The sequence below is a fragment of the Amaranthus tricolor genome, chromosome 4, assembly GCF_026212465.1.
Source record: "Amaranthus tricolor cultivar Red isolate AtriRed21 chromosome 4, ASM2621246v1, whole genome shotgun sequence".
Taxonomy (NCBI): Eukaryota; Viridiplantae; Streptophyta; class Magnoliopsida; order Caryophyllales; family Amaranthaceae; genus Amaranthus; species Amaranthus tricolor.
Window position 1 is genome coordinate 24,901,256 of NC_080050.1, and position 115,676 is coordinate 25,016,931.

Consider the following 115,676-nt stretch of genomic DNA (forward strand, 5'->3'; position numbering starts at 1 on the left):
ACAAAACAACTCAATTTTTTTCTTCTCGGCTTTCCCTATGGTCGAAACCCTTAGTGTAACATTCGAGAAAATTAATTCGAGAATTTAAAATAAATAAATAAAATAATATTGAGTGACATTCGAATGAAATTGAAAATAAGTGTTTGGGCTTCAAACCAATTAGAAACTCTTCCATGAGTCAAGTAAGTTTAAAATTTTATAATTATTATGAAAAAAAATAAAGGATAAAAAAAATAATATATTTCTCCTTCTCCTTTTTCGATTAACCCAACAATACCCCAAACATTTCTCCTTACCTTTTTGTTCGATTAACCCAACAAGTAAGGCAACCAAGAACCTTCATCATCTTCTTCCTTCTCGCCAATTTTTCTCTGATTCCTTCTCGCCATTTTCTCTGAAAATGGCTGATTTCTTGCTTGACATTTGCTACAATTGATTAATCTTCTTCGTCATTCAATCTAATGATTCTCGAGTGCAAACCTTGAAATCTTGATCTGAAGTTTCAAAGAATTCAGCCCTAGCATAGCCTCCTCCTTTGAAGCTTTCTTCCTCGAAAAAGAACAATGGCGGGATTCGCATCGTCTTCTTCCTCTGACCTTCGAAAAATGCATCAGGATAGCGTTTTGCTTCTTCAGTGTTGAATCGTGGGAAGAAGCGAGTGTATTCATCCTCAATCTTGACTGTTAAATGATAGACCTTGAAATATTATAGAATTTGAAATATTTGTATTTATCTTGTATTAGCTAAATATAGCATGAGTTACCAAACTTATAGCCTTGCCATTAATAGCCTAGATTATAGCCTAAATTAATAGAGATTATTGATTGTATATATATGGTGGATGATGCAATAAGAAGGGTACGGAATAATATATGGCGACATACCTTCATTTGATGATCTCCGTAGATCTATAATGGATCACCTTGGCACTGAGTTTGCAATGAAGGATCTGGGCTCCTTGAATTATTTTCTAGGCATTCGTGTAACTAAACACAAAGGCGGTTTGTTTCTATCACAGCGCAAATATGCCAAGGAAATTATTGAACGTGCTGGTATGGGTTCGTGTAAACCGAGTTTGAGTCCAGTAGACACTAAGTCGAAGGTGAGTGCTACAACGGGGGGTCCATATGCGGATCCAACAAAGTATCGCAGTCTTGTTGGTGCCCTGCAATATCTCACCTTTACTAGGCCGGATATCTCGTATGCAGCTCAACAGATTTGCCTGCACATGCATGACCCTAGAGACGCACATATGAATGCTCTCAAACGTATCATACGCTATGTTCAAGGTACTCTCCATCTTGGCTTACACCTTTATCCTTCCTCGATTGCAAATATTGTCTCTTATACTGATGCGGATTGGGGAGGGTCATCTGATACGAGACGATCCACATCGGGATACTGTGTTTATTTGGGTGACAATCTGATCTCGTGGTCGTCCAAACGTCAACCTACCTTATCTCGATCCAATGCCGAGGCCGAGTATAGAGGGGTGGATAATGTTGTTTCGGAGTCCTGTTGGATTCGGAATCTACTACTAGAACTACATTGTCCTGTTCGGAAAGCTACAATGGTTTATTGCGACAATATAAGTGCCATTTATCTTTTCGGGAATCGTGTTCAACACCAGCGCACTAAACACATTGAAATAGATATTCACTTTGTTAGAGAAAAAGTTGCACGAGGTGAAGTACGAGTTCGACATGTGCCTTCACGTTATCAGATTGCAGATATTTTCACTAAAGGGTTGCCCCTTATTTTATTTGCGGACTTCCGGACCAGTCTCAATGTTCGTGATCCTCCCGTTTCGACTGCGGGGGTGTGATAGACCTTGAAATATTATAGAATTGTAATATTTGTATATATCTTGTATTAGCTAAATATAGCATGAGTTACCTAACTTATAGCCTTGCCATTAATAGCCTAGATTATAGCCTAAATTAATAGAGATTATTGATTGTATATGATGCAATAAGAAGGGTACGAAATAATATTCTTACATTAAAGGTAAATTAATCATGGTCCTTCATCATAGATCTGTATTCTTTGAATGTTGAACATTTGATACGATTTACTACGATTTTTGAGTGCAATTCCATCATCTTGTTCCATTTATTTTGTGTATTTTCAGTCTTCGATGAAAACCTAATTTCCGTCCGTACGTGTAACTACAATCCTAGTCTTTCATTTTCCCTCTGATTTTCGTTGAGCATACATGGATTGAAGCACTTTCTCACTTTCAATCGGACGGAAAAGACGACCATTATTGAATATAGAACCGGACTTTTCTTTGTCCAGTTGCAACCGAAAGTGAGGTAAGGTTTCAAACACCTCTTTTCTTGATTTTTTTCTATTTTAACCGCTTCTTTTATGCTATGTACCAAACCTTTAGATATAAGTGAATCTTGAGAAATTGTGTGACCTAGATTTGTAACGTCCCGAAAATTTATGAGATTATTAATTAATATTTTAATAATTTTTGGGATTTTATAATTATGTTAAATTAATTTAGAAATAGTTTTAATAAATTTCTTTTATATATGAATTTAAATATTAATATATATTTATATTAAAAATACAATTACGATCTCTAAAGTAAAGAGGTTTGAATTAAAATTATTATTTTATTAAAATGTGAGTACACAAAGGTGAATATCTTAGCTGAGTCAAAAAAATAAATATAGATTAAATAAATAAATAAACAAACATAATAATAATAATAATAATAACGGATATTTCATGATATACCACTGAGTTTCTTCGAAATTCACCATATACCACACGAAATGTTTTAATTCACCATATACCATTGAGTTTACGTCCATTAGCACATAATACCATTAATGATAACTGCCGTCAGTGTGCCGTTTATGGTAAATTATCAGTATGCCCTTACGCATTCAACAGGCGCCATTGTTAGGCTTGACTTCCCCAAACACAACGTATTTCTTCAAAAAATTGATCCTCCATATTTCTTCTTCTCCATTCAAGAAACTTTGTATTCGTCTACATTGATCTAGAACCCTTAAAAATCCATCAAAAATCCTTAATGGAGATTTCGTCGGCATCACCAATGTCATCGTTCGATTCTCAGATCCAATCCTTAAATTCAACCTCAAATGATGCGTCTTCGAACGAAATAATTGATTCAAGCGAAGTTAAAATTGAAGATCAAGATGAAGAGAGAGAATCATCCGGGGATAGCTCTGAGTTTTCGGTTCCGGCGGCGTCATCATCATCAGTTGCGAGGAATGTGTTCGATGATGATGATGAAGATGAGGATGTTTGTAGGGTTTGTCGAAACCCTGGTGAGGCTGATAATCCGTTGAGATATCTGTGTGCTTGTAGCGGTAGTATTAAGTTTGTTCATCAGGATTGTCTTCTTCAATGGCTTAATCACAGTAATGCTCGTCAGTGTGAGGTTGGTTGATTGATTGTGAAAATTGTTTAATTTAGGGCTTTTGTGGATAATTGATTGAACTGTGTGAGCTTATGATTGAGGTATGAATATTTTAGGGAAAACTTGACCTTCTTGATTCTTAATTAGTGTGCAGTTGAGTATTGTAGATGTAATATAGAGGTTTTATTTTTGTTAAAGAAAAGGCAAAATTAGCATCTGAACACTTCTTAAGGAGATTGTTACCTTAGTTCATACTGATATATAAGCATTTCTTCGAAGTTAGGGTTTTGAGAGTGCACCCAAATTAAGGGTGTTCTTGAACACCTTAATTTGTCTACGTGTGATGACCAAGGCTTGAACAATGATGCGTTGAATGATTTCCCAACAATGCACAGAAACAAACTTCAAGAACTTGTTTCTTGATTTTCAGGTTGGTGAATGGCCTCCTATATATAGAGCTATGAGACCTTCTAAAAATAGCTAAGACTAATGTTTATGCAGCCAAACAATAAGAACGGCTACAAAGTATCACGTGGCTATCATGTGCACATTAAAAAAAAAACAGAAACCAGAGAATATGGTGCTGATTATTCTGACGTGAAATGAGCTGAACGCTCGACCTTCCTCATCAATTCTTGAGGGTCTTCTGTGTGAGTTAACACACATCGTGGACCTTGACAGTAAGACCCATGTATGGAGATTCCAAATCTACGACAGCAACCAGCAGCAGCCGGCTTCCACCCTCCCACGAGCAACAACACGGGCAGCAGCACAAGCTGCAGTTGTCCAGCCCTTGCCGCACACCAGCAGCTCTCCATGAGCACAGTGCCGCCTCTGTGCGTGCCACCATCACCGTGCAAACCACCACCACAACAAGCTCTCTTCCACTCCTTTTCTCTAACTCTATTTGTGAGCCATCTCTGCTCTTTTCTCTAATTAATTTTCTAGTTTTATTTGGAGTTTTATTAAGTGTGTTGAGTTTGATGTTGGTTTTGTGTTAAGTTCATTGAATCTTTTTGTGGGTAAGAGTTTGATGGATGAATTGGACGTATTTATGATTTAGGGTTTGAAGTATGATTAGAAATTATGGGTTGTGTGTTGATTGTGTGTTATTTTTTTTGAATCTTACTACGAGTAATAATTAAAGGTGTTATCTTTGAAATTAGTAATGGTGTGGGCTTTCATGTTATATTATAGTGGTGTATTAGTTATTGATTCTTGCTATAGATAATGGTTAAAAGTGTTGTCTTTGAACATGAAAGGACTAGGGTTTGAATTTAGACATGAAATCACTAATAATGTGTGTTTATGCTATATTTTGGTGGTGTGATGATTGATTAAATAACCTTAAAAGTTGTTTTAAGACTAAGTCGATTGTTTATTGTTGTAATAATAAGTAATGGTGATGCTTTTAGTTGACTATGAAAGTGATTTTGGTTGTTAAATTGGGAATAATAATTGTTAATTGTGTGGTTTGATTGTTGTGAATTATAAGTGCTCATATTAGGTTGTTATTAAAGTTATAATGCATAATTTTAGTAAGGCCATGGGAATAATATCAACTTATTGTAGACTTGCGGTGATGCTTGATTGTAGTCTTCCTAGCTCTGGAGAATGTAGCGAAAGATGTCGCGATCCGACCGCTTTAAGAATTGTCATCATGTGGTATTAGTGTTATATTTTAACATTGTGAGACTTAAGTGTGAATGGTTGTTTTATTTTAAGATAATGTGAATCATTATAACTTAAAGTTAAATGATGTAAGGAAACTATTCACATAATCCTTTTATTCTGTTGTTGATAGAAAGACTTGTGTAATTGTTGAATTAACGATTACAATTGGTGTTGAATGAGTTGGTACGTTATAGAGAATGAGAGTGTTAGAAGGAGGCGGGGACCACCCCCTTATTTATTTAAGAATTGGATTATGCCTTACTTGGAGTTATAATGACTCCTTTATAGGTGAATTCATATTTTGTTGAGTGGCTCAATGGGTTTTGGCGTGCTGCTATTCCCAGGGCGCTCATTAATAGTCGAAAGTGGGAGTTATTCCCATCTGATAAAGTATTAGATTATGATTAGCTGGCGTGACTCAACTGGATTATGTCCGGTTGATTTAGTAGTCCCCTAGGTGAGATCAGACGGGATCACCGTAAGGAGGGTACGAGCATGCTTTTGTCATTGGGCGTCGGATGGCCAATATCGCCCCTTGACCGAGGTGTTACCATGCGGGCCTTGCAAACCCCAATATGGTGGCCTCTTCACTGGTTTAGTACCCCAGTGTGTTAGTTTTTCCTGAAGGTAGGACCCGAGAGGGTCAGCTAGAGGGGGCATGAGCTCATACTTTGCCATGGGCGCCGGATGACCGATAACGCCCTTGGTCGTGTCACTATGCCAGGAAGTAGAGAAAAGATGAGTAGTAACAGTTCCTTAAAAGGGTCTGGCCAGACTACTGTTTTGAAAATTGTTTTTATCAAATTGTTTTGAATTGATAATTATTGAAGCAAATTTGTTATGATGATTATGTTGATATTAATATGGTCAATGGATTGGGCTCACGAGCTGGTCATTGACAGAGTGGAGGTGAATTGTCATTCAAATATTGACTAGCCTCACATTAGAGTGACATAACCTTTGAGTTATCGATGTTCCTCTCAATTAGACTCCCTGTGCGTACATAGATTTAGGAAACTGATGTTGCTTTTAAACCTTTGTTTTGAATTACTGTGTTTTGTTGTTTTGGATTGTTACTTCTCATTCAGTTTAATCTGATTCTCTGTTGTTTCCAACTTTTAGTTTGATTACAGATCGAAATTGGTTGGGAACGATGGATTAGCGGTGTTGATTAGAGTTCCAAGGATGTCATATTGAGCTGAGCATGTGGGAATTTTGTAGTTTTGTATTAGGTTTTTGGAGAATTGTATATTAGACTTGATGTGTTGGTTATATTGAACTTAAAACGATCTGTATGTTACCTTGTGTTTTAGTTAGATGTTTGGTTTGATAATTAGCTGAGTTAGTTACGTTATAGAGCTGGTGACCCCTTTGCTCAAGTTCTGAAAGTGTGACTAATACTATATTAATACAACTAATAGTAATACTAATACTACACTAATATGACTAATAATACACAAATACGACTAATAATAAATTAATACTAATACGATTAATATTATGCTTATACAACTAATATTAAACTAATAATGCACCAATATGATGATAATAATAATAATAATAATAATAATAATAATAATAATAATAATAATAATAATAATAATAATACACTAAGTCGTAGGAGTGTTATGTTATAAGTTCAATAACGTAGCTAAAATATTAATAATCAATAGTTGGCCTATTGGTTGAAGTATGGATGTAATATTAATGAGGTCTTAAGTTCAAAACTTCCCTAAGATATTTGTGTATATTGTATACAGCAAGTGGTGTGGCACATCCCTTTCATCCAATTTCTTTTCCCGACCAATCAAATAGTTGGAATCTGGTTGGAAATTTTTAAAAAAACATTTTTCTTGTCATTTTGGGATAAATTCTGAAATAGTGTATTCCGACTATCTATTAGTCGGAAATTTCCTACTATTTTCTGACTAACTTGGTAGTCGGAATTTTCGACTAATTTTCCGACTGTTTTCCTACTAAAATGAATTTCCGACCATTCTGATCCGACTATCCAAAACAGTCTGTATAAAACTATTTTTATAATATTATCAAATAATTAAAAGTATTCATTATAATAATTTTTATTATTTTTATAATTTACAATTTTTATCATATACTGTTAGAAATACTTCACATGTGAGGAAGTTAGATCGCACATCACTAATATAGTAGGTTGTGGACTTGCATATAATGCTTGGTGGGTAATCATCCTATACCATATGGTTTTGGAAAAAAGTGAATAACCTCATCAAGTGTGTATGCAATTCAACACTCATTACTAGTGGGTTTACGAGCTCGAGCCCACATGTGCTCCATGGGCGTGTCCACATGAGTGGACCCTTGGGATGATTATGTGACGAATCATCACGGCTTTACATGGTATCAGAGCTGAAAGTGATTCTTGGATATGATGTAAATCACATGTGAGGGAAATGTTGGAACACAAAAACTTGTATGCAACGGTTGCATGGGTGCAATTACCTATAAATACGTTTATACCAAATTTAAAGCTTAAAAGATTAAATTCAAGATTAAAAGGCCAAATCTAAGACTTAAAAGATTAATTCTAAGACTTAAGTCGATTTAATTTTAATTTTCTTAAATTAGGTATTATCTTTTTTTTTAAAAAAATTCCAATTTCAAAACTTAAAAGACATATTTCAAGGCTTAAAAGACCAAATTTTCATACGTTATGTTGTATTTGGCCTTTTAGGTCACAAATTTGCATTGAAAGAAAAAGTATATAAAAAAAATTAAAAAAATAAATTAAAGGTTGAACCTTTGATGAGGTTAATGCTCGAATTTGACAATTTAAGTATTAAAATTGACTTTTTACATTTTGAAATGAGCAATTTTAAGTTCGGTTTTGAGAGATTAAAAAAAACCTATCAGGCTGGGCAGTGGTGGTTGGAAATATTTCATATATGAAGAAGATCTTACATCACTAAAATCGTGGGTTGTGGACTTGCATATAATATTTGGTGGGTAATCAGCTTCCTATAACCGTATGATTTTGAGAAAAGGATCAACCTCATTAAATTTATATGCAAGTCAATACTTATTACCCCTAAGTTTGTAGACCTAAACCCATAGATACCCGATAAATATATCCACACAAATAGACTTATTGAATAATTATGTGACGAGTTCTATACATCTAACATATACAAGTAATTAAAACTCAAATCATCATCCAAATATTTTCAAATTACAAATCTAACAACCAGCCTAACTCAACCCAACTCCAGCGGATTTCCTAACTAAAAATTAGAAGTTGAAAAACACATTTGTCTTATCAATCACGTCATTTTAATCCAATCATTCATTTTTTTCTAAACACGTCACACGCTTTGATTGCCACGTGCATTTCACTCACCATACGCCATTATCAAAAGCCCCCTCTTATTTCTTCGTGGTTCGTGCCTTCTCAGTTCTCAATCCAGCAAATTTGGGTCACCTCACTCATCTCACTCCCTCCGATTCTTCCCTTGTCCAAATCTTTGTTTGTTACTCAAATCTTGACGTTTACTATCAATGGAGGTTACGACGAATTTTAGCGATGAAGATGCGGCGGCAATGGTGGCGGAGCTTCGAGGTACTTTTACGAGTGGAAAAACTAGGAGTTATGAATGGAGAATTAGTCAATTGAAAGGGATTTTGAAAATGATGGAAGATAATGAGAACGAGATCGTTGATGCTCTTCGTTCTGATCTTAATAAACCAGCTTTTGAATCCGTCTTATATGAGGTTTTTTTTAATATTTCTCTCCTCCTGGAGTTAATTTGGATCATTTAAATTGTTGTTGTCAATGTTAGGAATGTTTAATTTAGAGATTGAGATTGCAGGAAAGTAGGAATGATTGAATTTGAGTTTTGTGAGTGTCAATTACTTACGTTTAACTACTGCCTCGTTCCTAAGAGATTGAGCACCAATAAATGAGAAAAAAACAATGTGAATTAAAGAAATTGATTAAAATTTGAGACATTACCCAAAAAAAGTGTTAGACAAAGTTAAATGGAGAAACCATAATGAAAAATGCAATAGTATATCATTGCTTCAATATGTGAGTTAAAATTTCACTGCTTGAATATGCACAATTGTTGGAAGTAACTATGACGGTACTACTAGTATTTTTTATTTCTTTGTAGGTGCAATATTTGATTGGATAATTAAAGCTCTAATTTAGGAATTAAAAAGGATCGGAGAGGGTATATTTTGTCATTTAGAATGGTTTGATGAACTATAATTGCACTGTTAAAGAACTTGCCTATAAGAAACGAAAAGTTAAATTATTGAACATTCATTTATAACATCCCTTGGCGTGTGATTAACAACCTTCGGATCACATGTAACAAAAATCTAATATAGAGGTGACAAGACTTTATGAGGAAAAAAATTTAATCTATACGATTTTTAGGAGTAGGAGATGAAAATAGTAAGGACTTTAGAGTTTAAGTAGTTTTGTTATGTTGATAGTGAGGCATATCATTTTTTTGGTATAGGATAGGCCGAGGAAAAGATGAAAAGGGAGGGGCGATGAGAATCAATTACATACTTCAACTAAAATAAGATTCAATTTTTGACACGTGTACATATTATGACTCAATCTGAAAGAGTTATTAAGATAGTAGTCCAAATACTCCGTGTATACTACATTTTCAATTATTTTTTAGGGTGGACTGTAGCCACCATACGTAAACTAATTGCTCATTTTTAAAGTAATATATGTGGAAATTCTTACATAGGTTGTTTTTAAGAGAACTGATTAAGTAGTTTGCAAATATTGTACTTACTAGTATATAAGAGGTTAAGCTAGAAATATTAAGTGGTATACGATAGTATGAGCATTGACAACTCTTATTGATCTGCATTCTGCAATGTTGTTCTAAATTCCAAAGTTAAATATGTGATTTTACAATCTAATATATATATATATATATATATATATATATATATATATATATATATATATATATATATATATATATATATTTATATTTCATGTGGACAATTGTAGAGAGTAGACATTGAAAAGTCGAGGTACGATGAAAATCATGATGATTGTGTGAGCCTGAATTTATTAAGTGGTACCCAACATAGCTGCGTATGAAAGAATAAATATATGAGTTTTTTAATAAATGCATTTATTGTTCATTGTTTGATATTCCCAGAACATTTGAGCTAAAATGAGTTACATACTTGAAACAGACATAATAACACTTCGGTAAAGGTAGTTGTGGGCATTAATGCCCAATAATGATCAAACTTTATGTTGTCATTTAGAGCGTATAATGGTCATCAGAAATTGTAATTATTTAAATCAAATAAATTAATTAAATTAATAATTAATTGGAAATATCCTAAGATTGTAAAAAGTTTTTGTTTTGGTATAAGCACAAGTCGCGGCTCGCGAATTGGCCTGGTCGCGGTTTGCGACTTTCGCGCTGGTTTTTGCAATGTTCGTTTTATTCGGTTTTATTAGTTATGCAATAACTACCTACGGTTTATATGGTTATATTAACTGAATTATTGGGATGAATTGATTTAATATCGACATTGATTCGTGAATCGATGTTGCGTTTCATGAAGTGACATATTACTTCATGAATGGTTGTATGCTTTTCTATAAATATAGAAGGCATGTGTAAGTTATTTCTTACATGAGATGTACATGGAATATATATGCAATTTCTGATTTTTCTTTTCTTCTAGTACTTTACATAGAGAACTTGCAATCCTCGATTGAAAATTTCCGTTTCTTCTTTCACTTAAGTTTTCTCATATCGTTCTAAGTTCCTTGTGCTAGGAATTTAGTATAATTCTTTGTATCTCAGAATATATTTCTGGTTTATATTTCCAAGCACCGTAGTATGAAGAAAATGATATTTTAGGAAAGAGCAGCTCGCCTAGAATTAATATCAAGTTCACATACAAAATCTTCTTGTTACTATGTTCGATATACGGTGTTCCCGATGATGAAGTTCACATTTGGTGTATGTTAAGCAAAGGTTTGAACTTGTCATATGTTTTTGTAACCTACTAAGTTTATGTAACTTTATTTTATATGTTTGATTAATAAAATTATAGTCACATTTACAACACTTTATATTGGCAATTGTACCCACATTTCGTTCTTTCTTTTTAATGCTACCTGTTTTGTGCAATACCTTATGTTTCTCCTTCTATTAGTTTTTTGTCTTTCAATTAGTAGTATGTCAATCTTTTTTATTGAGCTAAAGATTTATAGTTCTATTATGATTTTAGTCAAATGACTATTGACTCATGATGTCATGCACGTTTTTTATATGTTGTAAATAATGTTTGCTGCTAAGGGTCAATCGTTAATAACATCAGGGGTTAGTTATAACAAAGGTAAAATTGTGCATTTGTGTCCATTCGATGCTTTAATTGTGTTTAGGTGGGAGCCTATAGAGAAGCTACTTAACAACATTAGAACAATAAAATGTTGTTATATGTTCTTTTCAAGTTGAGGTTGAAAAGCTCTTATAGTCATGTGTAGGAACAATTTTGTGATTGTGATACTTGTTTTTTCACAAAACGTACCCTTCACTTATGAACTGTGCACGTTTATTTGGTGGTTTCCACTCTTTAGAATTTGGGTGTGAAGGTGAATTGAGCAAGCCAGATATCAAAACTCAAAAGTGGGAACATATTAATTTTGTTAGGTAAGAATAAAAATGAGGTCCATTTTGGGGGCTAAAACTAATGTACTAGATAATATCAATATATATTTTGTGTTGACTTCTGTTCTCTGTTCATATTTTACAGCACCTTGTTGATTAATTGCACAATTTTTCGTTAGGTGGAAATTATATAAATATGAGTTAGTTTTGTTGCTTGTGGACAATTATGAATTTGGATTGCCATTGAAGAAGGGTCACAATTGCACGTTATTACTGCTTTAAGTAGTTACTACAGTTTGGGTTTCTTTGATTCTTCACTCTAACAGTTAAATGTTTATTCTCTGAGGTGGCAGATAATAACAAATAATTCTTGTCATGGTACCAGATATAGTAATATGTACATTAGTTTTTTTGCATGTATGAAAATGGAAAAGATACCACATCAAATTTTAAAAGCTGAAAGGAGGAGAAGGCAGACTGCAAAATTTTGATGATCTCTTGTTACCTTTACTAATGCCTATTGCCCCCTATATCTGTATATGTGATTAGATGAGTAGGTGGCATTTACACTATATAAGTTGTAAACTTCTTCTACCTGTGTCACAACAAGTTACCTACCTATGATTTTATTATAAACGGTGTAATTTCTTGATTTCTCCAAGGATAGTGGAGTAGCTATTATGTTCTATGTCCTAAAAAAAGGATGATATATTACCCAAATGTTCGTCTCTTTAGCCAATATCTATGGAACTCTATTCATTTTATATTCAATTGTATGTATTCCACTAAATTTTCTCTGGTTCTTGTTATATAGAATCCTCTTCTCCATCTCGCTTCAAATGAACTTTGTTAAGCCATACAACAATATTTCGTTACCCAATGCCTTTTAAAGGCTCCCCCTAGACAGAGTTTTGTGGGGTTGAATGTATGCAATCTTATCCTTGTTTAGTGATAACAAAGAAATTGTCTTCGATTGAGTCTTAGTAGCTAACATTATCTGCAATTTCACATTAATAATAATTACATGTGATCTAATGAGCCATTTTTATTAAAACCATACAATTATGGAAAAAATGTGTAAAGAAATAATTCATGTTCCTAGAATTTTTTTCTAAAGCATAACTTCTTAATTTAATTGTTATCCTAAAGATACTAGCATGTTATGAGTTAATAATTAGTGAGCAAATATTTCGAATATAAAGAGTTTCCATTTGACATAAACTTTTGAAATTTGTTAGTATTTGCAACTAAATCGTGATTCTTAAGTTGGAAAATGGTGGTTATGATGGTACGATAGAGGCATGGGGAACATTAACACCAATGATTAGCAATTTGTTGGCCTGTTTCTGTGCTGAATGTTATTTGAGATATTTATTTCTCTCTTTATCCTGGCCAATAATGAGTTATTTTCTAGAATCTTTTAACAAGAGATTTTTATACTGCTGCAGATTTCAATGTTAAAGTCCTCGTGTAAAGTGGCACTTACAGAGTTGAAGCATTGGATGAAGCCAGAAAAGGTACTTGTTTTCTTATTTGTGGATATAGAATTTGTGCAATTATCATCTTCTGTTGTTCCAATTTCTGTTCAACTTAAAACTTTGTCATCCCTCAGGTTAAAACTACAATAGTTGCATTTCCTTCATCAGCAGAAATAGTAGCAGAACCATTAGGGGTTGTGCTAGTTATCTCTGCCTGGAATTACCCAATTCGTAAGTTGAAATTTTGTTAATTACATGTTTCTTTTATGATTTAATAATGCATTTCAATTATTTTTTTCTCTATTAAGCAAAAGTTTAAACCTTGACATGTGATTAACATAATTTCTGCTGTCCAATTTTTAAAATAAAGTTAACTTTGACAATATATATTACATACAAGCAAGCCATGTGAACGTCTTACTGATGAAGGGGAAACTTCTATTGTGTATCTCCGTAGCTGAGAAGCTCCAACCCCTCCCCCATTTTTGTTCTCTGTTTCTGTAGTAATGTTTTTTGCTGTTTACCTTCATTTGCTTTTGTGAAACTGAGCACTTGTCATGTTTAATTGCTTTGTTCAGTGTTATCCCTTGATCCAGTTGTTGGGGCCATAGCAGCTGGTAATGCTGTGATCTTAAAACCATCTGAAGTTTCTCCTGCTACATCTTCATTGCTGGCAAAATATGTGGGGCAATATCTGGACAGTTCTGCGATCAGAGTTGTAGAGGGGGCAGTTTCTGAAACATCTGCTCTCCTGGAGCAAAAATGGGATAAAATATTTTATACAGGTTTGGTTCCAATATATTGTTTTCTACTAGGTGCTTGGTGTCGGTTTCCAATCAATGTTTTCAAATCGTAAATAATTGTTGAGAAAAGTGGCACTATAACACACTTTACTTTCTCCCTTCTGTTGTTAGATGACCCAAACAAACCAATCCAATCAAGCATAGAAAAAAAATCCCACAATCGAACACAATAAAGTAAATAATGTAGAAAATAAAGCACACGATTTTTACGTGGAAACCCAATGAGGTAAAAACTACGGGACCATAGGTGGTACCAAACCCTTCCATTAATCACTAATAAATTGATGGGTACAACCTAAATCTTCTCTGGACAAACACTAGAGGTATGACAAGCACCAAACACCCCTAAACCTTCACTCAAAAGTGGTGAAATAATAGTTAGAGGAAATTAAGGCTAAATATAAATTACCCACTTACAATGCACAAAACGACAATCCAAATGTTAGATCGATTTGTAGGCTGGGTAGGCAGGAACATCGTGTCAAAGTTTGACATAAACCAGACCACAAACAACCAGACCACAAACATCGTGTCAAAGCCTCCCTTTTTTTGTTTTTACTCTCTCCTTCTATTCTTTAGCACACATTACCCCATTAATAATAATATAAATTTAAGTCACTTAGACTAAACCAAGCCTAACTAGAAAGATTATTGTTGGGCTCTTCCTCCAAAATGGGAAGGAACAACTCAAAAACTCTTCCCCTCACTTCGACTTAGGGGTAAGACTAGCCCCGCCAAATGGCACACATCTAATTTGTCCCTTGGTAAGATCTTAGTCAATATATCCTATCCATTTACTAATTTTCACAAAGGACTTATCTTCGAACTATTATCAAGTCCAATAATACCTCCTTCGTATATGTTTGGTTCGGCCATAATAGATAGCATTCTTTGCTAGGTGATAGGTGAATGGCACTCTGACAATCACAATGTAACAAATATTTGTCCTGCTCCAATCTTAACTTGTTAAGGAAGTATCTCATCTACACAAAATCTTTACATCTTCAACAATTGCCATATACTTTGACTCTTTAGTCGATAGAGCAACACATTTTTGCCATTTTGATTGCCAAGAAATGGCTCCCCTGCAAATGTCATCAAGTTACCAGAATAAGACCTGTTGAAAGCGTGGAATCAATATCATCTGACATATTAGCATCCGTGTAATCATTTTTAACATAGGTTCGTCGGGATTACAACACAAACTAACTCTTAGAAATAAACTTGAGATACCTTAGAATCCATTTAACTGTTGCCCAATGCTCCGTTTCAGGATTATACATGAACTTGCTAACTACCTAATAGCATGAGCTATATCCAGTCGAGTACATGGTATACATCAAACAAACTACAACGGATGAATAAGACACATTCTTCATTGTCTTCTTATCTTTATTTGTTGTAGAACATTGCTCGAAACCCAATTTTGTATGTAATGATAGAGGAGTTCTCAAGGGCTTAGCATTGTTCAAGTGGAAGTTTTGCAGCACCCTCTTAATGTACTTCTCTTGTAATATCCACAATCGTTTCCTTTTCTTATCACGAGAATAATGAGATTTTCTAAACAATTGTTGTATATTTCTCACTTAACTCTAGCTTGGAGCTCCTTAAAAGCTAAAAGTACCTAATCCTTGGTTTTCAAAACAATAACCCACACTTCTCTAGAATAATCACCAATAAAAGAGACAAAGTAAAGAGCAAATGTAACATCCATAGATCCTACATCAGCGTACGGTGGAGAAAATCAAGAGGATACTTTGACTTCTAGATTGGAGGTGAGAATGAAAAGCAACCCTATGTTTACCAAGTAAATAATTAATATTGCTTCTTAGAGAGTATCTACATACCCTTTTCACTAATATATGCAATTTTTTTGTGCCATAACTCTCTAGAGCAATCATCTGTAACATTTACTTCACCTCTTGGCATGTATCGTATAAGATTTTCCTTGCATAGCTTCCACATACCATCGCCAAATTGGCTAAAGTAACCCTCATCGTCAAACCTACTTGTAGAATTGAGATTCAATTTGATATCAAGCACATGTCAGACATGGTGAAACTCTCCAAGCAAATAGTGTCTCTACCAACAACCTTGGATGACCCATCCTAACACTACCAAAGTCACCACTAGCGTAAGAGGAGAAGTAATCATGTGTGAAGTAAAATGATATGAAGCACCGAATCAATCACTCAATTGCAGTCATCACAAGCTACGTTCAAGTACTCTTAATCACCAACGAAGAGTAAATCATCATCCGTATTTGCTAAAGCTACAATATCTTTCTCTTTTAGAATCACCTTTTCTTTTTTCAACTTGTCTCTTTTAATCTTTCCGCATAATTTTTTGATATGTCCCCACTTGTTGCAGTAGTGGCAAACAACTCTAATCTTGGATTTAGACTTGTCCTTGGAATTTTCTTTACCCTATGGAGCTCGAGTTTTGCTTCTTCCCATGTTGAACTCTTGTGCTACATAATTAGCTTCAAAATGATTGGAGGAACTAATCTCCTTTCGTCTAGTCTCTTTATTCAATAGACTAGCTTTGACACTATTAAATGTCAACTTACCATCAGGTGCAAGATTACTAAGTGATACAAAGAGTGTGTCCCAACTCTCTGGCAATGAGCAAAGTAGCAATAATGCAGGCAACTCATCATCTAAAGACATCTTCACGACAACCCTGAAATTCATTCAAACGCACTACTGTGCTATTACAGACATGAGATACAAATTTAACTTACTTTCTTATCAACAACGCTACTTAAGACATTCTTCCTCTCTACCTACCCTCAAGTTTCTTCCACAATTCTAAGCATTCATGTCATTGGCAACATGTTGGAGCACACTAATATCAACAAATTGTGTAATGATTCCTATTGCTTTTCGGTTCAAAATTTTTCATTTACTTACATTTTGAACAGTGGAGATAATCTCATTAAGAGTGGTTGGTTCATACAAATCCTTTATATAAAGAATGTCCTCCATCTTAGTTTTCCACACAACATAATTAGTGGAGTCTAAAAACATCATACTATGCATACTAGTTTTATCATCCATCATAAACCAACACATGAATGACACCCAAGTAATATGAACATGGCTCTTTATACGACTATGTTGAAAAAAGTGGCATTTTAACACACTTCATTTCTCCCTTTGTGTTGCTAGATGAGCCAAAGAAACAAATCCAACCAAGCAAAGAATAAAAATCCTACAAGCAAACACAATAAAGTAAATAATGCGGAAAATAAAGCACACACGATTTTTCTTGGAACCCAATGAGTAAAAAAAACCATGGGGCCGTAGGTGATACCAAACCCTTCCACTAATCACTAATAAATTAATGGGTACAACCGAAGTCTTCTCTACACAAACACTAGAGGCATTACAAACACCAAACACTCCTAAACCTTCACTCAAAGAACTATTAAGGGAAATTAGCACTAAATATAAATTACCCACTCACAATTCAAAAAACGATAATCTAACTGTTAGTTATGTAGGTTGAGTAGGCAGGAAAACCGTGTCAAAGTTTGACGTAAATCGGACCACAAACAGCCTTCGTTCGGGATTCATTATGAACAAAATCTTTTGTTGCTTTGTAAAATACTCTGCCTCCTTTTTTATTTCTCTAGTATGTGCGACTCACAGAAGTGGAGAACCTCCCTTGTTTTAGTTTTTATTCTCTCCTTTTATTCTTTAGCACACATTAGCCCGTTAATTAATAAGTCACTTAGACTAAAGCATGCCCAACTAAAAAGAGTATTATCGGGCTCTTCCTTCAAAGTAGGAGGGAACAACTCAACAATAACCTCATTGTTATTACAGAAATAAGGCCGTCTTCATTTGATGCCCCCCTCCTCCCCATGATATGCTTTACATTATTTGTGCTCAAGACTTGCTTTTGACCATGAAATGCAAAGAGCTATTTTCTAGTTTTAAACTCTCAAATGGTTACGGATAATCTGTTTTAGTGATATAGCATTTCGTTCTGGTTACAATGCAATACAGTGTTCCCTCACTCCCTGTCAACTCAAGTCTTAGTTTCTCTTGTGGTTTTAAAGCTCTTTCTCATAAAACTAGATTATTTCTGGGACCCTTCCTCTTAATATGCTAGTATTGGATGTAGTTGTATATCAAATGTTTATATGTGAAAATTTGAACAAGTCACCTAAGAAAAGCAGCGTTGTGTCAAAATGAATGGAATTGGGTCATTTATACACTTTTTGAATGATTAATTTCTTTTAGAAGGTTTTATTCTTTTTGTTATCCTCTTTATATGCTCCCTCTACAAACATGGCCTCGCGATAACCTTGAACTCCATTGAATAATTAACAGGCAATGGAAGAGTCGCACATATTGTGATGACAGCTGCTGCCAAGCACCTTACCCCAGTTGTGTTGGAACTTGGTGGAAAAAGTCCAGTAATAGTGGATTCTGATGTGAATTTAAAAGTAAAGAACTTCTTTTGGACATTATATTGGGTCTTCCTGCACCTAGTATTTCTCTTCTTTTTTTTTCCTGACATGTTGGGATTCTTGGTTGTAGATTACTGCCAGAAGAATTATTGCAGGAAAATGGGGGTGCAACAATGGGCAGGCGTGTATCTCACCTGATTATGTTATCACGTCAAGAGATTTTGCTCCTAAATTGGTATGGTTCTGGAAATCACCAGTTCTGAATTCTGTTATATAATTTTTCTCTGTTGATTCATTTCTAGTTTTCACTGATGTTGCTCTAATCCAGATAGATGCTTTGAAACGTGAGTTGGAGAGGTTTTATAGTTTGGAGCCACTTGAATCAAATGATTTGTCTCGAATTGTAAATTCCAACCATTTTGATCGTTTGGTAAGACTTCTGGATGAGGATAAAGTTGTTGGTAAGATTGTGCATGGGGGTCACAGAGATAAATCTAAATTGTAAGCATTCGCTATTGATAATTTCTTGTTTATGACAACAAAAACTGTAATTATAGCAATGTTTTAATTTTCCAATTTGCTACAGAAAAATCGCTCCCACATTACTGCTGGATGTTCCACATGACTCTTTAATCATGAATGAGGAAATATTTGGTCCATTGCTTCCTATTGTCACGGTATGAAGAAGACCCTTTCCTGATGTTTCTTTTGTTGAACTATCTGATTCCCTGGTTGCTAATTTTCCAAGAGGATTGTCATCTACACCAGTCCACTAATCTTTGATTTTTGTATGAATATGATGGTGGAAAAATGAGCGACTTTCATTACTTATAGAAGTCTTTGCTAGCTCCTAAGAGAAAAGTGCAATTATATGAAGTAGGAGTCATGTTCTAATAGTTTTCTCCGAATCAATGATAGCACAGGCTCCCTGTTTGTCAGTTACTAGAATATTCCAGTGACTTTTGATGTTCCTGTATTGTTAAGGTCGACAAGCTCAAAGAAAGCTATGATATGATAGCATCGAGAACAAAACCCCTAGCCGCGTACCTATTCACCAACAACAAGACCCTGAAGAATGAATTTGTGAGGACTGTTTCTGCAGGAGGTTTAGTCATTAATGACTCCGCCATACATGTAAGTGCTGCAACATAGTCTACACAATGAAATGCATTCCGTACTAGCACTAATATTTGGAGAGCTGCATGCGTAACCTTTCTAAGCATCCGTTTAGTTTCTTTTATTGAGCGTCAACAGATTAACTTGCATTAGTTTCTTTACCCTATTATACATATACTTTTTTACTTAACACTGATCTTCCTTTGACTTTTTAACTTGTTTCTTGGGATGATTGTACAGCTTGCAGTTCACACTTTACCATTTGGTGGAGTGGAAGGGAGTGGAATGGGTTCATACCATGGAAAGTTTTCTTTTGATGCCTTTAGCCACAAGAAAGGGGTACTTTACCGAAGCTTTCTAGGCGATGCTCCTGCTCGATACCCACCTTACACCAATGGAAAAATGAATTTGTTGAAAGCTTTATTTGGTGGAAGTATATTGGGCATATTACGAGCTTTGATCGGATTGGTTGGTTGTCGTTCTTACCCTAAAAAGAAATCTGAATAGTAAACTCCTATTTATACGTGCATCATTCATTTGTGTATTTAAGTTTGGCTATTTTCGTTTAACATCATAAATAGTATCGTTTCCGTCAAAAAATATTCAGAGACCTATCTTATGTATATTTGCATGTGGTGATCATTGGTTGTTATTTATACAACGGAGCAAAATCCGACTCCGAATTACTGTACTGTGAACGCTTTCAATGTTATCAATCAAATTTTCTTGTTAGCATTTTTGTTCTGGAGTTCTTTCCAATAACGAGTCTTTTGTTGAAAACGTGAAGCTTAAACATAAATGTAGAAGTAATTATGTTGAAATTTGACTACGAATATCAATGGCTCACTCTAGGATTCAAAGGTGTCAGAGAAAAGGATTCCAAACAGGCTCATGGCTCCATCTACTTGGAAGTTGGAATGACACAATGAGCCTCTAAGGTGAATTTATCAACAAAATAAGAAAAATTACCCAAAATAAGCTTCGGAAAATTTTAATTTTCAAAATGAACATCTATTTATCCAAGCCTAAGGTCAGGTATATTTGTTGTTACTAACAGCAAACAAAAGAAACTGAAAAAACAACTTTGTTCGTTGTTACTAACAGCGAACAAACTTTGTTTTATATTTTGTCCCTTCCACTCAATAACATTGTCTTTCTTTTGTTCGCTGTTAGTAATAGTGAACAAAGAATTTTGACTTTTTTCGAAAAACTTCTTTATTCGCTGTTAGTAATAGCGAAAATACATAACCTAAGGCTCTGACAATAATTTTCCGAAGCTTATTTTGGTTATTTTTTATAATAAACTTATCCATTTCAAAATTTCCATTTAAGGTTAACTCCTAAAGGAAATAGTCATATTGAGCACAAAGCTCCTGGGGCCAAACACAAAATGACGAGCAAAACTCACTCTAGGTATGCTTATCTTTTAATGTACATCATTCTAGTGTGTTTGAGGTAAACGGTTCAACACTTGTCATATGATTCAAGTGATGGAGTCTATAATATAAGGAAGCATCCACTCATTGCAATTCAAAAACCAATAACTCTCAAAGATCATCTAACCATACAAAATGAATAACTACCCAAGATGGATTAAATGATGAAACTAATAATAATAATAATAATAATAATAATAATAGGATAATGATAAGGCTAAATGAATGAGCTACTTGATCCAAACATACCAACGTCCCCTAAGAATTCTACACAACTTAGCATTTATAACTAATATACCAAGCATGCAGTTTTTGGATTTTTTTAAATTTTTTTACACTTTTCTTATTTATATATTTTTTTTCATTTTTTTAATACATAGTTGGATTTACATGATGAAAATGAAGAAATTAATCACCAAACTAAACTACTAAAGGAAAATAAATATAGTATGTTCTCATTACAATCTACAAGTGGTGACTAAAATCATAAACTAATAAATAAGAATAGAAGAGCCAAACAAAAAAGTCATTGACATTCATCGCCACTTTTGACTTATTTCTGTATCAGCACCTTTTTTTATTAAATTTTCTATTTTCTCTAATTTTTTTCAAAACTTCATCAACTCAATTTCAAAAAAAAAAAAAGTAATATAGATGATGAATTCAACCATGAGGAAAGCAACAATGTTCAAGATTATCTAAATTTCGTAATTTTGTTTAAAAAATTTACAAGTTGTATTTTTTGTGCAACTTGATTTTATTTGAATAAATGTTTTTGTATTTTAATGTTATTTTTAATATATATATATGTAAGATATCTTGGAGAATTTTGGTGATGACGAAGTAGATTATTCTATGAGTTTAAAACTAATAGGCAATTTAAATCCGTAGATGAATTGCATGCTTGGGCTGACGAGATATCTAATACTATTGATTTTTATTTTACTCGTACATCTTATAAGTAAAAGGAGGGTCATTCTATAGTAAGTATTTATCTACACTGTCATCGATATGATAGATTTAGAGACCAACTGCATGACTTAGATTATGCGGCTTGTTCATGATGAAGAACTAGAGCATGTGATTGTTCATTTATAATTATTGGATATATTGTCGTAAACTTCGATAAAGATGATGGAAGATGAGTGTGTGTCCTAGTGATAAATCAAGACACAACTATCGTTTTACAGTATATAGAGATGATCCATTTATGATTATTGGATATATCTTATGAGAACATCAAACATGAACAAATAAATATATATTAATTATTCAAAATTTCCTTTTCATTTTTGATACTCCTAGTAAATTTCCTTTTTATATTACCAATTACTAACAAACACAAATATTTATTGATATATCACAAAACTATATATATAATAATGATTATATATAATATATAATGGAGTATTCCCTTACACTATAATCAAGAGTAAAGAGGAATTAATATAAAAAGAAAAAAGTAATAGTAGAAAACCAAAAACTAGTCATCACACTCACTCAGAATCCTAGATATCTCACATCTTTGTTCATCACTTAAAGTCTTAGGGTACCCTACAAGAAACTTAACTTTCAAGTCACCTCTTTTATTAGGGTTATTTAGGTTAGGCATTCCTTTACCAACAATAATTTTCTCATAACCAGGGTAAATTATGTCCTTAATTTCTAGACATAATTGTTCTTTCTCTAACAATGGAATATTTATATTGCAACCTGTTAGAGAATCAACTAAAGGAATCTCTATTTCCAACTCAAGATCATCATCAATCCTTTTGAATAATGGATGGTGTTTTTCAGTGATTATCAAGATGATGTCTCCTTTACATTCTCCTGGTGTTTCTTCATTAGTAGTACCTTTGACGCTTATTTTTGTTCCACTCTTCCATCCTGCCTCCACTTTCACTCTTAATTCCTCTTCTTCATGCCCTTTTAGCCTGCATTTTTGCAAAATTAGGTTACCCTTTATACACAAATTTTTACTCCCTTCGTCTCTATTAGAATACACCCAAATCATTTTGGATGAAATTTAATGGAAAGTGAAATTGGGTTGGAAAATAAGATAAAAAACAAGTGAATGATAGAAATGAGTGGTTAAAATGGAGAAGAAAAATAAATTTGTGAATGAGATTTAAAGAAAGAAAGTAGATTCGTCTCCAAAAAAAAGAGTGCAAAATGAGTGGGACAAACTAAAATGAAAAGAGGTGCAAGTTGAGAGGGACAGAGGGAGTATATGAGAAGATCTCATGGTGAGACCTTCTCTAATGGACTAACACATGTACATTTAGTGTGTTATAGTGGTGACTTATAATTTTAAAGTAATTAATTAGAGAAATAGACTAATTAATTAATTTATGGATATGTCTCATGGTGAGACTGAGACATATAATACGAGTTGTACGTTAGCCATAATTGTGTATCTTTTATACATAAATTCTTAATCAGACAGTCTCATGGTAAAATTAATCGTCTCTATTGGACTGACCCAATGTATGCTTATAGTCGTAAATTGATTACTTACAAATCTTAATTAAGTCACTGATATCTTCAAAAAGTGATCACTATTTATAGTTTTCAAGTGTTGATCACTTATAACGTTAAAGTTATCATTTTACAATATTAAAGTGTTTAATTAGAAAAATATGAGCTTGTCTCATAATCGAACAGTTTCATGTATCATAGATCACTGCACAAAGTGTATCCGTATAGAGCGAGGGTTCATATAAGGTTTCCACCATACGGGTGTCACATTGACAAACTAACAAACTTTAACTTCCATTTTTGCAAGAGGCATCTAGCCTTTACACTATATTTGGATAGTAAATTGAGAGAGTTAAGAAAAGAAGGAAAAGGGAAGGAAAGGAAGGGAAGGGAAGGGAAGGGAAAGAGAGGTAAAAGACTCATTGTTCGTATAAAAAGGAAAAGGAGGGAAAAGAAAAAAAATTCATTTTTCTTCTAAATCTTTCCTTTTATGGAGAGTAGATGTTAACAAAATGGAGAGACTTAATCCCTTCAAATTTCTTCCCTCTCTTTTTACTATCCAAATAAGGAAATTTACATTTCTCTAAATTTTTTCTTTTTTTTCCCTCCATTTAAATTAGCCTTAAAACTCAAATTCATAACCTTTCAGTTACACAATGACATTTTAAATCTTAACCTACTTGCCAAAACCCTCATTGAAACCTTAATATTTCAGAAATTACCTAGCTAGTAATATAATATATCGTTATTAACATATTAATAAAATGTATCCTAAGGGCATGCTGCCATGATTTTGTTAAGATTAAATATTCATAAGAGAAATAAAATCAAATTATGAAAATAAAATTATTAGAGTAGAAAATTAAAAGAACCTTATTATTATCAAAGGTAATAAATAGTTGTATGGTGATGGAGAAGAAGAAATAAAAGACTTAGTACCCTCATTTTGGGGAAATATTTATCTTAGTGGGATGGAAAGGAAATATTTCACTCCTCCCCAAAAAAGGTTGATTATTTTCAAAGCTTCTTTGTATGTCAAGAATAAATAATAAATAATAGTTGAGTTTATTTTCAGTAATTATACCAAATAGGTGGATTTATTTAAAAATAAACAATAATTTGGTTTATTTGCAGTGGATCAAGCAAAAGTTAGTTTATTTTTGATAACTTTTCTCCTAATCTTTATTCCTTATCTTTCCTTTCAAATTTACCTCTATAACTATCTTCATTTGTATAATTTAACTTTTATTTCTCGCTTAAATATTTATCCTCGATACAAGTAATGTTCTGATTGTATTTGTGTACATAAAACAACATAAAGGTTAGAAAAACATACCCGGTGAGGGTATAAAGATTCCTTGAAACCTTAATATGTTTGACACAACCATGAAACAAGTCTTCAAGACTACACTCAAGCTTCTGTTCAATAGGAGGAGGCCTCAATAAACCACTTGAGTTGGAAAACATGATTAGGGGACCACTCTTGCTTATGTGGCTCTTTTTTTGTACTCCACCTGCCACGTCACTTGTTGATCGACCAATGCTTGTTGTGGATCTGTTCATGCTGCTTCTTCTTGACCTACCTGTGGATGCAGTCCTATTCATTGAAGCTGTCCTAATAGAATGGGTCCCACTTTGCTCATTTTTTCTTTCATTTATACTCCTTGATCTCCCTGCATTTTAGTATGTCATTAACTAATTGGGTTTCTAAGCTTACTCCTAAATTTAAAAGGAATTTATTAACTTTAAGAGTATATAACACATCCTGGTCGGACTTTAATTATCAGCTTAAATTTTTGATTTTTTGACATGGTATCAGAAGTCAACGTGATAAGAAGTTACTGGTTTGAATCTCAACCACTTCTCATTTAAAGTGAATTTAGCACTAGATATAAGAAAGACATATACAACATCCACACTTCTAATCTTAAGGGCTCTCGTGTGAGGGGGCATGTTCGAGTATATTTTTATTTTGTTGTCCACTTTGATCAAGAAGCTCTCACAAATATGGTCACACAAGTGAATTAAAAAGGTAGTGCTAGGTTACCACTTAAGAAAATTAAAAGCTAAGCTAGTTTTATAAATGTACAAGTAAGATCGAGTTGAATATTGAGGTTTATTTACTAGTTTTGTCAACTTAACGACGTTCTTTGTTAGGGCTCTAGTATTTTGTATTTGATGTGTTTGAAGGATATAGAGATCCTATCACGCTTAACCAAATGAAAAGAAACTTGGAGAACGGAATAATAGAGACACAAAGAGATACAACCCAAGTAATCTCATATAAAACACAAGTATTTGTCTTAGCTTAAGAAAAGTAGCCAAAATGTGCTCGAATTTATTGGCGAATTAAAATGTGCTACTAAAAACTAACGAAGAGTATAGTGAACTATTTGTAACCCTAGAAGAATAAAGCTCGCCCCAACTAGTCGACACTTTTGTCTCACTACCTAGGCCCTGGATGTTGCTCGCCCCTACTAGATCATGCTCACTGAGCAAGCTAGAACTCGTCCGACCGAGCATCTAGACTCTCAAAGCTATTGCCCGAGCATCCTATCAAAAGCCCATCTAAATGTTACAATGCCTTGTCCTAACAAGCTTGAAAAACCTTAGTTCTATAGTTTCATGAACAATGGGCACGTCAAGACAAAGACCATAAACCCCTTCATAACACATCAATCCCCTACAAACTTCCTTTATAAAACATCTCCCCAAAATTCCACACTTTTGTTCCAAACATACACTGCTCTCCCTTCTTTGCTGAATACTTTTTCATCAAACTAAAAAATTATAATTAATTAATTAATTCATTAGTACAATAATTTTAATTGAATATTTTCAAACAAAACACTTTCGAATTTTTTATTAAAACCGTCTCACCATGAGAAGACTTAATATGGACCGGCCTAATTTTAAATTTTTTAATTTATAAATGAAAAAAATTGATTTTATTTAGTTAATTTCTATGTAAATTTAACTTTGAATTACTTGTATGGGCCCGTCTCATGATGAGACGGTCTCATACAAGACTTGCTCGCCAAAAATAAGGAAAATTAAGTAAAAATACCTAGTGAAGAAAAAGGGTCAAGACTTTTTGCCTTGGGTAAGTCCCTCTCAACCACATCATTTTGGGTTTTTGGAGGTTCAAAGGATGAAACCCTTGATGGCAACTTTTTCTTCTTGGAAAGACTAAGTAAAATAAAAGATTTGAAACAACCATGGTTGTGATTATGATAGTTGTTATGTCTATGCTTTTGACTCATATTTTTAAGCTCTTCCACTCCTTTAACATTTCGGTTGACGTTGTTCATGTCGTGCAAATCATTGGGATTTTGCTTCGTCTCTTTGTTGGCCTGCATTTTTAAATCTTTACAAATTAGTCATGGTTGCATTATGTTATGCATGCACGTTATGCATGTCATAATGTTCATTTTTACTAACAACAACAATATAATATAAATTAAGTATACTAACTTAACAATAATACTCTCTTCGAACCAATTTAGTTGTCCCATTTTCTTATTTGACAAAGTCATTTTAGTTATCCCATTTCTATTTTTGTCAATTTTTTTTACCTAAATATCCTTAGTTCACACAAATAATTACGAATATACCCCATATACCTTACTTACCCAACTACCCTTCACTACTTACCCTTTACTACTTATCCTTTTTAATGGACCCCACACCATCCTTAATGACCGTGTCCAAGCAAATGGGACATCTAAATTGGTTCGGAGGGAGTATAATATATAACTATAGGAACTAATATGTCTGATACAAAATATTACTTTTTCACTTAAAATGAGTTATTTTAAGATAAAAAAGTATATTACTTAAAAAAAGTGGTATTTTTCAACAAAAAAGTGTTACTTTTAAAATAAAAAAAAAAAACTGAACAAAATTGACAAAGAGTTGTTGCTTTTTACATTAAAAGATATTACTTTTCGGGAAAAGTGCTGCTTTTTAGAGATTAATAAAAAAGGAAAAATTAATAAAGTAAAAACAAATATTAATCTCAAATAAAAATGTGTTGCTTTAAGAAAAATATTTATTAATTTTAGACAAAAAAAAATATTACTTTATAATTTTTTTTGAAAAATATACTTTTTTTCTGAAGCGACATTTTCGCTGAAATGTATCACTTTTTTATTAAAAAGTAACTTTTTTTTGCTTAAAAATAACACTTTTTTAATAAAAAGAAATATTTTTTTGTTAGACAGATTAGTTCTCACGGTTCTTATTATGTGATGGAAAATATATGTATGTTTGATATGAATTAACATCTTATATTAATGAATACAAATGTTCGATGCTGATTTCCATTGAGAATAATACAATTAGAATATTAGGATACGTAATTCAATTAATTGGTATAATTTCAATCGTGTATTTTATTTTGGAAACTAAATTAAATCTAAATTGTTTGGACACCATATAACAATTCCTAGTTAATTTCTAGAGCCGTTTGAATACACCTAATCAAATAGAATCTATTATATATATGATGACTCGATTTGACCGAAACAATTCACATGTATGAATTAAATTAAATTCTCAAGATATTTATTTGCACACTAAAATCAAAATTAATCTAACCATAACTATTTTATACGAAATTGTGATGTTTAGCAATCTTAAAAATAAGAATGTATGATTGAAAGTAATCCTACTAATGTTCTCTTTTATACAAGAACATTTGTGCCTATATGTATAAAATTATCAACGAAAATTATTAATAGGAAGCACAATATATAGGAGTTTTATATACCAAATGTAATATATAATGTTAATAAATAATTAATAATCTCAGCATTGAAATAAAAAAAAAAAGTAGAAATTTACTTTTGATGCTAAAATAACAATACAAATACATTATAACGCATTTTGATATGCTAATTAATCAACTATTGAAATTTACAAATCTTCATGTAGAAAAACAAATTATATCTTTTTTTAAAGTAAGTTGAAAATATTATATCTTAATTAAAATAATTTTATTTATACAATTAAAAAACCATGCAAGATAAAGATTTTTATGAGGCATTTCAACACATTTTGTTCCATTCAAGTTGTCTCCTTTCTTTTCTCATCCTACCCCGTAATTTAAAAAAATTGATATATGTAATAATTGAGATTTTATTTAACAATAAAAAAATTACCTTAAAATTCTCATCTGGAAATGTAGTAAGAGAAGGCTTAACCTTAAAATTGGATAATTTATGATTCTTGTGACGATGGGCATGATGATCATGTTGGCGTTTAATAGAATTGAATTTATATTTCTTGAAAAAATCCAAAAACCCATGAAAATATAAATCATGAGACTTTTCAATATTATCATTTTCGTCCATTAATTGGGAAATTAAAATAAAAAATGAAGAACAAGAAAAACGAAAAGAAAGGAGGGAGGAAGAGAGAAAGAAGGAGAGTGAAACAGCTTAGGAGATAAACTTAACAATTGTGTTAGGTTGTCTTATGACTTATGAGAGATTAGCTAGCTTTAATTAGGCTGTAATGTCATCTATGCAGTTATGGAATATGACAAGCCATGATTTAAGCTGATTTTTTAATGATGATATGGTGGCTTGTATGAAAATTCTATGTGTTTTTTTTTTTTTGTTTTTTTAAGTAGTGGACTAATTATAGTGTAAATATGCAATAACAGTAGCTACCGCGGTAATGGAACACTAATGCGGTAACGGGATTGATGTGGTTATCATATCGTCTAAATATCGGTCAAAACCATAAGATATCCCTTAATGCGGCCTAAAATACATTTTTTTACACCTTTACAACACGGAAAATATCAGTCCAGTTGTTTTGAAAACCTTTACAACACGGCCGCTGCGATGTGATGCGACCTTGTTTTTATTCTATGGGACAAACCGCATACTTTTTTTTATCTGCATGGTGTCTCTAAGTTTCTAAATTTTCCATTTGATGGACAAACGGTTAAGACTTTTGTTAAATTTATGTTATTATTACCCATTATAACGATTCTTGTTCATAAAACAAACGTTACAATCACACTTTTGTGACACATTTTTCTAAAATATGTTCAAAATAAGTACTTAATTTAAAAAATAATTTAACATATTATTTACCACATGAAAAAATTAAAAGTTTATGATTATCATGTGGATTTTAAGAATGTTTATCTACCATTTAGAAAAATCAAAAATTCATGAAATTTCCAAAAAATGCTATGGTGAATCTTTTCTTAAATGTTGTTTTTTTAGATATATGATGATATGATATAATACATGCATAAGTAGGAAATTATATTATATCATAGCATACCATAACACATAATTTGACAAAAATGTTAAAAATAATAATTGACATTTTTGAAACATGGTGACACGTGAAATTATATTAGTGGATGCAATTTAATTATATGTACTATCATTTAGTACAAAATGTCAAAAACTACCAAAAACATTGTTTAAATAGTTGATTCATTTTGTAATATATTAAGATAAACAGTTATTTTTTAAAATACAGCAATTTAAAATTTGATTGTTAAGCATTTTGATACGTTATGAACGCATTCATAAAGGCAGCTTTTTGATTTGAGATATGTAGAATGTCAAACCAGAATATTTAATAATTAAAGTTGTGCTTTTTTAATTAATTATAATGTGTATATGTAAAGTCATGAAAAAGTGATGTAATGTTATACGGTATGCTATGTTTGTATATGTTTGGGTGTAATATTTGTGGTGTGAAATATGTTATTACATTTTCTTTTATGTGTATTTCTTTTAGACAACAATTTGTGTGAGGTGTGTAACGTAAATGTGTCGTATGTCTTCATGTTACGTGCACATGGAATACAATCCTTATGACGCTTCAAATTTTTATTTTGACAATTTTACATTAAAGGTGTGCGTATACAAAGGAAAATTTATGAAGGAAGTGGATTCGAAAGACGGATATCAATTATTTCCCATGGCTTGGGGCCTAAGGGTCATCTTAGGGTGTGCGCACACTTAATTAAAACGACCAGTATATACAGAATAACGATTTAATAAGAACACTTTAGGACATAGTCTTCCTTTAAGTCTACCTATTGATTACTATTATTGATATGGATGATTGTGGTTGAAGTGGATGATGGATAAGTAGAACATATACATAATGTACTTTTTAATCTACTGATGTTATATTTTGGGGTTAATAATTAACAAGACTTTTTTTCTTATTTACTCATTATAAATTTGTCATTTTCTATTGCGTTTGTTGCAGAATATTATAGATTGTTTCTTCTTCAACCTAAATTGCAAGTTATATTTATATTACTCAATTTCGTAAATTTTAGGATTTTTTTTTTTTTTGTTTTTTTATAGATATGTCGAATTCAATTAGAATTTGATTATTTGGGTTCAATCAAAGAAAAGTTGTTCAATGATTTATTTTTCTTAATCATTGAAAATGTGGGTTCTAAATCAAATTCATTGTTTGAATTTGATTATTTGGTTTTATCAAATTCAATGGTTCAATCATAAAAGAGGTACTAGGTGTTTAAGCGTATGTACCGTAGGTGTTTGTGACGTACTCTAAACTCCTATTTCACATACCATAAACTCTAATTATACCAGTGATTTTATTTGTATTGTTTTTTGGTGTAATTTTAAAATGTAAAATCATCAAATTCAAGCATTAAATATTTTATTTTTGTTGCAAATGTCAAAAAATGGTTTTGAGAGCAATATTAAGGAGCAATTTAGTGTGAGATACGGTAAATTTATTTTTAAAAACATGGCAGGTTTTAAAAAAAACCTATATTGCCATTTAAAAAAAAAAATTTAAATAGATTGGACTTCCTAGGAGTCAACTCTTAACGGAACTATATTAATGTTCAGTAGGTCTCTTAAGAGACGACTCGCAAAATCAAGCCCAATTCATTTTTAAAAAAAAGGAAAATTTACCCAAAATAATCCAACTTATTCACGATTTTCCTACAATAATTCTAACTATTGATTAATCATGGATAATCCCATTTATTATTTCATTTAACCTGTGCTGTTGTTTGATTTTTCTTTACCGTTTGCAGCATGTCATTTTTTAATCATTGTCCTCTTCTTTCTTCTTCCTCCTTAAATGTTCCTTATCTCCATTATTGCAGCAATTCCTCCAAGTTAAATTTTGTTTTTTTTTTTTTTGTTTGCATCAATCTCAATCCTTATCTAAAATTATTTTCAATTTCAAAGTTTAAAGGCAGATCTAAGGTTGAACTTCAATGGAGAGGAGATGGACAAAGTAGATACTCATAGTAAAAACATTCTCTACCAAATGGAAAAACAAGACCTTGCATATTGTTGAGAATATAAGATGATTCATTTTTATTTATCAGTTTTCTCTATTAGTTAGAAGCAATTAGGTTGTTTAATTATTTTTAACAACTTTATTTTATTCTTCCTTTTCCTTAGCTTGTATAAAGACCTCTTGGGTATTGATTTTGTGTCCTGCAATTAATAATATATAGTTTGTCTTTTCCTTATCCTTCCCTTATTTCTATTCTCTGGTGCAAATATCTCAAAACCCAGTAGCATACCAAATTCGACACATACGGCATACCAACAAGTTCATCCAAGGGGACATTATCAGCACCATCCATACCATCAAAAATTTGATCAATTTCAACATCCATATCATCAGCATCATCCATACCATGCCATTAAAAGAATTTCAGGACACAACAAGTCTTCTTCCCAATCCCAAAATCAAATTCTTGAAAAGGAAGTCTACTAGGAAAATGGATTGATTTTCAATGGAGAGGGGATGGACAAAGTAAGATGAGAAAGAAAGGGATTAAAGGAGAGAAGATAGAAACTTATTTGGGAGGTTTTGCAATGTGTAATGTTAAATTAAAAACAATTAATACCTGCTAAAATCGATAGTGGGTAACCAAACAACAGCACAGGTCAAGTGAAATTATAAATGGGATTATTCATGGTTAATCGATAGTTGGGATTATTGTAGGAAAATCGTGAATATGTTGGATTATTCTGGTTAAATTTTCCTAAAAAAATGTATGCCAAACTTCCTTCAGAATACACGCACACATTTCACAAAATAGTTACTATATTTTAGTAGGTATTTTGAACTAGTTTTAGTAGGCATTTGAACTAGTTTTAGTAGGTATTTTTGCATACTGAAGTAGGCATTTGAACATGTTTTTAATGAACATTTGAAATGGTGATAGTAGGAATTTTCGCTTTTAAAGCATGTTATTTCCTATTAAAGTAGGCATTTTGAAAAGTTAATGTAGGCTTTTTGAACAGTTATAGTAAGTATTTTTGTATACTAAAATAGACATATAAACACCTACAACACATAACATAAACTCCTACACCAAATAACCTAAACACTTACACCACATAACATAAATTCCTACAGCATATAACGTAAATACCTACAACAAATAAACTAACAGTCAGGCTCCTAAGAGACCATCTCTTTGAAAGATGTCTCTAGGTCCAGCCCATTAAAGCTTAATGTCTACTTATTGTATCCTTAATGCCTACTTACAATATCTTTAATGCCTATTTATATTACAACATCCTTAAATGCCTACTTACATCATCCTTAATGCTTACTTACATCATCCTTTATGCATACTTAGATTATCCATAATGTCTACTTACCATATCGTTTCTGCATACTTACAATATCCTTGATGCCTATTCACATCATCCTTAATGCCTACTTACCGTATCCTTTATGCCTATTTACAGTGGCGGACCTAGAATTTGAAACATGGGGTTGCGAGCAAATAAGGTTAATTTAAAGTAAATAAAATTAAAATTATTATAATTTAAAGCTAATAAAAATTCTAATCCATAAACAGATAATATCCAATCAAACACGAATAAATTTGATTTAAGCAAATTAAAATTATACCCAGATCAAATCATATTCAAATTCATAATTTTAAGCCGGTAATAATGGTGCTTGATCGAGAATTCAAAAACAGAGATGGAGAGGAAGTAAAGTCGAAACTGGGAGAATTAAGGAAACTGAGAGAATTAAGGAAACTGAATAGTCATTAATTTCCTTCCTTTAATAGTCATTGATTGTAATTGCTATCATAAAGTATTAATTATGTTAAAGTTATAATTTAACAAATGTGAATTCTGTAGCCTAGTGGTATTCAAGTGGAATTAATTATCTATATTTGGCAACGACTCATGGGTTCGAAACCTAGGTATTACTTGAAATTTTTTTTAAGGGGTTGCATATGCAACACAATCACCTTAACTAGGTCCGCCACTACTTTACAAGATTCTTAATGCCCACTGAGTAAGCGTGCAGTACTTACAATATCTTAAATGCCTACTTACAATATTCTCAATGCCCACCGAGTGATTTACTCTATATTTTTCTTTATAGATTGGCACAATTAAAGATGGTCTCTTAAAGAGACCATCTCTCACAAGAATTTGTAATAACCTAAACACTTACATCACATAACAAAACTACCAACAACACATAACAAAAATACCTATAACAAATAACCTAAACCCTTACAACAAATAACCTAAACACCTACGCACAAAACATCTATTTGACAACTTCAACATGTTTAAAACACCTACTTAACATATTGTGAGCCTCTACTTGATGTAGCATAAATGCCTACTTGAGTATTTTAAAACTCTACCGAGTAAGCGTACAGTTACAATACATTTTTCTTTTTATTTTTAAAAAATATAATAGGTTGTCCCATTCGAGACAATCTAATGTGAAGTATTATTGTTAGGGAAAACAACTAGTCTCTTGAGAGACGTCTCTTTGAGGTATGTATATCAAGCCCAGCCCATTAAGATTAATAGCTACTTACTGTATTCTTAATGTCTACTTACATTATCCTTAATGCTTACTTACCGTATTCTTAATGTCTATTTTCAATATCTTAAATGTCTACTTATATCATTTTTAATGTCTATTTATAATATTTTAAAAAATATATAATAGACTGTCCTAATTAGAAATCTGTCTGTCACGAGAATTTGTTTAGGGAAAAATATTTGTATCGTTTAAGAATTGGCGCCAATTTGGAGAAGTATGAGCCCAAAACGACATAATCAACGTCGACACGCTCAGTCTCTCAGTCTTGCTTGCACTTGACCACTCATCATCCCCAAATTTTAAAATCTCTAAATTTTCTGAATCCAAAACCCTAAACCTTAACCACCCTTCAATGGCGGAAACTATATCGCTCATGGATGTCGACGAAGCTGACAACGACACTATTCCAAAACCAACTATGAAATCAAACAAAGGTAAAAACGTCGTCGTTTCCGGCGATGGAAAATCAACTCTTTGGGTTGAAAAATACCGTCCACAATCTCTTGCCGACGTTGCTGCTCACCGTGACATCATTGATACCAGTAATTTCCCATTTTTCCATCAACTGTCTTTTTGTCGCTATTTAGGGTTTCCGAATTGTAATTCAACCACTAATCTTGTGTGCTTGCAGTTGATAGGTTAACAAACGAGAATAAATTGCCGCATCTTCTGCTTTATGGACCTCCAGGAACAGGAAAAACGTCCACAATTTTGGCGGTTGCTAGGAAACTTTATGGGAATCAGTTTCATAATATGATTCTTGAGCTTAATGCTTCTGATGAACGTGGTATTGACGTTGTTCGTCAGCAAATTCAGGACTTTGCTAGCACTCAGAGTTTCTCCTTTGGGTAATTCCTTTTCTCTGTTGCATTTGCGTTGTTTTTCTTAGTTGCCTTAGTTTGTTGTCTCTAATTGTGGGCTGTCTACATCTTTAATGGGTCTGAAAAATTCTATATTTTTGTGAACGATTTAAATTAATGCTGGGTGACAGTGTGAGGTAACAAAGTATTATATGGTATGTAGTTGATAATAACTTTTTTGAGGAGGGATTCTATCTTTGAGAACTATACTATTGACTTTGAATGTAGTGTTTTATAGTCACATAATTTGGATTCCTGTAAAAAAGTTCTAATTTCTACTGAGTTGAGGTACCAGAGAATTATATGGTATGTAGTTGATAGAAGTTTTTTTGAGGGGGGATTCTATCTTCGAGAACTATACAATTGACTTTGAATGTGGTGTTGTTTTATTGTCCTATAATTTGGAAAAAAAAAAGTTCTAATCTCTACTGATTTGAGGTACCAGAGAATTATATGGTATGTAGTTGATAAAAGTTTTTTCTGAGGGGGGGGATTCTATCTTCGAGAACTATACAATTGACTTCGAATGTGGTGTTGTTTTATAGACATATAATTTAGATTCGTGTAAAAAGTTTTAAATTCTACTGATTTGAGCTCGTCAACTCTGATATTGAGATCCCAAAGTTGTGGTTTCTGAAAAGGCTTGTGCTGATTGGTCTCAAAAAGTTGATGCTTGGAAATTTGATAAACAATTATAATAACTGGAAATCTAATTGTGTTATTCTGTGTTAGCTACTTAGCTTGATGTGTTATGCTCACAAGTACCTTCACTTGCCGGGCGTTACTGTACGCAACACGCTGCTGTTTTGTGGCCCTAGGATAGACACTTCCTTTTCACATGGTTTCTCTAGGATGGGCATTATTGCTTGTTGCCTACATGGCCGCATGTTGTTTGTAGTCCGATCATGCTTTTACTTGAGAACTTGGGTAGCTGCTACACCAAGCATGTCACTTGGCTGTCCGCTAAAATGTTCATGCATCAACGTTTGTATTAATGCATCTGATAACCCTTCTGCGGCCAACCCCTCCCTGGCAACCTTTGGACCTAGATTCGATATTGCTTGAGACAATTATTCCCACATGTATCATCATTTCTTCCACTGTATGTATTCAGTTCAGTGTTACAATTTACAGCACTCAATGTCTTATCTGCGGAAATAAGCGCAAATCCTTTTTTCTTTTAATGGTTTAAATTTTAAAGTTCTGTCTCCTATTCTAGTGTTTGTTTTTATGCTTGTGAATCATCAGTTTGTTAAAGAGCTAAATTTGTGGATGTACCACACAAATCTTGCTAGTATGCATGTTCCCCTACTTTATACATGTGTCTTTCTGCTTGAATGTATGCATATGCTATGTACTTGTGACATTTTGTTTAATTGTATGTGAGTTCTGAGATGGACATTTGGGAAATTCAATGTATTTATTGATATCATGTTGCCTTTTTGGCCATAAGCCAATTTCGTTTTGATTGTGTTTTTTAGTATAAGCTTTGACAAATTAGGTCATTGCAGTTTTTTAGGCTGATCATAAATAATTTAGTAATGATTACTTTTACTCTGATATTGGCAGGACAAAGGCACATGTAAAATTAGTTTTGCTGGATGAAGCTGATGCAATGACAAAGGATGCACAGTTTGCTTTGCGCCGAGGTATTAAAATCGTTTTATTTTCTTAATCTTCTTGTTGTTATTGCCCCTCATGGAACCATTTTGATTATATTGTTGGTCTTTTTTTACATGGATAGTGATTGAGAAATACACAAAAAGTACAAGATTTGCACTTATTTGTAACAACGTTAACAAGGTCATTTCAGCACTCCAGTCGAGATGTACACGCTTCCGGTTTGCTCCTCTTGATTCTATTCATGTCACTGAGAGGCTTAAACATGTTATTGAAGCTGAAGGGTGAGTCAAATTTGTTTCTCTACTCTACTAAACATGTAGATAAAAGAAAGATGACTATGCTGTGTGAGCTTATGAGCAGTGTCTTTGATACGTCATTGCCTAATTGGCCATGGCCTCTTGTTGCTGATTTTAAGTGCCTATGAGTTCTTCGGCCTTCTAGATCTAATGTTATCTGGTTTTGCAGACTGTTCTTTTATAAGAAATTGTGCTTGTAATTATGTGATTTTGGGAAATAAGATGATGATAAAATCAGTTATAGCCTAATCTGGTCTTTAGGTTATTTTACGGGTATTTTCTGCTCCTTAGGATATTTTTACTGGTATTTTGTGTTAATTTCATTTCTCTTTTTGTGATTCTAGCTCATTGGGCATCGCAGTCTCAGATACACATAAGTTCTTTTCTCGATGTTAACATGAAATGGGTTTGTGATATTCCATTATGCATAGATGGCGTAAAAAAATATTACCTTTGGTGCTGACATGAACTTCTTGGAAAATAATAATGTGGCAACTAAAAATGAACTAATATAACTAGAAACAAAAAGTGTTGCCTCTTGGGTGCAAGAGTTGGCATTAAACCGCATACATGAATGTGGTTTATTATTTATGCCATTGTATTCCACTTTTGATGTTTGTTATGCTGATTTTTTGGAGTTCCACAGCTAACAAATTCACTGGATTATCATTTTGTTATGTAGGCTTGATGTGACAGAGTCTGGCTTAGCTGCACTTGTGCGGTTGAGTACTGGAGACATGAGAAAGGCACTGAATATATTGCAGGTCTGTTATCATTAAACTACTTTTTATGCTTTGGCTAAGTTGCACCAGAAGTGACCTTAACAAACTGCAATACCCTCCTCTCCATATGCTACTTTTGATGCCTAGACTAAATTAAAAGTAAAAAGACTCTTCTTTCATTGTCAAGCTGAATTATGAAACTCAAAGGCTGAAGCTATATGTATATATATGTTCTGGTGATTCCATTCTGCAGCATTGTAGTATCATTGTGACATTATCTACTGCCCATTCCTATATATGGGTGAAAGATTTATGTATAGAAGAAGCTAAACTTGGAAATTTATGTATATATATGGTTTTTGTCAATATTTGCAGTCAACACACATGGCATCTCAGCAAATTACAGAAGAAGCAGTCTACCTGTGCACTGGAAATCCTCTTCCGAAGGATATTGAGCTAATATCACATTGGCTACTTAATGAGACTTTTGTTAATAGTTTCAACCGTATCCTACTTGGCTACAAAATTAATTGTGCTTTTATTTTGCTAGGCCAGAGACAGAATTTCAATCTGTCCTTTCATTTGTTATTCTTTAACCTTTTTTAGGAATTTCTGAAATGAAGACCAGAAAAGGATTGGCCTTGGTGGACATCATTAGGGAAGTAACGATGTGAGTCTCTTCAGAGCCTCAGGATCTGAATTTAACTAAGGAATTTCATCATTGATTTTAATCCTTTTGTTTCTTTTAATCACACACTCATCTCCTGAGCTCTATTGAATAAAATGCCTGAATTTGTGACAGGTTTGTTTTTAGAATCAGGATGCCAGCAGATGTTCGAGTTCAATTGATTAATGATATGGCTGATATAGAGTATGTGTAATCGTCTCTTGTTCTTTTGTTTGACGTATTATGGCCAGTTGATATGATGTGTAGTTTTGGGCCTGGATTTCTCTGTTCTTGAATCATTTAATCGTAGTGCCCGGTGTCACATGATTCGCTAATTGCCTCGCGAAGCACGAATCTAAAAAGCAGATTACGTTCGATTATAGGCTGTTTTTGAACAATTTGAGGGAATTGCAAATGTAAAAGGCAAACTAACTAGCGAATTGTGTTTCACTGGTAGTGCTATATGAATTTGAGTGATCGCTAAAAAATTGTGGAGAAACTTGTTGCAAGAAATTTGTCTGTTTTTTTTATTGTAGCCTAAATGTAATAATTGAGGTGCTACGTGTCTTTTGTTTCGATGGAGCTAAATATTTCTATTTTTTTTATTTTAAATTATAATGGGCTATATTTAAATGACCTGTTAAACCATCACTTTTTATTTATGTGAAGATATATTTGCTACCAAGAATCAATTAAAACATCTTTATTATTACTAATAAGGGTAAGGATATATACATCCTATCCTCCCAAATTCTGCCTTAGTGGGAGCACTTAAAGCCATTGGGGTAATGAAATATTGTAGAAGATCCTAAAAATCATTTACAACTTATATTAGGGGCAGACAAGCATGAAACTAATGAGAAGCGTTTGAATTTAGAAAATGAAGGAACAGTTTTGGAGCTGTTGATCATTCGAACATTTATCAACATAATTTAGTTATTCCTACATTTCCTTACCCCAATGTTATTAAGTAGCTCTCACCTTAGTTTAGGGTGGTTGGATGTATGCAACATTACACTTGTTATACTCTTTTTATTGATAACAAAGATCTTGTTTTCAATTGACCCTTAAAAGCAAACATCATCTGAAACTTCACATAAATAAAAAGTTCACATGCTTTTTAATGAGTCGTTTTACTATAATAATCTATTATAACTCAAAACCATAGAAGTATAGATCTAAAAATCTTTGGCCTCATTAAAATAAGGGATGGAATTTAGTAACCCCTACTTGACAAAAAAAACAGGGCAAAATTAAGGTGGGGACTGGGGATAAATAAGATCTGATCTGCAACCTAAGAACAAAGTCAAAAGCATTTAAACAATTGGGTGGAGGAAGATCTGAAGAGGAGTGGATAAATCCTTTCATTAGAAGATGATAGATGAGCAGTTTTGATGGCTGGAGCCTGGATTAGAAAAGGGAGAGATATGGTTTTTAAGTTTTACCAAACGAATGGCAGCTAGGGACATAGTATTCATGTTTCTATCCATATATTTTCTCATTCTTTTTGATGTTGTCAATTTGAAATTAGCGTATCTAGAGAACAGCAGTCTCTTTGTATAGTACACTCCACCTCTCATTATACATTTGTGTACCTTGGCTCATTCGTAACATTTAACAAGTTCGCTTTGGTTGCAGGTATAGACTAAGTTTCGGATGTAGTGATAAACTACAGCTTGGGTCTCTCATTGCTTCTTTCACAAAGGCTCGTTCTGCATTGGTTGCGGCTGCAAAATAGATGTTTACTAACTAGTACTTCAGTTGCCAGCCTAGATGTGGGCGTGTTGCTTGTCGACCTAAAGAATTAGCTTCTTTTTGGCTCTAGATGTGATTCAAGCGTTCTTCCTGTGTTATGCGTAAATTTCGAACCTTTGCCTCCCCATCCTCTAGAACAGAAATGTGAAGGAGTAAAAAGGACGTGTAAATTTACTTTTTCCAGGTCGGAAATGTAGCTTAATTAAGAGTTTGGGAAGTAATAGTAAAATCTAGCTTACTCGTGGAGTTATTTTGCACTTGCAATTGCAAATAGCATAAGGAGTTTATGAGCTTGTTTGTGTCTCTTTGACTTTTCTAGGGAATAAGAGATGATCTTTTCAACCTCCAAATTTGAGGGTAGGCCTTTAAAGAATCTCAAAAATCAGTTTTCCAACTTTTTTTTTTTTTTTTTTTTGGGAATACTATCTTTATCCCTTTAAATTTGTACTATATAATTTAAATATGTGAGAATATTTTAAGTATAGTGCAAACTCAAAAGAGAATGAGGGATTAGTATAATGTGCATGATTTAGCTGGGGCACTTTAAATGTTAACATCACTCCTGTTATTTTTTATTTTTAATTCCTAATTTTAAAATTTTAATTTTTTTTTTTGCAATGACTTGTTTGGTTTGAAGTAAAATATATTCTTGATGAAAATTTCATCAAAGGGTTATTTGACAAATGGTTGTTGGCTAAAGTTATCGGTTAATTTGACCAATTGAAATTATTAGTTAATTAGCTGATTATTGAGTTAATTGTTACGTATATGTTTGATAATTGATTGTTGATTATTTATTTTCAAAAAAAATTAATTGTTTATTTGAGCAAAAGTGTATAAGAAGTCAAAAATTAATCAATAAGGCTACTCAGTAGTTTTTCGATTTTACTTTTAAAGTAATTTTCCAAACATATTTTGATTGTTTGAACATTAAAATGCAAAAGGTCAATATAAAAACCAAAAAAAACCCATAAATATTTTCAAATGGAGAACAAGAAAATGAAAATTTCTTAGTTTGTTTTGACGTAAAAAATACATAAGGAACTTTTTCCTCGTTTGGATAATATTTGTCAATTGTTCAATATTTTTTTTAATTAAATAAGTTGAATGTGGTAACTCATACTTAATCTAGAAGTTTCTTGTGATGTTTAATTATGAAGAGTATAGTTGTGTTTGATAATATACAAATATGTAATACAAGCGTGCAAGATCAGAATTTGCAGTCAAAAAGATCAAAAAGCTTGACTTGGTGTCCAATCGAGTGAATCCCCAATTCCCAGATGCGACTTTTTGTGACATTCGGCTTGTTACTGTTTTATTATTGCCTTCAAATATGTTTTGCGCGAGACTTAATACAGAGATTTTGAAGGAAGAGCCACAAATGGATTTCTAGGTAGGTTTCAATTTCTCTTTTGATTCATGTTAAGGAGGCCACTTCATTAATAGAGTTTGAATTATCTATTGTAATAATATTGTCTCATAATTATTTTGGGTGGGATTTTTTTATAGTCTTATATTATTTTGATATTAGGATTTTTCCCACCTTTTACTTAGTGTGTGAATTCTTTTTTACATTTGTTTCGAAATTCTTTATTCATTCTTTGTATATATAGATTCTTTATGATTGTGCAACATTTCTAACAAACTGGTATCAAAATCAGAGCTTAAGTTGAAAATCCTTGGAAAAATTAGGATTTCATTGAATTGGAAAATTTTGAAGATTTGTGGCTTTGTGCATTGGTTTATAATAGCCATAAGATTCACTAAGTTTGAAATAGAGAAATTTAATAGGAATGTTTGGTTTATGGAAACTCAAGATGAGAATAATCTTGGTGCAAAATGGAGTATAGAAGGTCATGTTGGGAAATTTTTAGAAACATTTATCCATGTGCAAAATCGAAGTGTTCATAGTGTTCAAGGTAGAGCTGTTCTTGGGGATAATAATGCTCCATGCAAGGTTGGGGGTATTGGTTCTATTAGGAGATGTTTGATGGTATTGTGCGTTTTTAGTGATTTACATCTACAATTCTATAAAGAAGAGACTTCAAAAGAACAAATTAATGAACAAAAATCTCAGTCAACTAATGACTTTTTGCCTGTCAAACAAGTCCAAATATCTAGATTTGTTAAAACGCTAGACATCAATTGATTTCCATATGGTGTTAGTTGTGGAGGAGAGAGAAACAACACGAGAGCCAAAGCGAGGAACCTAGGCCTGTGCAATGGGCTGGACCTCCCATTGGAGCCCCTGATCTGAACCTTCATAATAAGGGTTGTATACGGAGCGAATAGTAAAAGGGTTGGCTTGAAAACAAACCTTTTAAAAATGTAATAGAAAAGGGTTGGATAAGGGTTTTAAAAAGGGTTATAAATGGGCTGTGTGAATTAAAAACAAATGGGCTATATCAACTAATTAAAGAAATAACTTATGATTATCACTCTAAACTTGATGGATCCACTTGAAAATTATATTCCATCAGAATGTCTAAACTATTCTAATCATAAACTCTAAAAAACAAAATTTCCAAATCAAAAGCATGGAATTAATTTTTCAATCATACGATTATCTCTTCGATCTTCATCAGCAATAAATACAGCTTCTTTCTAATGTCGGTCTTAGTGGGTCCACTTCTTGTTCATCATCATTATTAATTTATTATTGATTCATAAACTGATTCTTTTTGATTTTTGTTTGGGATTTGATGATGAAGAAGGATTATGGGTATTAATTGTGTTTTTGGGTTGATTTGATGATGGATTAATGATGATTATTACAGGAGAATTCTGTTGACGTGGTTTTTGAAAGTGAGAAATAAAGTGGGAGGAAATGAGAGTAGGAGAGAGAAGATGGATTGCATTGAGTTAATTAATGATTGAAAATAATGTGAAGAAGCATTTGAGAAATAAACAGAATTATCAATGATTGTGAACTATGAAATGTAAATACAACTTTATCCAAGAAATATTGTAGATATAAGATAAATTGTTGGGCCGGGGCGGGTTTGATGAGCCCAGCCTGATGTATACATCAATAAATCGCCTACTGGCAAAATACAAAATACAATATACACATAATTTTCAACTTAAGCTTCGCAAGAATGTCAGTATTCTATGGACAGCAAATGATACACTTTCTCAGACTTTTTCTTTCGGGTTTTAAGAATACAATTTCTGGACAACATATATCGATACATTGGATTTCCTAAAACCTAATAATTAGCTGTACAACGAGCTTATGGCACTGCAGAAAATATGGATTGTTCTCGCCTTAATTTGAAGATTATACATTCTATATATTATATAGGCAACAAAACTTGACTACAAAAATGAATATTGTAAAGGGGACTAGAGGAGTAGGAGCGTACATACAATACAAGGCAAGGAACCTTGAGATTTACAGGGCAGCACACCACCAATACTTAACTGACAGCACAGCTGCAACTTCACTCACTCTGCATTGAACTTCCGTAACGATTTCTTGTTTACATGCTATCATGGGATAATCTATTGGACCACATTATTTCAATTTCAAGTTTTCTGGATCCATCTTTATTGCTATCATGGTTTAGGTTGAACAATCCACTGTAAACTCCTTCAGTCACAACCTTATCAATTTGAATTGTGACTCTACCTAACGTTGCCTGCAGAGAAAAATATCTTTATTTTATCATCTAATGAAAAATGCAAATGCGAAGGAGAATTACATTTACAATTACAGCTTGCTTGGTTGTTGGTATTAAATGGTGGGAATGATAATGAATAGTGTAATTTTGGTAGGAATATCCCTGAACACGTTTAATGGTCATACGTGTTCTACATCAATCATATTGTTTTCTTCACAAAATTAATTCCAACGCGTTACCATTTTGAGAGATAGTATTAGGCAATAATGAAAACTTGTGAACAAAATAAAAGTTATCAAGATCAAAATTTCATCACTATAGAATGAAACTGTATATTTCATGAAAATTTACACTATAAAGCATTCTCAATACCACCACGTACTACCAACAATCAAATGGGCAGTTATTGTTAACTAGTAGAATAACAGGTTCAAGACTTGTAGTCCCCTTTTAAAGTCTAAAAAAGAATAGTGTTGCAATTCTTTAATGAAGAGCAAAAAGCAATCAGTGGAAAATTACCTTTCCAAAAGTGTTCTTGCTTTTGCATATAATGTGGAGTTTTTGTCCCTTTGGTGGTACGTCAAATGCCCATGTAAAGGCTTCTTTCCACTCCGGAGAAATGCTATGATTCATGACCTGCAAACCAGCACCATGAGCTACTTAATCACTTATCAACAATGCCCTAATGAAATTTCCCCTGAAACCCACTGGAAAGCATTTTCCAGAGAATTTACAGCAACATGTAGAGAATCCTACCATAAATGGTATGCACCATCAATAATGTTTTTGGATACTTCTACTAAGAACTACTGCAAAAAAAGGGAATAAACTTTTTTCCAGTTTTTCAACTCTCTAAAAGGAAATAGGCTAAATTCATGCTTAACAATCCTCCCCTTTAACCAAGAACACCATAAACAGCTAAAAGTGAATGTACTTGCCCCTGAGATTCTTCACAAGATCAAAGGTACAATGGTCATAAGTCAAACGAAAAGAACAGGTTTGGGCTGAGATTCACAACCTATTGAACGGATAGACTATTGAATGGATAGACATTATCTTTGCTAATACTACCTGAAACAGTCATCCAAACCTGTTTCATATAGATAAATCGAAAACTAATAACATGAATTTGAAAAGTCGCCAAAAGTGTACAAAAATTCCAAAAAAGAAACATACGTTGAAGAAAATTTTAGACATTTACTTGAAAGCTAAGGGATTGCATAGTGTCATTTTCAGTTTTACCAAAACTCATTACGTCCAGCTTTATTAAAGCTACTAGAAAACATCGACAAGTCTTAATTTACTTTTGGTTGGCACACTACATATAATCCAACAAGAGAGATCAAATCAAGAGTATATAATATTATGAACAAACAATTGATCATGCTTATATGCTAATTATTATGAAAAACATTTATGACGATTAAATGCTTATTATTATAATAATATGAAAAACTTGGAGAACTAGTAGCTCATCCTAATTTTTATACTACACTCTGAAGATTCCCTAAATTGTAAAGGAATTAAGGCTTCAGATGTAATAGGAATGGCTAAAAGTACACTAGTTTGCAGCTTAGAAAATTTCCACTCATGGACTCAGGGAAACCCTATGACTATCCCTCTGTAATCTGAAAGAGAATCTTTCCATCACTAGAAGATCCTACCATAATGCAAAACTTCAGATTGTAAATGGTTCTGAGGTTTTACAATCACATTGAACCCAAAAGTGGTTTCGTAACGCATCTGAGATTTTGCAATATCGTCCAACAAAGCATTCCTTTAGATTCTTCATCCACAAATGGGATATCAACACAAGCAGATGACAAAATGATACAGATTTTTGGGAAGAACACTTGATGAAGAACGATTGATGTCAACCCTCAAACTTAAAGGCATGGAAAATTTACACAAAACCCAAGTATTATCTTAAATTCAGAAGAAAAATCAAATGCTTACTAAACTTCTCAAAATCATTAGAGGAAAAAAAAATAGAAGAAGAGGATTCCTCGCTTGCCTCAAACCCAACAAAGTCAGAATTTCCCTATGTAAATTGATAGATACAGTATGTTGCAGATTAATGACAAGTCATTGGTGGATTAATCAAACAAACTTGTCTTCTTGTTGGAAAAGAAGTCCACCAGCATTCTTTCGATACAAGAGCCACAATCTATCGACATACACAATTATAAGAAAAAACAGTTTACTGCAAGCAAAATAATAATTTCTTTGCAAAATGACAAAAGTGAAAAACAATCTTGCAAAAACCTGACAAAAAATACAAAATGGTCATAATCAGATCAACTTTTGAAAGGATCCCCCCTCCTTAAGAACAGGCTCATTAAGTTTAGAGTTTACCTTTGTTTGTCTTGGGGGGCCATTGCCTATTGTCAACTGACAGAAAGCATTTGTGGTTCCCATAGCTTGCTTTAGATTATGTCCACAGTTTATAGTGACAGTCAAGCACCCTGGTAGGCAGTGCAGCAAACTGTCTGCTCTTTCATGGAAACTTGGAGGACAGGTTTTCATCAACATTTGTAGGATCGGAATGGCTTCAGCAGCAACAATAGCTTGTGATTTAGCAGTATCTATAGGCATGGTTGACCAAGAATGTTTGAGTAAGCATAGAGTGTCCAGCACAGATTCTTGAGCAGCTTCATCTCCAGATTTTAGCGCTCCCACCAAATGGGGAATGCACAACGTCGTAGCTTCAGATACGTGAAGCTTAGGGAAATTAGTTAATATTACATTTATCGTTCTTAAGACCTCTTCATTGATGGTTGCTGAAGACCACAGTTCTCTCTCCAATGCAGCTGCAAACCCAATAACAAGGAAAAGAAAATGGAGGTTTAATAATTCATAAAACAAAAACCACGATCTAGAAATGTGCAAACAAATGACAAATCCAATCGGAGATAATTTAATTGGAACTTACCAGTAAGAGATCTTATGAGTTCATTTGATATGTATTCTTGAAGTGTGTGATTTGAGAATAGAAACCTAATCAACAAAGCTGCCTGGATGGAAACATCTGCGTTAGAAGATAATAGTTGCTCCTGGACAACAAGAATTCCACCTGCTTCTGCAACAGCACGTCTATTAGTCCTACTGCGCATGACAAAATTCTGCAATGCGCAAATTGCAACCATTTTCATTTCTTCTGTTGGCTGTTCTTCCAACAAACTAATAAGAGCACGACATGCCGAAACAGCATCACTTGCTCTGGCAAGCCCTTCATGTTGTGAGAGGTCACCCAGAGCCAAAGCTGCAAGTAGTCTGCCCGATTGTGATCGGGTTTGAGGATCAAGGAGATACTGAGATAATGGTGCAATAGCATATTTAGCGACCTTCATCTCTCTAATTCTCACATTATTAAATAAAGCTTCCAGTAATCTTCCGGCTGCTTCCTCACACTGATGTGATCTTAGAAGATCTAAGAGAGCATCGATTGCTTGAGCATCAGCCATTAATTCAGCACTGCGATTATCACTTCTTTCTTGAACAATGAGAGCATTAAGAGCCATACTGACAGTGCTTTCTTGTGATGAGTGCAACAATTTCACGAGAACCACCAGCGGTACCTCAAAGTAATACTCTACACTCACATGAAGTACATTGGTCAGGACAAGTGCAGCGGATTCCCACAATGAATGAGGTGGTTGAGGGTCATCTTGAATAATGACTTTGGAGAGCTCAAATATACCTCCAGCATCTGCAATTGCTTTGGGCCAAATCAAAGACATCTTTTCCAATGCCTTCACAGCTGTTTGCTGTAAGTTCAAATTTGCAATTCCTGCGATCTGAACAAGAGGAATAATTGCACCTTTAGTCGTCGTGTCTTGCTGAAAATGATCTTGGGCAAGAAGGTGACATAGTAATTCAGAACTTAATTGCTGGATTGCTTGAGAAGGTGATTCTAATAAGGATACTAACGGTTCAACAACTTGGCTAGGAGTGAGTTCTAAGATTGTTAAGCACTGTGGTTTTTCCAGGACATTCACGAGTGCTTGCAGGGCACTGTGCTGCCCCCACATATTAAAATCAGGACGTTGCAGAACACAAAACAAGGGTTCCACTATTCTTGGAGCTGTAGAGCTTCTTGCAATTACACCACTGTTGGTCAAAATGCGAAATAGTTCTGAAACTGAGGAGCAAACAGAGCTAGGGGCATCTGGGAGAATCCTCAGGCAATTATCAAAAATTCCACCACTGACCATATCCAATTTACGAGGAATTTGGTCTTTCCCCAGCTTAATCAGAGAACAAATGCTGGCCTCAATAATCCGATAGTTAGATCCAGAAACCAAAGAAACAAGGAGATCGACGACATCATAAACTGATGCTTTCTCCACCTGCTGATCATCATCCAACAGTTTGTTAAACGCACAAACCCCAGATTCAATTGCTGAATCAGTATCAGACTTCAACAGTGATATAAGGGGCTGTATACATTCAGTAGCAACTGGTGTTGATCTCATTTTTGGAATGCTGAACAATATAGAACACAGATCTGCTGCCTTCTTTTTCAGTTCCAACGATGTAGAAGAGGACAAAATTTTGCAGAGGCTTTCAAGAGGATTTCCTTCAATATCTGTCAACAAACTGACCTTTGAAGGGTCTCTAACAGTCAACTTAAACAGCCCAAGAAGACCAGCTTCTTGTTCGGAACGAGATGTAGCATCAAGCATGTCAACAAGAGGCTGAACAACTTGGTTGACAGATTCAGAGTCTCTCACATTTTCAGCATTAAAAAGTTCATTTAGAGCCTTTGCGGCACTGAGCCTAGCAGTTCTTGATCCTAAACGAAGAACAGCTATAAGCTGACTAAGTGAATTAACAGCAGCTTCATGTCTAAGGAGCTCAGAGTTGGTAAATAATATCCTCAACAACTCAGAAATTGAAGCCTCGGTGATGTCTTGTGGGCCCAATGACAAATACTTTGCCAGGGCTTCCAAGGCGCCAGCTTCAGCCATTATCAATTTGTTTGCATCACTAGCATCTGCAATCATAGTCAATAATTGGACAGAAATTGAAGGTGCACTGGGTCTATCTGGCATTGGTCTCAAAAGATCAACCAGTAATGGTATAGCTTTACGTGCAGTAGTTCCTACTTGCACATCTTCTATTTCAAAAAGGTGTTCCAATACAACTTGCTCAGGATTCTTGACTAGAGAAAACTCTTTGGTCAAGGCAATAAGGTTTGGCATGTCTGCATCCACATAACCAATTAGAGTTACTAAACCAGCAACAGCCCCTGAGTTTGCGATTATTGTCATTATACCCTTATTCCCATGGCTAACAAAGCTAGCCATTGCCTGAGTGGCAAAGAACCTGTCAATCATTTCATCAGATTTCAGCATCAGAGCTAGCAAAGGCATGATACGAACAACAGCTGGATCACAAACAACACTTGCATCTTGAAAGAGTATAGAAAGGAGCAGAGCACTGATCCAGACACCTTCAGCATCTTCAAACTCTGCCTGTCAATGCAAAAGGAGTTTCAGAATATGAACATCTTTGTCAGCAGCTCAAAATTTTCTTCAGTTTCTTGACATGAATGTAGTTCATATCATCTAAGATGTACAAAAACCAGAAAATTGATGGCTGATTACGAACATAAGTTCTTCAATTATTTGACATAAGAATGTAAGATAAAAAGACAGTATATGCCTCTATAAACACTAATTTACAGTACACCACTCTATTTTTACAATGCAATCACAGAGAAGAGAAACCAGAAGATCCTTTTATTAAAATTTTCAAACAAAGATAGTTATCACAAGCCGAAAATTATTATTTCAGGTATCTTAATTCTTAATCTTTGCAAAACTTCAAAACGGCAGAAGGAAATATACAGTGAGCAGGAAAGGTACCTCATTCTTAATGGACATAATACCATCAGGTAAGCTCTATAGGCTTACATGTATCGTACAGGATTAGTTTAAACCTACATCTACAATTGACCAAGCAAAACATACCATTCATAAGTCTATCTTTGAATAGCATGCAACTCCAGCAGAATTCACTGTAAAAGAGTATAGCATTCAGCCCAGGAATTAAATTCATCAACTTGCAATCCTTGATCCATTAGGATATTAGCCATTCACAACTCCAATATTAGAATTGCATTTACCTTGTAACAGCCCAAACTGATACTAGGATATTAGTATGACTTACTGTGATCATACTAGTGGAACAAACTATGTACAGTACAATTATATCAAAATAAAATTCTTTTCAGCTAAGTGAGGACTGCCCCAACAAAGCATACCTGTGGTTTGGAAGTATAGCTTGTGAGCTTCTCAGCAAGGACTTCCAGCCCTCCAGCTTCCATCACAGCACATTTATTCTCTTCATTAAACGAAGACATTATGGATAGCAACCATAAAGCAGTTGTACCTCCCAAAACAGAGGCTGGATCAGGAACCTCGGACTCATCATCTTCTTGAAAAGACGTTCTACGCTTGAAGGCTTTTGGCGTTCTAATTTTGATTTCCAACGAACAACAACTGGAATTTTGCCTTATCATCTCAACTAAAGAACTTATCAGGGGTCTTAAAAATCCGGATAAACTAAGAGATTCCATTGACTGCTTTTTGTGTTCTTTTGCAGCACAAGTAAGCAGTGCAGTTCCCCCAACTTTGACCTCTAGACAAGACGAACTCATTGTTCTTTTCGCCAGAGAAGTAATTGATTTTGATTCAGCTATCAGCATGTCAGCTAGCACAGCTGGTTGATCTCCACAAAGCCTAGAAAGAATGATAATCACCCTGTCTTGAATATCAGGAGGCCCTTCAGCTAGACAATGAACAAGAGGTTCTAAACTCGAAAGAACTTCAGCGAGGGTAGACCAAAGTTGGTTTGTAAAGTTAACCCTCTGTTTTGTTCTAGCTAAAAAAGAAAGAACTTCCAAGGCATCAGCAGCACCAATCTCATCCCGATCCAATGTTTTTAATGATTCAACAAGAGCAAGAACAGCAAAACGACATTGAGAATTTCCTTTGAGCACAGTTCCAACAGGAAAGTGTTTCAGTAACTGATATATGGCACGTGATGCATTTTTCTTTCCTTCTGGAGTACCCTCTCCCAAAACTCTAGTCAGAGCTGAAACAACATCTTCAGCCAGAGCTTCAGATGCAATCTGAGTATCAGAAAGGAGATTGGCTAAGGCAGCAACAGCAGCCTCAGCAGCATTAATAAAAGAAGTTTTAGCCAGCTTAATTAGAGGCCGGACTTCTCCCTTGGAAATACAAGATATTTTGTTCAAACTTTTTGTTCTGGTTGGCCGTGCCAGAGCACCTAAGGCTCTAGCTGACTGGGTAGCCACAAGTTGTGTCTTGCTGGTCAAAAGCTTCATGCATGGTTGAATAATCTCATCAGTTGCAAGACTATCACAAATCTCAGGCCTAGAGCTAAAGAGATCAGCAAGAACTGAAGCTGAACACTCTTGGTTCTCTTCATTTGAACAATCAAGCACTTTGATGAGAGACTTCAGCGCTTTGTTGGCTAGACTTCCCCTCTGCACAAGCTCCTTGTGTGATGCAATAGTAAGCACATGACCCAAAACTCTGATAATGTGGCCTTTCAAGCTTGGAGACTCATCTACAAGCATAGCAAGCAGCTGATTGATGGTTACCGTATCAGCTGTCCGGACAAGCTTCATCAGTGCTTTGGCTGATGCTTCTTGCCCTTTTTGTCCCCCACTTCTCAGCAGCCACAGGAAAGCTGGGACAGCCCCTGCACTTTCAACACATGCACGAATGTCTTCACTATGACAACACAAATTCCACAAAACATGGGCCGCATCCTCCTTAGCCTTTGAAGATCCTACCTCCAAAAGTTGCACTAGTGGAGGAATCCCACCTGCTGCAGTAATGGCCCACTTACTATCATCAACTTCATCAGTTAAAATTACCAACAGCTGGGCAGCATGCTCCTGATGTTGCTCACTAGATAGCCCTAACAAAGAAATCAGCAACTGAATTCCCTCTCTCTTTTTGATGGCAATCCAGATGTCAACTCCATCAGTGCACAAGCTAGTCAGAGATAAAATAAGATGTTCTTGCACTTCAAGAGCAGCCATCGTTATCAGGCCAGTTAGTATCTTTTTTGCCTCGGCATAATGAATCCACCTTGTGAGATAAACATTCCCGTAGAAACTAGACATAGCTTCAAGCAGACGATCCTGGACCAGCTTATTATCACCAGGCTTTAGCAATGTAATTAATATCTCTTCTACCTTCTTCACATTAAATGGTTCTTCTTCAATTTCTGATTTCTGTTCGAAGATCATCAAAGAATAAGCTAGGGCTCCAATGATGTCAGCAACAGGAGCAGCTAGCCGAGGAGACTGGGCAAGTTCTCCAAGATACTTGATCAATGCAGACATCCCGCCACATATATTAGCCAGTGCAACAGTGGCATGCCGCTGAAAAGCTTGACCAAACTCGCCTTGCATACCTTCTTTAGAAGGAGCAACTATAGCACCAATAAGTATCGGAACACCACCAGCATCAACAACTGCTTTTTTGGCTTCATCTGACTTCAAAGAAAGAGCTTGCAAAGCATCAGCAGCACTTGCACGGACAGAGACCTCATTTTCCTGACCAACTAGTTGAAGCAAAGCTTTAAAAGCTCCGGATTGTATTATTTTAGGTATACTATCACTAAAATAAAACATCAAACGGGCCAAAAGAGAAGCAGCATTGGATTGGGAGGCTGCATTGTCAGAAGAAAGAAGCGCGACAATGATATCCACTCCTCCACCTGCAAGGGCAGTTCTCCAATACCCATCCCTGTCACCACAAAGATTTCTCAGGGCCCCCGTCACAAAGCCTTCTACTACCTTATCTTGCTGATTCTTCAGATTGAGCTGCTCCCATAGAGTTGGGACAACACCCTCAGTGACAAAAATTTTGACACCCACATGATCATCAGCTAGTCCACCAGCAGACACTTGATATATTGCTTCAGCGGCTGCCTTCCTAGCCTCAACTAAATCTGACTTCAAGAGTGAAAGTAGTGGAGGAATGCAACCACCTAAAAGCACCTTTATCCTTAAGTCTTCATCTCTACAAAGAACACTAAGAGTTGCAGCGATATTCACCTTAGCTCCAGGAGTACCAGCCCTAAGTATAGATATAAATAATGGCATTGCTTGACCATGGGAACCTATTATTGCCCTTGCATCCCTATTTTTTCTGGCAATGCTAAGCAACCGCGCTGTAATAAGTTCCTTCTCATGAGGTGATGATACGTTGGCATGCAACTGCTCAATGAGTCGAGCAACTGTAGCCATTGTGCTCTCCTCATCCAATTGTTCTCCTCCATTTGATTCCCTGAGAATGTAATTAGCACATTATTTTCTCAAAAGCAATTATCCACCTTCATGCAGGAGTAATAATACCAACAAAATTGCATTGTAACAATCGAGAAAATGTAACAATATGCAAATGGATGCAAGAGCAGAGATTGACCATGTTCATAGGAAGTAGGCTTAGTAAAATTAGGGCAATGTAAGTACAAGTAATTACAAAAAATGTATATATCAAAAAATATCATAATATTAGATAAATATCAGTTGGCAGGAAAATTGCAGAGTAAATGATTGAAGTATCAAGCTATACCGAGAGGTCGAAGTAAGCTCTATTGGTTCAGTGGATGGAAGATTTGGCATTTGCACAAGTAGCGCCAGTTATACTAAGTTTGAAGCCCACCTGGTCATTTCAAACCAAATCAATCACTTATCAAAAAATTCCGCTAAAAGGTCTCTCACAAAAATGTTATACCTAGATAACGAACCCAAAAAAGAGAATTTTTACACTTTAATTAACCATTTCATATAATATAACTACTTATGTTCAAACCTAAATGATCACATTTGTACCAAATTACGCAAGAACTTCACAGCATTCGAACTTCCATTGATTCGATAGCATGAAAAAATAGCAACACTCAACTAAAGAAAATAATTAAAACAAAATTACAAATAATTAGATATTTTACCTCGAATTTCCGCAAAATGGATAAGTGAAGTATCAAAATTGAGGATAATAAGATCTTCAACTAAAATTCCCTAAAATAGGGCAAAAATCAATCTGAAATCACGACATGAAATTGTACTATAGCAATGTGCAAAGATCGGATCAGAGGAATATCACGTAATTTAGGGCGAAAATGCCGAAAAGAATCATTAAGGATCGAATTTCAAAATCGATAAATATGTAAGAAAAAAATGTACAATTAAAAACTATGAAACAATAAGGATAGATTGAAAATAATAGTCGGAAATTCAAGAAAATTTCACTGTACAATTGAGAGATTGGAAGATTATTAATGGCGAAAGAAGAAAAGAGAGAAGAGAGAGAAAAGGAGTTTTTTATTTTCCTTTTTTTTCTGTGAAAACACTTTAACAGTGTGGGAGTCTCTCCTCCTCTCTCACAACAACAGTCTACTGAGAGTCGCTTTCTGTGTGATGTGTGTCTTTTTATGGATTTATTATTATTATTATTATTATTATTATTATTATTTTATTGTTTTATAAAAGACCCATATTATTATTTATTAGAGTATTATTGTCATGAGTAGATCCATCTAAAAAATTAAAATGGAAATAAAATTTGCTGCCTGTTTGCCAGTGTCTGGTGAGAAACGACGAATAATCGAAATCCTTGTCGACAATCGATATTGTTGATCGTTGTGCAAAATTTCACCAACCTACTCTCTCATTTTTACAATAATTTCTCAGTTCAAAATATTTACGTCAAATATATTTTGGCTCATTCTAATATATTTATCGGATAATTTATATTAAGAGTTATAAGTAACTTAAAATTATATAAATTTGATATTATACAAATAAATGACGAGACGAATAAAACAAAATCTCATATAACTATATTTTTTCTTGTATTATAGCCGTAATATGTAAATTAACATAGAATGATAAATAGTGCAAATTTTGGTTCGGTGCAAGTAATATGGAACGAAAGAAGTATTTATTTATCATCAATTTAATTCTTGTTACTCCCTTTCTTTATTATTAAAAGAGGTCTTAGTAAATAACGTTGATTTGTAAATTTATTAAACTATCCTAATGTGATACGATTTGATAGGGTTGTAGTTTTGTGATTTTAATTTACATTTCTTTAGTTTTGTTTATTTTAATATTATTATATTTTGTCTTTTGTGATTATTTATAAATCAACGTGATTGATTATAAATTATTGTCTTTATTATTAGTATTTAGTACTTCCTTCGTTCTTTTAAATTTGTCCAATTTAAGTTTTTCACACTTATTAAGAAAAATAGAATCTTTTATTGTAGTGAGTATTATTTTAATTAAATAGTGGTGTAAAGTAATAATTGTATTAGAAGTATGAGAGATAAAATTAAAATAAAACAAAATTTAAAGAACAACAAAATGAGTGAGAGTTAATATACTAGAAAAATAAGGGAATGAGAGAGAGAAATGAGGGTATATTAGAGAAAAAAGATTTCCAAAAATAAAAAGTATTCTAAAGTGGACAAACTTTTGAAACTACCCGTTATAGTAAGGTGGACAAACTTAAAAGAACGGAAGGAGTAGTAGATTCAGAAATAATATTTAGTACTGAAAATGTGAAATAATTTAATATCCAATGTAAATATAAATTCAAATATATAAAATATTATAATTTTTTTAACCCTATAATATAAACAATTCTATATTCTACATCGATCAGTTTTTTATACATTAAAACTGACAAGCAATAAGATCATTAACAATATTGCAAAATACATCACTCTTGATAAAAAGTTGCCAAACAATTAAAGAATTTATGCTCACAACTCTGCAAGTTAGTTGAGAGTATTAATTGATGAATACACATAGTGCAACACCTCGACCATTAGACAGTTAGACCGTTGGTAATTACCTAAAACTGTAGACTGGCCCTATAAACCAACACAAGTCTTTTCAGTGCACTTTGGTCTCACTCATGCGCACGGGGGAAAACTTTCCAAGAGGTTTCCCGACAGATTGTTCATCACCAAACATGCTTAGCTACAGAGTTCTTCGCAAATGGGCTCCCTTGAAAAGAAGATGCACCTTATTGATATAGGTATTCTATCAATCGTTTTTAACGCTCAACCTGAGGTCACTCTCAACTCAACTTAAGAATGCAACGGCCTTGTGCATCTTTGTTTCAGAATTTTTTCTCCCGCTAAGTACACTGAATACATTATGAACGAGGTGGGGTTATAAAACTCATGATTGCAATGGTGGCTATATTTTTTGAATGATCTTAATGTTTCTTTCATAAAACAACTATGTTTGTTATTAATTTATTTAAATGTGTGTTGTTGGCGAATGATAATAAAATAAGATGAATAAAGTTTATGCATGAGTTGTGTTTATTTTAACCTTAAATTATCTTTTGTGAAGAATGACTTGCCCCGAGACAAATAAAAGTCAAACTCCGAATAATTCACTAGTTGGAACATCATTTGATATTAGAAGCCTGATTAGAGGGAGTAACCAAAAAAATAATATCATATTACTTTTTGCAAGGCTATTAGAGGGTAGCTAGAGATTACTATAAAAGGGTTAGAAAAGTAAAACTTCGGATGAGAATGATTTTAACATGGTGTATAAGTGGATGACAGATTTGAAGTCAGAGTTTTACGATGGTCTTTGGGATCCAACAAAATTTAAAGATTAGGTTTCTAGTATGGAAAAGTTATTCGACATGGATACTTGTCCGGATAACTTGAAGGTGAAGTTTGACACCTTCTATCTAAAGGGTGAAGCAGATATTTGGTGGAAGATAGTTAAGATTGTCCAAGATCATCTTACTTTTAATTGAGATTGTTGGAAAAATATGAAGATCTTCCAAAATTTCAAAGTAATAAATTTAGAATTTAGAGAATGAAAATAAGAATATATTTAGCTATTGTGTTTAGTTGAAAATGAATGGTGTGACACAAATTTGTCGTTACATTAAGAAAGTTATTTCCATATTATCCCAAGTGTAAATAGAAGGAACTTTTTCAAGGTCACCCACCAAAAGTAATGTACACTCACTATTTGAGATGTGGAGCAAACACCACTCTTGCACAAGTGAATAGAAGAAGAAGAAGAAAAAGAGAAGAGAAATATAAATTGTGTATTTGCAAATAAATGAAACATCATTTATTTATAGGGATTTCTAACGACTCTTTTTCAACCTTCATAAAGCATAATCAAAGAAAATAAATGTATTTTATTAAGATTAATTCACACCACGAATGAAAAAAGAGTTGTTGGAGAATTTCAATCACTCCATGAATGGAAAAAGAGTTGTTGGATAAATTAGACAACTCCGTGAACGAAAAAAGAATTGTTGGAGAAGGCTTTATGTAACAACCCGACTTACCTTTGACTGAGTAAACAGGGTCATCACAGGGTTTATTTCCCAAGAAACTTAAAATTAAATTCCAAAACTTGTGCAAAGGGGTCACCAGTTCTATGACATAGTTGTATCAGCTAATTCTCAATCCAAACATCTAACTAAAACACAAAGTAATCATAAAAGTCACTATAAAAGTCCAACATAACCAATACAATCTAGTCCAATTTACATTTACCAAAACCTAATACAAAGCTACAACTTCTCACGTACTCATCTCAATATAACATCCATGTAACTCTAATCATCACCGCTAACCCATTGTTCCCGACCGGTTTTAATCTGTAGACAGTCTAAAAGATGGAAACAATAGGGAATCAGGTTTAAACTGAATGAGAAGTAACAATCCAAAATAACAAAACACAGTAATTCAAAACATAGGTTTAAAAGCAACATCAATTTCTTAGATCTATGAGCGCACAGGTAGTCTAGTTAAGAGGAACATCCATAGCTCTAAGGCTATGTCACTCTCAAGTGAGGCTAGTCAATATTTGAATGACAATTTACCTCAAAATTGGGAGTAAGGGAGATTTTCCCTCTACTCCGTCAATGACCAGCTCGCGAGCCTGATCCATTGACCATATCAATATCAGCATAATCATTGATAACAAATTTGTCTCAACATTATAAAATCACAGCTTTAATAAAATAATTTTTAAAATTGTAGTCTGGCCAGACCCTTTAAGGGACCGCTACTACTCACCACAAAAGACGCCTCAGAGAGTCGAAACCAGATCACAACTATCAACTAGAAGGGTTCTTCGACGACATCACCAAAAAAAGGTGTTCGATGCTACTATACTAACATATACTCTTTCCTATTCTTTTTACTTGGGACATTTGGGTTGGGACGGATATTAAGAGTAGGAAGGGGTCCACCAAAAAGGTGGTAGTTGGGGTATTTTAAGTGATTGGATTAATCTTTAAGGTGGCAGTGAGGTATTTTAAATAGTGTAAGTGGGGGTATTTTGGTCATTACATGTCTAAGCAAAGGGTATTTAAGTGAAAAAAATCAGTGACAAAAAAGAAAATGGGACATGTAAGGTGACTTTACTCAATAAGGAAATGAAGAGGGAGTAACTTATTACATCTCCGTAACTAGAGGTGCTCATTCGGGTCATCGGGTCGGTTTCAGACGGGTGTAATTCGGCTCGGTCGGTTTTCGAATCGGTAAATTTTTGGTTGTATACAACGAGTCATACTCGAGTCAGATCGGTTGAAATTCGAGTCGCGTGTCAATCGAGCTCGGGTTGTCATCGGTCTTACATTAGTTCGGTTTTTTCGGGCAAAAATCGGGTTCGAGCTTTATTTTTCGAGTAGTTATCGGTTACGGACAACTATCGATCAGGTCAATATCGAAATAAGTTAATAGTCAGGTTTTTAATTGATGTATGCTCATTTTATGGCAGATCAATCTATTTCAATTAGTTTATATATATATATATATATATATATATATATATATATATATATATATATATATATATATATGAGACTATTATTTAGAAATGCATCATGTTGCTACTTTTGATAATTGATTGAATATTCAAACTCGATATTCGAAACTCGATTTGTTTGAATGAATAAGAATAATCTAAACCATCTCATAGGCTATTAGTTACGTACTTAGACTTATTAGTGTTATTGAGTACTCTAAAGTCTAAACTAATAGTCTTTCCAATTCAGAGTAATTATCTCGATTTCTTTTTAGGCTTGTAATTAACTTATTAGAAATTTAGAATATATTACTAGAGGGAGAATTTCTGCAAATTTCAAATGAGACATTTGTTTTTAATTAGAGGGAGTATAAGCTATTAGAATATACATTACTCTATTACACTAATAATCGATTGTATTTCTAAGTTTGATAATTGAAACTTATTATATATAATAAAGTGAATTAGATTAATCAAGTAATCATAACCATTTTATATGATATTATGTATTTATACTTATTAATGACCTTGAATACTTTAAAATAATAAATCTATTACACTAATAATTGATCGTATTTAATTTAAAACTTAATAATGTTCGGAACTAGACCTATTGGAGTGAATGAAACTAATACAAACTATCTTATAGAGTTATAGTTACAGACTATATTAGTTATTACTAATCTTGAATACTCTATAGTAATTAATAGGCTATTATTAATCAATCGTAATTCAAAGTTCACTTATCGTAATTCGATCTATTATAGACTTATAGTAAATGAAACTAGCACTCCACCTTTTTTGTTACTTTGAATTAAATAGCCTAAATTATGCAAGTTTACCAAATTCAATAATAAAAATATTTAATATTTGATATAAAATATTTATATTACTCAAAAAAATTATTTTAGATAACAAATTGTCCAATTTGATGAATATTTTACTCAATTGATACATTACTTATTCTAAGTCGTTGATCTTTGTATATAGACGTGTGAGATCTTACCATCTTAGCAATCTATGAGTTGTACTTGCACAAAATGTTATTTGGTTATTAGGATAGCACACGAATAAGGTGTTTTAGCCGTTGGATTTATAATGCTAATATCAGATCAGCGGTCAAGAACTTGCCACGTCACCGTCATTTGATAAAAAAGGATTTTGGTTCTTTTCTTCATCCTGTAACAGCGAAACAGGATACTTCACTTCTCAAATCCCGCTCTAATGAACCCTAACTCAACTCTCTCTTCTTCATCCTCTCACTGAAACCGGCGGCCCTCTTACAATCCCATCTGTTCTCCTCCAATCCGACCGGTAGAACACGTTCATCTCCGGCAGCCTGTAATACCGTAGGTATGAAGTTCTTGTTTTTTTTCTTTTTCTCTGTACCGTAGCAATTGTATCTGTTAGTAGCAATTTGGCATTCTTTATCTTTCAAAATGAGCTGGTAATTGGAATTAGGCACCAAGTTCTACTGTAAAACTCCTTCTTCCTTTTGATCTAACTTTGATTTGCATTTGAGTTCTAATTTTGTAATGGGCTGCATTTGAGAGGAATGATGAACATGTGTTTATTTGCTCTTACCACATCAGTGTCTTGAGTTCTTGCTAGAGTGATAGTTTATCATCAGTGTTATTGCTAGTTTATCATAGATTTTATCATCAGTGTTTATCATAGATTACATGAAATTAGTGGGCTAGAGTGCTATTGCTAGTTTCCTGTTGTCCGACTTTAGAACTACTGTAATTTGTCTAACTTTATGGCAATTCGATTCTTCAGCAACTGTTCAACTGTAAATCTCCAAATGTCGCTGTACTTTTGCATTTGTTTTTTTGTTTGGGTTGAAGTTGTAAGTTTTTGTATAGAAAAAGGTTGATATTCATGGTTCTCATTGTTCATAACTTCAATTTTCAGGATGGCACCATACTAGGAATTTGAAAGTAATAACGGGTGACTTGTTTGTTAGTTGTTCATATGTTGAACCCCTGTTCTGGTGTTTTTAGTTAGCTTTATCAAATGGACCAAAATCTTTTTTCATTAGCATCATTTTCTTTGTTATTGGTCATACCACTATGGTAGACGTTAGTTCTACAATTCACAATCATATTGGATCTGAATATTCTAACGTAAATGTTTTTACTTCTATCGGACACAATTTTCACAGTATCACGAAGAAGCAAATTTGTTGATGATGGATCAAGGAGAGCTGTGATCTGCTCATTGTAGTGAAAAAATATTCAAATATTGTTGGTGTCATTCCTCTATGGGAACTACACGTAAACTCATCGGACCATACCCAGGATTCGGAGGCTTACTTACACTCTTAGTTGGTGTAGTGTGAGTTTAAGTACTCTCAGAATACCCGCTATAAGTCCTCCAAGCAGTTTTTCTTTGTCACTCATTTTTAATAGCTTATTATTCGGAGAAGTATAAGATAGTTTGTAATTGTAATAGTAATCTTGAATATATATTAATGTATAATTTTGTTCAAACAATGTTCAATACTTCTTTTGAAATTAGAAGATGGATTAAATTTGTTCAATCTCTAATTCTTAATTGTAGGAAGATGAATGCTAATGAGGGAAATGAAACTAATGGTTTTGAAATATTCAAAAAATCATAATTAGAAAACTGAAATTTGACCTAATTTGCTGAAATTAGGTGAAAAATTGATTCGGATTTATAACAATTCGATTAACAATCGGTTCGGGTTTGTATCAGTTCGGATTAAAAACAGTTCGATTAATAATCGATTCGGGTTTGTATCAGTTCAGGTTAAAAACAGTTCGATCTTAATCGGTTTTAGTCAGGTTGCATTCGGTTACATGCATAATTCGGGTCGGATTTGACTCGGGTCACATCACTGTTGAGTTCGGATAACATCGGTTAACGTTTATATGTCGGTTATAAAATTCGGTTGCAGTTTGAGTTGGATTTTGTCCTTTTCGGTTATCAAACGATTCGAGTGCAGTATCGATTCGGATAATTCCGGTTCGATAAACCTAAAAAATTAACATTTTTCGGATCGGATAATCTTCGATTCCGGGTCGGATTTTCGGGTCGGGTTTGTTTTGAACAGCTCTATCAGTAACTTACCAAGTTTCTATTCTAGCCATGCAATATACATCCCATAACTTATTCAAGAACATCAATTAACCCATACTTTATTAATACAAACGATTTCCAACAAGCCTAAATCTCAATTAATAAGAACTTTATTTTAATTCTAACTATCCTAGTGTATGCCTCCCAACTCAGACCAAGTATGTACAGCTAACCTTTAATTAATTGTTTAATCCTATATACCACTTAAGGAAGGAGATTATATATATAAATATTCCTAAGTAAGAATTAATCATCATAAAAACAAAACAAGGCAACAATACCTCCTTGTGTCGGCAAGCAAGAGTCAAGAAATGTTATTGATTTTACTCCCTTTCTTCACAAAACCGAATAAGGCAACAGGATTGTTTGCCGTCAAGCTTAAAATTTTTGAATGAATTCAAGAAGAATTGCAATTATTGGTTCTTTCTTGTTATGTAAGATTATGAAGGGAAAGTTACTGTTTATGTTTGCCATTCAAATGAGTGAGAAGGAGAAGGAATCAAAAACAATGACATATACAAAAAAGATTAAAAGAATGCGAACCTTCTGGCATGACAGTCGACAAGAAGAAGGAGGAAAAGCCGTCTTCGAATTTGATGAACACTCAAACCCTAGATACACAATTGTTTGGGTTTTCGAATCCCCACACCCATAGACTCGAGAAGGAGGCGAAGAAGGGAAGAAAGAATCGACTTTCTGTATTCTTGTGCAAAACGTGATAAGGGACGGGTATGGGAAAAGGGTATTTAGATTTGCAGAGAGAGGAACAAGGAGGCCTTGTTTGGTTGTACAGAATTTCGAAAATCAGAAAGAAAACAAAGGTTTTGAAAGGGTAATGTTGAAGAAGATAAAGAATAGGGTTGGTGTATTGAAGATATCCGATTTTTGGGCAAGAATTTGTTTTCCCATGTTCTAGTCCAATACCGCTTTCTCAATTCAACATATATTTGATCCAAAATAATTCTCATTATCTTGATATTTATTTTAATTTCAATTCAAAAAACAAATATAAATTTCCAAATATTACACTTTAAATAACCAATTATCTGTGAATTTGTATAGAAGCGTTTTTGGTTGTCAAAAGGCTTAATTCATTCTTCTATTCTGAGTATTTACATGTATACTGCCTAAAATACAATATGCTGATCTCTAAAGAATATTTCTGATTTTATTTGATTTCCTACTGATTTCCTACACTCCCCCTCAAGTCAGGTCGTAGGATTCAGCGAGACCTAACTTGCATATGGTGCTGTTGAAAGTTTCTGTAGAAACAGCTTTGGTGAGAATATCTGCAAGTTGTGCTTAAGAACGAACGAATTGTGGATCGATAACACCTTTCTCAAGTTTTTCTTTGATGAAGTGTCGATCAATCTCCACGTGCTTTGTTCGATCATGTTGTACGAGATTACTGGAGATGCTGATGGCTGCTTGATTATCACAGAATATTTTACATGGTCTTTTCTGTGGAAAGGTTAATTCCCCAAGAAGTCTCCTGATCCATAGAATTTCAGTGATATCTTTTGCGATTCCCCGGAACTCTGCTTCTGCACTAGACAGTGCTACTACCTTTTGTTTCTTACTCTTCCAAGTGACAAGATTTCCTCCAACTAGGGTAAAGTATCCTGAAGTTGATTTTCTGTCGTCTCTATCACCAGCCCAATCTGCATCGATATAAGCTAGGAGGTCCAAATTATCATTCTTTCGAAACAGAAGTCCCCTACTGTTGGTTTTCTTCAGATATCTCAGTATTCGCATAACAGCAGTCATATGATGAACTTGTGGTTTGTGCATGAATCTGCTAACTACGCCTACTGCATATGCGATATCAGGTCTAGTATGTGAGAGATAAATGAGTTTTTCTACCAATCTCCTGTAACGGTTATGATCTGTAGACTTTTCTCCTTCAATTATCTGTAACCCATGGTTTGTTGTAATGGGTGTATCTGCAGGTTTACAATCAAGCATGCCGGTTTCTGCCAAGAGATCTAGAATGTATTTTCTTTGGCTAATGAAGATTCCCCTTTTTGATCGTAAAACTTCAATGCCAAGAAAGTATTTTAGGTTTCCCAAGTCTTTCATATCAAATTCTCCTGACAGTCTTTCTTTCAATATCTGTATCTCATCTGTATCATCACCTGTGATCACCATATCATCCACATAGATGATTAGACATGTAATCCGATCTTTTCTTTTCTTAAGAAACAATGTGTGATCTGAATTACTTTGTGTATACCCAAACTTCTTCATAGCAGATGTAAACTTCCCAAACCATGCACGAGGAGATTGTTTGAGACATATAGTGCTTTCTTGAGTCTACACCCCTCTTTTATGTTGTATGTTTCTAAGAATCCTGGAGGAGGTTTCATGTACACTTCTTCTTCTAGTTCACCATGTAAGAAAGCATTTTTTTACATCAAATTGGTGTAAGGGCCAATTTTTATTTGCTGCTATCGAAAAAAGGACCCGGATGGTATCAATTTTGGCTACTGGTGAGAAAGTCTCAGAGTAGTCAACACCGTATGTTTGAGTATATCCCTTTGCCACAAGCCGTGCTTTGTAACGCTCAATAGTTCCATCTGCATGATATTTGATAGTAAACACCCATTTGCACCCTACTGCCTTTTTCCCTTTGGGTAGCTCACATTTTTCCCAAGTCTCATTCTTGAGAAGTGCAGATATTTCCTCCTCCATTGCCTTCTTCCACTTAGGATCTTGAAGAGCCTCTTCCACATTTCTGGGTATCTTATTGGAGTACAAAGATGTGTTAAAGGCTAATGCTATCTGAGCTAAAGATTCAACATTGTTTTTGTCTGTGGGATATCGAGATCGTTTTGCTTCATATTCTGGATCATACCTCTTTGGAGGAACACTCCTTGTTATTCTCGGAGGTAATTCATACCTGTTAGACATCTCAACATTATGATCATTGTTAGTTTCAACACCGGATTCTGTATCTTCATTACCAACTATCATATTATCAGAAGTATTACCCATCACCTCAGGTGATTCAGAAGAATCAGGATGCTCAGGAGCAGGAGTGGACTGGAGAGTAAGATTTTCAAGAGTTTCAGAGGCAGTGTCGGTGGTGTAACCTACTTGCTCTTTTGGATCTATCCTACTAGGACTTATGAGCCAGCTTAGATCCTCACTACGGTTCTCCCCCTGAGATCGAAGCGGGGCAAAATAATACGAATCCTCAAAGAACTCACAATCTAAAGTCACATACATCCGGTGAGAAATGGGATCAAAGCATCGATATCCCTTTTGTGTAGTGCCATATCCCAAGAAAACACATTTGACAGCCCGGGGTTCAAGTTTGCTACGACTCCGTACGGGTAAATGAATATACACAACACACCCAAAAACCCGAGAAAGAAGAGAATGAGAAGATGGGACTTCATGATGTGTTTTAAGAGCATTAAGGGGAGTCTGGAAGTTTAGAGCTTTGGTGGGAAGACGATTGGTGAGGTAGTTGGCGGTGGCAAGGGCTTCTGGCCAATAAGATGCAGGAACCCGAGATTCAAGCATGAGAGCCCGAGTAATCTCAAGAAGGGTTCTATTTTTCCGCTCAGCCACACCATTTTGTTGGGGAGTATCAGGACATGTAGTTTGGTGTATAAGGCCATGATCATTAGCAAATTGTTTCATGTTTAGATTAACATATTCCCCCCCATTATCTGATCTAAGGATTTGAGGGTGAGTATGGACTGAGTAACAATCATGTTATAGAAGGTAACAAACACATCAAAGACTTCAGATTTGTGTTTTAAAAAATAAAGCCAACTCATGCGAGTGCAGTCATCAATAAAGATAACAAAGTATGAGAAACCCTGAGAGTTAAAACCAGGAGCAGGGCCCCACACATCAGAATGTAACAACATAAAAGGTTCAGGAGTCCGGGATAAGCTAGGAAAATAGGAATGTTTATGACTTTTAGCTAACACACAGGATTCACAGTCCAAAGAATTATTACAACTATGAAGAGATGGAAAAAGACGTTTCAAATAACCCACTGAAGGATGTCCAAGACGTCTATGCCACATTCGTAGTTGGTGATCAGAAGATCGACGAGCAAGCGATGTATGACCTTTGTGACCAGCCTCATCCACATAGTATAATCCTCCTCTCTCAGTACCACGCCCAATGATCGCTCCTGTTTGAGCATCCTGCACAGTACAACCAGTAGAGGTCATGAGAACAGTACAATGTAGTTCCTTGGTTAACTGACTAATAGACAGAAGTTTATGTGTTAATTTCGGAATTAAAAGACAATTATTAAGTTGTAGAGAAGGGGAAATGGCAACCGATCCAGCTTTAGTAACATTAACAAAATCACCACGTGCAGTTTGAATTTTATGACGAGAGGTCTGTTTTTGAGATATGAGATCACTTGGGTCATAGGTCATTGTATCAGTTGCCCACAATCAAAAATCCACGTAAAATTATTCCCTTTTTCACAAAATAAACCTTTGGAATTGGGTTTATTATGTGGGCCGTTTAAATGAATGGGCTTGGGTAAGGATAAGGGTTTAGGTTTACACTCCCTATAAAAAGGAGTATTTAGGGCAAGTTTCTCCTCCCATTTTCTCTCTCTTCCTCCGTCCTTCTCTTTGCTTCTGGTTTCTTCTTCACTACTCGAGTCCCTTCTAGACTCTTCCTTGCTTTCATGATTTCTGGGCTGTTCACTGCAATTGTTCTTACCACTTGTATTACCTGTCGGATCTTGGACATTGATGGTGTTCTCAGTTGGTGTTTGCCGGTGACTGGAGAGATCAGTGGCTAGATTAGCCTTGCCGCCGGTACGGGAAGCCGTGGCCTTGGTGGCGGCTCTTCGAAGCTTGTGTTCTTCCCACCATTCCGGGTACCCAATCAGCTTGAAACACCCCTCTTTTGTATGCTTTGAACCGCCACAATGGGTGCACTTGAGGTATGTCCGATCTCCATTATCACGCCGGAGTGAAGCTTCTGACCGGCCTCTGATTGCAAGCACCTTACCAATCTCTGAAGGATTTCCTCCTAATGATGAGGTGGTACTCATGATACCACGTCGTGCTAATTCTCGACGAATCATAGCATACGCCATTTCGATAGTTGGTAAAGGGTCTTGATTTAGTATTTGTCTCCTTTCTGCATCTAGACTGTCATTTATGCCGGCCAAAAACTGATAAAGCCGTTGTCTCTGGATGAATGAATTGAATGTTGTGATATCTGCAGAACATTTCATCGGATTTGGCATCCGTCGATCGATTTCTTTCCAGAGTGTGTTAAGCTTGCCGTAATACATTTCGATTGTGTCATTTTCTTGTTTAAGGTTTGCTGCTTTACTACTAAGGTCAAAAATTTGCAATTCATCCCTTCCACTGTTTAAGAGTGTTTCGATCCCTTTCCAGAGTTCCCACGCCTTAGTGTAATCAAGAAATTGATTTACTAGATCTGAATCGATATTGGATATAATCCAAGATAAAACTACTAAGTCCCTTTGTTTCCATTGTATGTAATTTGAGGCTGTGGGCTCGGGAGGTACGTCGATGATGTGACTGAGACGTCCTCTGCCCTCGATAGCGATTTGAATAAGTTTACACCATTTGGTGTAATTGTGATATGTTAGTTTTTCTGCGACCCGTAAGTCAGTTGTTTGTGGTTCGTTTGTGGAATTGGTTTGTTTGTTTAATTGCTGGAAATATTGGAACATTTGTTCCATTTGAGCAACTGAAATGAGCTGCTGGTTTGTGTTTTGGTTTTCGTCTGCCATTGTAGGTAAGAAGGTAGATGATGAGTCCTTCAAAGGTTTATGGGTTTTCTGGATCTGAACCCTAAGGCTTATTGTGAATGCCAGCATATTAACGGGGGGACACAAGTAAATTCTATCCAATAGAGATAACCTGCAAGCTTTGATGAGGAGGAAATTTTATCCTGATCGTATCCGTGAACAAAAGGAAATAGAAGTTTTTTTTAGATGTGCACGAGTGAGGCCAAAATACACTAAAAGGACTTATGTTGATGGATCGATAATGACCGTGCTAGGTAAATTCTAGTAAACTACTTTATAAAATCACAAATAACAAATTTATGTTATAAGTTGTCTTATGATGACAACACATTAAACTAATAACATTACTATTGTTATAAGAAACATCAAAATATAATAAAATTTATCTAATTAAGTAAAAATGACATGTAAAAATGTACACACTATGACACTATAACAAATTTAATTTTTCGCGATATAAAAAGAATGTTATTGAGTTATATTTTTAGTGTAACAATTATTAGTCTTTATGTTAAGTTCTACTATAGAGTAATTTAGTGGCACTTTATTTGGTCTTTAGTGACATACATAATTGCTACCATAGTTTATTATGACATTTATGTGAAATGTCACTAGATCCTATGTTATAAAAATTATAGTATAATTTTTTATTATGCCTCTAAAGGATCTTATAAATGTCACTAAATCCAATATATATACCATTAGAACTTTAATAGTGACATTTAAATTTAATGTCACTAAATATATCCCACTAAAAATAATTTATACCATTAGAACTTTAATAGTGACATTTAAATTTAATGTCACTAAATATATCCCACTAAAAATAATTTATGTTGTAGTGATATTATAGATATTTTATCAGGTATTCAATTTGTTATCATATTGCTTACAAATTACAAATGTTTATTTAAATCTTAAATTACAATTATATTACTCTATAATAATATAGTTTATTGAAAATATAATATTATTACAAATATAATACAAAAACAAAGTATAAAATACAACACTAGTTGTCACTCCGAAACTCTTCTAATCGTCAAAAGGACCCCACGATGATTAGGTTGCGACAATATACATGTCACTCGGAAACTTGTTATTAATAGTAGGCGTATAAACACTTTTCTTTTGTGATGTTTCTCCCATAAGGGTGCTTGGGATGATAAATGAAATTCATAATGAGATACAATTTATTACAACAATCCTCTAGGACAAAGAAATTGCAATGTAAGACAAAGTACTCTAATGGATTAAGAACCTAAAAGATGTATTAAAAGTTAAACACACCTTCACCACACTTCATATAAAAGAGAAGTAAGAACAATGTATGTTTAAGAGAAATTCAGAAATGTATGTAAGATGTGGTGGAATTCCCTTATGCACACTACATATTTATAGAGTTGTGTGTCAATCATTTCCAACTTATGAAACAAAGTTGTTTCATCCAAATTCAAGCTATGAAACAAATGCTTGTTTCGTTCAAAGCTCATCAATGAAACCAAAGCAAGTTTCATCAGATATAACCATCGTATGTAGGTTACCAATCATTAGTAATAATTGGAGTCAATCATCACCAAACGAAATAAACTAACAAAATGGCAATATCCAAGGCAAGGGACTAGCGATGAGTCGTCGCCCAGAACACCGACTCGGCTACAATTTAGTCACAATACAAATCAAATCCAACCAAATTGAATCACTTTAAAAAATTTTAGTCTAATTCAAATTAAATTTTTAGCTAAAAGCAAATCTAAACTGCAAACTAAACTAGATAACCAAAATATTAAATTAAAAAAATAAAATCATAGTAGCAAAAGTTAGGATTACAAAATGAAACTTGAATTCTTGAATAAACACTTGTCTTTGTTTTAAAGCATTTAAGTATTTTTTATGAAAAATAACTCAGAATAATCCAACCTTTTACTGATTTTCCTACAATAATTCAACTTTTTATTAAACATGAATAATCTCAATTATAAGAGGTATTTGCTAAAAATTAGACCTGATAATGGGCGGCCCGGCTCGAAAAAATGAGGGTTTGGGTACCAAAATATGGCCCGATGGGTGGGTTTGGGCAGAAAATAAGTGGCCCGAATTTTTTTGAGACGGGTTTGGGATTGACGTTTGGCCCGCGGGCTGGCCCGGCCCGACCCGCATCAAGTGGCGTCCATTTTCTCTATGTTGAACATTAAAAGATTTCATGAATTTGCAGTCTCTCTTCTCTCGTGAGTCATTTGAGAAAATAAAAGCAGCGAAGAAGTGTGTAATTGTTGGTTGGGCTCCATAGGTGAATGCATGAATTCTTATAATCACTTGATAAGATGGTATTAATTAGTAAAAAATAAAATGACAATACATTCTAATGGAAAGTATTTGACAAGGTTTATAATTATGCATATCATAATACTCTAATGGTTTCTTCAAAAAATTTAACCTATTAAAAACAACATTTTTTTAAAGATAATAATTTATTTTTTTATAATAATGTAATTCTCCTATTATATTTTTTGAAAATTAACACAAAAATTTATTCTTATCAATATTTTAATTATGTATAAATAATATATAACATAGGCCCGCAAGCCCGCAAAAAAGCCTGCAAGCCCACATATTACGGGTTTGGGCAGGAACTTTTAGGCTCGCACTTCGGCCCGACCTGGCCCGGTGTTTGATCAGGTCTACTAAAAATGTACCAAAGTAACCTCTTATCTATACAACAAGCCATTTTACATAAAAAAAAAACTAAAAAAGTAAATACAAAATCAAATTATAGAAAAATTGAAAAATTCTAAAAAATAAAAACAATCAAGTAAGTTTTTTTTTTAATTTTAACTTTTAATTTTTAATATTTTTTATTTTTTCTTTTCTGGTAGCAATTAACTTGTAAATATCAATCACTATTTGGGCAATAATATTGTCGGATAAGTGATCTTAAAATTATTATTATTCATAATTAATAAAAAAATTAAAATTATTAATAATTTATTCATAATTAATCAAAAATCAACGTTATCCTAAAAAAACAGTCAAAAGTCAAATTATTCTAGTAATTTTTTGGTTTATTTTTCAGATATGATTTCAACGACTTTAACGCTACAACTCTATATTCTCTCCAATAAGCAAAAGCAAAGAAAAATAAATTGCAGAGTTTCAGTTCCACTTGTACATTTTTACTTCGTCTCCACGAACTCCAGAAGAATTCATAATCAAAAACAGGTAAAAATGGTGTTATGGGTATTCGGATATGGATCATTAATATGGAAAGCTGGGTTCAATTACGATGAACGAATTCCTGGATTCGTTAAGGGTTATCGCCGTGTTTTTTACCAAGGTATGTTAATGCATTTACTTGTTCTTTCTTTTTCTGTCGGAATTAATTATTCTCACATATTATTATTTTAGGTGATTTTTAAAACTAAAACTGATGGTTACAGGGAGTACTGATCACAGAGGAACTCCGGAGTACCCAGGAAGAACAGTCACATTAGAGCCTGCTCCTGATGAAATTTGTGTATGTTCTCTTCTTACTACTTAGCAGCTACTCTTATGTTTATTGTTGAACTTTATTTTGGATGGGTTGATTTGATTTTACTAATTTAACTGCTGGGATAATGGAGATGAGGCAAATTTTTGATAGGGATTGAGCAATCGGATCTTAATCTAAGATTTTAAGCTTTTTGCTTTCTTTATGTTTATAATATTGATTTGGGACAAAGAATTTGGATTGTCGTTTCATCTTGAGAGATTGGGGAAGCGGTTAATTATTAGGAGATTATGTTGATTAAATTAATACAATGCTCAAAAGAGTGCTGAAAGTTTATGCATATAATTGAAGTATTACTCATATGTCCTATGAGTTTTCTACCAAAGCTTTTTTGGTGGGTTTTTAATTGTAAGTTTGTTTTTCAGAAGAATTTGGTAAAAAAACATGTGGAATGTGTGAGTGGCATAGTGCAAAAACAAGGCTTGTATCGCGACCGTATGGTCAAGGTTTTTGAGTTTACCGCTATTGAAATATAGGCCACATTGACCGTAAAATCAACCGTATAGGCCATAAAATCCATTTTGCTACCACGACCGTTACTGAAATTATATTTTTGCACTATGGTGGGTGGTAAGAAGACGAAGATCAAATGTGTAGATGAAAATTAGTGACAGGGAAAGGGGAAATCAGCAAACTTAATGGGATGGACTAAAATGAAATATATAGAAAACTTTGGGAGCGGAGGGAGTACCTATTAACATATTAGATGTGTAATTAGGCTGATTTAAACTAGGATTTACTCCTAATGCATTCAACTTTTGAGGATTAATAATGTTCTCAAATATGAGAATATTATAGTCTTGTTGTTGAATGTTATTGGAGACAATTGATCTTGTTTTATGTCAGGTTAAGTTGTTTACTTTTTTGATTCACAATGATTTTTAGAGTATCTGAGTTGGAGAATATTTTGTGCTAGGAAATCTTTTTTGATTTTAGAGCAAGGAGAATCCCCTAAAAACCAGAGGGGAAAGGAGGAATTAATCTTTTTTTGTAGAGATGAGAATCGAACTCCTATTACAAGAGTGGAAAGAAAAGTTTTTAACCACTAGGCCAACCCATAATTATTTTATGAAAATTTTTCGATGCAATTGTTTTGGATGGATACCCATCTTGTTGACTCATTCTTGTTTCAAGGGATATATCATGCTTTTGGCCATTGTTTCGCATCATGACAACCACATTCCTCTTGTTACGTACCACATTTTTTGCACTATGCAAGTGATTTAATATCGCTTGTTATGTACTAATGGTAGGGACTTTTCTGTTTTCATGTGATGTACAAAAATAAGTAATGTGTTTAATTCTCTTATATTTATGTAGTATGGAGTTGCGTACAAGATTAACCAGAAGGAGGATATTGAAACTGCAATCACGGTAAAATATCCCAGTGTACCGTGACAACCAATTCATGTTTTGTGTTTCCTCAGTGTTCATCATTACTGCCGTCACTTTAACAGAATGCCTTATGTGGTGTAATGGCACGCAGTATCTGGAGGTTAGAGAGAAACAATACGACCAAAAGGTTTATCTGGATTTTTATACGGTTAGTTGTATAAACAATATCCCTCTTACTTCATTCTGATTTCCTAAGTTCGTTACTTGGGACTCTCAACTATAGGTGCCGTACTGATTGACAATATTGCGTTTGCACTTTTCCCATCAGGATTCAACAGATTCGTCACCAGCTGTGAGCAGTGTGTTGGTGTAAGTAGCTAAAATGACCAGCCTTGTTATCTCATTGTTATGTATGAGAGTTGGAACTGATTAGTGTAAAGCTGATGATTAATATGTTTGTTTTACAGATATGTAGCTTCTTCGAATACAAAGCTTAACAAGAACTACCTGGGTCCTGCACCACTAGAGGAGATAGCCGAGTATGTCTTAGCTAACTCTGGTTTTCCCAATACTATAATGTCTACATATATTACAGCCCTATTCTCCTTTTTCTTGTACCAATCTCTAGTTTTCTGTTCCTTTGATGAGACAAGAACTCTGTTAAGTTTGTGGTTAGACATTAATTTAGCTGAACTTTCTTTAAGAAGGCTGATAGTTGTCCTCCTCCACTATTGATTCCATCTTAGCCTAGGTTTTTAAGTTCAACTAGTATGGCCTTCTTGATTCAACTAGTCTTGGGAGTGGTGCTTCACACGCGAGTGAAAAAAAGTTCCAGTGAAATTATATAACGTATATCAACATAAATTTTTGTAAGCGAAAAGCTAAGCATAAACAATTGTATAGTTGAAATTGTATTAAAAATTTTCTTCCTTTATATTGGCCAAACAACATGATCACTGAAAGAATATGATATAATAGATATTGTAGATTTCAAATAAACAGTCAATAGAAGTAGCAAAACATTAGAAGTCAATGCTAGAATCATAATCTGGGCAAAAAATTTAAGAAAATAACATTCATGAAGCAATACTTCATATGAATAATGTCATTTTACTTATGAACTTCTTGACAAGATAGTGCTAGGAGTTTAAAAGATGTCATGGTCAAAGCTATCATATATTTTGCATAGAATAGTAACTAGTATACTATTGAGAAGAACAAGATATAACGGCAACAATCAATCAAAAAGTTTAAAAGTTTATATGTACAAATACTGAGAAAACTGAAAATTTTGATCGAAGATTTTCACTAATATGGTTTTTGTTCAGGTCACTGCTCTAAAAAATAGTAGTTAATAGAACATGAAAAACTCATTTAGGAAAAGTAATTCAATACTAGCTTCCTTTTACCGTGATTTTCGTGCAACAAACCAAGGAAAACTATCTATAAATTGGTTTCACCAAGGAAGTGTTCTTTATGAAAATCCAGTTTCTCTAGGGAAAAGTTTTCCAAAACCATTCAAGCCTTTGTTTAACACATATTCAACTTTTAATTCCAATAATTAAGACAATAAAGCGTGAAATAATAGGAAGGATTGGGGTGTTTGAACAGCCTAGTGTTTAGTATCATCAAGCTAAATTTCACAAAAATTTCACAAAGAAGATTAACTTGCAAATAATCCCATGACTAGTAGAGACAATAAGAAAGTTGTATGTGTGTCAATGGGTTTTTGAAAAATATACATATTTGAGAGTCCGAAGATAAAAAGGCTAGGTTAAAACCAAGTTATTTTCAACTCACAGTTCGGTCTGTGAAGATTATTAATTGCATATCGATCATGGAGATCCATAGATTAGTGTTGTTTGTCCTTGTTTAAGCAGTGATTGTAATATGCTGACCGGCTGATGATTATGTCGCTCCTGTCATTAGAGATTTGTTAGTAGGTGCAAACTTAAATAAATGTACATCTCTTCTGTGAAAACATCTTTCAGGGCAACATGCTCGTTTCAAAACTTTTTTAGGTGATGTGTCCCTTAAAACACACACAAGAAAAAAAAAACAGCCTAGTTGGATCCAAGCAAAGAAACTAATCTTGTATGTGACTACATAGAAAATATTCAAGCAGATTGGAAACAGATACATGAAGAATCTTGCTGAAATTAAAGGACAAGTAAGGCCTAATAACTGTGAACCAATTTCTTTTGCAGACAATTGTCACATTTGTTTCTGAGAATGAAAGCACCCCTAGAATAGTGGAAAAGCATATTATCAAGGCATTAACTATCATAACCAACTACAAGCGCATAGAGAAAGCTTAGATCTATAATTTATATTTTTCCTCCAATGCAACACAACAAAAGAATAGTAAAGATGTCATACAATAACAACAATGTCAAAGCCTTAGTCCCAAAAGATAGGGATCATCTACATGATCCATTATATCATTTTTAATGGTCGTCCACATGGATTCTTCTTCTCCATTCATTTCGATTTTTTACTATTTCAATTTGTAAGGCTAGATTCTTCATATCAATTTTCACTTTCGTGAATTAAGTCACCTTCGGTCTTTTCCCCCTCTTTATAAGTCTCCCAAACTATCTTCCTTACTGGTTCACTAATTCTTCGTATTTGCACATACACAAACCATCTTAAACGATTCTCTTTTATTTTTCCCTTTATATTTGCAATTTCTAAACCCTTTCGGATATCTTCGTTTAATCCTATTCCTCAAGGTATACCCACTCATCCATTGAAGCATTTGCATTTTCACTACTCTATCTTTCTATTATGATCCTTTCTAAGAGCCCAACATTTTAATCCATATAGTAGCGTTGGTCAATGGTCGTTCAATAAAATTTTTCCTTTAACTTTTAGGGCACACCTCAATCTCATAATATTTCATGTCTGTCATCCACACTTAAACACTTGATTCTATGGGTCACATCTTCTTGGGTATCCCCACTACTCTGAATATGGAATTAATGTATTTGAAGTATCCACTTGGAGCGAATTCTTTCTCTTCTAGCTTTATCGTGCCTCTCGTCATCTCGTTTGTGCTAAAGTTACACTCTGTGTACCGTCTTGCTCCGACTTAATTTGAAACCTCGTGACTCTAACCTTGTTTCTATTGTTCTAACTTAGCATTTACCCCCTCCCTTGTCCCATATACCAAAACAATGAAATCAACAAACAACATACACCAAGGTACGTCTCTTTAAATCTATCAAGTTATCTAGTACACCCAACTATGTCATAATTATGATCAAGCCTTAAATGATCTCTCTACATAAAGCTCGATCTGTGGGCCTTATTTTGCAATTTAATGCATGTAAGCAATATTTAATTATTCACAATTCAAGGTTCAGAAACATCTCAATGTGAAAGCCAAATTATAAAGTAAATTATTCCGCCCATTAATCTATGGTTAACAAATGAACAACAACAACCATATTTAATCCATCTAAGATTATCCCATTTGTAATTTAAGTAAAAAGGAGAAAGAGTTAGCAATGTTTCATCTAATTTTGAACAAACACAAAAGAAATTCAAACCCAATAAAGTCTTTATTACTGTCATGAATAGAAGATTCACTCACAAAGGAAAAAAGGGTGATATTGGCAATCAAGAAAGAATTTATAAGTTGTTATATTAATTAATTCTAAATTTGTTATTACTTGCATAAGAAGACATCCTCATAATTCCTATATATATAATGAAGGGGTGGAAAGGAATGGTATTATGCTTGTATTCACAAAATAGTGTTTATATACCTCGGGAGTCAAGAGCCACGTAAGAGCTCACTTATCCTATTAACTAATACAATGTTTATATTTCTCGTGTCCGTGCTACTGCTATAATTCTATTTTATTCACACTTGTTCAATGACTACACTACAAATCCATGATAAACCCATACAAATACCCATCCCCACCCCCACCCCTGTTAACACCACGTTGACCACTATTGGCATTACAATCACTTATTTAAGAAGATGATCTCAACTTTTCAATACAGGAAAACTCACAACATACTTGACATGATTCTTACAAAATTTTAAAAACCCAAAAATTCATGAAATACAACACACGGTCATAGGGGTTAGGTTATTTTTGAGAACATACTAGAATGATTTTGAAGTAAAAACTAATTATGTCATTGATTTTATTCCTTTACCAAAATAGGGTGAGACTTTGGTTATTCTTCATTTATGTCTATAACAAATATCAAATGCGTGTTGTGTGGAAAAAAGTTGTGGTCACAAAGTACGCCTAGAATCTTTAATTAAATTGTCTACAACCTCATTGAAAACAACTTTCTTCACATTCCATATCCTTGCATAATTACTCGAGTGAAGAGGAGAGTCTGTTCTCTTGTATGCACCACGCATAGCTCTCACTTATGGTGGATGAATTGCCAATATGATGAGAGCTATATCATTTAAGTTAACAATATCTGAAATACATGAATTAATAGATCATTTTCAATTGTCTTCCACGTGAATTCTTCTTCTCCATTTATTTTCATTTTCTACCATCTCAATTTGTAAGTCTAAATCCTTCCTATTCCTTCCACTCTTTCCTTACATGTACTTTTCAATCTTTCTCGCCCTCATTTTAAATCCATCCTAGTATTTCCCATGTGAATAGGATTATTTTCATGGTATTGGGTAATATTGATTGTTCATAAGGGGGGTTTTTCGATGGGGTCGAAGATTTATAGTTCTTTGGTTTCGAATCATAATTAAATATAGTATAATAGCTCACTAAATCATGTGCATTCCTTGATTATGTGAAGTTGCACATGATGTTTGCTAGTAAGGGTTAAACGGAAACAACTTATTTGTTATTGTTATCATTAACAAGGGTAAGGTACTAAGTTTGCTTACATTCAACCTTTATCCTAGATGGAAGCCTCTTAATGCCACAGGGGTAATAAAAAGTTGTATGAGGAAGGTAATACTATATAGGTCATGCACTATACATTTTCTTTTTTGAGAAAATGAATAGCAATGACGCCAATGAATAAAGCCAAAACCTAAACCAATTTTTATACAGTAAGGATAACGATTACTACGTTAAGTATTCCAGCATTTTGGATTCTGTAATATTAGATCATCCTCTTTCACATGTACAACTACAAACATCTTGAATGTATGATTGTCAAAGACTTCTGGTCTCTGGAACTGTACTAGTAAACCATACTGTGGCTGAAATGCACTCCCAATCCCGTATATTTACAAAAGAAGAATTCCTTTCGTTACAACCGGCTTTAGAACAACGGTAGCTTTTCAATATCCTTGAAATTATATTTTAACCTGCAGGCAAATTGTGCGTGCAAAAGGACCGTCAGGACCTAACAGGGACTATTTGTTTCAACTTGAGCAAGCACTGCTTCAACTAGGTATATGCCCATCATTCCTTTATTGTATTCGACATCTATTGTTTTTGTTTGTAATAGAGCTTAATTATGTCGAACAGGATGCGTGGATTCCCATGTAATGGTTCTTGGCAAGGAAGTGAGACGTATTCTCTCGATGTCCAAGGAGGTGACAACTGAGGCCGAGGAGGTCGTGGAGAATGGCAATCTGTAAATGGAATCGGAAGCAATTATTGCGTTGTGGCTAACTATTGTTCTTCACATAATATTGTTGGAATGTCCTATGCTTCGCTCTACGCATTTATTCACCTTGGAAGTCATTTAGACTTGAGATGCGCGTCTCACGGTGAGACCGTCTCTTACAAGAATTTGTGTATTATGAAACAGTGGGTGGCATTGAGAATCCCCATGAACTTTACAAATTCATTTAAAAAGATATTATGTGGACTATTCGAAGCTACAAGGCTAGAATATACTGAGTTTTATTTATCTTCCTATAAGCTAAAGCAATTACCAATAAGCCGGTGGCATTTGCTGAGCCTTCAATTTGCTATGTAGCTTTTTGTTGCCAATCTTTATTAGAGGTATTCAAAACAGATCCGACATTCTGATATTCACCCGACCTTGTAACTAAATTTGATTTGAATTGACTTTTAAATAGATTTACAATTATGTAAAAATCAATATGGACACAAGACTCATCAATGAACAGACCTAAAACACCTAAATCAAAATCGACCCGATGACTTGAATGAAACTTCAATGCTTCACATTCAAATCATCATTATAATAAAATATACCAGTTATGAGTAGTAAAAGAATCTCATCTTAGTTCATGCCTGTATTACAATGAAATTATGCTATAAATAAAAGTCTAAGGTGGGGGAGTTCCCTAAGAGGGAGGAATTCTAGATTATCTAAATAGCCAAGTCCTTCGAAAGAGGAGGATGTATCAGTTAAGAATAGTTATTTGGAAGATATTAAATCACCCTTATATATACCCATTTTATGGGAGGAATATTGAAAATTTTATTTTATCTTTTTCTCGTTTATGATGATTGCCTTTTTATCTTTTTATGGTAATTTGCAAATTTACGCGATTGATTAAATAATCTATTAAAAGAGGACATGTTTAGAATGAGGGAGTTTCAAAAAAATAACATGAATATGAAGGTTTAAAAGAATTCACCTAACGATTATCAACCTTATTTTTCATTGCGGTAAATATTGAATATTTCTACTTTATGCATGGTTCACTAATTTGTTTCAGCAAGTACATTAGTATTTCATAATGTGCCTGAACCTGAATGAAGTGATTGAATTGAAAGTTGAAACCAACTGAACATAAAAAAACCGTTTAAAAAATTTAACATGAAGCTCAGAGTGTCATCTTGTCCGACTGCAATATTCTAAAATGTGTAATCTGTAAGCAAAACATTAATGAAAATTGATTTATCAGTTACACACCACAATTGAAGCTATTCTAAATTGCAGAATGCACCGGCCTTCCAGTCATTTTTTTCTGGCAAGTTCATTCCTATTGTCAATTGTCATTTGTCATCAACTTGTAAAATCATAATTGAGGATCTAAACCAAATCCAAGACCTAAATAGTAAATACACGCACTTTCCTAAACATCATAAATCTAAGGATACTAAAAAAATTACATAGGTACATCTCCAACTTATAGAACTTTTCACTGTCAAATTCATCAGTGGTAGCCCTTTATTTTTCAGGTGAAGCCTGTTTAGAATTAATCACTATCACTCTTACCTGCAAAAGAAAAAAAAATCAGAACTGCAGCATGGAAGAGCACACCGTATGTTAGTAATTCTACGTAACTAGAAAAAGACGAGTCATAGCGTCAAAAAGCCAACCTAAACACAAGCATTAAGGATCAAACATATATTTACAACCCAACCTGAAACCCACCTGCCCGACTGTTTGACGCGTCTAGTTGTATTATATTCGATAATTCGTGAATGAGTAACGTGGTTGGTTAGGTTGAAAGAGTGACAAGTGGAAGATAATACCTTTATCAGAATCCTCACTTTGACTTTCATTGCCACCGTTCCCTTGATCTTCATCATTCTCTACTTCCTCGTCCACTTCCTCTTCCTCCTCTTCATCATCGTTCTCACTGTCTTCTGACTCACTTTCACTCAAATCTGGTATTTTTGGCTTCGGTGGAGGAATAAAGCTAGCAGTGGACCGTCGACGAGAACTTGCAACAATATTGCTCAGATCTATGCCCTCAAGTTCTTTTGCTCTTTCTTTTCTTTTCTTTACATCCTTAATTTCTGTAAAATGGAAAATATAAAGTACTTGTCAGCAATGCACATGCTCTACTTTCTCAGACAGAAGTGTTCGAGAGATATACAGCAGACTTCAGGTCTATATTCAAATCATACACTTGTACTAATTGAAGAACCTCAACCTCAACCACAAGGCACACAACATACACGTAACAAATACATGAAGGAAATTACAAAATTCTGATGCTCATAATTATGAATTTTGTACGAACGATGCTGGTTATTACGCACCCACTGTAACAAGCTTGGTTTTTTTTTCTTTTGGGAGCTGCAATAAGGCGCAGTTAATATTCCTAACACTTGAAACTCATCCAACAAAAAATTGCAACGATGCAGAAGCCAATAAGAAGTACAGTATAGCCATTTCAGCACAAGGATTTCTAAAAGAAACAAGGTATCAACAAGACTGATAAAACCTAAATTCAATATGTAACCAATAGAAAATGCAGTAGTACCAATTCAGCTATAGGGTTTTTAAGAGAATTAATAACAAGGCAAATAAAACTGATATACTACATTCGTTCTTTTTTTAATTGCATCACTTATACAAAAGATGTGAAGCTTTTTAAGAGAAATGGTTTAATTAAAAATACGAAAGATATATAATAAATCCAAAATAAGCACATAGCTAAACCAAAACTTTAACTGAAGGTGTTCGCTCACTGCACTGTCTAAACCATATTATAAGAACAGACCAATCCATATTTATGCAGTTTGGTTTGATTCAGAATCTCAAAATATCCATCCAATGATACTAAAATATTCATCGAAAGTTAGAAAGACAGTTGCGATTGATAAGTTACAATACATAGTTTAGTACAGCTATAAACACCTTTTTCAGAAGGATTAGTGGATAATCCCTCCTTCGCAAGCATCTCTTCAAGCTCCTTTATTAAACAGGCTTCACGCTTGTTTTCAGGCGCCTGTTTAACTTTTTTGTAAATAGCAGGGGAAATACTACAGAAAATAGAGGAAAGAAATTAGCTTGGACCCATCACAACCAAGGACGAAGCTACATGGGGGGCCAAGAGAGGCCCGGCCCCCATTGCCTAAAATGCGATCCTTTGTATTTTTAGCTTTGACCCCTTACTAATATATGATATATAATTTTAAGAGTGCAAAAATATAACAAATGTTACTATAGCTCAATGATTGGAGTAATATATTTGTAACCTAAGGCCAAGGGAACAAATCCTAATTTAAACTATTATTTTTTAATAAACAAATAAATTTATCTAATAATGTCATTACTCTTTATCTTTCATAATTTTACATTCATCCTTTTTAGTGTATGGGTTTATATTTTTGCTATCTGTTTTTGGAGATTTACTAGGCAATAGATAGTCAAAAACACTTTGTTTTTTTTTTCAATAGGGATAATTATAGGGAAACTTCAACTCCATTTGTTGAATATAATTTTTGCTATAAATCAAGTTCATTTCAATCTAACATTTTTTAAAAATTTTCATAGTTTAATTGGTTTTTAGATTGTAAATAATTTGCTAGTATATCGACTATTTGGCCCCCCTAATTCAAAATCTTGGCTTTACCCCTGATCACTGATACCAAAACATGTTTAAAGATAAAGGTGCAGTAGAATTAAATACCTCATGCCACAAGATTTGATGACTGATTTTAGACGCTCCACTTGCTTTCCATATGAAGGTTTAAGAATCTCTTTCTGCAAAATTTAAGATAAAATATTTTTGAAACCTACAATAGATGATTCAATATTTAATCATCCAAGAGGACCAAAAATAGAACAGCTCTCACCTTCACGGGTTTCTCACCAGGTGAATCAGAATTATCAGCCTCAGAAACATCACCCTTTTCCTCATCACTTCCTTCAGAGGATTTTGGGGTCTTACTTTGCTTTCTTTTAGCTCCTTTAATGTTTGCTTCAGCTCTTTTACGTTTTTTGACAGCCACTGATTTTTGTCGCTTTTTTGGAGCACTTTTTTTTGTAACTTTCACTTCCTCTTCTTTAACATCATCACTCTCATTCCCTGAAGAAACAAGTGCTTCATTACTTGCTTTGGAAGACACTTTTCGACCAAAATCGTTCTCGAGAATTTCCTTCTCCTCACTCACAGTTGCTTGAGGAACCTCAGGTGAGTTTAATACCTGGAAAGTTAGTTATGCACCTATGAATGATGGCAAATCCCAAGGTGAATTTATTACTCTAGTACAGTTGCTTACCTCCTCCACTTGCTGACTAATGAACTTCTTAAAAGGATCCAATGTATGTTTTTCAAATTCAAGGTCTTCCTCCAAGAGCCGACGCAGTCCAGCATTTGTAATGCTCCTGAGAAAACAGAGTTCTGTAATATCAACTTCCATCTTACCTCCAACCTCCCCTGGCCCCCCAAAAAAATAGAGAACCATACAAATTGAAATATAGGAAGACATACTCGGAATTCTCTATGAGATAAGATGCTCGAGTCCAAATGGCCTTCTTTATTGTGGTCTCACTTGGTATATGTTTACTTTCACTGTCTTGAGCTCCATTGTTGGTTTTTTCTTTCTTTTGTCCAGTCATTAAACCCATAACAGGAGAGTCTTCCATTGTTTCTGTACCACCAGAGCTTGGCTCCTCTGTTTCATTCTTATCATCTACAGATTGTTCTTTAGTTGGAGAGACAACATTTCCCTCAGCATCAAATTGGCTCTTGGACAAGCTGCCAGCAGTAGAGGATTCTATGTACTAGCATTTAGAAGGAAAAGTTGATATATCCTTGAGCACTTGATCATCAACAATATGAAATGAAAAATGGGGAATTCGTTTCCCACATAAACACGATACTAAAACTTAAATGATAAATTCTAGAATCAATCAAATGACAATTTTATTTTTTCTCACCCTTTATTTATACTACTTTCTTTTAGGGATAGAAGTGGAATATGATGTTTGATGGCGAATCCTGAATCTCTCAATAAGTGAAGGTTCAATTCAATAATGTTGACCCAAAAACAAGAAATACTGAACTATTTCCCAGGAATATGGTTACTGAAAATCACTCAAACATCACGTTGGGTATTCGTAAAAAACAATCTTGATTTCTAAACATCCAATACAAAAAGCAGCCAACATATCCTGGTTTCCCAAAAAAGTGCACAAACAGCAATAATTTATTTTTAAAATCTTCCAATTGAGTAACCAAATTGCTTATCTCCAAATTGCAGACAGGCTTTGCATAGATTTTCCCAGCAATAATTTAGTCCTTTCAGTATTTTCATTATGCGACCAATGCAATTCACGAGCAAAAAATTAGTTGTTTCAAATTTGAAGCCAAGTAAAGAAGTGGAATCTCATTTTACCAGAACACGTAAGTAAAGTGAAAATGACTGCCAAAAGCACAAAGACTACTCAAATTTTCAGCAACACTATCATTTAACAGTCGATGGCTCTCAAAACGAAAAATTTGACCAGAAATAAGGTGTTAGGTACTTAGGTTAGGTTCTTTTCCTCTCCATACAACTTTACAGTTCACAAATGCCCACCCTAGAATTTCTTATGCCTTCAAATCCCCATAAATGTTCAAGGTAGTCCTCTATATTGTTAGAAACTACTAGAGGCCCAGCTTGAATGATCACTAATCTGTTGAAGAAAGAAATCCAGCGACAGAGTCATTCTCATAAACAAGAAGCCAACTCAAATTCTTTTCATGCCTTATATTCATCTTTTGATTTTTTTTCTTTATTCAAATGGGGAGAGAGATTGAATGATAACATTATTTTTATCATTATTTGGTACAATGGTGGATATATGTCTAGTGGTTGCTTGACTTGCACACAGTTTTGACTGAAACACCAACAGCCTTCCGTTGATGTACTCATATTAGAGAGTTGATGTACATACATCTACACTAAAAAACTCTTAGCAGATCATATGAATTGTCATGAAGCCACTAGGAGCAGAAGAAGTGAGATAGTTTACATCCAAACAAAAACGTTGATCTTGCTTCCAGGTTATGTTGAATTAATGCTAAAGTGACACCAAGAGCTACTTCAATATTCCAATTATTTTGAAATAGATGTGGCTCACATGCATCTGACAGCTCAAACAGATGGATACTTGAGTATGATCTTTGATATATCTTTGTGTCCACGTTAGATGCTTCTGACTAGTCTAGCACTTTCAATGGGACAGCGCAGCATACTTAGTATTTTTTGTTCCGCCGTTTCATCCAAAGAGCTCTCACATTCAATGAGAAATGGTGCGACTAAAAAAATACTAGACTTGGTGTTCACTAACAGCTCATAGTCGATAATTGTTTGAGATATCTGGGCACATACTATTGGGGAGAAAATGTCTCCATTTTATATTATTTTTATTTTATTTTTGACAACAAAAATATCTCCCTTATAGATGATTAGGGACTTGGTCTGGATTTTATACTCTACTTTTAACTAAGCTTAAGATAGTGAACAAAATCAGGTTAAGATCAAAGAGTGACATAGTTCATAAAACATAGGGAAATTCTACATGAAGAACAAGTTTATTTTTATTCATGTGGCTACCCCTTCCCTGGACCTATGTACCAAAACGTCATCAGTAAACAACATGCACCAAAGCACGTCTATTGTAATCCTATCTTCTTTCAGCATACATCTACTACATTTTTAGATGTTCATTCATCCATAATAAAACTAACTTCGTTCTACTTTCTATCTTGTCTCGAGCATCGTAATTTATATTTTGTCTTTCACCTACTATCATAACTCATGCTATCTCTTGTAAACATAAAATGTTAATTTTCCTCATTTCCATGATATCCACCAACTATAAAAACCTACCAGTCAAGCTATCAATGTTCCAAGATCCCAACCTTAACCTAAGGTCTCCTATGCTTAAACCTTATGTGCTCTTACTTATTTGGAACTCACGCCCTGAGGCGCATAGTTTCCGGAAGTCCTGGTATAAGATACATGCCCTTGCTCAATTTGACACCACACTGAGGCAATGTGGCGCGTTGCTTTAGGACGACGACCTAGTAACATTTGCATACTTTTCACTACACTAGAAGTGTAGTGCATCACTGAGTAGAGTATGCCTTCAAGACTAAGTTTTACTAAGTTGGTTTTCACTAATCTATTGCTCACTCTCCTCCTTTACCATATACAATATTACTAAAATTAAACTTAAAACTGATATGAAAAAACAAAATCCACTTGAGTCTTTCTTTCCTTGTTTGATTCTTCAAATATTGACAAATTCACTTAATCTCATTCAATTATTTTTCCAACTCACTAATTCACCCTCTTATCTTAGTTTCATCTTCTCTAATTTGTCCTTCTCATTCAACTATGCCAAACACTAGATGCTCACACATCATTATCTCATACTCTCTCTCTCCTTTGTTGTCTTTCCATCCATTAAATATGGCATATCCATCTTCAACCCCTCCAATTCAGCAACAGTAGCAGCATTGTTATCCTCCATTTCAAAACACTTCACCCTTCAATCAACCTTATCCTCCCTAACACCTTACACATTTCAAAAACGTTATTTTATGATTTTGACAGTCAACTAACACTTAGGTCAACTGACTACATTATGTCATAGTTTAAAATTACCATGTAAATAAAAAATTATCTACCACATAAAAAAGCCAATAGTACGCGGCTACCATGTAAATTTTCCTAAAAGCCCAATCAACCAAATTAGTACTTCATGGTGAAAGATCAATTATTAGAAGAAAAATGGTCACAAAATAAAAGAAATTTCCTAATAATTGATACAACAAATACAAACAAAACAAGAAGTTTTGAGAGCAATCTTATACCTAAGCCATTCACGTACCTATTGTCCCTAAAAATCATAACTCAGATCCAAATTGGGATAGAATAAGGGAAATAATGTCCAGTGCTACATAGAAATAGTAAAATTGCATATAATGTCTAAGTAGTGGCAAATTGACATTTGTGTGTGACCGATGCAATAAGTCCCCAGGGTATCATGTCTCACTCCCACAACATCAACCGTGTTAATCCATCACAAGGAAGAAAGGGAAGGGAAAATGAAAGCTCAATCAAAAGACATAAACGTAAAAAGAAGGGGAAAGGCATAGAGAGATAAAAAGGAATAAGGCCTTAATCCCAAAGGGTTGGAGGGCATAAAAGTAGCTGACTATTCTCTCTAGCTCATTGTCAAAGAGTGTTAAGTAATAATGGTTAATTAGGCAGATATGTGAATATCTCAAAAGGCATTACATCCACAAACACATGAACATCCATAGATAGGAAAATGCCTTCTTAAAATGAAGATTAAAGGACTGATTGAGCTACATTAGTACCAGCAAACAATTCACACATCTAGGACCCACCTACAATGACCAGCTTTTGTATTTAACTATAAACTCTATCTCCTATCAACATTACCACTTGTCGAGTACCACTAAATCTTGACCATGGCACTCAATCAAAAAGTAAAATACAAATGGTGTTGGCATGGTCATAAATAATTGAACCATCTTCTTCTCGCAGCATACTAAGATGTTAACTTCAAAATGTTAAAAATGGATACTCATTAAAACCCTAAGTATAGTCAAAGAAATACAAACAAGAAGCAAACATGTTACAGGTACCAAATCACCCACTCTTGATGGTGATCGTGATCACTTAGTGTGCTTATCCTTAGCTTTCCTGATGAAGAAAGTAAGGGAAAAGAAAAGGGCATGAAGTGCCATGAGAAGAACACTACAAAGAACCAATTGGAACACCAAGGAGGAGTTGTTCGAACGAGCACCAGGTCCGAGCATTTACTGCAAGGTGCCTTGCTCGAAAGAGCAAGGGTGCGGTTGTTTCCAGCAACATTGGTTAGATCTCGAGTTAGATGATGTCACGTGTGGTTTCCATTTTGGTGATTCTTGGATTGCTTGTAAGACCTTTTAAAGTCTATGAAGAGAACTTTAGAGATAAGTACAAGAAGTAGAAAAAAGTGTGCAAGAAAGCTAATAGGAGTTATTGAGCTGCTAGAGGGTGCTTCCTCCTCTTCTTGTGTGAGTGACTCCACAGGAGTACATCTAAACCCTAGAGAGTGAGCTTTTGACACAGATTTCTTACTTGCAATTGTTGAATTCAATTAAGAAATACATATATCTTTTGTAAGGGAGGTACCTTAAGGTACCATTAAATTGGTTGTGTAATCTGATTGTGTTTTCTTGCAAAGTTTCTTGTGTGTGCTTGTTGTGCTCGTTTTTCCCTAGTTGTTTTCATCTTCTTTTCTTCCATTGTGTCCAATATTCACAACAAAACAAATCAAAATACTCAACCTAGCGGCTAGCAACACCAAGAACTAAGTTGGATACGACAACTCAGCAATAAACAGTACACCAAAAAACCCTGCAGCTCCTATATTACTACGCGCATGAATTACTTCTTCAAAAATCATCTCAACTAACAATCTATCACTCAAAGTTTCGGTATACATTCAAAACTAAACAAGTTTTTGCTTCAATTAACTTAACAATCAAACTAAATGCTCAACAATAACGACAAATAATAAATCAAAAAGCAGAAAATTAACAAAAGGGAGATTAAACAATACCGTTTTAACGCACTGCTTAATGAATCGTTTGTGAGTATCCAAATCGTGAGTTTCTAACCCTAAATCCTTCTCCAGTACCCTCCGCACATTCTCAAACGTCAACGAACTGCAAATAATCATTCAGATAAAATAATTGAGTATCAGAACTCGAAAATAATAAACATAACGAGGAAGAAGAGTTAAATCTAAAAAATTGCACAAAAAAAAATAAAATTGATGGGCAGAGAAAGATTGAGTTTGTACTTGGCTTGGTTCGGGTCCTGAAAGTAAGAGGAACGAGAGAGGATGGCAGACTTGATTTTGGATTCGATATCTTGTGAGTTGTCATTATCGAGCGCTTCATCCGCCATTTTTGAAGCTTGTTTCAGTGTTCAGTATGGTAGTGCGTTGAGCGAGCGAGAGTGTGGTTTCTTCGCTCTTGAGTTTTGATTGTAGAATATGACGTCAGAACTCAGCAGAATTCAGGGAAATGGAGAAAGAAAGTCGCGTGGAGGTTGGTTTTTACCGGCTACCGCCCCGTTCTTTTTTTTTTTTTTCTCACTCTTATTTCCATTTGATTTTTTTTTTTAAGGATAACAGGGAATGTTAAACTAAGTCGAAGAATCAATGAGAATAAGATCCGAGATCCAATCTGGACCTCCTATAGACCAAACATCATTACAAACTAGTTGAACCCCAACGAGCTAATCGATAAGCAACCATTAGCTTCCCTAAAGCAAAACCCGAATGAAGATTGCGAGAAAGCTCGAGAAAGAGTCTAGATATTTTCTCCCAGCACTTGATTATGAACATCGCGACATAACTTCCTTGCAAAGCCTCAACAATCACCTTGGCATCCCCTTCAAACAAACTTTGCTTCCACCCGTGGACCTTAGCAAATTGAACCGCCCACAAAAAAGCATCGATCTCAGCATGCTCCATCCCACTATACGCCCAAGAGGATTTAGAGGCTGCCATGAGAACACTACTATCCGCAATCCTAGCAACCAACCCCAGCCCAACACGATTCTTTTCGAGATTCACAGCAGCACCAACATTAATCTTAATGACCTCGTTGTCATGAGGCACCCATTTCACACGATCACGTTTACTTTTTCGAACCTCACAGTAGTTGGCACGCGCATACTCCATCAGGACATCATGAGCTCTAAATAAGCACACCTTGGGAGCGACCATGATTTTCTCAAAGCAAAGATCATTACGAGCCCCCTAAATTTACCAAACACACATAGCAAACAGCTCTACATCCTTGGAATGCTTATAACCCAGCATAATAGCAATTCTTTGAATAACATGAAATGTCAATATTCATAGGAACATTAGGAAGAAGCTTCCAAACCTTCTGAGCCCAAGAGCAATTCTTAAGAACATGCAAATCGTCCTCTTTAAAGCCACAACGAATACAATTCCCCACTCCCGAGATACCTTTATTACTGAAATTAGCTCCATGTGGGACTGCATCAGGGATCAGCATTAAGTCCTTTCATTTTTACGGTCATTATGGAGAAAATTTCTAAATCCATCTGGGAGACTGTACCATGGTGCATACTTTTCGCTGGTGATATAGTTTTGATCGCAGAAACCAAGGAGGAGGCTAATAGTAAATTGGAAGAGTGGAGGGAAGCCTTGGAGGGTAAGGGGTTGCGCATAAGGCCTACTAAGACAAAATACTTGAGATACAATTTCAATGGGACAGAATCGATAGGGGTTGACCATAGGGGGAGAAGTTGTTGCATGTATGTCCAAGTTCAAATATTTAGGATCGATGATTTAGAGTAATAGTGAGATCGATGGAGACGTTACTAATCGTATATAAGCTGGTTGGCTTAAGTGGCGAGCAGCAACCGGCGTGCTTTGTATAAAAATTTCCCGAAGAGATTAAAAAGTAAGTTTGAACGTGTTGCAATTAGACCGGCGTTGTTGTATGGGACAAAATGTTGGCTCGTAAGAAGGTTTTCGAATAGAGGATGGAGGTAACAGATATGCGTATACTAAGGTAGATGTGTGATAATACTATGATGGATAGGATAAGAAAATCAGGAGTTCAGGGAGAAGTTAGGTGTAACACCCCGATATTGTCCGATATATTAAATGATTTGCTAGTAATATTATTATTATTATTCTTTTTAGAAGAATATATTTTCTTTTTATTATTTATTTTGTTAGTGGGTTAGATCATGAGATTTCAACTTTTAAGGCAATTAAAACCATTTTAAGCCCAAACCTTTTCCTAATCTATCTTTAATTTCAAAAAAAAAAAAAAAAAGAGGGATTTGAATCAATTTGGCCGGCCATATGGGGAAGTTGGGGGATTTGTAACCTCTTTAAGAATATTGAAAGATTAAGAATAATTGCCTTCCATAATTATTGCTTTAATTTCCTTAATTCCTTTATTTCCTTAATCTCCTAATTAACTTACATCTTTTAATTTCAAACCATTTGCAAGTAAGAAAACACTCCCAAAACACTCTATTCCTCACGCCTAAATCACCTTGGTTCATCAATTTTGGTGTTTTGTTCTTGTGCAATTGTGAGTAATTCTTAATCTAGTTTTTATTTTTAAGTTTTAATTTAAATTTCTATGATTTATATGTGTGTTATTTAATAGTTTATGATTTGTTCATGATTTAAAAATTCATGTGTGAAAGTATGATGTATTTTTCTATCTAGATTAATGTATGGTTTTTAGGGTTTTAGATATGTTTACATATGTGTGAGAATTTGTTTGATGGATGATTGAAAATATATATATATATATATATATATATATATATATATATATATATATATATATATATATATATATATATATATATATATATATATATATATAAAATGGATGCTCATAGAAAAAAATGTATGTGGTGTTAGAAATTTATTTATTTTTGATTAATAGAAGGAATTTATAATGTTGGTAGAAAAAAAAAATATACATGTAAATATGTGATGTGTATGTGTGCATACAATTGTGTAAAAAGAATTATATTGAGGAAATATACATGTAGATAATCATGAAAATTATGTAAATTTTGTTGTTTAGATTTAATAGGAAATAAAGCATTGAAATTTATATTTTTGTGATAAAAAAAATGGAATGACAAAATCCCGTAGGTTTTGAAAATGGTGCAAAAAAATGTGTTTTTGGAACATTTTTGGCTTTGAAATTAGGTTTATAATACTTATACTATGTTATATATTATGGAAATTCGTACCCGGGGGTTTTGACGCCTTCCGGACGCAACGGTGAAGTCGAATTTTCAGTTTGACAGTTTTAAGTTGAGTTTCTGGACAGATTGTATAGGTTGTCCTGTTTTGTGTATTTACCATGTTATAGTATGTGATGGATGTTCATGTTGTGTGTAGTATTCTAGGTATGGATGTAATTATATGTGTGTGTTATGGATGATTTAAGGAAAATGTGTATGTGCTTATTTTCCGAATACGATTGAACCTTGTAGGAAGTCGATTCGTGACCGGGAATTGATTAAGACGCTTGTGAGATTGGTTATCTTGCTTAAGGTATGTACACGCAGCGTGGTTCGCATTAGTCCGATGTATCATATAGTAATGGTATACAAAAGTAAATCATGGATATATAGTACGAATAATGTTATCCTTCGAGAAAATAATTTTTATACATTGTTTTGATAAGCAGAGGTAGTATGACCTCACTAACCTTAAAGTGGACGTAGTATGACGTCAGTTGGTGGAAATGAATTATGAGCCACCGCGGGGGTATGCATACTTAACCATAGGCACCGAAGTAAGGCGAGTGTCTATGGTAGAGACTTGCTGAGGGGTTAGCTCCCCCTAATGTATTGTCTCACTTATGGAGATTGGAGTGTACCGGCAGTATGGCTGGATATTACAGCAGTATGGCTGACTAATCTTTACATGAAAATAATTATTCTTAATTAGCATGATCGAAGCGTACGGTTCTGTGAATTGTCAGCTATTAAATTAAAACTTACTCTTGTGTTATTATTTATTTGGTATGCGACGATTGCTGACGTGTACTTTTGGTCTTAACGACCCTGCGATGATGTTGTTTCCTATCTGGGCAATGACTAGCAGTAAGTTAAGTTGCAGGTCTGGGGAGTGAGGATTGACCCTTGAAGAAATAAATTATTAGGATAGAGAAGTCTCGATAAGAACTTCAAATTTAAGTTTAAAGAACATTTGGTTTTATGAGGCGAACATCGTTCTCAAGTTGTAATAAGTAGATTTAACTTTTCGTTTTTGTCCGCTGCTAAGAATTTCTTATATCTAGTAGTTCATAATAACACAAATAGAACTCGATCCGCACGTTTTCCTTAACTTCAAACCCGTTTTAAACTGTTTTTTAACATCCCGGTTTGACTCGCATTATAGTTGTCTCGTTTTTAAAGGTCATCTTCTCTTTTCGTACGACCCGAGTTATTCCGAGATGTTACATTAGGGTTTGCACCTCTCTCCGCAAAGATGCGGGAGAATAGGTTGGGATGGTTCGGGCATGTGCAAAGAAAGACCCATGACGCACCAGTAAGAAGGATCGAATGCATCATAGTGGAGGGTAAGAGAAGTCCAGGAAAACCTAGGAGAACGTGGGAGGAACAGATTAAAAGTGACCTGCATGAGCTTCACCTCTTCAAGGACCTGACCAGGGATAGGGGCAGTTGGCGGCACCTTATCCACGTCATAGATTACTAAACACGTCCCTTTTACCCATCGTTTGTTATTGTTCATTGTCTTTAATTATCGTTCTTTACCTCCTTCTTTACTTCGATATTTATTTTTAGTTATATGCACGTATTCTATTTATTTTATTTGTATGTTGCAGGTTTCTCTCTCTTTGAAGACCTTTCTCGAGTCAAGGGACTCTTTGACCGCACTCTCCTCTATGGATATGAGCTGCCGTCTTTCTTCCCTTCCCAGACCCTGACCATAGTTTTCTATGAGCGGGATACACTGGGTATGATGATGATGATGAGGAGGAGGAGGACGAATATCCCACATGGCTCTCTATAAGAAAATGTTAACTTTAGGAGGGATACAAAGCTTCCAAATAGCTTTTCAAATCGGATCAAAACCAATCGAACTAGAAGCAAGATCACAATTAGATCGAGCAATCCAATACGCATCCCAAACCCAGAATATACCGTTCGAACCAGCAGCCCACATAAGTTTATCACAGTTGTGAGAAATATTGATTAGGGTATTAAGCACCTTGTTGACGTCAATAGCTAATAAGATCTCTTGAAGAACGTCCTTACACCAAAGTTCTTGAGGCCGAGTCGATAAAAATGTCAACTGTAGCCTCTTCTCCAAGCCCTTTCCAAGGGGTTATAAGGCTTCCAGTTCCGGGCCTAACAATTCAAGCATCTTTCCAAAACCTAATATTCCTACCATTACCAATACTACATCGAGAACCAGCTTCCAAAATATGTGTGACGCTCCAAATACTTCTCCAAGCAAAGCTTGGGTTATAGCCTACCTTGGTCCTCCAAATAGAATCTAAAGGAAAATATTTAGCTTTTAAGGACTTTTCCGAAAGGGAATTAGGATAACAATGAAACCTCCAAAATTTTTTCGTAAGCAAAGCATCATTAAACATCTTAAGATCCCAAAAACCTAAACCACCCTCACACTTCAGACGACAAACCTTCTTCCAAGCCTTACAAGGAATACCACACTCAGAATTCGAAGTACCTAATCGGAAATTACAAATAATACTCTCAACTTCTTTGTAAAAAGAATTAGGAAGCTTGAAGCAACTCATACCATAGGTTGAAATAGAATGAGCCACAACTTTAATAAGCACCTCCTTACTTGCCTTAGAAAGAAGCTTCTCTTTCCAACCTTGAAGTATCTTCCATATACGATCCCTTAGACCCTCAAAAGAGAACTTCTTCGACCTAAAGAAAACTGTCAGAAGACCTAAATATTTGTCGTGATTGAGAATTTCTTTAATATCCAAGGCGCTACTCTTTCCAACCTTGAAGTTTCTTTCATTTGACTCGTGAGTATTAGTTATTAATCTTATTTTAGTTATAGCAAGTATGAAGGTCTTGAATTTGATTCTCAAATTTCATCAAACTACATCATTAAGATAATGTTGGTAAAATTTGTTGCACATAAAAACATATTTGAGAAAATTAAGAATGGGGAATGATGATATTTTTTATTTTTATTTTATTAAATACAAACGTAATAAAGTTGGTGGAAAATATTCAGAAATCATAAGTTATAAAACAAATGTATAATGAAGTTAATGTGAATTATAAGCAGGGATGATTGTGGATTAGGTTTGGGATGATATAACAACCCAACTTACTTATAGACTAAGTAAGAGAAGTTGTCACAAGTTTATATACCAAAAATGAAGATTATTTCAAAACAATATCCTGTAGAATCGTCATCAATGACAACTAGTCTCAATTCCAACAGCTATACCAAGATCCTAAACAAATATAACGTGAAAGTGTGGAAGTCTACAAATCTACATAACCCATTTTATTACACAAAAACTACGAAATTCTAACAAGTCTAATATACACATACGACCAAAACTTAATTTTAACATTAAAGGTTTCAATTTTAACATTAAAGGTATCAATTTCAACTTAAAATAAACTTTTAATAGATCAATCAATTAAAAGGTGTTGGTGGTTGAAGTAAATGTTAAACAATAATTTAAGTAAAAAGGTAAGAAAAAAAGAAATTGAATAATATCTAATATAAACCGGTAGTAGGTGATTCAACAAGCTTCCGGGTTAAATGAAACAATAGATCAGATCATTCATAGTTAATCGAAAGTTGAAATTATTGTAGGAAAATCGTGAATAGGTTGGATTATTCAAGGTAAATTTTCCAAAAAGAACTTTAATTTTAACCTAAAAGTGATCATTTTTAACATTAAAAATGATCAATTTCTACTTACAAGTTTATACCACTTTTCTTAACCACACAACTACCCCACCCCAACCTCACACACCAGCAACCCACCAGCTCGGGCCGCCATAACCACCTCCACCCCGTATGCTCAACTTATCATAGCTTTACCCTTAAGAGGATGTACATCAAATCCTATGGCCACACTGATATGTCCAAACCTAGATTGAACAACAAAACCACATATGTATATACTTAAGTACTAAAAAATTTTCGAGTCACTTGAGATACCCCCGGAAAAAAGAACCGGAAACTAAATGAATCAAAGTGAATTATCAAATGAAAATCCAAAGGCAAATATAAAGAGGTTAAGAAAAGATTCAATGCCGCATCAATGCTATCAAAATGATTTTTAAACCATTAAAGCCGCAATAACAATTGAGTATGAGACCAAGCTCAACAACCCAACATTAGTGGAGACAGCAAAGTTTCCATCAAGCGTTGGGGTTGTAGACTTGTAGTTGTAGTAGTTGATGTAACTTCCGCGGCTGGGTATTCAGAAGGTGCAGATCCACCAAATAGGGTGGTTGAGCCGGTGGTAGTGGTGGTGACTGCACCACCAGTTAAGGTGGGTGTGGTGGAGGGTGCAGATGATGCACCAGTGACAGTGAGGAGGTTGTTTTGGAGTCGCCATTGGTGTTGCCGATGCCACATGAATCAAAGCTTGATTTGGATATTTTGGCTATTGTATGAGCTCCAGTTGGGAACTTGAATACTGCATTTTACAATACTATCAGATTTCATAACAGCATGCCTTAAACTCTTGGAAAATCAAGGCGTGAACAAGAACCTATGCTACAAACATTGCAAATTTGTGGAAATATGAGGTTAATCAAAGCACGAATTTCTCGACATCATTCATTCAAAGGGATAAATTTATAGAAGTCGTACAAGCAAAAGGCATAAGAAGCATAGCATAGATTGTTAGACTAATACGATTGGAACATGGTCAACAAGACTAACAGCTGCAACTTTAATTTAATATTTCCAAAAAGCAGCCCATGTAAACAAGTTTTAAGCATCCATGATAAGACTACAAAAATTTCAATGCACATCATGAAGAGTGTTCAAAAGTTGTTGTGCATAACATAAAAAGCCCAAAAACAATTAGGGTAGAACGTCAGCAGGTGGGTCATTTAGATTAGAACTACACGCCATCTGACCAAAATCTAAACAACGACAAACTTGCAGCTCACACTCTACTGCACTTGATGCTGGCTGACTTGCTAAAGACAATGACGTATTCAATGATGGAACAGAAATAGACGGCAGGAAGGCAACTTGATCGATAGCAAAAGAAGGGGTCAAAAACACTTGCGAATTCTCTGACTTTGGAGGCAGTGGAGAAGTGAGCGCACATGTACCATTTCAATTTATGTCCTTCGACGAAATGTTGGATTGGAGTTGTCCTATTTGTGGCTGCATATCTTGAGAAGCAAGCAGCTCGACTATAAGCGATTTTATCACCCACTTTTGGACTCCGTTTTATGATAGCGCAATTGTCAGCCCTACTTCAATGCATATTGGTTTATCTTTGAATGAGTACGCTATTTCGAAGTAATCTCCTCCTGTATGTTAAAACATGTTAATATTTAACATTATTATTAAACAAAGTGTATGCTTATATTACTTACATAAGTTGTAGGAGCATATAAAGCATCAATTTTTTTCCAAACAACTTTGCCACATGGTCATTGAAGGGTGTGAGATTGATAGAACTTGTGCTATCTACAGCATCGAATGTTAGAGCTAACCTGAAAAATATAGTGTCGTTACGGGAATAAATAACATCGAGATAATGTAAATACCCACTCCACTTGATCCTACATCACAAATACGGCCCCCAAATACTTTACCAACTAAACTGAGTGACATCCACCCAGAGTCATGAAATCAAGTAAGCATTGTTGCAACAATAATGCTTCCAATTTCTTAATACAAACGTCTCAAATAATCAACAATTCTTCCATTAAACAAGAAAATTAATTAATAATTAGTAGGTAGCAAGGAATTTATTAGAACAATCCTTTAATAGTTGTTGCTGCAATTTTAGTATCTTATCTTCCCATCACTAAAGTTATTAATTAGTATTATATCATTAATCATGAAGTATTAGGAAAACTAATAAAAATAAATAAATATTGTTTTAACTAACATAACAACTTTCTTCAACAAGACAACAATATCAATCTCATTTGACAATCAACTATTATGTCGATAGGGTTGCATATATTCGACCTCCAAACCCAGTTTCCATATACCTAAACCCCAAACCTTGATTGCAACTTGCAAATATCCGACCCCCAAACCTTGGTTGCAACTTGCAAATATCCGACCCCCAAACCCAAGTCCCATTTGACTTTCAGTCTTATTTGACAAATCCTAGGCTTGACCTAGATCATGTCCGTTCATTTGATTAAAAACAATCGCGTAACATATAACACAAAAGAATAGAAAATATTCGGTTAACCCTATACTATTATGGGCCATAGGGTATTTGCCTTGGTTGAATGCACTAATCAACTGTTGAACTACAATAAGCAAAACTTCAAAGTTCATCCAAAAATGAGTTACATTATTGCTTTAATTATGTAAACAGCAAACATATTTCTAAAAATAGTGCTAATTATCAACAAACGAACAATGCAAACAAAGAAAAAATTAAAAAAAGTTACCGTTAATTAAGAAATGATGATGAATCAAGCTTCTCCCTCGAACAATTTCCTGCTTAGGCTCTAAAACAATACCAAAATCTTCAAATTTGACCTTAACTGTACTCTGCCTTAGAGGGCGGACGATACAGCTTCACACTTATTTACAAGCAGATACCTAAACACAATGCGTGGTTTTGAATAAACAACCAGTGAAAACATCAGTGTGTAATCAACAGTTGCAAGTGAAAAAAAATTAGGGATTTACTTCTCTAGTTAATTTGGGATGTCAGTGAGTGTGAATCAAGAGCTCGAATAAGAGCCAAATACTGAATGGATTGAGAAGACACCATATCTGAAAAGTAGCAGGCAGGAAGAAGGGAGTAGGAGGCACAAATTTGCAGAAAACACACGATCACACAGTAAGCAGCCCATACAGCAGATGCAGACCAGCAGCAAATGAAAGAGCACAACAACTGCACAACACAACCAACAAGAAATCAAATGCAGCAGGAAAGTGCCTAATAAAAACACAAAAAGCGCCTGAGCTTTGGATTTAATAAAATCACCCAAGAAAGTGCTGAATGCAAAACAAACTAAGCACCCAAGATCAAGTAACTGAGAATAAGTTAATTGTGATAAGCCTCGAAACCCCACGCAAAAAATAGGTGGCTCTTTTAATGTCTTCTAAAGTACACAAATAACCTAAACTTTAGACCTAATAACACCAAGAGTTTAGTCTATGCTGCAATGATTACAAGACACTCAAAAACAAAGGTGGTTCTTTTAATGTCTTCTCTTTGTGCAGTTATTTCAAAGTCGACACTAACAAATAAATGTTAAATGCAAGGAAGAGCAACATACTGATACACTTAACATAAAATTAGTGATGTAAGACCTTTGCGAATTTTTTTTTGAAAAAGGCTTTATAAAGCACAATTCAAACTAATATTTTGATTAAAGTACACAATTGGTGCATATATCATCACTTACAGTTATATGATTTGAAGGTATGTGCTTTCCACTAATTAAGTCTAAAACAATTGTACCAAAGCTATAAAATAATTGTTCCTCTCAATGAAAATTTTGATATGAGAATTTCCTTTATTTATGGCAAGTTATTATCACTGGCCAAAGGAGAAGCTAATTTAAAACTAAAACATCACAAAAGGAAGTAAATTGTAAATTTGATGTAATTAATAGTTAGTAAGTGATTCAGATTTCAGAAACACCAGAAGGTAAATTTCTTTAATTAAATTTGTAAAACTTGTGAGGCCCTTCTCTTAACTCCTTTCTCAACGGGATGATTTGCACACCGGGCTACCCTTTGTGAGACATAGAACTAAACGAAAAAAGCTTACCTCCTTGGTTGGCAGCCTAAATTCATCTAATTCTTCCAGTATATTAAGTTGCAACTCCTCCCTTGCTTCCTTTTCTTGCCTAGCTTGTTCTGCATCAATGGCTTTTGATTTCCTCTCAATATCCAGATCAGACTCATCTGAATCAGAATTCATTTCTCAACCAGAACCAGATCGGGGAACCATTTCATTTCCTGCAAAAACATTTTTCTTTCTTTAAGCTATGAATCCCTCAAACTTAAATATAAAACAAAGCCCAAAAATGGTCCATGATAAGAATTTCACAATAACAATCAAGCCACACTTGTTGACTTCGAAACTCAATCAAGTCAATTGAAAGCACACAAGCCAAAGTCCCAAATGCCTGCACATACAAAGCTCTCAACAAAAACAAGTCATAAACACCAACTTTACTATACACTTGAATATAATATTCACAAAATTCACAGTGTATTATATATCCCAAGCTATCAACGAATACTAGTCAACAGAAACTATAAGATATGCACCTACACTAAACAATCACAAGATTCTCATATTTTGTATAACAAAAATCCTAAAAGAAAGACAGACCAAATTAACTATAAACAAAAAAACACATATACTTTATAATACCCTATAATGACTCAAATAATAAATCTTAAACATACCCATTAAAATTAACCAAAATCTTGGCAAACCCAATTTTGTGAACAACATAAGAAAATGCATAAAAGGTACAGGAGTAACCATAGTTTGTGGAACTGATCTTCATGATTGTGCAACACAGTTGATGAATTATTAATTAATGAGCATTGGGCATTTTATTAAGCAATTCAAAAACAGGTTTGGCATAAAGATCCAAAAACAGTTCCTCAAAACACCCAAAAAAAACTACCAAGCAACAAAACTCCAAACCAGACTTCAATCAACAGAAGCACAACAAAAATATTCAGTAATTTGTAACATATATAACCCAAAATTCCATTCCTTAAAACCCAGAAACAAAAAACAAAACCAAAAAAAACCCATAAAGGATTAGAATTAATACTTGGTATAGAGAAGAACAAAATGGTAACTTGGTAATGGATGAAAGAGAGGCAAGAATGATGAGTTTAGAAACCAAATAAGGTGAAACCTTTCTATCACTAACTTTCCTAATGTAGTGAACCCCCATTTCTACTAAACAATTCAGATCTATTAAGCAAAATTTACAGGTAAATACCAACTCTCGTCGTATAAACCCTAGAAAAGATAAACCCTAATTTTCCACCTAAAACAACCATAATCAAACCCTAAAATGACAAAAGAAAAACTAAGAAATCATGAAAAAAAAAAAAAACACCTTCGTCTTCGTCTTCGTCTTCATCAGCATCACCGGCACTAATTCTTTCGCCATCAGCGAATGAATGTCACAAGATAAGAGGAAGAGGGAGGAAAAGGTGAAACACTGAAATGTAGAATCAAAAGAAAGATGAAGCAAGAAGAAGAGTGAGAATAAGGACAGAAGCATGGAGAAATAGGAATAACAAAAGGAAGAATGGCGTGACAAATTTTGAAACAGTACTATCCTTACTTGTTTTTTATAGTTTAAAGGATTTAGAAAATTTGAAAAAAAATAAGATTATTTAACAACTTAATTTCAAAAATAAGCTCCGTGAAAACTTATTTTTCAAAATAAGCGTCCGTACATCCAAGCCTAGGTTCGGCAAGAGTCGCTGTTAGTAACAGCGAAAGAGAAAAAAAAAATTAAAAGCCCAAAGTCACTGTTACTAACAGCGACTTAAAAAAAATAATAAAATAAAATAAAAAAATATTTTTTTTTTAGGTCGCTGTTAGTAACAGCGACTTAATACGTTTTAAGTTTTCAGTTCACCTCAAAGTCGCTGTTACTGGGTGGTTAAGGTTTTTTATTACATGTTTACTGTTCTAGTACACTAATAAACCACGCATTTCTTTGTTGTATTTTAATTTATTGCTTATATGTGTCTGCATTTCTAAAATTGTTCATTTTATCTTTCAGGTTGTCTGATATATGAAATCTTTACTGGTATGAAACTTAATAAGACAGAAGAACTCCGAAATACTTCTTCAATTCCAAAGGTATCACATATTTTCTATGTATGATGTCGTTTTATGTTATAGTCAAATTCTGTAAAATAGCTACAGAATTTAATTGTTACTAAGCATGATTTTCTTACATATGCAAAATTATGATGAATTGGCTACTTGGTCCTCAAGATGACAACAGTTTTCTTTTTGTATGTCTTTTTATTATTGTTCTTTCAATCGTTGCTTCCAGATTATCAGAGATTATTGAGTTCTATGCCGTCTAAGAGATTAAATACTTCCAAGCTTATTGAAAATAGTGGTAAGTTTTGAAAAGTTTCTAGTACCAAGGTTATGATTTCTTTGATCCTTTTACATTATTCAAGGAGGGTTTACACATTTCATTCTCTTCATATACAATCTTGGAACTCTATCTATTGGACAAGTTCATTCATGCCGATACAAGCATGTACAAATGGCCCCATCTTAGTATTTCCCTTTGTATTGTCTAAAATGTAGGTTACGCTGCTGCACAAACTTGGTCATGTCAAATGGGACATGTTGTTGTTACTAACAGCGACTTTAAAAAAAAATTATTTTTTTCATTTTTTTTAAGTCGTTGTTAGTAACAGCGACTTTGGGCTTTTAATTTTTTTTTTTAAGTCGCTGTTAGTAACAGCGACTTTAGGCTTTTAAATTTTTTTTTCTTTTCTCTTTCGCTGTTACTAACAGCGATTCTTGCCGAACCTAGGCTTGGATGTACGGACGCTTATTTTGGAAAATAAGTTTTCACGGAGCTTATTTTTGGAATTAAGTTGTTAAATAATCTTATTTTTTTCAAATTTTCAAGGATTTAAGGATTTGTATTAGTAAAAATCAATTAATTGCAGATCACAATTAATTATTTTTGCAATGAATTTGCCTTTCAATTTAGAAAAATTTGTTTAAAATAGTTCCAATTATCATCCGTTGGTCAAAAATAATCTCAACTATCTATTATTTTTTAATAATCCTAACTATCCATCGAATTTGCTCAAAACAGACCCCCCCCACACACTGACCGGCTACTGCAGGTTACTTGGACTATTTTTTTTACCTTTTTTTTTACTCAGCAAAACAAAATAAGAAATTACTCTTTCAATTTTACTGAACCCGTTTACACTCTCATCCTTCCGCCATTGATGAACTGTCAAATAACCTTCCCAAAACTTCATTTTAAACCCTAGAATTTCTGATTGAAGGCCAGGAATTCATCTGAAGGTGAACAAGTTCATACGCATATCGCATACTGGAAGCTGCTGCCCAATTTTGCTTCATATGCACAGATCAGTGCTGCTGTTTCTTCATCAGTGCTATATTGATGAAACTGATTTGTTGGGCTGCTGTTTATGTGCACTGACCTCCTTCACTGTATGTGCACTGATTTGTGCTTATGTGCACTGACCTCCTTCTGGGCTGCTATGGTACTGTTTATATGCACAATCTGATTTGTGCTTTTTGTTGTGCTCATATATTGCTTCCCATTAGAAGCTGCTGAGAATTGTGCAAAAATATGTGCACTGATTTGTACTTATGTGCACTGACCTCCTTCACTGTATATTCATTAATAGTAAGAGCTGCAGAAATTTGTTCATATTTATTCAATAGTAATTTGTTCAAAATAATTCAATACATTTTTGTTCATAATTACTTCCAATTACATTGCTTTCAATTACTCATTACTTCTTAATACTAGTTGCAAATTAGTAAATTGCTTCCAATTTCATTGAACATACTACAACTTCTTCAACAATGAATTTTAAGAAATTCCTAAGTAAGAAGAAATACAATCACAAAACATATGAACCAAGAGAACAAAAGCATAATTCCTAAAGCCTTCACTATGCCATTGAGCTTTGCATTTTCCACTTTAAGTGAGTTAACAACCTCTTCCATAGTCCTCTTCTTATGCTTTAATTTCTAAATTTTGTCAACTAATGCTCCAATTTCAACTTCTAATTGTTCATGCTTGTCGATCTGGTTAATTGACTGTCAACATCATCTTCTCACATAAAAAACTTGCAATTGGTATCCTAACACAGCCATACAAATACTAAATCAGATATGCTTTATTTTCAGTGAAAAAATAAAATTGAAATTTTTTCCAGAATTTGGAGCACTTACAGGCCAATTAGCACAACCATATAATTTGTTTCACGGCCTACTACCTCGTTTTGCAATCCTTAATTGCGCAAGAAGACCATGGTAGCATGTCAAGCTTCCACCACAAAGTACACCCCTAAATTTGGGATTAGGGTTTGAAAACTTAGAATAAGAAGATGAATTCATTGAGTCTTAAAGGGATGAAGCTTTTAGAGCTCTAGCATGAGTTAGGTTTTTTCATGAGAGTTTTAGCGTTTGATAATGGACGAAGCATGAATGAAGAAGGAGTTTAATGAAGATGAAGGACATTTTATTATTTTGAATAGCTGACTTAAAAAAATAGGTAAAAAAACTAACCAAGCAACCTGCAGCAACCGGTCATTGTGGAGGGGGGTCTGTTTTGAACAAATTCAAAGGATAGTTGGGATTATTAAAAAATAATTGATAGTTAGAATTATTTTTGGCCAACGGGTGATAATTGAAATTATTCTTGGTAAATTTTCCTTCAATTTACACTGCGAATAATTAGACAATCCATTATTTTCCTGTTCACATCAATATGCCTTTCAATTCATTTTGCAATGATTGTAATTAAATATTTGAGAAACCTGGATTGATATACCTTTTCTTTTTTTCATTAATAATACATCAGAATAAAAAACTTAAATCGAGGGCAAATTAGTCTTTTTAATAAATTTTAATAAATATTTAATTGTTATTGTTACAGAATTTGTAAAATTGAAATCTTATTGCTATCATGTGGAAAAAAATTTTTAAAAGTATTATCACTCGCGTTTCACAAAACCACAATGTTATCATGTAAAATTTCCTTAAATTAAAATACCAATTTCAATTTTAATTTTTTATAATACCAACTCCTAATATATTAACGCATGTAATAAAGCGCCCGTTTGTTAATTCTCTTTTAATAATATTTAGGACTGACCAAAACGCGTGTCTCTTAAAATTATCGCATATTTACGCCGATTTTACTATTGATGTCATAAAACGTTTTCTCCCAACACCTGCTGTAATTAAATATAGGAAAAATTATCGAAAATAATACAACCTTTTGTTAATTTTCTACAATAATACCCACTACTGATCTGATTAATCATGTAGATACCAACTTTAATTTATTAACTAATTTATCAATTTTTTTTTACTTAATTTTTAATATGAAGGAAAACATATTTAAGTTATTATTATTCATAATTAATTAATAATTGCTATTATTATAGAAAATTAACAAAAAAATTCTATTATTAAACTTAACTTTTCCTGAAATATACCGTCGGGTCGGGGATCTTTTGTAATCTGCTTCACATTCACAATAGACGATGGGGCACGCAAGAGAAGCGGTTGAGGTAGCGAAGACCGTCGTCGAGGTTGCAGAACTTGCTTGGTCTACTGCTGAATTCATCCATCACAACAAATCCAATCATCCTCATACTTCTTCCGATGAACTCGAGGATCTCCGTAACGAAAACAAGCGTTTGAAGGAATTATTGGAGCAGAATTTGAAACTTCTTGATAATATCTCTTCTTCTCCTTGTTTCCTCAAAGATTGCCCTACTGATGTAAGCTTGTTCTTCACTTTTGATTTTCCCCTCTCATTGTTAGGTCTTGGTTCACTTTGTGATTCGTTTTTATATTTTTCTAATAATTTGGGATTGTTTTATTTGGCCTGATTTCACGTGGGTCAAAATTATTGGGTGTTTGACGAATAACTGATAGCCAGTGACTGATTTGCCATCTGATTTTGAATCTGCTAACAGCTTATTCATAACAATAAGCTGCTTTGTTGGTTTACCGAACATTAGCCTTGGCTAGTTTAACCATCCCTCTAATTATATCTAAATAAGTAAGTTATTTTGCCAAACACCCCATCGTTCGAATTTGGATTGCAGAAGATGAACTCTTGATTTGTCATTGCGAGGTGCGAAAAAATTCTTCGTTGTTACAACGAAAAACAAATGCAATAATATAATTCACACATAGCTACCAATGTATTAGCTACCTCCGCTGGACATGAAGAACAAATAGTATTAATGTGATGGAGAAAACTGATACAAATTAGGAGAATTGACGTATTATATGCAATCAGAAATAATAAAATTTACTGAAATGACTAAATCTAACCTAATTAGGTTTACACTTATTCCAAACCCAGATCTAGAAACAATCAACCGGAAAAGTATCAAGACCCCGCCCCGGACAACTGTGAATTGAGAGAAAGATAATCTAGCTCCTATTATCACAAACTCCACCTTGAGTTAAAACTTCTCAACGGAACAAATACAAAACTAGATGCGCAAATAATGCTAGAATCTCCATGTCACCCAGATTGCTTCTAATAACTTAAAATTCTCCTAAGAACCCATAATGCTCCTAAAGGCTCACACACGTGTGATATTTAGCAAGTTCATATGATGTTGAAATTGGCTTTGAGGTACCGGCTTGGTGAACATATCACCAATCTTCTTCACCTTAATCTCCTCTCAATTCTAAGGCAATGATATCGTACATTAATGTGCTTAGTTCTGTCATGGTGTACTTGATTTTTGGAAATACTTACTGCACCCAAGTTATCACAATAAACGGTGACCATTATGTAGATCAAGATCACTAACTTGATTCTTCAACCATATTTCCTTTTCTGCAAATTTTGTAAATGCCTTGTACTATTGCTTCAGTAGTTGATAATGTCACTATTGCCAGTAAAGTAGCCTTCCAACTTAAAACGGAACAGAACCACAAAGAGTGAACACATAACCAGTCATTGATCTTCTACTATCCAGTTGTGTAGCATAATCACAATCACAATAACCAGCCACTAAGTTTTCTATATCTCTTCCAAAAATGAGACTAACATTAGATGTACCTCTCAAATAGTGAAAAATTCGCTATGCAGCTAGCCAGTGATCTAGGATTAGACAAAAACCACTAACTACACTAAGGTCTAGTGCATACCATAGCATATATCAAGCTACCCACTACACTGGAATAAGGAACACAAGCCATTTACACCTTCTTATCTTCAGATTGTGGTGCGAGCGACAGGGAAAAATGTACATTATTTGTACTAGGAGTACTCAAGGGTTTTGCCGTAGACATATCAAACTTGTGCAATATCTTTTGAATATAAATTTTTTGTGACAAGAAAAGCTTCTTTTGATCCCGATCCCTGTGATCTCCATTCCTAAGATTTTTTGTGTTCCACCTGAATCCTTCATATCCAACTCGACCTTTTAGTTTCTTTGTTCGAGGAGCAATGAGGATATCATCTACATATAGGACCAAGTAAATATAAGAAGCATCTTCTAACCTTTTGTGATAAACGCAACAATCATACGGACTCTTGTTATAATTTAGCTCAATTGTGTAACTGTAAATCTTTTATACCACGACCATATAAAGACTTTTTCAACTTACAAACCCAACCTTCTTTTTCTGGTTGTTGAAAACCCTCTGGTTGAGACATATAGATTTCTTCTTCTAACTCTTCATGTAAGAAAGTCATCTTGACGTCTAGTTGCTCAAGTTCTAGATCTTGTTGTGAAATATTGCTAGTAACACCCTGATGAAAGTGTGTCGAACCACTGGTGAGAAAACTCATCATATCTATACCTTTTTGTTCAGTGAACCCTCTTGCAACTAGTCTTGCCTTATATCTAATACCCTCAGCCTGTGAATTTCCCTCTTTACAAGTAACAATCTTCTTGCCCATGTGATCGTTTGACAAGTGACCAAGTATTATTTTTATGTAAATTATCCATCTCATGCCCATAGCAGGAAGCCACTAGGTTGATTCAAAACCTGCAACAACTTCTTCTCTATAGGTGTATAACTCATATGAATCCATCTCCTCAGCACGTGAAATGCATATGCCACAACATAGTCTTTATGCAACACTGGTGCTCAAGCGACTCTCTTTGGACGATCATGGATATTTTCCTCCATTATGCACATGTAGACTCTTCCATGCCACTTCCTATGTCTTCGACCTATGGGATCTGTCCCACATCATCTACATTTTGATGTTCATGTTGTATCTCAAGCTCCACCTGTTTGTTTGTCAAACTATATTCTCTGCCTTTTTCAATTGGTCTAAGAATAGTATCTTCATCAAATACACCATTTCTACTCCAAATCACTCTCTTTTTAGATGGTGACCAGATTCTATTCCCCATCCCCATATCCTACAAATTCTCTTTTCCTTGCTCTTGTTTCTACCTTACCCTCACTCACGTGATAAATAGCATTACAACCAAAAGCCTTCAAATTTGTGTAATCAAAGCCATACTTCATAAGGTATTTTGCGTACCTGTATGAGGTGATTGATTAATCAGATAGCATGTGATGCTCACTGCTTCTACCATAAAACTTCTAGGTAACTTAGCATTGAAAAACATTCACCTAGCTCTTTCCAATAGTGTCCGGTTCATGCGTTATGCTTCATCATTTTGATGTGTTGTTTTTCAAACTGTATGATGTCGAGAAATTCCTTCATCCTTACAAAATTCATCAAAATTAGAACAACATAACTTTAAACCATTATCAGTAGAAGCCTTTTAGTGTTCTTTGACGCCTTCCACTGCTTGACTTTATAAAAACATCATTTTTCTGCTTCTTTATAATTATCCATGTCATCCTTAAATAATCATTAATCATTGAAAGAAAATATGTGCTTCTCGATAAAGTCTCAACGCGTGAAGGACCCCAGCAATCAAAATGGATGTATCAAGTGTTCCCTTTGTCCTGTGTATGCTCTTGTCAAATTTGGTTTTATGAAGTTTACCAAAAACACAAGACTCACTTTGTGATTGTTAAGAAGATTTTGCTTCGATAAAATTTGCAGTCTTCTTTCTCTCAGGTGACCAAGTGTGTTAGCTACATCCATGGGACAAGAAGAACATATATCGTTAATGTGATGTAGAAAACTAATACACATTAGGAGAATTGACGGATATATAGAAAGAACAAAATTTCTTGAAATGTCTAAACCTAATTTATTTAGATTTAGACTTATTTCAAGCCCAGATCTAGAAGCAATCAATTAGAAAACAATAATGAGACCCCCGCCTTCGGTCAATAGTGAAGTGAGAGAAGATTTAGCTCATATTATCACATTCATGAACAAATTCAATAATCAAATCAAACATTATTGAAAAGATAGTGTTTTTTTATTAAGTTTAGATGATCATTTTACATTTTTAAAGAATTAGAGAAGATTTTACATTTATTTGTTGGAATACTCCCTTTTCTATGACATAATACATTTTAGCAAACAATGATGATATTAGGAATACGTATAAAGACAATTCCTTCATTAATCACACTAAGTTATAGAATACATTGTGGTTCAAGACTTTTTGTTCGCGGAGATACCATGTTCATGGGACATACTCCCTCCTATCCATTTCGAGTGTCATTTAAGATTTTTCACTATTCACTTATCACTTTTCATTTGTTTTTTATTCTTATTCTCTAAGTTAAAACATAGTCAAATGAAATTTTATTTGATTTTTTTCAATGTTAATTTTATTAAAATTAATTTTTTTAGTTTTTATTTAAGCACAATTAGAGATATCAAGTATTGAATTAGTGCATTAGTAAGCGTGCAGAAGGAATTTTAAACTTGAAGTGGAGATGAAGAAGTATTATTCATGAACACTCACTTTATGGATAGATCTTTGCATTTGGGGTGTCTCACTAGTGAGCTAAATATTAGCTTACCACAATATAGTTTATGCATTCCTATTCTCTCTTTAATGAAAGCGTTTTATGTAGCAAGGCTTTATTTATTGTATGACTAGGCCAATTAGATTACATTTGGAACTAAAATTAGAGAAGGTTAAAATATTGGACCCAATTGTTTTTTGAAAATAAACCATGGGATTGAACTTGGATATGGAAACTGGAGTTTTGTTTTCCAATTATCAAAGAATGAATATAATATTTTTCAAAGTAAAATTAAAGAAGAGATAAAGGATAAAACGCAAAGACGTGAGTAGATTTGAAGTCAAAGATGTTAGAAGGTTAAATAAAAGAAAATTATCTACGTTTATTTGGTTATGTGTTGCAACACCACTTAAACAAGTGTAAGGTTGAAACTTTGAAAAGCTTGAAAGAGTAGAAGGTATTTGGAAGGTTATGTTTGAATGAAAACTTAGGATTTACAAGAGTATATGTTAATAAATAATAATGAATGGAGGACAATATAAAGGATGGTTACTAGAATTGATTATCTTGGTCCTATATTAATATTAGATATGACCGAAATAATACTATCTCTGTTACCAACAAGCTCTCACATTGGTCTGTTTTGGTATATGCAATACGCCTTATATGTTAGGACTAAGGCTTTGGCGCTGTGACGTGTGATATGGTACTTGGACTCACTTTTCCCTTGCCATGACATGATTCATTATTTAGTTATGGATATAGAATATGGGTAAGACTCTTTATGGTGAAAATGTACGTGTTATCAAAAGAGAGGAACACATGCGAGGGTTTCAAAAACATTAGATATGAAAATTAGGCACCAGACAAGAATAATCTTTTAGTGAAGAGCATAATGGAGTGAGGAGAGATATAAACGAGATGCATAAAGGAGAGAGACAAAGGGGAGGCATAGAGAACTATAGAGAGGATGAGGGAAAGAAAAGGGATGTAGAGAGGCAAGAGTGTGTGGGGATGCCCAAGATGGAGGAGAGATAAAGAGGATGTAGAGTGGAGCTTAAACCAAAAGGGAATGCAGAAAGGAGGAGTGAAAGAAAGGAGATAAGAAGAGGAGAGTGAGAAAGGGGATATAGTGACCACAAAGGAGGAGGAGATAGAGAAAGTGGATCGAAAAAGAGAGGAAATTCGATGAAAGTTGTCTTTATTTGTGGACTACTTGACAACCCATTATCATTTAAAAAAATTTTAATCTGCCTTTCATCTTCCCACACTAACATCCGGAGAGTATTTGTTAGTCCCATTTCCTATGTTTATTATTATTATTTTAATATAACTTTTAGTCACAAAAACTATTTAAAAAATATTTTATGTCTTAATCGTGAAAAGCTCTAATTAAAAAAAATCATTATTTCAAAATTGAACTTTGGACCCTTCTAGATTAGGTGCTCGAGTTTTAAAATTTAGAACTTGATGAGTTGGTTCCCTTACCTGAGCTCTACGCATTTACCCGTGTTTGAGCATCATGACTTTGGGATGTGTGTTGCTTCCACTTTGCAAATCTGTTGAATAAATCCGGAGTAGAAAATTTATAAAACAGAAAACAGAATGGAGCCAGAAGAGAGGAAGAAATAGTCATCAGTTTCATGAAAATCGATCACAAGCTAAGAGATGAAGTAAATGACGAGGGACGATAAATTAAGGACTGAGGATAAGTTAGGGTTAGAGTCAGGAAACGGTTTGTTTTAGGGCAGTAAAATATGGGTGGGATCTGTTACCTTTAGTCAATGGAAACAGTTGTCTAAGATAGCCAACCAAATAGCTGATAACGTATTTGCTTGACTGTAACCATTTTCTATTTGTGGCTATGGCAAGCCAAACATGCTCTTAGAATGTTCCAGTTTGCTGGGCTTGCTGCTTGTTATGATGAATGGAACAAACGTTTGAGTAAACATCTTGTTGGTACAAGATATACTATTCTCCATAAGCATGACTTTTCTTACCAGAAATTAGCTGGTGATAGTGGAGTCGAGCCGTAAGAAATCATCCATATTTCTCTCTTTGATATGGCGGTGGAACTCTTTCATGGAACATCTCTTATGTACCTTGATAGTTGGTGATTTCTTGTATTTCTGTGACTCTGTATCAGAGTGTGGTTTAGCTGATTTCATTTTATATTCTCTATTGCGCATGCAGCTACATGAGCGTCTTGTAACGGCTGTAGATTCTGAAAGCTTCTTGACTCGACTTCAGTCGTTGCGTGAGGGTTCAGTGAACGGAACCGCTAATGAGTTCCCTTTCAAAGAGCCTTCAGGTATGCTGTCATTTGTAATTGGGGCTTTTGACTTGGAAAAGTGAGGAATTCATAAAGTATCACCTACTTAGTATTTGAGTTCCTATTTTTTTTTTCTATGGTGTCGTTGCGGGGCAGGTGAAGACTTGGAAGCTGTTGATATTCTAATCAATGTTGATCAAGAAGAACCCAGTTGGTGGGTGTGGGTCACTGATTCTATGGTTCCTGGAACCAGTGAGGAACGCAGTGGTATAGACGACGAAAGTTATGTCATAATATGTGAGGAACATGTTGTAGATGGTGTGGCCAACTTTATTGCCAGATGCATCGTGTCAAATCCAAAATTGCAGAAATTGACTCCAGAGCAATTACAGAAAAGTAAGTTGCATTTGCTCTTTAGCCCTTCGGTTTTCCCGAAATATCAATTTTATTGAGCGTGGGCAGTATGATAGGATACAGCAAAGCAACTATCCTATAGTTTGCCATGGCTAGAATTTTTTTTATTACATCATAATCATTTTCGCTTCTCACTTTTTACCAAATTCTATGACCTATTCGTTGAGTTAATAACAATTTAAAACTGTCTTGCTTTGGGGATGGGGTAGGCTGAAAGAACTGCCGCAACCTTATGACATATCACTGTGGTATTTCCTTGAAAGGAAATTACTGTTCTAGCTTGCTCAGCATGTGATAGCAGCCATCCAGGTCTTTTGCCGACTTCATGACCTCTAGTCTACTCTGATAGTTCTTATAATGCAGTTATTTCTTTGAAAATTAAATCTGTTTTGAGTGCCGATCTTTGGTTTTTTCTTTATGATATAATATAATCTGAAAGCCTTCTCAAGGAGCTCCGAAGTTGGCTACAAGGAGCTCTTTGGCGGCTCCTTAAGCGAATTATAGATGTCTGCTGTTTTCATTAGGTCTTCGTGATCTAATTATGGAATACAAGATTGAAACTACTGTCCCTGAGGTGTTTTTCTAATTGATTCCTGCTGTAGCAAATTATGCTTTGCTTTAAAGTGTTGCGAAGTTGTATGTACTATGTAGTATTCTGTGCAGAATTGACTTGTGGCTTTGTCTATTGCAGTTGTGACAAGCTCACTTGGTGGCCTAAACAAGGTTGAGAGAATGTTGAGCATATGGCACGCTGGGAAGATGTTCTACGCCCTTGCTACCTGGGGACTTGCTCTGGCGGGGTCAGTTGATTTTTTTTTTTAATTCTTTCTTGTTTATTTTCTTGAGATTTTACTAGGGTTATATGTTTTTTAGTTCTCCACAATTTTATACTCCCTCCATTTCTTAAAGTTGTTTTCATTGTTATTTTGGTTTGTTCCATTTGTTGTTCACATAAAGAATATTTCTCTTTATATCACAATTTCTGGTCAAAATTAACCTGTCCATCATCATTTTAATATTTTAATAATGCTTATGGTCCTCACATACCTTTCATTAACTTCATTTTAACATTTTTATACTGCTTAATTGCTTATGGTCCTCACATGTTTTCCACTAACTTTATAAAAATATTTTTTTAATTGTTGTAGTCCTTTCTTCCACTAATTTTCTATAAATATTTTTTTAATGTTTATGGTCCCCACTTTTCCTCTATCAAATTTATTACTCAATAAAATATTATATCCACCATCTAAAAGATTCTATTTTTCTTAATTTCCGTAAACATTCCTTGTGAGAACTTCTTTAAGGAACGGAAGGAATGCTTTCTTTTAACAGAAATGAAATGTAAAACAATTCCCAAAACCATGATATAGCTGGTTGGTATCGTTCTATGGGTTTTCACTTTGTTACTAGTGATCAAGCAAACAAGGAAAGTCAAAAATTCTAAAACAGAATGATTCCTCTCTTTGATAATTATCTTACTAGAAAAATTGAAAAGAAAACTATTTAATTTTGACTGTGGTGGAGTTGAGGGCTGGTTGTGGTGGCAAAGGGAAGGGAAAAGTGCGGGTGGTGGAGATGGCTGAGAAAGGGGGGCACTTTACGTTTTTTGCTTCTTTTTTTCCCCTCTTTTTCTTTTTTTTTTATTTCTCTTCTCCCTAGTCTCAGCGGTCACACTTATTTATTACTCCATGTGAATGATGATGCACTGGTTGCATTGTGGAACGATCATGTGCTACTTTCACTATCGACAGAGTCACAACTCAGAACCTTTCAATTAATGTACCATACATCGATTTTTTTGGGTTTGAGTAGCCTATGCAGCTATGCTTATCTCATATCTTGGGAGTATTAACCCAATGTTTGGATTGGATAAATGGAGGGAAACGAAAGAAGGGAAATGGAGGATTGGGATTTTCTTCATTTACTACTTTCACTTTCAACAGGATCCATCCAATGCATTTATTCTTTGCCCAACTTTGCTCGATATTATGAATTGCTAACTTGAACGACAATGTTTGATATGCACCATTCTTGTTTCTCACTTGCATTCCTCTATGCAGATTGTACCAAAGCCGTGCTGTGCTGAAACTTGCTGCTCAGGGGGTTCATCATAGCAGTAAGTTTGTGCTAAAGGCTCTTTGAAACTCAAATAATTGTTTGCTTACTTGCTTTGTTCACTAATCAAAATGTAAATGGATGTAAATATCATTTGATTTGGTTTCATTCTGGAATTGTCTGTCGAACTCTGATGCACCTTCTTTTTTTAATGTTATTATTGCTGTCCAAGATTCTATTCTCGTTTGTGAAGTCTTGATGTTAGCAGTGTTTTTCACTCGAGCCAAATGATCAACAGCTTTCAAGAGAGCTAATGTTTGCTAAGATTTTTTATTTTTATTTTGTTTTATGTTTATTTGAATCGGGTCTTTGGATAGACTAGAGAATTTCTACATGCAGGAGATAAGGAATTTGATTGGGGCCTTTGGATAGGCTAGAGAATTTCTATGTGCACAGGATAGGGAATTTAATTATCCTATAAATAGTTAAAATCGTCATCAGGGTAAAAGAAAACTAGGGATGAGTATGAGTTGGATCTAGGTGTTTATAAATGTGTAAAGTAGTTTATTTTATTTTAAGTAGGACTTTATGATATTTAAAGTAGGGTTATGAGTATGTGAAGTAGGTGCTAATAATAATTGAAGTAATATATGATATGTGAAGTAGGTGTTTATATTATGTAAAATGTGTATAATAGGTGTTTAAGGGATGTGTGGTAGGTGTTTATTCCATGCAAGTATATGTTTAAAGAAATTCTTTATGGTATGTATATTATATGTTTATGATTTGGATTCGTTGTAATCTGAAACAAAAAAGGCTAAGGATGAAGGCTAAAAAGGGTGGAGATCCACAAACAACAATTGATCAAATAATACAGGAGGTAGTGAAAATTGTCAATTTTTTACTGCTAAATGAATAAGGCCAACTTGCAACTTCATTTTGATGTGATCGTATGAATGAGAGAAAAATAAAAGATTGTATGGGGATGTTGTAACATTTAATACAACATATCTAACAAATTGATGCAATCTCATTTGTGGATCAATTGTAGGCATTAATAATCATTAGAGTACTGGTATATTCGATTATGCATTTATTGCTGATGAAAAGATAAAAATCATTTAAATGGGTATTATCAATTTTAAGTAAGTTACGTTATAATAAGTTTTTAGTGTCAACATTAATCTAGATTTTGCAATAACAAATAATAAAATAGAAATAATTGACTATCTTTATTATGCATCTTTGTAAAATACCTACTTTGTATAGATTAAAAACCAACTATATCTAGTTGTAACATCTCTGCTCTTTCTAGATGCTAAGCATAGATGGAACTTGTAGCACTTGTTAAAAGTGCAGCTGAATATGTCATCATTAAAGAAATGCGGAATTTAAGAATGCTTTCCAAAAGTATTTGTTGGATTTGGGTTGCAATAGTGAGTACAAATTTGAACGGTGTTGGGATTACATGATCAGAAAATTTGAATAAAATAAGATGTTTTAACATCTTAATTCCAAAAATATGCTTCGTGAAAATTTAATTCTCAAAATAAACATTCGTACATCCAAACCTAGCCTTGAAGTAAGTCGTTGTTACTAACAGCGACTTAAAATATATATATATATATATATATATATATATATATATATATATATATATATATATATATATATATATATCTTTTTTTTTTTAAGTCGCTGTTAGCAACAGCGACTTAATGCGTTTTAAGTTTTCAGTTCTCAGTTACTTCCTCATTCCAACCTACGAGATTAAGGAGTTGACCAGTTAACCTTTAAGTCGCTGTTACTAACAGCGATTTAAGGAGTTGACTGGTCAACATCCTAAGTCGCTTTTAGTAACAACGACTTATGACTTTTATTTTTTTTTTATTTTTTTTTGTCTTTCGCTATTAGGGTCAGCGATTTACTCCAAAGCTAGGTTTGGATGTACGAACGCTTATTTTGGGAATTAAATTTTCACGATGCTTATTTTTAGAATTAAGTTGTTAAATAAATCTTATCTTATTCGAATTTTCGACATGATCACAACTTATAACATGAAAAAGAACAAAGACTTTTACAAATGCTTTGATCTTTTATATAAAACACATCACAAGTGGTATATCGAATTGAGGAATGATTTCTTCTCAGCCACTATACAATGTAAAAACCTCTACTTCAAATATATTTAAACCCTACATCATGAATCATAAACACCTACTACACATTATAAAAACCTCAAATTTACATAACATAAACGCCTATTTTATATGTACTAAACACCTACTTCACCTATTAAAAATATCTACTTTGCATATCATAAATACCTACGACCCATATTTATAATCCTACTTCACATACTAAAAATCTTTACTTAAAAATCATACACATACTTTACATATCCTACAAAACCTACTTCACATACTTAA

General features: G+C 34.0%; 9 protein-coding genes and 1 long non-coding RNA gene across 13 annotated transcripts; 5 read left to right on the plus strand and 5 right to left on the minus strand.

Annotated features, from left to right (window-relative positions):
* Positions 1-913: 913 nt before the first annotated feature.
* Positions 914-1,825, plus strand: LOC130810876 (uncharacterized mitochondrial protein AtMg00810-like). The gene has a single exon (XM_057677001.1). It carries the CDS (start codon positions 914-916, stop codon positions 1,823-1,825), a length of 912 nt encoding a protein of 303 aa, XP_057532984.1.
* Positions 1,826-8,422: 6,597 nt separating this feature from the next.
* LOC130810381 (aldehyde dehydrogenase family 3 member H1) lies at positions 8,423-20,270 on the plus strand. Its single transcript, XM_057676416.1, has 10 exons — positions 8,423-8,821; positions 13,167-13,235; positions 13,331-13,427; positions 13,775-13,981; positions 18,340-18,455; positions 18,550-18,654; positions 18,748-18,920; positions 19,006-19,096; positions 19,404-19,553; positions 19,776-20,270. Exons 1-10 carry the CDS (start codon positions 8,609-8,611, stop codon positions 20,040-20,042), a joined length of 1,488 nt encoding a protein of 495 aa, XP_057532399.1. The 5' UTR covers positions 8,423-8,608; the 3' UTR covers positions 20,043-20,270.
* Positions 20,271-22,454: 2,184 nt separating this feature from the next.
* LOC130810877 (uncharacterized) lies at positions 22,455-28,803 on the minus strand. Its single transcript, XM_057677002.1, has 4 exons — positions 28,612-28,803; positions 26,517-26,802; positions 24,786-25,122; positions 22,455-22,905 (listed from the first exon to the last, which is right to left on the minus strand). Exons 1-4 carry the CDS (start codon positions 28,801-28,803, stop codon positions 22,455-22,457), a joined length of 1,266 nt encoding a protein of 421 aa, XP_057532985.1.
* A 5,724-nt stretch (positions 28,804-34,527) lies between these two features.
* LOC130811078 (replication factor C subunit 3) lies at positions 34,528-40,579 on the plus strand. The gene is made up of 9 exons (XM_057677236.1): positions 34,528-34,848; positions 34,938-35,154; positions 36,736-36,815; positions 36,911-37,070; positions 37,768-37,849; positions 38,183-38,312; positions 38,414-38,477; positions 38,610-38,678; positions 40,113-40,579. Exons 1-9 carry the CDS (start codon positions 34,659-34,661, stop codon positions 40,210-40,212), a joined length of 1,092 nt encoding a protein of 363 aa, XP_057533219.1. The 5' UTR covers positions 34,528-34,658; the 3' UTR covers positions 40,213-40,579.
* Positions 40,580-42,867: 2,288 nt separating this feature from the next.
* Positions 42,868-62,743, minus strand: LOC130811161 (protein CELLULOSE SYNTHASE INTERACTIVE 3). Of its 3 annotated transcripts, none has more exons than XM_057677346.1 (7): positions 62,361-62,743; positions 53,476-53,565; positions 50,121-53,187; positions 46,785-49,329; positions 46,208-46,662; positions 44,372-44,488; positions 42,868-43,870 (listed from the first exon to the last, which is right to left on the minus strand). In XM_057677346.1, exons 2-7 carry the CDS (start codon positions 53,523-53,525, stop codon positions 43,712-43,714), a joined length of 6,393 nt encoding a protein of 2,130 aa, XP_057533329.1. In that variant the 5' UTR covers positions 53,526-53,565; positions 62,361-62,743; the 3' UTR covers positions 42,868-43,711. The 3 variants fall into 3 exon arrangements, with proteins under 3 accessions (XP_057533329.1, XP_057533330.1, XP_057533328.1); XM_057677345.1 differs by lacking the exon at positions 62,361-62,743 and adding an exon at positions 53,855-54,311 and having other exon boundaries at positions 42,869-43,870; XM_057677347.1 differs by lacking the exons at positions 53,476-53,565; positions 62,361-62,743 and adding an exon at positions 53,855-54,311.
* Positions 62,744-70,669: 7,926 nt separating this feature from the next.
* Positions 70,670-78,391, plus strand: LOC130809677 (gamma-glutamylcyclotransferase 2-3). Its single transcript, XM_057675438.1, has 8 exons — positions 70,670-70,921; positions 71,025-71,101; positions 72,455-72,508; positions 72,621-72,677; positions 72,798-72,838; positions 72,937-73,008; positions 77,790-77,869; positions 77,947-78,391. The coding sequence occupies exons 1-8, from the start codon at positions 70,813-70,815 to the stop codon at positions 78,057-78,059; spliced, it is 603 nt and encodes a 200-aa protein (XP_057531421.1). The 5' UTR covers positions 70,670-70,812; the 3' UTR covers positions 78,060-78,391.
* A 799-nt stretch (positions 78,392-79,190) lies between these two features.
* On the minus strand, positions 79,191-88,251 carry LOC130809676 (uncharacterized). 2 transcript variants are annotated; one of them, XM_057675437.1, is made up of 9 exons: positions 87,953-88,250; positions 87,710-87,815; positions 82,572-82,864; positions 82,360-82,465; positions 81,934-82,284; positions 81,768-81,841; positions 80,993-81,117; positions 79,879-80,145; positions 79,191-79,618 (listed from the first exon to the last, which is right to left on the minus strand). In XM_057675437.1, exons 1-9 carry the CDS (start codon positions 88,057-88,059, stop codon positions 79,599-79,601), a joined length of 1,449 nt encoding a protein of 482 aa, XP_057531420.1. In that variant the 5' UTR covers positions 88,060-88,250; the 3' UTR covers positions 79,191-79,598. The 2 variants fall into 2 exon arrangements, with proteins under 2 accessions (XP_057531420.1, XP_057531418.1); XM_057675435.1 differs by having other exon boundaries at positions 79,191-80,145; positions 87,953-88,251.
* A 115-nt stretch (positions 88,252-88,366) lies between these two features.
* Positions 88,367-89,183, minus strand: LOC130810878 (uncharacterized). The gene is made up of 2 exons (XM_057677003.1): positions 89,049-89,183; positions 88,367-88,918 (listed from the first exon to the last, which is right to left on the minus strand). Exons 1-2 carry the CDS (start codon positions 89,181-89,183, stop codon positions 88,367-88,369), a joined length of 687 nt encoding a protein of 228 aa, XP_057532986.1.
* A 6,415-nt stretch (positions 89,184-95,598) lies between these two features.
* On the minus strand, positions 95,599-100,184 carry LOC130811033 (uncharacterized). The gene is made up of 6 exons (XR_009041086.1): positions 99,973-100,184; positions 98,652-98,842; positions 97,559-97,766; positions 97,315-97,468; positions 96,274-96,393; positions 95,599-96,207 (listed from the first exon to the last, which is right to left on the minus strand). It is a non-coding gene; the product is annotated as an uncharacterized LOC130811033 (long non-coding RNA).
* Positions 100,185-104,106: 3,922 nt separating this feature from the next.
* Positions 104,107-113,499, plus strand: LOC130810455 (uncharacterized). Its single transcript, XM_057676527.1, has 5 exons — positions 104,107-104,398; positions 110,697-110,814; positions 110,932-111,171; positions 111,881-111,989; positions 113,253-113,499. Exons 1-5 carry the CDS (start codon positions 104,159-104,161, stop codon positions 113,332-113,334), a joined length of 789 nt encoding a protein of 262 aa, XP_057532510.1. The 5' UTR covers positions 104,107-104,158; the 3' UTR covers positions 113,335-113,499.
* The last annotated feature ends 2,177 nt before the right edge of the window (positions 113,500-115,676 follow it).

Excerpts from the sequence above, each read along its gene's own strand:
- LOC130810876 (XM_057677001.1), top strand. The coding sequence starts at position 914 with ATGGATCACCTTGGCACTGAGTTTGCAATGAAGGATCTGGGCTCCTTG.
- LOC130810381 (XM_057676416.1), top strand. The coding sequence starts at position 8,609 with ATGGAGGTTACGACGAATTTTAGCGATGAAGATGCGGCGGCAATGGTG. Across the intron at positions 18,921-19,005 it reads CACAGAGATAAATCTAAATT|AAAAATCGCTCCCACATTAC; the intron begins GTAAGCATTCGC and ends AATTTGCTACAG. Across the intron at positions 19,554-19,775 it reads TTAATGACTCCGCCATACAT|CTTGCAGTTCACACTTTACC; the intron begins GTAAGTGCTGCA and ends ATGATTGTACAG.
- LOC130810877 (XM_057677002.1), bottom strand. The coding sequence starts at position 28,803 with ATGGACGAAAATGATAATATTGAAAAGTCTCATGATTTATATTTTCAT. Across the intron at positions 25,123-26,516 it reads TGACCCTTTTTCTTCACTAG|GGAGATCAAGGAGTATAAAT; the intron begins GTATTTTTACTT and ends ACTAAAATGCAG. Across the intron at positions 22,906-24,785 it reads AATCTTTATACCCTCACCGG|GCTAAAAGGGCATGAAGAAG; the intron begins GTATGTTTTTCT and ends GCAAAAATGCAG.
- LOC130811078 (XM_057677236.1), top strand. The coding sequence starts at position 34,659 with ATGGCGGAAACTATATCGCTCATGGATGTCGACGAAGCTGACAACGAC. Across the intron at positions 35,155-36,735 it reads ACTCAGAGTTTCTCCTTTGG|GACAAAGGCACATGTAAAAT; the intron begins GTAATTCCTTTT and ends TGATATTGGCAG. Across the intron at positions 37,850-38,182 it reads AGGCACTGAATATATTGCAG|TCAACACACATGGCATCTCA; the intron begins GTCTGTTATCAT and ends CAATATTTGCAG.
- LOC130811161 (XM_057677346.1), bottom strand. The coding sequence starts at position 53,525 with ATGCCAAATCTTCCATCCACTGAACCAATAGAGCTTACTTCGACCTCT. Across the intron at positions 46,663-46,784 it reads ACTCATAAGATCTCTTACTG|CTGCATTGGAGAGAGAACTG; the intron begins GTAAGTTCCAAT and ends TTGGGTTTGCAG. Across the intron at positions 44,489-46,207 it reads GCCCCCCAAGACAAACAAAG|GTCATGAATCATAGCATTTC; the intron begins GTAAACTCTAAA and ends GCTGGTTTGCAG.
- LOC130809677 (XM_057675438.1), top strand. The coding sequence starts at position 70,813 with ATGGTGTTATGGGTATTCGGATATGGATCATTAATATGGAAAGCTGGG. Across the intron at positions 72,678-72,797 it reads TTTATCTGGATTTTTATACG|GATTCAACAGATTCGTCACC; the intron begins GTTAGTTGTATA and ends TTTTCCCATCAG. Across the intron at positions 73,009-77,789 it reads CCACTAGAGGAGATAGCCGA|GCAAATTGTGCGTGCAAAAG; the intron begins GTATGTCTTAGC and ends TTTAACCTGCAG.
- LOC130809676 (XM_057675435.1), bottom strand. The coding sequence starts at position 88,059 with ATGGCGGATGAAGCGCTCGATAATGACAACTCACAAGATATCGAATCC. Across the intron at positions 82,466-82,571 it reads TATCTCATAGAGAATTCCGA|GAGCATTACAAATGCTGGAC; the intron begins GTATGTCTTCCT and ends CTGTTTTCTCAG. Across the intron at positions 81,842-81,933 it reads CTGGTGAGAAACCCGTGAAG|AAAGAGATTCTTAAACCTTC; the intron begins GTGAGAGCTGTT and ends TAAATTTTGCAG.
- LOC130810878 (XM_057677003.1), bottom strand. The coding sequence starts at position 89,183 with ATGCTGATCCCTGATGCAGTCCCACATGGAGCTAATTTCAGTAATAAA. Across the intron at positions 88,919-89,048 it reads ATTGCTCTTGGGCTCAGAAG|GGGGCTCGTAATGATCTTTG; the intron begins GTTTGGAAGCTT and ends TGGTAAATTTAG.
- LOC130810455 (XM_057676527.1), top strand. The coding sequence starts at position 104,159 with ATGGGGCACGCAAGAGAAGCGGTTGAGGTAGCGAAGACCGTCGTCGAG. Across the intron at positions 111,172-111,880 it reads TCCAGAGCAATTACAGAAAA|TTGTGACAAGCTCACTTGGT; the intron begins GTAAGTTGCATT and ends TGTCTATTGCAG. Across the intron at positions 111,990-113,252 it reads TGGGGACTTGCTCTGGCGGG|ATTGTACCAAAGCCGTGCTG; the intron begins GTCAGTTGATTT and ends TCCTCTATGCAG.